This window comes from Amblyomma maculatum, chromosome 3 (assembly GCF_055883805.1).
Source record: "Amblyomma maculatum isolate TAMU_Amacu chromosome 3, ASM5588380v1, whole genome shotgun sequence".
Lineage (NCBI taxonomy): Eukaryota > Metazoa > Arthropoda > Arachnida > Ixodida > Ixodidae > Amblyomma > Amblyomma maculatum.
Genome location: NC_139346.1, coordinates 164,059,421 through 164,203,599, shown reverse-complemented (window position 1 = coordinate 164,203,599; position 144,179 = coordinate 164,059,421). Strand labels below are relative to the sequence as shown.

At 46.1% G+C, this 144,179-nt stretch overlaps 4 protein-coding genes across 5 annotated transcripts; 2 read left to right on the top strand and 2 right to left on the bottom strand.

Moving 5' to 3' along the window:
* Positions 1-13,102: 13,102 nt before the first annotated feature.
* Positions 13,103-39,542, top strand: LOC146196709 (phospholipid-transporting ATPase ABCA1-like). Its single transcript, XM_084596395.1, has 11 exons — positions 13,103-13,305; positions 20,285-20,420; positions 20,794-20,802; positions 22,696-23,020; positions 24,109-24,215; positions 27,283-27,471; positions 28,409-28,723; positions 31,641-31,828; positions 31,966-32,139; positions 32,786-32,999; positions 38,716-39,542. The coding sequence occupies exons 1-11, from the start codon at positions 13,103-13,105 to the stop codon at positions 38,860-38,862; spliced, it is 2,007 nt and encodes a 668-aa protein (XP_084452521.1). The 3' UTR covers positions 38,863-39,542.
* Positions 39,543-51,560: 12,018 nt separating this feature from the next.
* Positions 51,561-99,972, bottom strand: LOC146196708 (syntaxin-like). Of its 2 annotated transcripts, none has more exons than XM_084598478.1 (10): positions 99,700-99,972; positions 93,357-93,428; positions 90,187-90,286; positions 86,687-86,761; positions 84,649-84,722; positions 79,619-79,727; positions 79,109-79,182; positions 76,700-76,837; positions 76,002-76,112; positions 51,561-57,983 (listed from the first exon to the last, which is right to left on the bottom strand). In XM_084598478.1, exons 1-10 carry the CDS (start codon positions 99,730-99,732, stop codon positions 57,900-57,902), a joined length of 870 nt encoding a protein of 289 aa, XP_084454604.1. In that variant the 5' UTR covers positions 99,733-99,972; the 3' UTR covers positions 51,561-57,899. The 2 variants fall into 2 exon arrangements, with proteins under 2 accessions (XP_084454604.1, XP_084454605.1); XM_084598479.1 differs by lacking the exon at positions 51,561-57,983 and adding an exon at positions 70,758-74,033 and having other exon boundaries at positions 99,700-99,968.
* A 688-nt stretch (positions 99,973-100,660) lies between these two features.
* On the top strand, positions 100,661-118,715 carry Uba3 (Ubiquitin-like activating enzyme 3). The gene is made up of 15 exons (XM_084598477.1): positions 100,661-100,769; positions 101,907-101,997; positions 103,330-103,410; positions 104,288-104,370; positions 104,467-104,547; positions 105,023-105,066; positions 105,973-106,037; positions 106,604-106,738; positions 109,175-109,277; positions 110,491-110,601; positions 111,287-111,377; positions 111,987-112,068; positions 112,884-112,984; positions 117,412-117,530; positions 118,546-118,715. Exons 1-15 carry the CDS (start codon positions 100,744-100,746, stop codon positions 118,644-118,646), a joined length of 1,314 nt encoding a protein of 437 aa, XP_084454603.1. The 5' UTR covers positions 100,661-100,743; the 3' UTR covers positions 118,647-118,715.
* A 2,641-nt stretch (positions 118,716-121,356) lies between these two features.
* Positions 121,357-125,205, bottom strand: LOC146196706 (testis-specific serine/threonine-protein kinase 1-like). Its single transcript, XM_084596393.1, has 4 exons — positions 125,090-125,205; positions 123,140-123,359; positions 122,378-122,552; positions 121,357-121,712 (listed from the first exon to the last, which is right to left on the bottom strand). The coding sequence occupies exons 1-4, from the start codon at positions 125,203-125,205 to the stop codon at positions 121,357-121,359; spliced, it is 867 nt and encodes a 288-aa protein (XP_084452519.1).
* Between the last annotated feature and the right edge of the window lie 18,974 nt (positions 125,206-144,179).

Here is a 144,179-nt window from a genome sequence, read left to right as displayed (position 1 = left end):
ATAATGCAGGCATAAATTCAACGCTGACGAACAGGGGAAAAAAGCTGCTCATGGCGCGATACTTCTACGCTCTTCCTTGTCTTTCCGTGGTAAAGCTCATTAAATGTGCTATGTGTCCCAGCTAAATGTACAGGGGAAACAGACTTTAGTGTCATCGCCATCTTTATCATCTTCGCAGTGTCTGCAGTGTTTCGCTACGTGGCCTGTAATTGCTACATGACACGAAAAACTTCGTGCTCCTTTAACCTTTTGTTAACACATCGGCCAGTTTGGCCGATGTAGCACTTGCATAACATTGGCAGAGAGTAAATAACTCCTTCTTTGCAGGGCACGAATTGTTTCGCGTGCCTTATCGAGACCTGCGTGGTTCTTTTTTCATCGAATTCCCTTTTTTCACCAGGCCAGACAGTCGCTTTGGCGCCAAAAAGACGACTTCGACACCAGCACGTTTCCCAATTCTTTTCAAGTCGTGCAAAACGTGATGCAGATACGGTACCACGGCGATCTTCCTTTTGCTTTCCTCTTTCCTTGCTTCACCCGCCCTATTAAGTATTAACCTTTTCTTGCAGTTTTTCTGCAACGGAACATAAAACATCTGGAGGGTAGCCAGCCATTGTCAGACGGTTTACTTAGTTGTAGAGGCTGTGCTCCAAACTTATGGTTATGGTACAGAAGGCACCTGCAGAAAGTGTGCAGAAAGTGTCAGTCCGCACGCCCAAAGTTAGCCCTCCCGACTCTGGCTGGCGGTTAACTGGCAGGCTGCGGGGCCGTGCACTGACTGGCCTACTGGCCTTCAGGTTGCGCGACGTCATTAGACTACATGACATGGTTGAAATGACAGGCGCTGCCAACTCGTGCATCTCATTTCGAATGGGGAGGGGGGGGGGGGGAGATAAGAAACGAAACGTCCAGGACTCTTGGGACTTGCAGGTACGTCCGACCGGATTTTTTGAAGCTGCCACTTATAGAAATGTTTTTTTTTTCCTTTCACGTAGCAGGAGAAGGGTAGCAGGTGCCCACAGAAAGTGTGTGCAGAAAGTGGTTTGTCCGCGCCCCCAGAACTGGGCCTATTGGCCCCCGGAATACGATCTTTGACGAACAGGCTGAAGGACTTTCGTTTCCTGAATTTTACCTTAGGGATGCTCGAAAAATCAAGCAAGAGGCAAAGCAGCTGGAGGTAGTGACAAGAAGTGAGTGTATGCAAAGGACGAGAAAGAAGGAAGGTATACACCTAAAGGGACGTTCTCTGGGCAGGTGACAGCACACGCCCTCGGCGACGCGTCTCAAAATGAATGGCCAACTCACAGGTGACTTCAATATTTAGGTGGGCCTCCCCAAAATTTGTCATGCTTACGCATTCTCCTCGCGTTGAAAGCTACGTGCACCCTTCGAATTTTTCGGCCCTTAAAAAAAGCCCCGCCCTGCCGCTTTGGCTCAGCAGTTAGGGGGCTAGAATGCTGTACCCAAGGACTCAAGATCGAATGTCGACCACGGCGGCCGCTTTTGACGGAGGCGAAAAGCAAAGCACCCTTGTGCTGTGCGATGTCAGTGAACGTTAAAGAACCCCAGTTCGTCGAAGTTTCCGAAGCTGTCCGCTGTGGCGTCTCTTTTGGCCTCAGTCACTTTGGGCCGTTAAACCCCGCAAAACAAACCAAACCAAACCAAACCATCTCTGCCCAGTGCGCGCACAGAACTTCATCGAGAAGAGCGCGCCCCGGAGAAAATTGGATTGTATTTCTGCGACGCATCTCAGAACACTGAAATGGCCGTGTTCTGAAAATCTTTTTCGCGATAGCCCATGCAACTCGTTTCGCCGAAAAGCGCCGCCGTAGACGACGATTGGGAAATATGGGGTGGACACTCATCTCAGCTTTTGATTGTTTGGTTTGGTTGGTTTGTGGGGTTTAACGTCCCAAAGCGACTCAGGCTATGAGAGACGCCGTAGTGGAGGACTCTGGAAATTTCGACCACCTGGGGTTCTTTAACGTGCACTGACATCGCACAGCACACGGGCGCCTTGCTTTTCGCCTCCATCGAAAAGCGGCCGCCGAAGCCGGGATTCGATCCCGCATCCTTGGGAACAGTAGTCGAGCGCCGTGACCTGCGCCACCCCGGCGGGGTCTCTCAGCTTTTGATGGGACATCGTTAACTGTTCCCGTTTCCCTGGTGTTAAAATGTAAATTGCGTACGTGCACTTTTCTACTCGCTAGTAAATTCGTCATTGTGGTTCGAACCCAGGCATTCTGCAGGCGCCAGGCGGGCACGCAACGCACGTAGGCCATCAAGTGTCGTTGATACCAGCTTTTCCAAGGGAGTTAGATGCGCACCTAGTGAACGCTTTGTGGTGCGTGTGACTTACGCGTGTTTGTAATGTGTACTGGTGTTACAACGATAGTAGTTCTAAAGCTGAAATAATTTTTTTTTTAATTTGGTGGAATAAAAAGGCTGTGTTAAAATCGCTATTCAGTCTACCCTTAAGACGAACCTTAAGCGTCCTTCTAACTTTCTTATAGCGGGAGTTATCGTTTGAGGCCGGTAAAAATAAAAAAAAAACTTGTTTAAAGGCTAGGTGGTACATACATTTCGGTCAGCTGTTTTCGAAGACGATCCCGAATATTTGTATTACATTTTGTTCCTAAAGCCAATAATTATAAAGTTAATTACTTTTACTAACATGTTTAATGAAACAGTAAATGCTAGTCTACTTGACTCTCAACAGCCTTCAATTAGTTTCATTGGCCTAAGACACACAGCCGTTTGTTAAAGCATTGGAAATTTTGGTTGGGATGCGCATTATAACGCATATGCGCATTATAACAGTGTACTTTTAGGTATGAAATGCTTTTAGCTTCCTTGTCGGTGACCTTAAGATGAATTAAACACAAAACCAAAAGCCGTCATCAGGGTACCGAAACGGGAACGGGAACGGGCACTAAACGAGAGTTCACGAGATCTAACGAGAGTTGTTCTCCGCCTTCGCCCAGGAGCGGAGCGGTATACAAACGCTGGGTGTTCCTAAACTAGCTAGAAAAGACTGTTTCCGATTTCTTCTCAACGTTCGTTGAGATATCACTCAAGGTGGGCATTTAAAATATGCGTCCTTTTAATACGTATGTGGTTTTTATAACTACGCCGTGCGAAAACTACATACATGCCACCGAACATACACATTTCCTTATCAGCCCCGCCTTGGTGGTGCAGTGGTTAGGGCGCCGACTGCTGCGCCCAAGGATGCGGGATCGAATCCCGGCCACGACGGCCACTTTTCGATGGAGGCGAAAAGAAAGGCTCCCGTGTGCTGTGCGATGTCAGTGCAAGTAAAGTACCCCACGTAGTCGAAATTTCTGAAGTCCTCTGCTACGACGTCTCGCGTAGCCAGGGTCGTTTTGGGATGTTAAGCCCCATAAACCAACAAACTTATAATTATCGTCCGCTGCTGTCAGGGGCCATTGGGAGAGGGTCGCACCGGAGTGAGATGTTCGCACCGGGCTGAGAGTGGAGCTGCGCGGAAGAACAGTTTCCGCGCCGTCCCCACAAATGGCTCTACAGATACAAGCTCGTAACCATATCATGCTAACACCAACTCTAGATTACGGAAGAGAGTAATTTTTAGACTTCATAGTTTCTGTGACATAGGACGCGCCATCTGGTGGTGACCACGTTTGTGATCACTAGGTTCTGTGTCTCGACGAGCCGACATGGAAGCTGGATGAGGAAGCACGCCGCGAAGTGTGGACGCTTCTGGAACGCATCCGTGCCAAGTGCGCTATAGTGATGTCCACCTCGCTGACCGAGGAGGCGGACATGTTGGGGGACAGGGTGGCCATCTTGTCCCACGGCCGCATAAGCTGCTGCGGAACGCCCACATTCCTCAAGCAGGCGCATGGTGAGTGTCTGTTCTGCTCTCTCTCTTGCCCTCTGCGAATACATTGTCGTTGTCCTTATAATCACCAGACGCATTACGTCGAGCTCAAAGCGAAGTTTGCACTGGAGCATTAAATGTCCGTTTTTCGTGTCCTTGTATTCCACCTTTTAACGCCAGTTCCCTACTTCTGCTTTTAAACATCACGTGCTCAGCTATTCCGGATGCTCGGCAACTGGCGGCATCTGTTAGCCGCCATAGCAAATACCATGTAACCGAATTACTGTCGCGAGAAAAAGTGGTATGCAACACACAGCCGGTGGCGAAGCTCGGGAAAAGCGCATTTTATCGCCATCTAGCAACAGCTATCTGGGATTGAGACAATTGTGGCTGTAGCTCATTTTATTGACATGCATGTGTCGCTGTCGCTAGACAGCGTTTCGGTGCAGTTTTTCACCCGTTACAAAGGGACTAGCTAACACTATCATCATCATCATCATCTGAACTCCAACACCGGCTAAGTGTTATATACCGCTTTTGCTCACAACTGTACATAATTTAATCTATTTTGTTGTTTTTAATTTAATCATTTTTGTAGCTGTTCTTCATAATGAAAGCTTCCGAATAAAATATAACCACACTCAATTTCAGTTTCTTTTAGATGGATCGCATGGCCAGTTCTACTTCCATACAAAGGAGACATTTCAGTCTTTAATCAGTTTATTCGGAGAAAACAGCGGCTAGAGCAGCAGCCGGTTTGCTATTTTGCTCAGTGCACCAGCTTTGTGTTGATTGCTTGAATGTCTGACTGAGTCCATAGGGGGCTCATTGATTCAGCGAAAATAAGTAACGGGCAGAGTTGACACGCAGGAACGGGCTACGAGATCCGGTTCCCGAGGACCGACAATGTGCTCGCCGTGGAAGAAGACGTGCTGTCCATCGTGCGTGAGCGGACTGCGCAGGCGCGTGTGTCGCGTACGCGACGCAACATGATCATCTCGTTGGGCACTACTGACACGCGCGGCTTCACCGAAATGTTTTCCCGGTTGGAGGAACTGTGCAAGGAGAAAGAGCTGCCGGGCATGGGCGTGACCTTCTCCACCCTTGAAGACGTCTTCATCAAGTACGAATGCCTTTTTTCTACATCTCGTTGTTTGTAAATAACGCAAGGGTAGGCAGGGCAGGACTTTGCATGGCACAGCAGGGCAGGACAGAAATCAATTCTCTCTGGCCAAACGGACCAGCCGACCAGACTGATCAGAATGCAGTAAACTAGTTCAAAGAATAACGGCACAAGTGAGACGGGAACGACGGGTGGGCAGAACAGCCCGCATCAAACAGTGGGCACCTGGAAGTAGCCAGTCATAGACATATTAGCGTTCCCATTCTGGGATCTATAGTGCAGACATGGTTATCGAAATGGGGGAAAATGACACCGGCATAGCTGCGCACAGTTGTATAATATCGTTGGAGAACACCCGAAAAAAGTACTAGTATAAGTACATCCATTATTCGATGCGTGTACTAACCTATTCAGTTACGTTTAAGGAAGGCTGAGGCATGTCACGCAGCGCGGCAGTCTATAGTATTATAAATATTATTTGGCGACAGATGAGAGTGTGCTTATTACTTACACCGTAGTTTATTGTTAGACGGGCGCCTACTGAACCTACGAAGAAGATTCACCAAAGAATGAGATGATATTTTGAGGTGTCTATATCAGCGTGTTCTTGTTGCCGTGGTTGCCGATTGAAATAGTGCGCATGAGCGTAGGATCGCATACGCCGAGAGCAGGATGCGCTATCCTGTAAACGTATCGAAGTACCCTCAGTGTGTCTCCAATGAAGAAATGTGTCGAACTTATGTTACAGTTAAGGCATTCATATGTGTCTGTTCTTATCTTTCAGGCAGTCAACCGAACCGGAGGTTACAGAGTCGAAGCTTACCACTGAACAGGAGAGTAAGATATACCAAAGCACATAGCCCTTTTTTCCTAGCGTTGCCTTTCTTCCTAGAGTTAAACTTCCTAGAGTTAGAGTTAAAAAATCACGCAAATTAAGTTCTCGCCTAAGGGACAGAAACGAGAAAATTGACGAAAATGGCTCAGTGCAATGCAGCGAGATATGGGAAGAAAATTACGAGAGCAACGCCGAAGGACATGATGCAGAGTAGGTCAGTGACCAAATACGAATTTACGATATTGTCAATGAGGTCAAGAACGAGAAATGAGCAGGAGCAGGGCACGTAGTGTGAAAGCGTGATAACCTATTGTTAAGGGTTAAAAAAAATGGATTCCAACAGAAGAGAAGTGTATCAGAGGACAAAAAAAAAAGTCAGGAGGGTGGATTAAATGAAGTTTGCGGCAGCGAACACCGAGTCGTTTTAGTTAGGGGGATATGGCAGAGTACTTTGCCTTGATGAGGATAGGGGGATATGGCAGAGTATCTTGCCCTGATGAGGACGAAGGTTCCAGGAGCACTTCGAGTAAAGCGAGCATTTTTCCTCTTCTGTTGATGTGCCCTCTGTCCTTTGTCTGCAGCGGCCTCCAAACATTGGGCTATATGTGGCATGATAGAAAAGACCGCATGGAGTGTAGTGGAAAACGCTTAGGCCTTATTTTCCAGAATGGTGTTGGAGTCTGTGTCGGCGTAGGAAGCTAGAAATTACGAACACACCTTTGGCAGGTGGCATGGCTGGCAGCTGACTGGATGGCGGGTTGTATGACATCATGAGACCCCATAATAAGGCAGGCGCTGCTAACTTGGTTTAGATATGAGATGAGAACCAAATGCACTGCTACTCCTATATGTCACGTCGGTCGGTCCGTGCGACTTGACTAAGCGGCTATTTATATCCCACGTCGAGCGTTCTTTCACATAACATGATAGCTTATGACAGCATGCTAATGAGCGCGTAGGGGTAATACAAGTATAAATTACGGGATTAGGGACCGAGTGAGTAGCAAAGTGCATGTACGTCAATGAGAATCCGCAAGGGGGGTGTGCAGACGGAGTTTACGGATGCTGTCGTGTCATAACCTTAAAAGCAACGCATATGTATCCCCTCAAGTTTTATTGCGAAAGCAATACTACGACAGCCAAAACGAGACCTCGGGTGGCCGCAGTAACTACGGCCTCCTAAAAAAAAATAAAAACCAGCCTGCTATAACATTTGAATTCACCTTACCCCTATGCCACGGGCAGGAGCTGCCAACTCGGGTCGCTCCTTTCATATGGGAGGGTGATATCAGAATCAGCCTGCCAGAACTGTTTGCATTCTCGTTATCCCTACTACACGCAGGCACGTCCATACATCCTGGTTGAAGCACGACTCCATAGGTGGGCTGGTATAGCATACGCTCTCGCGCCATACCCTAAAGAGCTTAAGCGTCCCCAATAATGTAGCACGTCTTACACTGATAGGGCGTGATAGGGGAATAATGTAGCAGGCAAAACAAGCTTCTGCCATTGCTTTCGCAATTCGACTAGGGCTAACCAAAGCTAAATCACAACTCATTTTTGGTTGGAGAGGCGAGTGTGGCTGCAAATCAGTTGTGGCCCTCGATCGGTGTTCCAGTGGCTTATGCTGTACGAGTCGCTCGGTTGTTTAGTTGTAGCTCGCCTTCTCATGACGAGCTAGTCAGCGTGGAGAACGAAATCGAGTTTTTGTTCGCTAATAGAGGCACTGTGCACGGGCTTGACTCTGATCTATCGGCATATCAATATGCATGTGATCAGGCGTGAACTCTCTCGACATGGATCTGGCTTTGCTACGCCTCTGTGCCGCCGCTAGCGAGGAGTTTACGAAGCAGGATTCTTGCGATAATGTCACTCCAACCCCCCCCCCCCTCTCTTTCCTCGTGTTCTCCGGTTGCTGCGCGCGATCCTGCCCAAATGTTCGCCGGTGAGTGTACCCCCCCCCCCTCTTCCTGCGAGGCTCCGGTTGCCGAAGCGCCGGCTCGAACTGGGAGGATGAAAGGGGGGCGGAGCTGGTTACGAGGCCGACGAGGCCGACGAGGCCGACGAGGCCGACGAGGCCGACGCCGACGACGACACGAATCCCAGGAACGGGCGCCAAGGAGCTGCGCTCTAAAATACCAAATGTAAAAGGCTTCGCAAGTCAACTGAGATGCGTCAAACGCCGCCCATCACCGTGCATTTCATAACGGGAATCTCGCAGTGGTTTTTAGTGCAGGCGCGACGAATTTAACTCCAATGAGAGGAAAATTTCTTAAATGCAAGTTTGCGAGCAGTTAGTGCCTCTTTTCCTTTTAAAACTAAACTTCAACATAGCCGGAAAGAGCAACAGAGACATTGTTGCCGATAACAAAATGAGTTGAAATATTCGTGCAGCCGCGATATCGTTGTTTATGGACTTTGATACGTACAGGAAAATCCAGTGACAAACCAAAAATTCTAATAATTTTATTACACCCAAATTAGGTCTAATAGATCACGACTCTACTGAGACCTAACGTGTATTATAACCGCACCGCAACAAAATCCTGAGTAGTCACTCAAGTCCACTCACAAAATTTTGGTCAACCTACGGACTTACTGAGACTCTAACGCCCTCGGGCTCCGGAAACTCGTAAATCAAACTCAGACTGACAATTCACTCGCACTCACTTCTCTAGAGTCACTCATCTAGAGTCAACCTCTTATTGCGACTCACGACTCACTTCGACTTATGATCATTTGTGCTCACCTGCTCATCTCAAATCCAACTAATCTAGACTCACCCATTTCGACTCACGACTATCCTGGGCTCTGTCAATCATTTCGTCTGACAGCTCATCTGGACTCACTCATCTCTGCTCACTTATTTCGACTCGTGTCATTCAGACTCGCTCACTCACTGAGCTAAGCAATTTCTTTAGCCCAAGTGGCCCTGACAAAGGAAATTATTTATATGTAGGGGGCTTCGTTTTTTGTGATTTGGTTTGATTTATTGTTTTAATGTGGGTTAAGAGCCACGTGTGATTTTCACTTTCTTATAAGTAAAAGTAAAGGTTTGATATTTACGCTGTCACCAATTGTAAAGAAAATCTCTTGAAGGCGCAAAATTCAACGTGTGCAGAAAGCACAAAATACGCCAGAGAGTGCACGCTGGGGCTACATTCCACAGATTTCTTCCGGATCGCGAGAGGCTTTGCCGAACCACCCCGCCCGCAAGCGTTCTTTGCTGCGGCAATAAATCTCTCTTTTTTTCCGCTATCAGTATATGAGAAATAAATAACGTCGACTGTGGTTACGAAAACATCAATCATGATTTGAGCCACAGCCTGGGCTCACAGCTCACAATTCTCAGTGCGAGTCCGAACTCACTCGCGACTCAGATCTTGATCTGCACGTGAGTCCTGGATCATAACTCAGATCATCAAATAAACGTGAGTGTGGAGTCAATCTTGACTCGGATCACGATCTGAATGCGACAACGAGTGAGCCCGAGCGAGCCCATCTGACATCACTTATAAGCTTCGGAAAATCATAAGTCGATCGTAACTGTTGCAGCTTATCCCAGTATGAACGCAAGCGTCAAACGCAAATCTTGAAACCAGTGGCTTTCGACGATATTTACACCGTCGTCGAAACGATGTCCCTCCCCATCGCAGCCAGCTTAATGCAGGCAGCGAGCGAAGATATCGAGGTGGCCCCATCTATCGGCGGTCAGTTGACAGCGCTGCTGGCAAAGCGGCAAGCGCTGCTTGCTGCCAGCAGGGCGTCTGCGCTGGTGCTCTACCTGCTCTTTGTCGTCACGGTGTTCCTCATGGAGTACGTGCAGTCGGGCCCCTCCTGGATGGTCTTCCTCTTCCCGGAAGCGGTGACTGCGCTGCGCCGCAAGACCGGCGCCTTCGGTAGTAACTGATTTCTGTGCAGCAGTGTCGGATACAGCATGCCTGCAATGACGTGTCACCTACACCCATGTCCGCTGTATAGAATTTATCCGCGATAATAAGAAAAGTAGTACGTTGGTGACCTAAACAATTTCAGGAGCATCGCACTTTAGCAGTAAAGTGCGATGAGGCGAAAGCCTTTCTAGCGCGGTGGTCCGTAGCCCTCCACTACGGCCCCTCTTTCTCTCTTCTTTCTCTCTTCTTTCACTCCCACCTTCTTCCTTTTCCTTACAGCTCGGTTCAGGAGTCTGTGGCCACCACAACCGTGCCGTAAGGGAAGGGAGGAAGGTGGGAGTGAAAGTGGAAAAAAAGAAAGAGGAGCCGTAGCCCTCCACTACGGCTCCTCTTTCTCTCTTTCCACTTTCACTCCCACCTTCCTCCCTTTCCTTACGGCGCGGTTGCGGTGTCCACAGAAAACAAGTGCTTTCCCTTCCTATAAATAAATAAATCAGGTGTCCGTGGAGAATTGATAGATACTGCACCTTTTCAAATTGGCAATTTGAAACGCCGCTAATGCGTAAATCAGGTGTACGGGATGAACGAACATCAGCCTAGCTGACTTTCTTTAGTACTGATTTGTGGACTCGTGCACCTCAGAACAGGATACAACTAAGACACGAGGGACAACATTTTGAGGGGTAGCGAGAATATGAAAGCTGAGATGAAAGAAGTTATATCGCCGTTTCTTTTTCTACCGTCATCCTATCTAAGCAGAAACTGAGCAGACGAGAAGCAGAAGCCATCATCAGAATAACCTTTTCATAAGTCGTACCGCGCTTCACACACACTATACGCAACAACTAATGAGAATAAGCACTAGGCTGGACATTTCAGCTCGAGTTGAGTGGCCCAAACGCTGCCTATATGACGACGCGAAGTCAGCTTTCCCTGAACCATTCATGCGGCAAGGTTTGCGTTGGCATTAATGTTTTCCAGGACGGAGCAGGCGTTGGTGATGACGCGTTCAGCACATGCGGACCACATCCCTACTGTTCCGGCAAAATGGCTTGTTGGGCGAGTTGTTTGGATATTATGTTAAAACAGCACTAGAAACACGGACAGATAGCAATGTGTGCTTGTCTTTCTATCTTTCCGTGTTTCTAGCGCTACTGTTCCGGCTAAGTTCAGCAGGCAGCGGATAAACCCTACCCGCTGTCACTACACTTCCACTTTGATTGACGACTGACTGCGATCTTCCTCTCCCAGCTGTCTCCTCCAAACTTCTGCTCTTTTTCCCCTCCACTTTCCCTCGCCTTTTCTGAAATTGAGGAGGGGAATTTTCATCTCTGAATTTCTCTATTGCGCACCAAGGCTTCACACGCCACGTCTAACACCGTACACTTTTTGTGATATGAGCATTATAATGTTAACGTATTGTTAAAATATTTCGGTTTGTTTAGTTATTTAAACTAGGGAGCGGAATCGGCCCCAGCCGCGGCTGCTGCATTCAATTAAAAAAATTAAAGAGCACTACAGAATCTGCATTGGAGTGATGCGAAAGTACGGATGCTGCTCTTGGTTGCTTCTGGTTGCTTCTAGTTGTTTAATTCACTTCTTGTTTGCCCATTTTAGTCTTTGGTACTTTCAAATTGTGCGCCAATCCCTTCCTATCCCCTTTTTGGGCTCTAATTCCGGTTGCGTGACGTCACATCCTTTACTTCATTAATTCACTTCTTGTTTATCGATTGTAGTCCTTGGTACGTACTTTCAAATTGCGCGCCAATCTTTTTTTTGGCTCTAATTCCGGTTGCGTGACGTCATATCCACTACGGCACCCCTTTCTTTCTTTCCACTTTCACTCCCACCTTCCTCCCTTCCCTTACGACGCGGTTCAGGTATCCACAGCGTGCACGAATGCATGCCTCCATCGAAAGTGGCCGCCAAAACGAATTTGAAAAAATTAGGTCTCTTAGATGTCTCTTAAGAGAATGACAAAAACCTACCCTTCCTCTCTTATAATTTGCCTCTAATTGTTTGCCTTTTACCGGCGTTCGTTGCAGTGCTACATATAATTATAATTGGTGTACAGGAAAGGAAAGGCGCAGTATCTGTCACACTACTTCCGACAAGTGTGCGTTTGGACGGTACACCATCGCTCTTGTCGCGTGGCGTTCCTTAGCGCACGTTCAAGTGTGGGATTGCAGATGGCAGGAAGGCTAGACAACATGAGACTTCTGATTGGTCGCTTCAAATTTGGCGGCTGGTGACGTCACTTTTCTGTCGACGAATCAGGTGCGCCGGTCGCGCGGACAGCTTTTGCCAACGACAGTATGAGCCAGCCATTAAAGGCTTTCGCCTTATTACATGCTTTCTGGTGAGGCTCTACCATGACCTTGCTTCGTCATTAAACGTGTTTCACCCATTTCTACGCCTTCGAAACGTAGTTTCTTAGTACTTTTTAGTAGTTTCTTGAAAGCACTTCATTCGCTAGGGAATGCCGGGAAGATGTTTCTAATAGAGTTGGTTGGTTGGTTGGTTCATAGGAAGGGAAAGGCGCAGTATCTGTCACACTTGCTCTGTGGACACCTGAATCGCGCCGTAAGGGAAGGGATGAAGGTGGGAGTGAAAGTGGATAGAGAGAAAGGGGGGCCGTAGTGGAGGGCTACGGAGTGATTTCGACCACCTGGGGATCTTTAACGTGCGCTGACATCGCACAGCACACGGACGCCACTTCGTTTCGCCTCCATGGAAACGCAGCCGCCGAGGCCGGGATTCGATCCCGGGAACTCCGGCACAGTAGTCGGGCGTCTTACCACTGCACCACCCCGGCGGGGTTTCTAATAGGGCTTGGCTAATCTTGGAAAGAAAACTTCGATTCTTCCTTGGAATCGATGGCTGCGCTGCTATGCTCTCCACTGTGTGCAGGTTAATTTCGGTAGTACGTTTCTCACTTCAATAAATTTAACGCTAGGGTCGGGCTGATGTGGAAAATTTATCAGCATTTCATCGAGATTTGCCTAGAGAATAGTCGTAATGTTAGGACTGATTTTCTGTTTTATGCCAAACAATAGCCAAGCCAAATACAAAACCTCATCTTCCTAGCATTCCTGTGCATCTCGTATGTTAACTCTATGCCACAAAGGATAAAGTGCAGCGCCATTAGCTTTCCCTCTAGGCAGCATTCGAAATATAAGCTTCGAAGAACTTGAGACGTCGAATGTCACGACACCGTCCTTCCGATATGCCGTAACGTTCTTCCCTTGTAGAGCGCGCCACGTTTCATGATCTATAGTTATTGCACGGCCTCGATTCCGATTCGACGATGACACGACTTCTCATGTGAGCCTCTCGGGTCTAAATCATTCCTACACGCAGACCGCAGCGCGGAGGTCGACCTGGGGGCGATGTACCCGAGCACCGTGACTTTCGTGCGTGGTGCGTCGTCCCCGCTGGCTGCCAGACACTACCTGCCACTCATCAAGGACGTCACCTCCATCTGGAGCATAGACGTGCCGCCTAGCAAAGCACTGGAAGAACTCGGCGCTAAAAAGTTCCTCTCTTATTCCCGTCAATACGTCATTGGGGCTGACTTCGACGAACCCAGAAGGTGCCTTTCTATACGGCCCTGAGAAAGAAGCGGGCCGTGCACTAGTACATATGCGCACATCAGAAGCATGCTGGGAACAGCGCGAACATATTGTCTGATTCGAAGGGCATTTTTGTGTCGTAAAGGAGAGGAATTCTTAATGAAAAATTACTTTCGCGCACGCTCAATAAGCGATGTTTTAACAGATAAATAAGCAGGAAAAAATGTTAATACAGCGAACGCCTTTATGTGTACTTTTCACAGATTACTGAACACGTTTTGATCTGGTCAAAGCACCATCACACATGCTATGAATGAGCAAACACAGAGTGGAAAAGGCACGGTATGTGGGCTGACTGCCAACCGAAAGGGCATTTTTGTGTCGTAAAGGAGAGGAATTCTTAATGAAAAATTACCATCGCGCACGCTCAATAAGCGATGTGAGATGTGGATTTAATAGTTCGTTTGAACGTCTAGCGCTGCCAGTAATTCGGGCAGAGCAGGGTCGAATTGCCAGCCGCAGGGCACAGCTTCAGCACGAGAGATGGGCGCCAGAGCCAAGCGATGGTGATGGCGATGCCGCAGCATTTTCCGTTCTTTGTCTTCTTTACATTTCCCCCACGTGAAGAAGTCGCCATCCTGGCGACTCAGGGAGAAGAGACGACCAGAGGGTTGTAATATGGCTTGAGGCGGCTAACGTGGACAATCTCGCGGCCGCGACGGCGGTGGTCGGAAGAAGGGGTGACTGGCTCGATGACGTAGTTCACAGGGGATGTGCGTTCCAAGACGCGATAAGGTCCGTGGTATTTGGTGTCTAGTTTGTTGGTGGCAGGAACGCATAGCCAAACGAAGCTGTCGGCCTGGAACGTGGGAGCAGGAGTATCGGTATCATGCTGATCTTTGCGATAGCCTTGAGTGTTGGAGGTAAACGTGCGAGCTAGCTGACGGCATTCCTCGGCCTTCTGTACAATGTCTGACAAAGCACTGTACTCAGAGGCATCTGGATGGTATGGCAAAATTGTGTCCAGAGTACATGATGGTTCACGGCCGTATAAGAGGAAGAAGGGCGAAAAACCAGTTGTTGCTTGGGTGGCAGTGTTGTACGCGAACGTTACGAATGGCAGTACTTGGTCCCAGTTCGAGCTTCCAGATTCAGATGTAACATACATTGCGAGCATGTCCCCAAGCGTACGGTTGAAGCGCTCCGTGAGGCCATTTGTTTGCGGGTGGTACGCAGTTGTAGCTCGATGTATCGATTTACAAGACGACAGGAGCTCTTGGACTACTTCGGAAAGAAAGACACGACCTCTATCACTCAGTAGCTCGCGGGGGGCGCCGTGTCGAAGAATGAAGTGGTGCAGAAGAAAATGGGCTACCTCCCGAGCTGTCGCCGCGGGAAGTGCAGCAGTCTCGGCGTAACGGGTCAGGTGGTCGACGGCGACGATGACCCATCGATTACCAGCGGCACTGCATGGTAGCGGACCATAGAGGTCGATTCCCACGCGATCAAACGGGCGAGCTGGACACGGTAAAGGCTGAAGAGGGCCAGCAGGGTGGCGAGAAATCTTGCGTTGTTGACAGGCGGTACAAGAGCGAATGTAGCGACGTACGAAATTGTACATTCCCCGCCAGTAGTACCTATGACGAATTCGATCATATGTTTTGAGGACGCCGGCATGAGCGCTTTGCGGGTCACTATGATGGTGGGCACAAACCTTGGAGCGGAGGTGGCGCGGAATGACAAGAAGCCACGTTCTGCCGTCTGAGTTGTAGTTCCTTCGGTAGAGAAGGCCTTCCCGAATGGCGAAATGGGAGGCCTGTCGGCGGAGTGCCCGAGGATGCGTAGCCGCGGAAGTAGTGCCAAGGATATCTAGCAGGTTAGAAACCCAAGGATCTTGTCGTTGCTCGAAAGGCATATCCTCAATGGTGAGTGCTGACAAGAGTGTTTGAGGAGGGGACGATGAGTTAGGCGAGCACACCGGTGACCGAGAAAGAGCGTCGGCGTCAGAGTGCTTGCGGCCAGAGCGGTACACTACACGGATGTCGTATTCCTGAAGCCTGAGAGCCCAGCGCCCGAGACGGCCAGACGGATCCTTGAGAGACGCGAGCCAGCAGAGAGCGTGATGATCTGTAACTACCTCGAAGGAGTGGCCGTATAAGTAAGGGCGGAACTTCGTTACAGCCCACACGATTGCTAAGCACTCCTTTTCGGTAACGGAGTAGTTGGACTCGGCTTTGGTGAGAGCACGGCTGGCGTAGGCGACAACGTATTCGGAGAAGCCAGGCTTGCGCTGGGCGAGGACGGCGCCGAGGCCGACACCACTGGCATCGGTGTGAAGTTCTGTAGGTGCAGTAGGGTCGTAATGGAGAAGGATTGGCGGTGACGTTAGAACATTGCGCAGTGTCGCGAATGCATCATCGCAGGCTGGCGACCAAGAGGAGAGGTTAGGGGTGCCTTTCAAGAGCTGTGTAAGGGGGGCTATAATGGTTGCGAAATTCCGAACAAAACGACGAAAGTACGAGCAGAGGCCCACGAAGCTTCGCAGTTGTTTCAAAGTGGTCGGTTTCGGAAAGTCAGCGACGGCGCGCAGCTTCTCAGGATCAGGCAGAACTCCATCTTTACACACAACATGTCCGAGTATTGTGAGCTGGCGGGCACCAAAGCGGCACTTTTTGAGGTTCAGTTGAAGACCGGCGCGGGTTAGGCAGGTGAAGACCTGGCGAAGTCGAGTCAGGTGGGTCGGGAAGTCGGTTGAAAAGACGACGATATCATCAAGGTAGCATAAACAGATGTTCCATTTCAGGCCGCGCAGTACAGTGTCCATCATTCTTTCAAATGTGGCTGGGGCGTTACAGAGTCCGAATGGCATAACATTAAATTCGTATAGTCCGTCTGGAGTAATAAAGGCGGTCTTAGGACGATCCGCCTCTGCCATGGGCACCTGCCAATACCCGGAGCGTAAATCGAGTGAGGAAAAGAATTCTGCGCCTTGCAAGCAGTCTAGGGCATTGTCGATTCGTGGGAGGGGGTACACATCACGACGAGTGATTTTGTTGAGACGGCGATAATCAACACAAAATCGTATGGAGCCATCCTTCTTTTTAACTAGGACCACAGGTGACGACCATGGGCTACAGGATTCTGTAATTATTCCGCGTTGGAGCATGTCATCGACTTGTTGGGCAATAACACGGCGCTCAGTCGGCGACACACGATACGGCCGCTGATGGAGAGGTGGATGAGCGCCAGTGTCGATGAGGTGGGAAATGGTCGTCGTGCGGCCCAAGGAAGATTGCGGGATGTCGAAGGAGGAGCGGAATTGGTGTAGAAGGTCAAGAAGTTGCTCGCGGTGGCGCGGCTCTAGAGCGCTGTCCACAGAATGGTCAAAAAGGTCCCGCTGTAGCGGATCGGAAGCCACACGAGTTGGGGTCAAGGCGTCAACTTGGCAAACAGGGAATGACACGTCATCAAAGGCGAACAGAAGGTCCACGGGCTCGATGCGGCCAAGGCACTCCCCTTCGATCAACATAGCGGGAGACGCAAGAGGATTGGCTACCAGAAGTGTGCTAGCGCCGTTGTTCATGTCAAGGACGGCAAACGGCAGCGGTAAGTGGCGGCGGCGGCAGACAACGTTAGAGGGCACAAAGAGGACTGTCGCGGCGGTGGTAAAAGAGGCAGTGAGGGGAACCAGAACAGCGCTTCCGGGTGGGATGGTTGTGTCATGAGCTACGAGGAGTTTGGTCGCAAAACGAGGACACGGCTCGTGGAACAGGGCATCAGACGGTGCATCACTCGATTCAATGAGCTCTACTTGAGGACTGGCGCAGTCAATGATAGCATGATGCTGGGACAGGAAATCCCAGCCGAGAATGACGTCATGAGAACATGTGGGGAGAACGACGAATTCGATGATGTACAAGGCTGCAGCAATGACGACGCGAGCAGTGCAGATAGCTGTCGGCTGTATACTGTGAGCGGATGCGGTACGAAGCGATAGTCCCTCGAGAGGCGTAGTCACTTTTCGGAGGGAGCGGCAGAGTTTTTGGCTGATAACTGATACAGCGGCACCGGTGTCGACGAGCGCAAGAGTATGAACACCTTCAACGATGACAGCAGTAACATTCGCGGGATTAAGACGAGGACTTTGAAATTCTGTCGAATACGCAGTTCGTGCCTCGCGAACTGCGGCGTTTAGTTTTCCGGCTGAGTAGCGGGTCGTCGGCGCATTGGCGAAATGGAGCGGCGACGTGGTGATGGCGAACGACGAGGCAGGAAGTCCGGAGGGTCAGGGGATGCTGTTGGAGGACCCGATGGGACGGGGAATTGGGGGGCCAAATAAGGTGGCGCAGGCCGCGCAGCAAAGGCCATATTTATTCGGCGCCGGCAGTAGCGTGTAGTGTGCCCAGGGATGCCGCAGTGGTAGCAAATAGGCCTGTTGTCTGCAGTGCGCCATGAAGATGGTGTCTGACGCAAGGGGGGAGCAAACGCTGTTGGTGCCGAACGCATAGGGGGCGAAGCATAGGCATATGCTGGCTCAGGAGGTGGACTTGAAGTAACTTCGGCATATGAGCGACGCAATACCTGGGGAGGAGCCGGCGCGAATGCTGGAGCATAGCTCAGTGGCGCAACGCCGGACGATGAAATTGTGGGCGTGGGGAACGGCATTGAGGGTGCGACCGGAGGTGATTGAGGAACAGAATTAGGGAGGACTTCAGATACATGCTGTTGGATTGCACGGCGAAGCTCCGGAACAAGGCCAGTTGGTGACGGCTCCTTAACATATGGCTGCAGGGACAGTTGTCGTGCGACCTCCTGACGTACAAAAGCCTTGATGTTTTCAGAGAGGCTAGATGACTCTCTCTCCGCGGCTAGTCCAGCAAGTGATGCTTGAGGCTGGCGAATCAAAACACGCTCCTTGCGGAGTTCGTCGTAGCTTTGACATAGGTCGTAGATTTCCTTGACCGTCGTGGGGCCTTTGGCGACGAGCATGTTGAAAGCGCCGTCATCAATTCCTATGAGGACATGACGTATCTTAACGGCCTCGGTCATGGTCGGGTCAACGCGACGACACATATCAACAATGTCCTCAATGTAACTGGTGAACGTTTCACCGGGTAGCTGCAGTCGCGACCGAAGACGCTGTTCCGCGCGGAGTTTTCGGACGGCGGGGCGGCCAAAGACATCAGAAAATTTCGTCTTGAAACTCGCCCAGGTAGTAAAGTCCGACTCGTGGTTTCTAAACCACAGATTAGCGACGTCGCTCAAGTAAAAGATGACATTGGTGAGCTTACGGTTGTCGTCCCAGTTATTGTGACGGCTGACCCGTTCGTAAGTGGTCAGCCAATCGTCGACGTCGTCATCGCTGCTTCCACTGAAGGTAGCGGGGTCCCGTTGACGAATCGCACCTGTGCAGGTGACGGGCGGAGGTAGGTGCAATGAAGTCGGCTCCGTCATTGGTGTAGTCAACGTTCTGCTGCGAAGTTCCAGGGCGAGATGGGTACAGGGAACCTCAGATTGACCTCCACCAAGTGAGATGTGGATTTAATAGTTCGTTTGAACGTCTAGCGCTGCCAGTAATTCGGGCAGAGCAGGGTCGAATTGCCAGCCGCAGGGCACAGCTTCAGCACGAGAGATGGGCGCCAGAGCCAAGCGATGGTGATGGCGATGCCGCAGCATTTTCCGTTCTTTGTCTTCTTTACAGATGTTTTAACAGATAAATAAGGAGGAAAAAATGTTAATACAGCGAACGCCTTTATGTGTACTTTTCACAGATTACTGAACACGTTTTGATCTGGTCAAAGCACCATCACACATGCTATGAATGAGCAAACACAGAGTGGAAAAGGCACGCTATGTGGGCTGACTGCCAACCGAAAGGGCATTTTTGTGTCGTAAAGTAGAGGAATTCTTAATGAAAAATTACCTTCGCGCACGCTCAATAAGCGATGTTTTAACAGATAAATAAGGAGGAAAAAATGTTAATGCAGCGAACGCCTTTATGTGTACTTTTCACAGATTACTGAACATGTTTTGATCTGGTCAAAGCACCATCACACATGCTATGAATGAGCAAACACAGAGTAGAAAAGGCACGCTATGTGGGCTGACTGCCAACCGACCACAGTACTTAGATAGATAGAAGATCACCTAGACATATGGGCCTCAAATGTCACCTGTAAAGACTTCCATTGTTATTTCGTGTTGCGAACGCCTTGTGAGAGCATGCAGACTGCGAGAGACGGTGTAGTAGAACGCTCCGGGTTAATTTAGATATCTGGGGGCCTTTTTCGCTCACTGAATTAAAAAAAAACGTATAATCGAATGCGGAGATATTGAAGAACATATTAGCAGTTTGAGATTTTATCATGACCTATCTTGCTGAGAAATTCAGTGCATGAATTTTCGAAATGGCAAACGGATGAAAACCAAAACGAATTGCAAAAAAAAATATAGAGTTACCCCGCGAAGAACTTCAGGATCATATTGGTCATTCTGGTGAATAGCCAACAGTCTGCGATTAGTACAATGAGGTATACTGGATGAGTTATTTCGCGTAGATGCGAGAAAAAGTTAGAAAAAAGAAGACTGAGGCTTAACCCTGCTTAACCTAGTTAGACGAATCGAAAGCGTTTTCTTTGCTTGGTTTTGCTTCGGTTAGGCTTAAGTTTAGACATAGGCGGACATGGTTTGTTCAGCGATTAAATTGCCGAGACTATAGAAACGAGGACGCCGCGTCAACTACAAGAGGGAACAGGTGATGCTGCATCTTGCCGTCAGAGGACAAGGGACGCCACACCACCACATCATGGTTAAGCTACGTCGCCACACTGCGGTCTCTGGATCGTTGAAGGTCAACCAGATTGCCAGGTTGATCTTGGCTGATACATGTCGTAGTGAAGCTTTCGCTTCAAAATGCTAGTGCCTGTGCGTGTATATATAATTGTAAACTCGTCCTCGAGGTAACTGTTGTGTTCTCTGTACCGGGGCTGTCTGTTCCAGGTGGCAGGCGTGGTGGAATCCTTACATCCCTTACAGCAAGAGCATCTCCACGTCGCTCATAAACAGCGCGCTTCTCCGGTACCACACGGGGGACACCGGAGCTCAGTTCCGGGTCCAGCTGCTGGCCTTCGCCAAAGTAAGCGACCGCCCCACAGCATGGCTATAAGCATCGTTTTGTTCCCGCCTTTTGTGCAACTAGTATACTTCGCCTACTTCTGAACTAAGGTGAATATTTAGATAATTTGAGGACATAAGTTTCAGAATTTGAAGCCTTAGAAAAAACATAGCCGAATAACGACGAAAGCCCGATACGCACAAAGAATGGCCATACAGCATCTGATTTCCAAATTTTGTATAGTAGAGATACCCCTCAGGGTACTAAAGAAGCTGAAATGCCCCCGGGCCCTGGAGGAGTTGTGTGCTGTGTAAGCACTAATTAAACAACAGGATAACTGTGGCGTAAAAATTGACGGACCGCTACCCAACCAGTTAAGCTTGAGTGATATTAGCGCGTGGTTGTACGTGACTAACGCTGATCGCATCATAGGCGTGCACTATATACACCAACTGTAGGTTTGTTAATTGAACTTTTTCAGAGCGCCCTTTTTGCAGAGGTTGAGTTCAAGGCAGCTTCTACTTGCACTGCATGCAGCGTGTTCTACCATTTTTAATGAATGTATTCGATGAGCTGCAAACTCTGTTTTTAGTATTACTATACTACCGGAGCCTTCTGGTATTGGTCGTTCTAGATATTCACCCCTCGCCATCCATTACTTCATTCGGCACGTTGGTGGCTGTTAATTCATTTTATTAGAGAGGTTTAGTTTATCGTGAGCCGCGATCCGCCACCATGACCCTCTACCGCACGTGGGCGGGGCACACAAGCTGATTTGTCCCGACGCGGTAAGTCTATGTGCCGACATTCAGTATGTGGCGCCATCTATCGATGTCAAGGGTATCTGGGCATGCGTAGTAGAACGCGCGGTGGCCGATCACAGTAGCGGATTGCGGATCATAGTAAACTAAATCTTTCTATTATAAAAAATAATCCTTGCCTTCGCCTCACAACTTTTTAGTCCGTAAATATTCGCAGCCATATGCCGTCACTAAAAGCAGATGTAAAAAAAAGTTCACTGTAAAAAAAAAGTGTAGCAGATTTCAGTCCGGCTCATAAGTAATGGCAGGTAGCGGCACTCAAGTCCTGGGGCTTCGGTCATCACCCGCTTTTTTTAGGTTTTCATATCTTTGTCGCAGTCGACTGCCTTCGCCGCTTTTGTTGTGTAAAGGCTCGTGTGTTCTGTTGGCGAGGTGGCGCAAAAAAGTGCTAATAATTTCGGTCGACCGTACGGCTGCTGCCACCATTGCGGTTGCTCCGACGTGGCTGTCGATGAAAAGACGTTCAAGGCGTCGTCCGGACGAGATTGCCCCAGAGTGTCCACATATAGCGCCACCTGCTCCTCTTCGGCGTCACCGCTAACTGGTCACGCTTGTTGGCACAGCCGCTAGCCACTGTGTTCAGCCAACACCACCTAGACTACTACTTAGTCTAGGTGGAGTTCGTTCAGCCGCCTCTTTTATTGCGGCGTGAGCCGTTGTGCGAAACAGTCCGCGTGGATGAAGTCCGTCCAACTTCGCTGATTAAGCAGGAATAAAAGATGGGAAATATAAGGTGGGCGGCGATAAATTAGAAAAGAAAGTAAAAAAAAATGGGAACGCTATTACAGAGAAACAAAAAACAAAACGAACGCAACGGCTCTTCCCGTCATTCGACACAGCGTCGGGGTTCCGCACCACGTTATCTCTAATACGAGTGCCGTCAAACGTTTATTATCCTCGCTGTCTCGCGGTGCAGCTGTGATGCGTAAGCGTTTAGCGTTGGGTAGTTCAGCCAAGATTACCCTTGCGGGTGGCTAGGAAAAAAAAAACGCGCGTGGATAGCGCAGTGCCTGCAGTGCAGCATTCCTACGGTTGCTGGGGAATAAACTCGGAACTCGACGTTGGCTAACCCATTGATGGTACTAAATTGGGCTTGCCGCCGAGCCAGAGGCGTAACGATGGATCAAAAGGCAGAGTTCCAGCGGGCAACGTATAGAACTCGCAGCGGTCAACTGCCACATCCGACAACACATGGAGGGCAGAACAATTTTGGTAACTGCAGTCCCAGACGGAGTGCATGCTAGGAGGGCCTTGCTGGAAAGAAAGAGCAGAGAGCGTTAGCTCGAAGCAGCCGCCACCACCATCTATCCGTTGGCTCAGATAGGTTCTTCAACCGCGTCTCTTCTTACGGCGTGAGGGCCGGCCCTGGTAGCATATAGCGTACCATACCGTATACCACTCTTATTTTATTTCATTTTACGCCTTGTGTTTCCTTACTGATAAATTTCTCCGCGTCCGCGGAACGCACTCGGCAGGGAAGCACGCCCACCGAGTGGATGCACAACTCGCGCTCCGTGCTACGCGACACTTCGGACTTCCTGGAGCGCGGCCTGCAAGCCCTCAGCCCGTGGCGCAAGTTCCTGCTGCCGCCGCTCATGGGTCTGGCCGGCGCCGCGTTCGTTTGGAACCCCGTGGCCGAGGCAGCGGGCGGCTCCAAGCGGCTGCAGCTTATGACCGGCGTGTCAGGACTGGTGTACTGGCTCAGCCACTACCTCTTCGACGCCGTCTACCACGCGCTGCTCTGGGCCACCGCCGGCGCCGTGTTTGCTCTCAACAACAGCGTTCGCGGTGACACGGCAGGTGACTGCACTTGCCGCTATTGACGTTTTTGTAATTTTAAACAGAGGTACACAATGTTTGCATCGTTCACACTTACCCCATGCGGCCCGTTTACGCGTATACTGTCATTTTCAGAAGTCCCTGAAACACTAGGCTTTTTTTCGGGGGCCCGCAGTGTGGCTCGCATAACAATTTTAGAGCTACAGAGCCCCTAGAGATTGCAAGTTTGTTACTCTCAGGACTTCGAAGTATATATTGTTCGGCTTTTTCATTCTTGTTGCCACAGCATTCGCATACGCACCATCTTCTGCATGGTCCCAAGACATTGACTTAGCTTCTGGCTACTGTGCTGCGACTCATGCAATATGCTCGCAGCTACAGATTTGTGGAGAAAAGGAATTTCAGGAATAATTTTTTGTACACCTGTGATGTGAATTGCTCCGTAAAAGGGAATGAGGGAAACTTGAACTGGTAATCAATCGCAGGTTGGTACCAGCGGCTAGTAAGAAAAATTAAAGCAACACACCGCTGGTCACGTCGTGCGCCTTGCTCGCTGTAAGCGACGCCGGACCATGAGCCAGCCAGGAGGCCGAAACAATCGTTTCGCTTTGGTATGGGTCTCTAATGGCTAGGATGACGGAATGTGTCTAATTCAGTTCCTCATATGTTATTGTCGACCGCCATTGTTTGAATGTTTGCGACAGCATACCCTCGCTGGTATTAACCAATTAGTGCGGCTATTGAAATTAAAAGGTTGGAATAATTGTTACATTATATTAGGTTGTGACGGCCCTGACCACTGGAAATCGTACCAGAGGTGTGCGCTCTGGAGGAATTGTTTCGCAGCGAATGACTGGCTGCAGTAATTACTTTCACGAAAATCTGCGGCGCAATCGTCGTGTTGAGATCGTTATTTGTGCATTGCCCTGCATATACTTTTTACAGTAGATAGAATGAATATATTTTGATATGAGGTTGTGCGTCTCTTGAGATATATGCATAGTACCCCACTTAACGTCTTCCATTAAATGTAAATGAAAAATTCTAAGTTCGGCTATTCTGCACGGCAAGAATGATTTAATAATATGCTGCCCTCTTCTAATTTTCAGTGGCCTTGTTATCGCTGGTCCTGGCCAGTTACCCGACGCTCACCGGCATGTCCTACCTGACGTCGTTCATCGCCAAGTCCGTGGGCACCTGGTTCATCCTGTTATTCGTCGCACACACGGCTTTGAGTATGCCCATTCTTCAAGCGTCCCGTATTCCGGGGTCTGAGCGCACAGATCACATTAACTTCAATGCGAGAGCTCTACTCTTCGGGGTATAACTCCCAAGGTCAAGTATGACGCAATTTGACCTTCAACCGTCTGCGGAGCGGAGGTGTGGCTGTGACGTCATAACACGTGACGAAGCATCAGAGGCGCACTCGCGGCGCTCGCTCAAACTTACAGCTCGCTCTCAGCATCGCTACAGTACTAGGAGGGGGGTATAACAACTGCTTCGCTTGCGCTCACTTTTTTATATAGTTTACTCACGAGCCAAGTTATGCCCATCGACCCTCTGGTGTAGGCGACAGGCTGAGTCTGGCGATCCAAATGATATAGGTCTCCGTGATGAAGCGCTGAGAAAGAAGCGCGCTTAATTGGAAGAGAAGTCGGCAAGGGAAGCAATCCATGCATAACCGTGCTTAATAGTTGTATAACTAGGTTTAACCGTGATAACCTCCGCCATTTTTTGCGCTTTCTTAATCCTCTGGTTTGTTCTTAAATGCGATTACAAATGACGGAACAGTCGCAAAGCCACTGGTGGTCGAAATTTCCGGAACCCTCCACTGCGGCGTCTTTCATAGCCTGAGTCGCTTTGGGACTTAAAACTAATAAAGCAAACCAAATCGACATTTGGGAATTATTTTTATCCGTTTAGCTAGTACAATAACAATCGCAAGTCTTTCATCTATCCCTACCCGAGAGGAACGGCGTGTGCCTGGAAATTGATTTTAAGTGAGACTTATGGCGCTTAACTTCAAATAGCAACCCAGGTTGTAAGGGACGCCGTAGTGGAGAGCTCCGGAAAGTTCGGTCAACTGGGACTCTCTAACCTGCGCTAGCATCGTACAGTATTGAGCGAGAAATCACTTTTTTCCACGTGATCTATACTACTCTTTCTGAATGTTGGAGAAGCCATGGTGCCAGGTACTATGTAGAATTGTTGAAGCAACTATCTTAATTTTTATGACGTGTGTGCCCTCCCTTGACGAAAGCAAACGGAACCGCTATCTGGATTAGTAGAAGGATTTATTAGGCTTCGTGGCCTGACAACATAGCTGAGTCGGTTTCCCCGAGTCATTTGTCAACTTCGCTCAAACTGTGGCTGTTTATAGACGTTGACACCACCGTTACAACGGTGCCACTATAGTGCTATGCCGCCAAGGAGATTAACTGACACAAATACCATTGGAAAATTGCAATAACATATTATTGTTTATTATTTTAACACGCATGTACTTGTCGAAGCACGCCGTGTTTGAGGGCTGGGATTTGATTCCGACCGCCAGGAGTTCTTTAATACGTTCAGAAGCATTCATTACCTTGCGAGCATTTAGTATTTCGTTTTAGAAGAAAAATGTCCGCTGCGACCTGAAAAGCAGAAATTTCGGTAACTGTCGCAGTGTGAACGTATGTACCGGACGGCACTCAAGCGTGGACATTTTGTTTAGTTCCTGGAATGGGCTTTGAATGGGCTTTCGCCTTCATAAACGCGAATATGACATGAACAGTAGAATACAGGGGGACCGGAAATTCAATGGAGGCAATACGCGGCAATTCGCCACAAATGGCAAGCGAAGATCGCGTTGTCTTGCTGCTACAGTTAGTGCATTAAACGTTTAATATGTTATTCTCACAACACGACTCCGTCGGCAGCCACGCAGGCAGTGACCCTGAGCACGAGCTACGTTTTGCTGCATTGGCTGTTCACGCTGCTGCCGCCGTTCGCCTTCTCGTCGGGCGTGGTAAAGCTACTGCTTCTCGACTTCGACAACACGCTATGCGATGAGTACGCGTCCACCGCGGTCATGCACGGCGCCAGCGAGGACGACCTGCTCCTGCTAGCCTGCGAGACTACGTGGAAAGACAGGCTCGAGCTCGACCCGGCGGCCATCGATGTATGCTGCGAAAGTACGAGATGTTACTTTGCAGAAGGAAGGGTTCTAAACTTATTCGGTTATGACCTTATTATATTCCTTAAATCTCCATTATCACCTCCAGTAATGCCTAGCTGCGGTGCGCGTTAAAGGTGAAAGCTGCAAAAATGTGCCTTTAATGGACTACTATACGCACAATCATAATATCCGACCGAACGACTACAGGCAGTGACTGCAAACGTACCGGCATAAGAAAAGTGGAAGTTCCATAGCCCTTCCCACCAATTCGTCCTTTATTGCCCCTGAACACCGGTGTACCTGTGCATTTATCAGCGCAAACAGATGAGAGTCGGAATGAGCAAACCAGTACTGGATTGTCGCTTTAAGCCTTAACAAGCTACCGATTCCTACCTTCGTTCGAACCTGATGTTGTGATTTTAATACTGCATGCGGGGCTCGACCAATGAGCGACATGCTGACGTATTAGGTCTGTAGGAAATGGAGTAAAAGTTTTAATTTCAGCCAAATTTTACCTTAAAAAACAGTAGTCTAAGATCAACCATGTACTTAACGCAAAACCGACGGAAAAACATGAATTGGCCAATCTGTATGTGGTTGTGCTGTCTGCTAGGATCCCACCGGTGCGCGAACGATACAGCCTTGGAGACGCTATATACCTACGATTATCCGGTTTGTCGACACCACTGAAAGCGACGCTTGGCTCGCTAGGAGTGCGCTCCGACGTTCAGTCCAATAAATCCCCCCACATCACTCCCATTTCACAGACTTAGTTATTCCGCTACGCTTCAGTGAGCGACAAAATAGAAAACAGCCGTTAAAAGAAACTTTTGACGGCGAACCAATAACTTTTTTAGAGCGGATTCTGGTAGCACAGATTTGTAGCGTGTACTAGAAATAATAAGATTGAAGATCGACTTGTGTTGACGGCACGGCGCAGGGTGAAAAATACAAACCCATGTTATTAAAGAGCACACAAAAAGCGCTGGGAGTTCTGCCAAAATTTAAGCAGTCAGCTTGAAAACAGTTTACACACTGTCTGGACAAAAGTATGCGAGGGAGGTCCTCTGGTGCTCGATGGCTGTCGTTCGCCGATGTGACGCCGACGCAACGATCCCAGCAGTGCCCACGTGTCTGCGTAGACCGCAAGAACTCGCTGCCACCCTTCACCTTGAGCCCGTTCGCCATCCACGATCTGGCCGTGGGCGTCAACCTGGTCGTACTGCTCATCGAGGGATTCCTCATGTTCGTGACAGTCGTCTTCCTTGACTCTGCTATGCTCATCTCCATCAGGAACTCCTTGGTCGAAAGAGTACGTACTGCACCTCCTTATCTCGCTGTTCCTGATATCATGTGAATTGCCTTGCAGCAACCTCGCGCTCTGCTTCTATATGCTTGCTCGCTATGTTCTTTGGTGCTTTCAAGGGGTTTCAGGAGCAACCCTTTGATAATGCGATATGTTGACCTTAAGAGAAGAAGACATTACTTCCCCGCTGTCCTATGCATCGCTTAGGGCATTGTACCATGCATGCCTGAGACGTTTACAGCAGATCAAGCCCTTACGTTGCATGTAACAACTCGCTGGCATCAAATGGAGTGGGGATATGAGAAGCAGTTTTGAAGGCACCATTTTTTTTCTTAACCGTGTTTCTTTCATTATTAAAACGACAAAATGAGCCATTTACTTCTTCCGCGACCCAATCTTCATTCGTTCGTTGGCTCTCGTTCATTGTCGGCTTACATATTCGCTGACATGCCATGGAAACCCTACTGAGCACGCTTAGCTGACGAATTCGACCCATGTTCGAGATCTCTGGTTATGTCAGGTACAGGATTGGCCTCCTGCAGAATAGCAAAGTGCTAAACAGCAGCAGCATCGCCCCCTTACTCTTGCTTAAGGTCCCTCTGCCTAAAGCCAATAGGTGTCAAGATCATGTGGATTACGTCATCACACATGCCAAAAGCGTTATATTGCCTAGACATTACACCCAACAGTATCAATGATGACACTGTAGCTTAAGCCAGCTGCAGGAAATAAACATGGGAAGTACAGGTCATATGCCTTGAATATAAGAAAACGTATACTTGGGTGACATATAGAAACATGATAGGACAGCGTGAACGCGATAGGCGGCACACGGCTACCACGGCTGTAGAGGTGGTCTCGGTCCTGCAGTCTTGTTGTTGTGACAGCAGTGTACTTAGTCCGGGCAGCATTGAGTGAACTCGTTCGTTTTTCTACCGAGCAGCAAATGCGTGTCCTGAACGAGCAGATGGACACAGATGTGGAGAATGAGACACGCGAGGCCCATCGGCTGGCGATGATTCCGGGCATCGAAGGCCGGGCGCTGGTCGTGTGCGACGTTTGGCGGCTGCTGGTCGGCGCCCGCGTACCGCAGCTCAAGTCCATCAACCTGTCGCTTCCCGAGGGCGAGTGCTTCGGCTTGTTAGGCACGCACCACTCGGGTAAAACTCTGCTGCTCGAGGTGCTCTGCGCGCTAGCCCTGCGATCGTCTGGAAACGCCTACAGCCAGAAGTGCTCACTTTCTGCTTCGCCCCGGAAGGTACGTCCATCCATCAGCGGCACGTCGCGAAGATGGAAATCAGTCCTTATATAGGATAAAGGTGCACAAGCAGTGGCGCATTGTGAAGTGTGCGCGTCCAGTTCTGGTCCGCTCACGACATGCAAAAAGCGACATGAAGGATCCACACAGGCTAGATGTACACAATTCGGATGAATGGTGAGAGACCACCCTGCTCAGCTCAGATTTGCAAACAAGAGAAAAATGGTATTCCAGGCAGTGGTCATTGTGATGGTGAAATAACGATTTCATTTGCAGTGCTTCATTTCCTCTTTTTTTCTTTTTGCCAAATAAAGGTTTGCAACAGCAACAACATCCGCACAAGCGAGTAGAACTTGCGATTCGCTTCCAGAATACGGTCCTCTCGACTGTCGCGTCCCCTAGCTGTCCTATAGCGTCTGCTCTCGCGCGATCAGTCCGACCACGTCGTTTTCCCTTCACTAATGGACGGAAAGGAGGACGTGATCGAAAGAGAAGTCACGCTCATGATAATGCGGCTTATTTTCGAAGCTTAGATACCTTCAGCGTAGCAAACCTATACAGTGATGGTGTGCACGCCAAGGTTTGCGGTCACACTAATCAGCTATTACCATGTTTTTACCAACACTGACAACGATTACAAGGCTGCGTGACCTAGGAGCGTGTCTGCGTGGCTTTGGTGTACCATGTCTGACTCGGGGCCCAAGAGTCCCGAAGGGTCGATTCCCATATTTCCATTTCGCCCTCCCATCTTGAAGAGGCTGCCCTATGTCACACAAACCGCCTACCAGTACGTACTGCCGTGTCACCTGCCAATCACGCGGAACCTACTCACGACGACAGGTCTGTGGAAAGAGACGTCTGGAAACGTCTGAAGTGCCGACGAAAACAAGGTTTTGGGGAAGAAGTGGCCTTTAGAACTATCGCGCCATTGTTACATAAGACAGCATTTGTATGCATTCATGGCACGTATGTATATATACTAAGTCTGCCCAAAAGGCAACGGGACTTGATTTTGCTGGCGAAATGAGTACAGTATATTGAGGTCTCCCTAGGCAGTGACGTTGGATAATCGTTCTTGGCATACGACGGCAGCTGGCTCAGTTGCCGCAGAGTCTTTAGTATCAGCAATTATTTTATGGCTGTATCAGGAATTGCAGATGCAGCGCACTATTGAACAGAGGCATGCGCTTAAGTTTTACGCGGCGCACAACAAATTAGAGTGTTGAGCAACTTTCTAACCTAAGGGAAATTTTCCGATAGGGAAGGTGGTATAGAAGTAGGAGGGCAGACACAGGCCGCTTCTGACTGCGTTTAATCCCCGGTTATTCCCCCGGATGACAATGCGGCAACATGGCGCTCTGTCCCATTCGCGCGCGCCATTTCCTGCGTTCGTCTTCCTCGTACCCGTTTCGATTGCAGATTCCTGCACGAATCTGCAACAGGGAGGACGTTGAGGACGAGCAACGAGTGTTCGTCAACGAGCCGAGATGAGGAAAATGCGGCAACAGGGAAAGAACGTTCCCACAATAATTGGCGTGCAATGTGGAAGGGTTTAGTTTGTAGAAACGGTCTGCATCGAAGTGTTTCAGACGATTTGCAGCTGAGCAAAGCGTTCGTCAATTAGGTTCGAGAAGATTTGTCCAGATAACAGATTAAGAGAACCCATCTGTCGAATTTACAGGAACTGCTCGAACGTCTAGAGACTAAGCGTAATTTTGTTTTTCACAATATGATAGCCGTTGATAACATGGGCATTTTAATAAGATCCAGAGATGCAGACAGGTGGCAAATTATTTTAATCTGTATTAGGGGTGAGGGATTAGTGAGATTGCTGGCTGCTCCAGATAACGCCAGATGGCCGCCAGTTGCGTCCTGGCGGTGATCTTATCGGCCCACTCGGTAACCCGGCTCTGGACGTCCGGGTCTGAGCCGTGTAGCATGACCTCCCACTCCTCGTGTAGCATGACCTCCCACTCCTCCAGAAAGGGAGCTGCCAGCCAACCGGAAGGTGACAGAAAAGCCGCATACCCCCTGTAATGTGGTTTAAAGTGGCGTCGGCGCTAAACTGCATTTGGGGTCGGCCTGGTCCTTGAATATAAATGGATTATACCTTGCTGAAGGGGAAGAAGAAGGTTTGTAGCTGGCGCCTGTGTATATTCTGGGCCTTGCTTAATGATTTGTTTGGGGGGAAGAAAGATGCTCCTTTCCAGGCTTAAATGGCCTGTTATATCATGGAATGACAGCAAGCCCTCTCTCGCGCCCACGAGAAACGAGGGACTCGCCAATCTGCCGACGAAAACTCGGACATGTTCGTGAGCCTCCTCGTTCCCGAGATTCCCTGAATGTACCGGAAGCCATAAAAAGACAGCGCAGAGTGGGGCATCAGCACCTTTCCTAAGTTGGAAAAGACCTGCAGGAGGAAATAAAAAGTGAAAGCCGGGCTAATCGCTTTGTTTTATTGAAAGGATGTGGTCTACATGTTTGTAACCGCAGGACAAACAGCGAACCAACTATTTATGTGGAAGCAGTCGAAGAGCAGTTGAGCTTAGGGTCCTGTTGCTTTCAAAGGGAGATCGCCAATGCCGACCATCGGGAGTGAGAACTGCGAAGAATGTAAGCGCGTTTTCAGTCGAAGCTGCCACCTGTTTCTCCTGATCTCCTGTTACTATACTCTGGCACACTAAGTAAACGCCGTGTCTCCAGTGCTGCTGTACGCTAGTGCTCGCTACTGCTACAGAGCACATCACACTTGCATTCATTGGCTCTATATACTCCCCCATACCTCTCATGTGTACACGCGACGCTCGTAACTTACGATGACAGTCAAAAGTAGGTTTTACTCTTATGGATCCTAGCTCCGCGAAGCTTTATTCCGTGACGCAGCCAAACACGGGGCGATGCTCCTTTCCATGCGCAGTGGCAGTCTCAGATCGGCTACTGCCCGGCGACAGGGGGTCTGCTGCCAAAACTCACCGTGGCCGAACACCTGTCCCTGTTCGCACGACTTCGAGGCGTCCCCAAGAAGAGCGAGCGGAGCTACGTTGACAAGCTTCTCCAGTCCTGCAAACTGTACGAGAAGAAGGACGACTGCCCAGACGAGCTCGGGTATGTAGGGTGCATCGATGGTTAACTTATGCCATATAACCACTGCCATTAATTGCGCAAGTGTGACACAAGTCCTTACTTGTGGTAACGGAACGGTACCAAGCGCCGAGTTTTTATAAGATGGTCCCAACGTGCAGCGTATCGGACAAGCGGAAGCTGTCTCTGGCCTTGGCGCTGGTCGGCGCGCCCAGGTTGCTCTTCCTCGACGAGCCGCTGCAGGGCGTCGACACCGGAACGCGCCACAGGTTCTTCGATATTCTCAAGGACATCCGCGACAAGTCCAAAGCGACCATAATATATGCCTCGTTCAGGTGTGTATCCACTTTGAAGATGCGTACATTTTGTACGCTGCCTTCACTTACACGAAAGTTCTTCAAACAGACTCAAATAATCTTGGCGCCACACATAGCGTTGAGCTCGTTGTGCATTGTACTGAGTCCCTGTTGAGAGAAAAGAAAATGATGCTTTTAGGCATTCTTATATGAGCACAGAGACATCCACAAGATATACGGGAATAATACGCAATAGCATTTCAAGGTTTGAGTGATCTGGCCGTGTTAGCCATATTGCCGACTCCCTAAAGGTGTCGGTGACAATATTGTTTTTGGATTCCTCATTAACTGCTCTAACGCCCCATACGTCCGAGCCATCATTATGGACTGGTCATCTACATTAAAGATCGCCAGCATATCATCAGATGTTAATAGTAACTATAGTTGAAAGCCTGATGAATTTCTTCTTGCTTTTTCTACTGTGTTCGTTTATAATGTTATGCATGTCTTTCATCATTTTACCACTTCCACAAATCATCCAGGCATTCATTAGAATGTGTTAAAGTACCCCCAACACTGCCCGCAACGAAACGTATCTATTGGCCCTCCGGTAACTTCAATATCATGACTGACAGCGTGCGAAGAGTGATAACTCAAATAATGAAGTGGTGTCCATTGGTTGCAGCATGCACCAGGTGGAGATGGTGTGCGATCGCTTGGCTATCCTGGTGGACGGGCAGATACAGTGCGTGGGCACCATCGAGCACCTGCGCGAGAAGTTTGGTGAGGGCATGGTGATGAAGATTCAGCTGGCTGACTCCGAGAAGGAACGGAGCCTTGAGGTGCAGCCCGTTATGAGGGCGCTCTTCCCTGACAGCCGCCTCATTTACTACCACCAGGTTAGTGTTCTTCCTGTGCCTACCAGGGAAGCGATACGAAGGGGAACGCCATATTGGTATGAGTCATCATGGAGCATCGAATTTTTTTAAATATTAATGTCCGACACCGACTGTGAATCTCTTTCATGATTTTTCATGCTCCGTCAGAAGTAACAGTTGATTTCGTTTCTTAATGCGCATCTGTGTACGCGCCGTCCAATTAAGTTACTACTAACGGACTAGACGTCGTGCGAGGGCTAAATCTGTTACTGCTCTGATTTTAAGACCACTGGGATTCAGGTGTTGTGCAGATCTCCAGAGGGAGTGAACAGTGTGTGATGTCCTAACGTCACTGGAGGAGTTAGAGGAATGAAAAGCTCCAAACCACCAGAGCCTTCCCCATTGCAGAGACCGATGTGTAAAGTTGAGGACTGCTTTTCGTACTGTAAATACACTTCAGTTCTTGACTACATACATCGTGTAAAGTCTCTTTCAGCAGTTGCGATCAGGCAGGCAGATTTAAGCACTTACCCATCGCCTTTTCCAGTGATGAGGATAATAAGGAATTGCCAGCAGCTAAGACCGTTCGACGAGCTTTTCTGAACTGGCCCGTCTAAATTGGCTGTTTAGATGGCAAGCTGCAGAAAATATTGTGCGCGACAGCACAGGAGCCTTACTGGAGCAGAAATAGAACGTCTTGTGTCGTCACGCTATGACGTCATGAGACCATGTGACGTTTGCGAGCGCTCATTTGTCGACAGGGTGCGGGACGTCATGAGACCACTTGAAGTGTCATAATCGGCAGGTCCCGTCACGGCCGAGCGTGGAGGAGGGCGCAGCGTAAGGTGCCAGCTACGCTTATTTGCATCCTGGTGTGTCTGGATGTGTTTATGCTATCGGCAGCAAACGTTTGAGTAGTGTATTCTTGGAAAAATAAATTATCTCTCTGCCTCGTCTAGTCACGTGATGTCGCTACCATCGGGATCTAAATAGGGAAAAAAAATTATGCTGAGCCACCCTTTTTTACAAAAAAAGTTTAAAATACGTACTTCAGATGAGTCCGTTCCTCCTCCTAACCACGCCCTCCAGAAACGACCCACAAATTCCCCTTTGAAGGACTTTGAAAGTAGGGCGATATGTACGTTCGCAATGTCTAGGTACAGTGTGTGGTAGAGTTCATAAGGCCACAACACGAGCCTCCGTGCTCGTCATTCAGTTCGACAAAACCGCGTGCGATAGCCACTCCCTTCTCGAGCAACTGCGATGGGTAACTGTCCGCAATACCCTCATAGTCGTGAAACGAATCGTTTCTCACTAACACCAGCACACTGGACCGTGGAGACAACACTACGCTGTAAAAAAAATGTGTGTGAAATTGCAGGTATTTTTAAACGAAATTTCTGTCCCCGAACAAAGAGTATCTGTTCTACTCCATTGACCGAAATACGCTCACGAAAAAAGCCCAGTAATTTTCTGTTTTCCAGACGAAACCTTATCTGGAAAGCAAATAATTCGATATATTTTTGTCCTCTGTTCGATTTTCTACCGTAAACTGATTTTTACTTGATTAGTAGGCAAATGCTGAATAGGAAGCGAAATGGTATGACAACCCCGAAGGTGCAGTCCGACGATCGGTTGCGCAACAATTTCGATTCGAAAGAAGATAACCAGTGACGCCACGTTGAGGTCCGTTGTTGGTGACCGTGAGCACACATTAAGCCAAACGAGAAGGGAGGTTGGCTCCCTCCTACAGCGGTATATGTTATACATTTTCCACTTGCCCTTTCGGTGATTAGACAACATCTGTAGCGCGGCCATCTTTGTGGGTGCCATCGAGTATTGCGCCCAGAGGTATTCTCGAGATGGAGTTTGCAAGGCCTTCGCCTTAAAAGTGGTGTTCATTGAAGAAATTGGCGCTTAACGCAGTTTTATTGTTGTTGCGGGCAGAAAAACGTGGAATGAAAGACGAGTAAAAAAATAAATTTCCATCGTTCTTTTAGCTGCGACAGGAAAAAAAAAACAACGGCTAATAAAAGAAACTTTTGTTAATGTACAAAATTTTTCTATCAGTTTTAAACAGAAGAAACTGTAAAATCACTGCCAGAAAATTTCTGTATTTTTCAACACTTTTTTTAACAGTGTACGTTGTCTTCCACAATACTCAGAGCGTTGACTCGTGTATCTCCTGTTTCACTGTGCGTCACTGCTTGCTTCGTCGAAAATGTGACAAGCGCATCGTGTAGAAACCACGCATACCGATTCGGGCTGTGCGCCTTCCGACCGGGCTAGCGAGATGACCTCCAGCCGTGCGAATACTAGGGCCTAACCATGGTGTCAAAACTTTGCTCAGTTCCTGGACGAGGGCGTGGCTCATCACTGAATAGTCGGCACCAGTAGCAAGTAAAGCATGGAGGGGTCGGCAGGCTTGAAGAGGCGCGTCATGTCCTCCACATGCGGACGCTTTCGTTAATCCGCTGGTTACGGAAGTGAAGCGCAGCTTCCGCTTTCTCCCGGCGGTCCATGTTGGGGAATGTAGCTGAGAGATTTCGGCGAAATTTTTCCCATGGGGACATGGTGCTTTAGGGGTTCTCGAATCATGTCCTAGCGGAGTCCTCGAGCGCAAAATACACGTTATGGAGCTTACGGTCGTCGCTCCAATATCACAGCCAGACTACAGGGTGCGACAATTTTCTCTAAAATCACCCTCGTGCCGGCCTTCCATCAGATATACCAATGGCTCTAGAAGACGTTCCAAAGACGACGATAGCAACGCCCTTCGGCCTGTTCAAGTTCCTCCGCATGTAGTTCGGTCTGAAAAACGCCGGAGACATTCCAGCGCTTTAGCACACGCTCGTTCTGCCATGCATACATCGACGACCTACTCATCGCAAGCATTCACCGGACGAGCATGAGGCGCGCTTGTGATCCGCATTTCAGCGCCTGGCTGAGCACGGCATTTTACTGAACACGGCCAAGTGCGAGCTGGGTGTCCAGAGGTTGACCTTTCTTGGCCATGTTGTTTCAAGTTCTGGCATTCAACCCCACCCAGAGCTGTCGAAAAGTTTCCACGACCCACCACTAAGCGCCAGCTCCGCGAGTTTCTAGGTCTCTTAAAGCTATCTGCTGGCGTTTCGTACATCAGTGCGCGGCCATCTGCACCCTCTCAATCTCCTACTTTCGTCTCATGAAGATGATACTAAGGAGCTACTCTGGACGGACGACGCCGAATCGGCTAAGGGATCAAGGAACACCTTGCCAATGCCGCACTTCTCGCCTATACCTGCAACCGGGAGTTCCACAATGCCTCATGGTCGACGCCTCGGACGCAGCTGTCGGTACCCTCTTTCAAAAACTAAGCAAAGGAGTATAGCTACCTATCACTTTTTGTTCTCGGAAACTGACTCCAACCGAACAGCGTTACAGCCCTTTCGGGTAAGAACTGATGGCCATCTACGCAGTAATCCGACACTTTTGTCATTAGTTGGAAGGAACTTAATTTTTTGTCATGATGGATCACAAGCCCCTCACGTACGCTTTACGGTCCCTCAATTCCGATGGTAGCAAACAGCGGCAGATGTCTTACATATCGGAATTCACCACGGACATCCGCCACATGAAGGGAGTCGACAAGTCTGTTGGCGATGCTTTGTCGCGCAGCCCAGTAAATACCATCACTTGCCCCAGGAATAGACCGCGAAAACGTGGCGGCGGCTCAACGCGATGACGACGAATTGAGTCGCTTGCAAGAATTTGACGTCGATCATCTTGCAGTGGTTCCCTGTAGCCTGGAGCAGGACACATTTGTTACGACACGTCTACAGGTAAGCTTCGACCATTATTGCCTGCTTGCCTTCGTGGTGAAGTGTATGCATCGGTATACAAGAGCTTTCACATCTAGAAATTCGGGCAACCCAAAACCTTCTCGTGGCACGTTTCGTATGGCGGGGCATTAACCGCGATTCCCGACAGACACGCGAGTGTCTGGCGTGTCAACGCTCCAAGGTTCAGCGCCGCACTGTGACACCCTTTGAAAAGTCCCCAGGGCCAAATGCTCGATTCGACCTCATTCATGTGGACATGGTCAGGCCGTTAACGCATTGTCAGGGCCAAATATACTGATTTATGGCGACTGTTTCACGAGTTCGGCGAAGGCTATTCTGATACGGATATTACAGCCGAAACTGTTGCTCGCGCCTTCGCAGGCCATTGGCTATGCCGTTTTGGTGTTCCTTCCTCCATTACAACGGACAGAGGACGTCGATCTGAGTCCGTGTTGTTAGCCACTCTGACAAAACTCAACGGCACCTCGCGCATCAGGACCACGGCCTACCACCCAATTAGCAATGGAGAATGATTGAAAAGGTTTCATCGGCAACTGGAAGCACCACTCATGGCAAGTGAGCAGCACTCTTGGATGGAGGCATTGCCCATCGTGCTCTTGAGTCTAAGCCCGGTGTTCAAGGCAGACATCTGCTGCAGCGCTCCGGAACTTGTGTACGGTACGACACTACGTCTGCCTGGTGAGTTGTTTTTGCACCAGGCCTACAACAAGCCCGCATTTCCGCCGGCGACTACGCATCTTGCCTGCGTGATACCACGAACAAGCTCCGAGCTACACCTCCGCGACAGCCCACTGCCAGCAGGACATACGTGAGCAACGAACTGGATTCATGTAGTCATGTGTTTCTACTACTACTACTACAGCCATCGTATGATGGACCATTCAAGATCCTCCATCGTGGGGGGAAAATGCTCACTATTGAAATGCGGGGCCGGCCAGAAGTTGTTTCATTGGACAGAGTGAAACCTGCGCTCGTGGAAACGCCGTCCACAGCAGCCAATTCCACCCCGCCACCTAGCACCAGTGCCGAAGCGCCTCGTCGCATGGTAGCGGATTTTAGCACAACAAAGACCAGCAATTACCACTACAGTGTACTACCACACGAGCAGTGGTAGATGTTTGAACGCGCCAAGCCGCCTAAACCTCTAGGCTTGTTGTTGAGTTTAAGCTCTCACTAAGGAGGGGGGGATGCTGTGGTGAAGCCGAAATACGCCACAGCTAGGCCACGGTGTTGCTAGCGGAACGTAGCCAACCGTAGCCTACCGACGTCGACCAACCGGCTACTCAAGAAGGGGTCGGATCATAAAAGAAAATAGTTCAGTTGGCACCACGCCAAGCCTTCCGCCTCGTCTCTGTGTTCCCTGCGCGTGCCAGCACCTCTATATTATAGGGCCCATGGTTTTTGTTGTCTAGTCACCACCCGGTTGCGCATTCCTTCCCTTTAGCCATTAAGTCTCGAGCTTCCTTTTTCATATCTATAACATTAGTCCCCATCCTGTTTTCGCACTGTCTACTATCGTTCCTGCCACATCAACTGGCAAAAGCGAAGACGCCACGGCAGCACACAGTCACTCTGAGCAATCGGGATAAGAACGGCTTCGGTGCATACACCGATGATAGGAGAAAAACAAAGCTCGGTTCTCTGGCATATTTGCCTCGTCACCTTCTATGATCATCTGTCAGTTTTTCCTTTGACATTGGCAAGGAAAAAATTTTGGTGCGAAATTATATTAGTGTGTATTCGGGTCACAGCTGGATGCGGTTGGCGCAGGACAAGGTGAGAGTAAAGTTAGGCTTAGCTGGAGAAACGCCTGTCCTGGAACTGGACGTATAATCATGATGATGATGATGATAAGACGCGTTAGAATGGCACGCTGAATTTTGGTCGACATGCAGGGGCTGCTGAGCTTCGAGATGTACGAGAAGCGGCCCTGGAGCGAGGTCTTCTCGTGCGTGGACATGCTGACGCAGGGCTTCCGCTGCGAGTACGTGCTCGTCTCCGAGGCCACGCTCGAGCAGGTGTACATGGCGTTCGCCAAATAGCAACACCGTGCTCGAGGCGACGGCGGCGTCATGCAGAGGTCATCATAGACACTATGGGAGGCCGACTGTCGACGGCTGCAGATCGGACCGCTTTCGAGCGTTCATCATCGCAAATATTTTTTAATATTAATTTTATCCCCCCATTCGCAACATCTACATTCTTTTTTAAGCTTTTATTCGTACCCACCGTTTTCTTGATCTGAAATCTTGATGCTTTAGAGAAGCGATCGTGTGTGAATGTGCCTAACAACTCGTCCGCGGATGCGCCGTCGTGCTTTCAATAACCTGGACTGAAAGCGCATGCAGTTGGACGACTTACCTGCAGCAAGAAGTTCAAGTCGAAAGGAAGAACGAACTTCGAAACTGATGTTGGCCACAGTAATCCATGAGCGCTGCGATCGACTATGAACATTGCGACTGACTGCTTCGCTGAACTGGCGCTCCGTCGACCGCTGTGTGCTGAGCGAGAGCGCGGGCTAGGTCGAACTTGGAACTAAGCCTACTGCACGCACAACCTCGTCTGCATGCTTGTCTGCGCCACTTGTTTTGGCGCTTGGTGTGATAAAGGGACACAATCCTATACCCTGTGCAACCAAATGTGGACGGCTGAGTGGCTTTGATGCTGCAGTTTCAATAAAACATGAATAGCGCCCTGCACTATCTAAGCCGAGGAGAATAAATATGAGCATTTCTCGGCACTAACTCTTCTTCCTTCGCCTTCCACGCCTTCGCCTTCGCCCCGCCTTCGCCGGGAGGCATGGCGCATGTACTTAACGTAACGTGAGCCGAAGCTGTTGTGCGTTGCACAATGTACTTAAAATAGTTTATGCTGACGTAACATTGTAAATGCGGATGTACGTGCTACAACGCCACACAATGCCATCAGGATATATTTATAGCAGCGAGGTGACATGAAGGTCACGATGCCCATATGCTGCTCAGTTGCTCTTCCTCCGAGTCTGGGCGCGGCTCCGGCCGCGGCGCGCCTCTATGTACTCGATGTTGACGTCAGCGACCATGGCCATGCAGCTGCTCACTCGTTAAACTACTCCCCACGCCAGCTAACATTTGTCCTGTTCGAATATTGCGAACGCCGATTCTGTGCGTTCGCAATATTTTGCTTTCGTTCTTTTTCATGGTGATTTGGCAGGGTGGCTCCGCCATGGTCGGGATGAACTCGTACGCTATAGAGCTCAGTAGCCAGTATACATATGGGCAATTCTCAATGCAAAAATCATAAGCGTTGCAACAGGATTCTCGCTGAAAGGTGGAAGCAGGCTCGAGCCTTTTGGAGCAGCTCAGAGAGCAGTAATGAAGCCATTTTGAAGCAGCTTTGGAGCGATATGAGTTTTGAACCATTCAAATTCCGTTTTGGGGCATGTTTCTAGGATTACACCTTTTAATTACTGCAATTTTCTTTCCTGACATACAAGAATATATCCAATTTCATTCTTTAACATGCTATGCTTTGCTTTGCTAAGGACACATTAGTCTCTGACAAGACTACTAGCAAAGACATGTATATGTGCTTAAAATAACCCAACTAACATAAGCAACAGTGTGGAGCAGGCTAGCAGCAAGCGGAATGCTTGCTTCTATACTTCATACCTGAACATTCACCAAAAGCGATTGACTGTTTGGACTTGACAGATTCAAACTTGGAACTCTGATGCACTCAAGCACCGCCATTAGTTTGTAGTTCATATCAGTGAGCAGCACATTTCCCTTCCGTACCTTGCACATATTCTCTTTAACCTTACGCCTGTGCTGCTAAATTCCTGGGCACTGGTCGGTAGTGCCTTTAGGGCAGATACCTTTTCCTCCTTAAGGTTCGTTATGGCTTTCTGCCAGTAGCACCTCATGCTTTCGCTTGAGCGCTGCTGGGGGTTTCTTAATTTGAACATGCTAGCAATAGGGCAGACTTTCCAGCATTCTTGACAACATTTTTAGTAATTGGCACTGTCGTGGCACTGCCCCCGTAACATTTCAATATTTTTTTTTTTTTTCTGAGACAGGCTTCACGCGTTACTAACAATGAGACTCAATGGTGAAGTGCACACTTGTTTTCACAGTGTAACCAGTATGTTTTTTAATGGCTCAGGGTAACCCACGGTAACTGCTTAGCTCCCTGATTTCGCCTCTCTCATAACCGGCAATTCAAAATACTTGGGGAAGGTGGTATTTTAAAGGCATGCAACATTTTTTTTCGCAGCTAATTTCCTCCAATTGCTTGCGGATTGTATCAAATTTACCTGTGAACATTTATTACGCTCTATACTTTTTTACTTTATGAAAATTTTACATGTATTAAGCCCAAAGTAAGATGCACAATAACTCTGCCATCATTGTGGTGTCATTGTTTGGACTATGGCCGCCCATTGTACGTATACATGCAAGTCACAGTGTGCCATCACCCTGCTGTGCTTCTCGCAACCACTTGATTGAATTGCATCGGAATCAAAATTTAGGTAAAATAGGCGAAATCACTAATGGCCCACTGCGCGGCAAAGATCGGTGTCCTGCTAAATTTGATGTCAGAACATCGATGCAGCCAGTGTGGAGCAGTTTTAGAGCAATATTGTGTTTTGGAGCAGGATGGAGCAGAATGGAGCATATGGAGCAGCACTTGCACCCCTGTCGCTGACAGCATCCATCTATTGGTCTTCAGTGTTACGAGAATGTTCACACAGGCAAGAAGAGCGTGGTAATTCGAGCAGTGAGACTCACGCACTTTGTGTCAATCAAATTCGCTATCTCAGTGCTCGCACCGTGATTGCAGTCGCATCACATAAAAACTCCAAAGCTCCCATTGAACTTTTCTTGCGGCAAAAAACATCAAACCATCCTGTCTTCCAGGCGGCGATTACGACCCGAACCCGCTCTTTTCGAATCCGCCTCCAGCGGTCAGAAAGCCTCTGGTCAATGCCCAACTCACCGAACCGCTTTTGAGATGAATCCCAGTAAAATTTCACCACCGCCATCATCGCAGCTGCCTTTTAGGACCGTGTTGTTGTACTGAAGTCAAGCATAGCCGCCTGTTTTCTACTTTCGACGTTGCGCAAGCTTTTCAATATTCGCTTTTGCCCTCATTGACGCGACGGAGATCACACTTTTAGCTAAGTTGTCGTAAAAGAAAATACAGATCAGCTGTCGTCGCGCATTTGTCTCGTAGCTCCGCATGTGGGGCTCAAAGCAACTGGCACAGGCCAAAGTGGTTATGTCCTCAGAATTCCGGGTGTAACGATCCTGTCAGGTAGAGCAAATCTGCCTTTTGCCCCATCACCCGAAACAACCTTTCTTTTTGTCTGAATAAAACGTTGAAATAAGTATGGACACACTTGCACAACATGGCCCTACCTTCACCGGCAGGCAATATATATACTGTCTCTTGGGCGAAAATTTCTTAATATTTCTGAAAATGAGTAAGAGCACAAATAACAGCCTCCGATCCCCTTGCTTCTGCGGCGCAATAAATCAGCGTTGCGTTTTTGAGCGTTCAAGTCAGCGGCCCGAGTATTCTCTCAAGCGATTAATTTTCTTGTTTTTTAACAACGCATCAACAGCACGAAAATATTCGTTTTCTTTGAGGTTTGCATTGCACCTTTATTGAGATGCGTCTGGGCCGAAAACGTCGCTTAAACCGTTCACTCTGTCATGTTTGTCCCTTTTTCATGCCCCCCCCCCCCTCTCTTTTTTATTTGTCCCATTTTTACCATTTTGAGATGCTTTGGTGCTGGCAAGAAGGTGAAACTGGAAATTGATGCCACACGGTAGTGCTTGCCCGCACAGAAGATCGCGTGCCAGTAAACGTCAAGGCACAAATAGAGACCTTTAGTTTACCGCTGCCGTTTACCGCGGCCGTCTGCCGCTACAGCGCGCCGTCAGCATAGCATGCGCTGATTGGTCCCTGCGTCTGAAGCGCGCCGGAATTTGACAGGAACGTGGCGCCACCTGTCGCGCACAGGGTGATCTGCGCATGCGTACTGAAGCTCGCGCGGTAGCGCTTTGCCGAGGGCCGCGGCGGCGTCGGCCATGCAGCGAAACAGACCCAGCAGGTTCAAGAGAAGAGGGCAGAACAGTCGTTTATTTCATTTCGCATCTTATGTACACAAAGGAAAGAACGAAACAAAAGAGAACGAGCCAAGAAATAAACAAGGTGCATAGAAGTGTCAAGCCTTGTATATTTTTCTGTTAACCCCCATTGTTCGACGGAAGACAAGCAGGGATCCGCGGATACACATCACCGGATTCTCTAAGTAGGCGATGCTTTTTTTTCGTACAAGAATGCAGCACACCTAGGCTGTCGCACGTCTTACACGGGCAAAGATGCAATGTTCTGCACGATTCATACTCCCGCGTGTAGGCGCACACGCGGGCCAAAACAGAGAATGAAAATATTTATAAGCTTTTTTTTACCTTTTCTTTCCTTTTATTAAGGGAGAGTAAGTAGCACTTCCGTGAAGTTCCGTCTCGGCTCACATTCGTGTAGATTCAAAATCGCAAGCCGTGGGCACAAGGTGCCTGCAGACGCGATCCTGCGGCGGCGGCGGTCAGGCGTATCGCTCATGCTACTGCGGATCCTGTTTTCAGCTTGGGAGACCCGAATGAGAAATAAAGCACCCCAGGAGGTGGGAGATGGAAGTGGAGGGGGGGGGGGTCTAAATTCAAGCCTAAACTTCCTTGAAGCATAGTCATGTTCACTGGACACTGTGGTCTTGTTATGTGACAGTATTCGATGGGTTTAGCCTTATTTTCTTCTTCTTGTGGATTTAAAGAGAACTTTCCTCTTGCTTTCTTTACTACCAGTATTTAAAGATTTGTAGTTAGCCTCAGAGCTGTCCCTCATGCCTCACTCGTCTCGCTCGTACTGCAACAGGCCCAGTTATCTTTCCTCTCCAAATTTTAGTTCGGGATTCATGTTTGGTCCCTGAGAGAAAGCGTGCGACAGCCTTATTGAAAATCATCTCTCGTATGTGTCTCATCTGCTACATTATGTCAGTTACTATGCGAGACTGGCCAAAATGCGGGTGACATATCTTGTGACACACTGGTGAAATGCTGATGACATATATGTTGAATGAGTCTAAACTCGACCCGCTCTCGAGTGTATGGGCCAGACTCTCCACGCACTCGCTAGCTTGTCTTTCTCATTTAGCAAAACACTTATTCTGTGGGATATATATATATACTTCACCCACCCGTACGTCACCCCCCCCCCCCCCCTGCAACTTTATACAACAGAAAAAGGGCGTCAGCTGCTTTGCCCTCCGTACAGAACTTCTACATCCGCATTCAGCAAGAGCGAAGCGCCAGACAGCGCGGGCTTCGTCGCTAATGAAGGCTTGGAGACGTGATTGTTATGTGGGAATTATAACTACGCTTTCAGGCCGCACAAAACCGAGCTACTTCCTCTCCAAAATTCACTATAAGCTTCATGAGAAGTACTGAGGTGTAGCAACAAGCAGCTCGCTTCAACCTGAGCACGTTAAACCGATGCGCTAAGACACGACGTTCGACAATAACTTCAGGCGTCTTTTTCCCGTGCGGCACATGATTCGCACAGGCAACCGCATGAATTCTAAAATTGCAAATAAATGTCAAATAAACAACTGAGGAGAAAGTGCACCGTATTACTACACGCGATGGCCAGGCACGATTTGATCATAATTTCACGATGAAGTCTCTAACATACACAAATCGAGCACTTGTGCTAACAGCAATGGCGAACTGTGGCATTCATACTGGCTGGTTTATTTTATTTGGTATATAATTCTTCTACAGCCGCGGTAAAACAGAACGACAAAGGCAACCTTTTCTAGAAAGATGCGCTGTCTGTTGAACACCTCGACAGCATGATTGACTAGAGCCCTTGGCAAGGAACCTCGCGAAGCAAGATGCGAAACAAAAGAAAAAAAGATTCACAATCAGTGTGCTCTCGCACGGAAGACGTGTTCTCTGGAAACGGATAGAGGCCTTCGGTCTAAATGACGTACGCACGTGACATGTCACCAAAGAACTGTCACATGTACAAACGGTGGTGTTCCACGTCTGTCGTGTACGCATCTCGTTTATTTTTTTTAACATGGTGCGGCAAAGAAAAAAAAAAAAGAAACTCGACCAAAATTTTGGATATCGTACTCACATAGATCCCCCTCAAAATTGGTGTGCCGCAAACGTAATGAAGGAATGACCTTGAGATGCAAGGCAGCAAAAATAAATAAAAAGGAACGCAGTTCAAACGGGCTGACTGCCAAGTGAACAATTCCATGGCAAGACAATAAACTGTCGACGCATTGGCTACGTTATATAGCCAGCTTAATAATAACCATCACCGGCCATCACTCCGAGAGAAAGACTGGGGAAGTGAAAGCGAGAACAGAATCACAGTCAGTATAGCAGAGTGTAGCCCGCGTTACTCGATACGGCTGCTCATTTATCACTAGGGATCTCCTCACGTCTGCTGCAGGTATTACGTACGCACACCAAGATCTCCTTTCGACTAAAACCGGATGCTTTTATTAGAGACACCTGTTCGGACTAGACGAGTGGATAGCTGCATGGAGTCACGAAGAAGGCGAACCATGTAATGTACTCTCGGCTAAGATATCCTTCACTGACATCCTTCACTGACACTGGCAAAAACGTACACCGGAGCTCAATCCCCAATAATGCTCGTTCTTTTTTTTTTTTAATCCACTCCTTCTTCACGTGTTCGACAAGCACGAGAAGTTATTGTTTTGCAGTTCCTAACTATTCCAACAGGTATTTATTGTGCCTTATTATATATACAACTCGAACTCTTCCCTAAACACGATGGATCAGTCCGCAAAGCAAAGCTCACGGTACGCAGCGAGACGCAAATGGTGGCATCACGTCGCGTTCAGTACGTCACACAAGGCGCGCCGCGCCGGTCGTGTAGGTTCTAAGCGACATTTTATACCTGCCCTCAACAGCTCGAACAACGGGCCACTAAGTCGAACACCTTCGTGCACTCGCGAGCACAGATAGTACCAGTTCCCCAAAAAAAGAAAAAAAAAATAGCAGTTGCGAAGTTTTGCACATCAAAAAGACATTTTCAGCTTCTACTCGTAACCAGCAATCCTCAAATTACTCTAGGTACAGCCTCGTCCGAAAGTATTCAAGACGGCTAGCGTGTTGCTGGCACAGAACCAGCAGTTATAGTGTAATTACCACGCTCTGCCTTCTTGCATCGCTCCGCGTGATCCATTTTTGGTTTTTGCAACACACAGTGTCATGTATCGTTAAAAACAAGGACAACCCAAACAAGAAACTCGCAGGAAACGCGCGCAGGCCAACGTTTTTGTGGTCCGAGCGCTAAGTCGGGCGAAAGCACGGGGTATAAGTAATAAGAGCGTTCTAGCAAACCGGAAATAAGCCGGTGAAGGTGCAGAGTAGTGCGCATGCGCACAGCGGCCTGCCAGTGTTCCGCGCATGCGCAATGACACCGAGATCCTATATCGGGCTCCATGCTAAGACCTAACTTATGCTGTACCACACATTTGACCAGCAATGGCTTACCAGGTATAGACTGCGAAACTATACGCGGCGCTCAGCACGAGCAAGGCCGCAGTGCGCATGCTGCAGCTGCACGGAGAGCCCTTGAACGAGCACATACCCGCACGCGGGACTCGTAGTAATGTTACAGGACGCGAGAATGCTGACTTCTGTTACAAAGGGTGAGGAGGTGCCAAGGGCCAGCGGGGAGAGTGTGAGAAATTTCGGCCTCTCACATGGTTCGCTCTCACACTCTTTCTTTTAAGACGCACACGGTACACACACTCGTGCCATCAGAAAGCGGTCGGTAAAAAAAGGAGTTCGTTGCTCTGTGCGCGTTGCTCATTCGTGACCGTCGCCAAATGAACCGGGTTATGCGCGGTAAAAGCTGGTTCGAAAAAGGTTTCTTTTTTTGTCTCGTCTCTACAAGGTATAGGAGCATTTAAGTTCACTTGTAGTAGTTTACACTGACAGCCAGGGGAATGAAATAGCAAAAAACATATTAAACCAAAATAGATGGAAGAGAGGAATTGACTCTACGAGAACCTCTGTAGGAGTTTGATAATTCATAAATGAAAGAAATTCAAGCCCTAAACTTCAGCGAATATTACGCTTTCAGCAGTATGGACCAAAGCCGCAGACGTTATGAGTGCTGGTCAGTACTCGGCTCATGGAAACTTCTTTTTGGTGGCCCAGATAGCTACATACCGAAACCCGTAATAACCCGAAGAGAGTGATAACTAGTCGAGCTAGCGAAAATTCGAACAATACTTATCGCCTCGAAGGGAAACGAACATACCCGAAGGATTTCCCGTCAAAAAGGAACGAACTGTGAAGATTCGATTCCACACTCCACAAATCGCGCGCACGTTGCATTCGTTTATATACTGTACCCATGGCTATTAAATTCGTGTCTACTCAGACGCAGATAGCGTATGTCTGTTAGGGAACTCGGGTTGTGTCTCTCTGTCGATCAGGGTGGCCAGATATGGAGACACTACAGGGAATTAAGAGAAAAAAAAATCCGCGTACAAAAACCAATTAGCGACAATTATGAAACGCAACTAAAAAGCGTATAAAGCGTCATTTTATGAAAAGGAATAAAAGCAAGAAACGCCCTCTCAGTATGTACTAAACACATTTAGCGGGAAGCCGCGTGTGCACACTCCTCCTACAGAGGTTGCTCGTTGTAAATCCGCACATAAGGTGGTCTCACGCACGCCGAATGTTTTACAGCATGCGTCCTGTCTGAACGCTTTGGGGGAACACGCTAATATAGCTAATCTGCTGTCTCTTCGTGTAAGTTCGCGTGTGTCTGCTTGTGAGCGCTTTCAGCGCCCGCTATACTGGTAACAAACACGTGGCAACGAGGGTAAAATCAGACACTGAATTGCACTTTTTTTCTTTAACTCTTCCACAGTCAACTCTCTCTACATGTATATGCCGAAACCAAAGCCCGTACCGACGACCGCACGCGGCCGTGGGAGATGTCACCGTGGGGTACGGGACATGCTCCGCGCACCATCTAAATTTCGTCAATTTCTCGTCACGAAGATATTTTCAAACTCTATTGCTTTATGACAGCGCGTTGTTAGCACGCTCTACTGGGAGCCAAGGCAAGGAATAACGCAAGAACAGTATCGATCTGCGTGCGACCATATACAGCGGAAACCCATCAAGATCCGCAGGCATGCTCGAGTTTGAGATCGCGCTTGCCAAAGCGCTTTCGGGGTGCACAAAAAAAAAAAAAAAACAATAATAATAATACTAATGCTACCTGGTCACCCCAAAACGTTCGCAGCTGTTTCACAATTTAAAAAAAATAATAAAAATTTGTCGCGTAAAAAAAAATAAATAAACGACTAGAACGTATTAAAGTGCTGATTACTACTTGTAGGGCTATTATTAGGTTTATTAAGTAATCGCACTTACAAAGGGGGGCTCCCTCCCTCAAGTGTGACCATCACCCACGGCACGAGCGATGTGGTACTGGCGACGGTTGTAAGATTGCCCTAGTGGTAACAACGAATGTAGCAACATCGTTTGATTGAGTAAAATCCGCTTTCACAAGGCTATCGAGAAACGATGTGAACAGGGAAGATGGGGGAGGGAAGAAAGAAGGCAACCCCTGTCCTGATGACCGGCTGACAGCCTGTACAAAGACGATACCGCGTATGAAGAGAAAACAACCGACGCAGGAACAGTTGCATTTCCTGAAACTCGCTCCCAAAAAATTGAGCTTACCTTCCTTTTTTAACACAGACTACTTCAGAAAACAATCCATGACTATCAATTTTCTCCGTTCAGATGCTAATCGAGAAAAACCGGATTTCTTCCAGGCCACCAGCGGTATAGTCAACCACAGGTCAGGATGTTTTGCTCCTTTTCTGACTCAAAGCGGAGGTGGAGAGGGGACCGAGGGTGAAACGAAGGAAGGGGGGGGGGGGGGGGAATCTCGAAAGTGGAGAGACAGCTCACAGCCGTCGCTGAGGTGGAATGTGGTGGGTACGCGTGTTACGCAAAGTCGAGTACCATAATTATATTATATATTTATATATATATTTATAGACTTCGCGTCGAGTCAGAGAGAAAGAGCGAGAAATAGATTATATATATTTACACAATCGCGAACCTATGTACACAAAGAACCGGCTCTGTCGTATAAGAGACGAACACGCTGACAAGAAGGAGAAAACATTTACAGCACTCTGATGCCGACGAACTGCGCTATTGTGTGCACCTTCCGTATACAACACCCACACGGGCTCTGCAAAAAAAAGAAAGACCAAATGTCGCGCGCCGGCTCCGTTCCCCGCTCTGACAACCGAAAGGACGAGAGGGGAGGGAAGGAGGGGGGGGGGGGTCACATCGAGGAGTTTATGTATAACACAGCTGCCAGAAAAGCGGTTTTGGTACAGAAGGGGGCCCCCATACGCTATGGACATTATTACTTCGTCACCCCTGAATGACCACACACCATCGACCGCATGTATAGCTTGTCGCCCAACTGTCTAAAAGTACGTCGAAATAGCGAAGCATTTAAATTCGTCGGAGACGTTGTGAGATTAATGATTTCCAAGCGCAACGAACAGAACCAGAGACGCTTCGCGTAACGCTGTCTTGCTTGTGCAATCAGACCGTAGCCAAGTGTGAGTCAAGCGTTTAATAGTTATCACCGAAAAGAATTAGCATTAACACCTCTAAACTAAGGCTGAGCCTTCAGAGAAAGAAAAAAAAACAGAAAAAATTTCAGAACGTGCTAAAAAATTGCAAGTCTCTTCCAGGCCTTTTAACTACAGCAAAATAAGTAACAATACTATACTTAGCTTTGCCTGTGGCTCTGTTTTTCCTACTATATCGTTTCCTTTTCACGGTTCTTTTTCAAGATATTGAGGTGCACCAAACAGGCCACTAGAAAGTGCAGTATTGCGAGGGAATGGCTTTATAAACAACGAACTCTTCAAAGGTGTTCAAAAGTTCTTCAATGCACTGGTTATCATCACTACTCCATGCCGTAATTTACCCAGGGTTGGTCGCGCTGAATTTCTAAACATTGCCGCAAACAAAAAGAGGGAAAAGGAGGCGCAGCGGAAGAATATCAAACCATAAAGGAGGCGGAACAGTTCCCGAAAGGCCTTAGCAATGCTCAAATCAATAGTGGTGTTTGAAAGACTTGGTATACATGCGGCTCCCCATCCACTGTGCATCGCTGATTCTGCGCGGCGTCTTTAAATGCAATCGAAGAAAAAGCGATAGTCAAATCACTGGGCGCTCCATAAGATACCGGCGTGCCAACATGTCTACTCGAACCTTGGCAGCTCTACCAGCTCTTTATATGTGCCTCCATGAACCCTGGTGAAGGGTACTGGCTTTATCATCAGGTTAATAATCCTGATAACTTTATAGGTACGGCTCTATTGTATCGAGTTGCTAATCAGGGACCCCCCAAAGTCATCGTGGTTAATTGTTGTTCGCTACAGGCTAGCATTGCCCCTTGCTTCTTAGACCGTACGTTCAACATTCCTTACCTGGAACCAATACTAGTAGAGCAGTAACCGTAGTAGCTTGTGTTGCAACTATAAGAATAAAAAGAACGAATTAGGCTGCAGCTAAATCAAGGAAGAACCTCAGCCTTTGCAGGCGCCGAAGGTTATTTGATTATTTTTCTGTCTCAACCAAGAGCTTTGAGAGGTAAGGGTCAGAGGAAAGGCTGGTGGCGAGGTGGTGGAGAGAGGAGAGGGGGTGGACCATATTGCTTGTGACGCGCCGCTACGTCGTTAAGTGCAGAGCATTCTCCCTCCCACTGCCGGTCACACGAACGCTCCTTTCACTTTTTTTTTTTCATCATACATTATGTATAAGGAGAGTATGTACGTGTATATTCTATGTATATATGTATAATATAGTTGGTATAGAGTACAAGAACGACAACCGAAACACGAGGCAGTCCACTGTGGATAAGACTTGGGCGCCCATAAAGAAAGCTGAGAAGAATCGCGAAACGGAGAACAAGACAGCGCAGTGTCATCGTCAGCAGCAGCAGCAGGCGCGCGGTACGCTCAATCGTCACTCTTAGCACCATGTGGCGACATTAAATAAGAATACGGAAGCGACAATAGACCTGAAATCAAGCAGCATATAGCGAGATGGATTTCATAATAAAGAGAACGAGAATAGGGGGTGGCGAAACACGTACCACTCTAATGTCACGGCAGCACATGAAGCGTGCGTTTCTGTCACATTTCGCGGTATACTCGAGAAGTGTCAGTGGCGGAGACTAGTAAAGTTACTATAGCAGCGTCCGCGTCCCTTGACGAATTCCTTGCGCAGTGTACGGCACTACGGCAGCGGAACAGTTAACGCAGGTTGCACTCCCTGTGCTCTCGCGGGTGTTTCTTTCTAGCAACAAATCTTTACTTCTTAAACGGTTCTCGTAACCAGATCATTCGACGTACTGGTGTGGTCGCAATGTTCCGTAAGCAAGCCATTAATATTTCCAGGTTAAGTTCTGGAATTGCAGGAGTTGTGCGCGCATATCGCCAACAGACTCCGAAATAAACACTAAAGACGTGAATAACTCTGACAGCGTTCGGCGCTTTTATTTGCTTTTTTTTTTTTTCTGTTGTGTATTTCAGCCACTAGCATTTAAAGAAATGGCCAATAGATTTGACAGCGTTCGGTGCTTTTATTTTCTTTTTTTCTGTTGTGTATTTCAGCCACTCGTATTGAAGGAAATGGCCGATAGATTCCGGTAATATTTCTACTTGCTTCCGAGTCAGTGATTTTGATAGCTCAACGAGACGTATGCAAATGAAACACAGCGCGATGCTCAATTAAGATAGTCTCCTCGAGAAGGACCCATCTTTTGGCCCGCCTATAGTTCCTATTTCACCCATCTACTGAGAGGCAGTTCCCGCAACAGGGATCGCATGTGTAACCACAACTGTATTTTAGAAACAGATGGTTATCTCAAATTTAAAAAAAAAAAATCCGGCTTTTATTTTAGTAGTGTGTTCTGAAAGTACACAGCACTGAGCTGATGCGCGAATGTGTCGTAGTGCGACACTTATACAGTCGCGTCCAATGTAATATGGAACACCCAATCCTTCCGCGTGAAATTGGAATTAAAACACGATTTGTTACATGCACTAATTAGTTATAAAGCCTCGGAATGGATATAGGTATACACACCTTTTTTCTTCAGTTTTAACAATGTTCCCGTTATTAATGGAGCTTACTGTACGGCCGCCGAATAGGTACCAGATGCCCAGCCTGCTGAAGCTCTCGTTGAGCTTCACATGAATCGAGCAACCGGAAATATTACAAAGGCTACTCAGGTGCATGAACTGGGGTCACTTATAAATAAAACCAGTGCGTTTCTGTAAGGACTTTTCTGAATGAAGCGCTTCCGAGCCCGATGATGGGTAGTCCGACTATCCTGTGCGCGAGCCGGAAGACGTCGTCGTTTAACCACGGGAACGAGTCACGGTAGCATATTTGTGCGTAAAGTTAATTTACGCAAGTTCGGACGACGCTGAACACGATATCAATGCATTCGATTACACGCATGTTTCCCGACGATTACAGTTCTGCTTGCACCGAGGGCACGCACACGTCGCAAGGAAGCGCGCCCGCGCAGCACATGAGAGAGATTTAGCATACCGTGATCCGCGAACCGCCACCGTAACCCTCTACCGCTCGTGAGCGGGGCGTACAAGCTGATTGGTTGCAATGCGGCAGGTCTATGTGCCGATATCCATTATGTGGCGCCATCTATCGGCATCAAAGTTATCTGGGCATGCGCAGTGGAATGCGCGGTGGCGGATCACAGTAGCGGATCGCGGATCACGGTGTGCAAAATCTCTCTTTTCAGGCACAGGCGACGCAGATGAAAACAAGACGAACACAAACAAGCGAGGAATAAACGGAGAAAGCGTTATGACAGATTAAAAGCGGGCGCACTAGGATAATAATCAAATTTTCCCCCTTCATTTTACTACGACGTCGGGGAAGACGCCGCTGGCAGTTTCGGCTTGTTTTGCTAAGACGACAGCCCGCTCTCGCTTCTCAGCCAGGGCAGGATCGAGGCATGCTCGGTCGGCGATCTTTGCGAGGATTGAACGGCAGGGGGCGGGGCGGAGCGAACACGCGCGCGCGGTTCGCGTTTGTGTGTGGTTTAAAAGGACGCAGCACAAAGGTTACGCGCGGTGAATCCCAGGTAACACGCTGCCCGCGCCATCGACACGTGCGGTGAACATTCTACATTCGCGTCCAGGTCAAGGTTCCGCCTATTAATTTGGCTCTCTCGGCTGGCAGGGAACCATGCCTCTAAGCATCGGGTGCCGCTAATCCTAGTGTCGCCACTGGTCAGACGCGCTCGCCACCGAGATGAGATGCGGCGACATCTTCAAAATGTAACAGGAAGACATCTTGTGCGGAAATTATGACAGCTAGCGATTTGCATTCTTTTTTTTTTTTTCGAATAGCGTACCAATAAAATGGTCTCTTCAAATTATTTTGAGCAATGTGCCAACCAAAATTTCCACTTGTTAAAGTATGTACGTCTTTCTGCTTCTACTGACAAAGAGATAGCTTATTTATACCGTGTTCGTTCCTTATGTACAGAACACAGAGTTTATCCTGTCTATCACCCATTACGCATGCCAAACTTTGCAGGCATTTCCTTTCTCTTGAATCGATTTCAATCAACCGGAATCCAAAAGAATACAGCGACAAACGCCACAATGCCATAAATCCAATAAACGGAGGCTTGAGAGTTTTGAACCTCCAATAACGAGATCAAGACAAAAATAAAAAACAAATGGATCCGGCACATAATCCTGACTACGTAGCGATCAGCGCGGATGGGTCACTGGTTTGTCTGTGGCATCAACAGATGCACCCAGCTAAGCCACTTGTATTGAAACGTCGGTAAGGTACGCGGTGAGGTATCGTCTAAGCTTCGAGTGGCGACGTTGGCATGTAAGAGCATGCGTGTTTCCCGATGCCGCACATTAACGGACACCATTCCATGCTCTGACCACACCAGCGCCTGTCAACGAGAGTTATTAGCCTGAACATAAATAAGCAAACACGTGAAATTAAACCCCAAGCAGTTCACGCTATACTGCATTATACGTCCTCTCGCTTTCGACGAGTTAGGAGCGCTTTCTAGTCAAACATGGTCTACACTTCAAACAAGAGAGCAACGGCTAAAGGTGAAAGGAGTTAGGACAGGCAAACCCTGTCACCATACTGGAGACAGCATACGAGACGGCTTTCCAGCCCTGCCGCGTCCTTTTTCGTTGTCGATCAGCCGGCTAGTATCGTCGGCTAAGGAGGTAAACGATGTTTCAAACCGTGGGAAAACAGAAGACAATTGATCCCGGGATGCTTTCCTGAACGTGTCCCACGAACCAAAGTAGAAAGGATGAGAAGGAATCCTCACGCTGCCAGCAAGAGTTTCGATGCGAGGACGTTGTTCAGCAGACTAACATTTCCTTGCTCTCCTTCCTCACGTTGTGCTGTCAAGGATTCAATATTCCCTGCCATCTATCAACCAAGGACGTCATAGTGCCATATCATGCGGCTGAACAAAAAATGAAGGGTGGAAGAAGCGGGTTGGGGAATGTTGAACAGAGCAAAAAAAAAATGATAATAATTCCCCTTCCCTATTCCTTCTCTTCAGGGGTATTACAGACCACCGACTGCTAGGCACTCTATTTAGCCTGTTCGTGCTTGGCACACGTGCTACCTGGAATTCGCCTTTGCGCAAGCGTAAGACCACGCGCTCATTGCCCGGCCGCGCCGCTGATAAAGAGAGGGAGGGGAGGGTGAGGCGCACACGACGAAAGACAAACGCGTAACACAGACACACGTATAACGCGACACGTCGTCGTGTCACGTGATTGTTGCTGCTGTCCAAAGAACGGTCTCGTCGTCATAGCCCTCGCTCCCTCCTTCGACTGTCCTGCTTCGTTCGGTGTATAGGCAAAATTTGCTGGCAGTCCGTAACTCTTCATTTTCCTTTCTTCTTTTCACCGGCCGCTGTATGTACACACCACCCCGCACGGTGTCGTCACTGTCGCCAGCGCAAACGCTAACTTGGTAGCAGCGGTCTAAGACCGCTGGTGAAGCTACACGACACGATGACTCTAAGGCATGGAGGACCCGCCCAGGAGGGGTCAGCGATGTCTGGCGCCATGCCGTCGCCTGTCCTTTTTGGCATGATGCGAGTCGTTGAAAGAAAGGCGAGCTTTGTTGTTGTTTTGTTTTTCAACATGTTCGCAGAAAACCATTTAAAGTCTGCCAAATATTGGTTATGGTTCCTGTGAAATCAAGAAGGCTTTGGAATTGACTCCCGGGTTCAATCCCATTTCTGCATGTTGAGAAGTGGTAGTGGCGATACAAAATACCTGGAGGACACCACCGCAAAGCTGTCACATATACACATTCAAGCCATAGTGTACGCAGTGGGACGCATGAAGAAGATGGTGGCATTGGTCGTTGTATTGCTTTTTATTTTTGTATTAGAGTAAGCAGGACGAGATGCTTGTTAATTAGCAGTGCCGGACACGGGACACATATGTGTAAAACGGCCTTCCATAGCTCCCAAGAATACTGAGACGGCCTGAAGAGGCCTTTCCACAGTAAGCATGATGGCGCAGAAGAGTTCGAATAATTGAATAGGAGGTTAGTATTCTACAGTGATACGTTTTCATAGGAGTGAGATGCAGTTTCTAACACTGCGCTTTTTTTTTATTTGTTTACCAGCTCTACAGTGTTCTTTCTCAATCCATAATTGCATGTTTTTTCTCGTGCTTTCTCTGTCAAATCGTTTGACTTTCGAGGCGTCTGTAGCGAAGGGAGCAGTAAGGATCGCCTTATTTACCTGACATCACGTGTGTGACGTTTATTACAAAATGACATGATGTCAACACCACGATGCGAAGCACTATGACGTCACCGTCGAGGCTCCACCTTAATGCGGTTACGTCACAAAGTTTTTCACGTCACGCAACTATCACATTAACGCGCAACATCACTAATGAAGCGATACCAAGCCACTGCCACTTCTGTTTCATGCCAAACCGACTAATGCGGAGTCACGTGACGGCCTATATGTTAAGCCGTTTTCTAGTACCATCGTCTAACAAAGCGCCTTTGACCGCACAAAATCTTAGGCTTAGCCTCATACCGCAGCGACGCGCCACAGCACGTGGCGATGGCACGGCGCCAGACTCGTTCACCTTCCCCGAAGACGCGCTGCTCCGGTGCCACACAAAGCTCGCTACGCCTCTACACGAGGAGCCACAGAGAGAAGACCCGTTAACCCGATCACACACACAAACACAAAGACGCGCGCGTGCTTCGTTTCTTGATCGTCCGCGGGTGAACACGCTTATTGCCAGCACTTCAGTGAAAAAATCACAGCGACTGCTATTCACGCCGGTGCCGCAGACCGAGAACGCAACAGCGAAGAGCAGGTGTGTTTTCCTGTATTGTATTATATAGACACATGGTTGGCTTCACGGGAGTGTCTCACAAACCAGGAAGCAAACTGTATGCGAACTGCTCGAGGGCAGAGCGACGTCCTATAATGAAAGGCCAGAAGCTGAACGCTACGAAACCATTCGTTTTTACAATATTTTTGTTTTCTCGTGCCAACAAGCTTCACGCGCTTATGACCAGTCTTTCCTCGTCACATCAGTGACAAGAACGGCACGAACGAAATGTAATCGACTTGTTACAGTGCGCGGACTAGTTAGAATGAGCACGAACATATCTCGCGTAGCCACTCTACGTGGGAGCTCAAGAAGATACCCCCTCTTGAGTCTAAACAATTCCACATACACACACATATAAGCGAGTTCGTCGCTTTTCTTGACAGCCTTTCAGTTCAGATGTGAACTTAAGTTTGGGTGCATAACTGGCCTCGAAAGCAGCGAAGAGAACTATACGGCGATGCTCCAAAGAGGTTCAACAGTACACACACATCTGCGGGTAATGCACAGTAGGCTCAGTGCTGGCTAGTCACATTCAGCGCGGAGATTGGTTCGCTTTTCACGTTTGCTGTTGTTTTTTTCACGCTATCGCCGTCTTCCGCCACACCTAAAAGTGCGAGCGCCTTCATGCAAGAGGCGACCACACATGCACCATGGTGGCGGAAGTGTGCGCCCCACGTAATACAGAGAAAGACAATGCCCATACACGAGATGGCCAGACACGGGGGGACCTGTTCTAATCAACCCGGATATCAGATAGAACCAATCTCCGAGCTTCGTCTCTCTTGTAGAAGGAAATCTTTTTTTTTTTCTTCATCTAAGCAGCACCTCGCGTCATTGAAACGTACAGCTCTTCCGCACCAGAGACAAAAGCAAAGGCAGTAGCAGCCTGCGCACCTCAGCCTCCGTCAAAGCTCACTGCTTGCAAGAAGGAGACGCGTATGCATACTTTACATCGAGCGCTTATGGCAACAGAAGGCCAAAGCTGTGACGAAGGCCGGAGCCAACGCAGCCTTCTGCCGTCCCTTCGGCTGCAGTCCGGAAGAACGTCGAGGAAAAAGATTTTTTAGAGTGCTGCAGCACTCAGTAGTTTCCGCTATCATCGCAGCCAGTTGTAACCGGCGTTTCTGTGTCTACGTTCGTGCCTTATTACAGCTGTATAGTCGGCTTCCCTGTGGCAGCACGCGTCCTGAAAACCACCACAGTTCAGCGCACACTTACAAGCGGAGCCAAAAGGAGTGAGAACACGCGCATCAGCGGAGGAACTCTGTGGTAACTACCGCGTGTGGACAGCAAAGGCGCCGCGGCGCAGGCGTCGTGACTTCGCCGCCTCCTGTCATGGTCGTCGTTGGTGGGGTCTGCGGGTGTCTGTCTGTGGCGGATGTCTCCGGTCGTCACTTTCCTCCTCCTCGTTGGGGATGATGCGCGGGACCCTCTGGGCGGACAGAGCGAGAGCGCAGGAGAAGATGGAGGGGAATTGCGGTGCGCTGTGTCTCAGGGACCGGCCGAGGCATGTCTTTAGGACATGCCCAGCCAGCTGCCGAGTGTGGACACCAAGATGATCACCAGGATTACCACGCAGATCAGGATCATGATCTTCTTCTGCGGAAGGAAAAGAGAGACAATCACAGGGAACTCAGCGCGCAAGGGCCGTTTTATAAACAGAGCTCGTGGCTCTCTCAGACTGACAGCTCAGATGAGTGCTCGGTATTGCGAAATTACAAAAGGCAAGTCTCATGCCTGGAATTTATCACAACACGATGGTGCCTTGCTTTATGCTTATGCAAATTCGGAAGATTTGGTTTACACCGCATTTTCTTTTGTTTCGTTTTTGATGGCGGCACAATGGTCAGCATAACACGAGCACGGCATTCCGAGAACCCTCATGAAACTGAATGGCCATCGCGGCCCCAGATTGCGGCCAAAATCGAGTAATACTTTCCTGCGCACAGAAAGCAATAAGTTTTGCCTCTAGCTAAGGTTGTGCGACTCATCTGCTTTTAGGTCACTGAAGAAGTGCCAGCTACAAAGCCGCGTGAGTGCAGTTATCAACCTTCTAATTTCAACCGAAAAACGCAAGGTAATGTAATGCTTTACGCAAAAACTGCGTGATCATTGTTTATTTTCCTGTCATTTACCGGGCCTGATTCATATGCAGAACTTTTCCAGGAGTCCATGTTGGAGTATACCCCTTACCCGGAATGAAGATACTAGGACTGAACAAGAAACCTGCCCCGTCCTAGTGATTCAGAAGCGCTTGCAGGGCTGATAAATGTAGACAACAATGTTGATCCTGAAAGCGCGAAGAAAGACAAAGACTAAAGCAAGACAGTCATACGAGCGCTAACTTCCAACTTACTTCATTTCACGCAAGAACCAGAATTTTATACTTTTGAAATCATCAGAGGTGACTTCTCTTTTTATATTTCTTCAGGATGTGTTCATACCACAAGGATATAACCAATCCCCAAGCTTCGTCTCTCTTGTAGAAGGAAACGTTTTTTTTTTTTTTTCCTTCATCTAACCTCGCACTGTGCGGAAATTAAGCTTCGCTTGCAGCTCTGCCTGTAGAAGGCAAACGCGCATGCTGTTGTTTTCATCCCTCCACAAACTACTCATTACGGAGAAGACTCTCCAACGGGGCGCCGTAAACGGTGATTGAAAACACAGTTTCAGGAAGTCACGGCTGCTTGAGAAATATTAGAACTCGATCCACCCACTTCAGGTTAGGAAGTAACTGCTTAATTGCTCGAGAAATTTTCCATCGTACGATAAATGCCATACGCGTTGTAATGTTTACCACAGCCGATGTTCAGGCCGGTGGCTATGGCGACACAGAGGAGTTCGTCGAAGTCCCAGCGTTAAATGTCAACCAGAGGGGACCTCTCAAACTGGAACCATTTTTCAAGGTACCGAAGACTTCACTGATGCACTCTTGCTGCATCTGCTGTTGCCTCATGGTCTGTCAATTTTAAAGCCTGGTGTACACTGAAGCCATCCCACACGTCCCAGGCCATGCACATCAGTGCAGAAAGTGGAGCTACTCTCTAGTTTCTCAGTTCATAGAGGAGAACGGGTGAGGGAGAGCACAATCGAAGATGGGGAGGAAGTCGCAGCGCAAGTGCGCTCGGCTTTGCTAGCATCAGCGGGTTAGGGAAAGCACAGCAAAATACGGGAAACTATCAGCGCCGGTGCGCTTGCCTATCCTATAACGAGGGCATTGTGAGGAAAGCATGCTGACTGATAACAAAAGTGAACTGATAGACCCAAAATGCTCGACTCTCCTAGAAGACATGAGAGGACGATGAAATCATGGAGGAAAAGAAGACTAGAGGCGCCTGCTCTTCTATCAGATGTGGGACAGAAAAGCATGGTGAAACAGGAGATAGAGGCGTACTTGCAAAACTAATGCCATCGGGTGTTCTAGAAGGGAGCGAGAGGAAGCGCAGTGGAGCATGACATGGAGGAGTAATCGCGGCGCTAACGCGTCCAGATGTCTCTCAGAAGAGCGTGGGGGAAAACGTGGAATATGCGATGCAAAGATGTAGCACAAGAGCCGACGGTTGTCCTATAGCAAGAGGATGTGAGGGAAAATATCAAACATGAAATGGGTACTCCTGTGCCCTCGGCTGTCCTAAGCAGGAGAGGGTGAAAGAAAGCATGATTGAACACGGGGTGGAGGGTAGCTCGAAGCTCTAGTGCCCCCTTGGCTGCTGTGGATAGAGGGGGTGAGGGAAAGCACGGTAACACATGGGCTGGAGGGGCACTCGGTGCGCCAGAACCCTTGACTATGGTATAGGAGGGGTTGACGGAAAGCGCGGTGCAACATATGGCATGGAGGGGTACTCTCATTCCAGTGCGCTCAGCTGTCGTACAACCGGGGGAGACAGAAAACATGGTGAACCATGAGATGGAGGGCCACTTGCAACGCCAGTGCGCAAGGATGTCGTAGGGGTTATGATAATATGGTGAAACATACGAGATGAAGAGGCACTTGTAGCGCCAGTGCGCTCGGCTCTCGTAGTAATAGAGGGGTGATGGAAAGATCGGTAGAACATGGGATGGAGGGGTCCTCGCAGCTCCAGTGCAATCGGCTGTTATAGTAATAGGGGGTGACGTAAAGAATGGTGGAATATGCCATGAAAGGGTACTCAGTGTCATTGCGCTCTGCTGTTAACAGGGGCTGACGGAAAGCGTGGTGTAACATGGGATGAAGGGGTCCTCACAGCGCCATTGCGCTGAGCTGTTCACTACTTAGGGGTGACGGAAACCATGGTGAAACATGGGATAGAGGGGTACTCGCAGCTCTCGGCTGTCGTAATGGGGGTCGTGGATAAGCTTGATGAAACATGGAATAGAGGGGTGTTTGCAGCGTCAATGCGCTTGACTGTAGTAGTAAGAAGGGGCGACGGAAGCATGGTGGAAAATGGGATAGAGGGGCACTCTCAGCGCCAGTACGCTAGGCTGTTGTAGTATTAGGGAGGTGATGGAAAGCGTGGTAGAACATGGGATGGAGGTGTACTTGCAGCGTTATATATATAGTGCGGTCGGCAGTTGTAATGGGGTGACGGATAGCATGGTGAGACTTAGGATGGAGGGGTACTTGAATCGGCAGTGTGCTCGGCTGTCATAGTAATAGCTAGGGGGTGACGGAAACCATGGTGGAACATGGGATGATAGGGTACTCACAAAACCAGTGTGCTCAGCTGTTGTCGCAATGGGGGATGACGGTAAGAATGGCGGGATGAAGGGGTACTCACAGTTCCACTCCTCTCGGCTTCGAATAATAGGGGCTGACGGAAAGCATGGTGGAACATGAGATGAAGGGATACTGACAGCGCCATTGCGCTAGGTTGTTGAGTAATAGGGGTGACGGATTTGGTTTGCGGGGTTTAACGTACCAAAGCGACTCAGGCTATGAGAGACGCCGTGCACTCGGCTGTGCGTAGGCCTGACAAGATTGTGATTGCCAAAAAGGCGCGATGGTCTTGTTTTCTCATCAGAATAATTAGAACTCGTGCAGTTATTGCAGTTAGACAAGTTTCCCAATGACTCAGTTGTAATAGGAGGCGATCTAAAACGTGGGGGAACATTGGATGAAGGGGTACTCACAGCGTCATTCCGCTAGGCTGTTGAGTAATTGGGGCTGGCGGAAAGTATGGTGGAACATGAGATGAAGGGATACTTGCTCGTTTGACTCCTTTTAGGCTTTCAGGTCGGAGCAGGCGAGTAGGGTCGCCTCCCAGTCCTCCGGGGTGGGGTTTGAGTTTGGTGTAAGGGCAGGGTTGGAGGGGCATGCCCACACCATATAGAAGAAGTCCGAGGACATTTCTGCGGGCACTTCCCGGAGAAGGCAGTGTCAAAGTGTTTAAGTGACGCCGGGCACATCATGGTGTTCGTAAAGGGGCAAAGAAACACGTGTTCCCCCAATCTTAGTCCTTTACACGGGCGGGGGTAAAAACTGCGTCTGTTTTGGTACAGCTGAATAATTTGCCTGCGATTAGGCTGGTGTGAATTCTTCTGAGGAGGAAGGGGACGAGGTTGCCCGGTTAGAAAGCGCGCGGGCGGCGGCATCTGCTGCCTTATTTCCTCTTAGCCCTGAGTGGGCCGGTGCCCAGACTATGAAGCGGCAGGATGGACTACCTACGCACGAGCCGTTTTGCAGTAGTCGGTAGGCCTGGTACGGGACCCAGCCCTGTTGAACGTTCCTACACGCCTCTCGCGAGCGCCATTGCGCTTGGTTGTTGAGTAACAGGGGGTGACGAAAAGCGTAGTGCGACATGGAATGGAGGTATACTTGCAGCGCCAGTGCGGTCGGCAGTTGTAGTAATGGGGTGACAGAAAGCATGGTGGAACATGGGATGGAGCTCGTGCACTCAAAGCGCCAATGCGCTCGGCTGTCAGAGTAATAGATCGAGGTGACGGGAATCGTAAAAAGTGGGATGAAGGGTATTCGCTGCGACAGTTTACCCGACTGTCACAGTTATTGGAGGTGACAGAAAAACGGTGAAATTTAGGATGGAAAGATACTCAGGCCATTGTAGTAATAGGCGGTGACGGCAAACATGGTGGAACTTGGGATGGAGGTGTACTCGCAGTGCCTCAGCTGCCACAATTACTGTATAACGCAAAGCTTGGTGAAATGTGGGATGGAGGCATACTCAGCGCACTCGGCTGTCGTAGTAATAAGGGGTGGCTGAAGGCATGGTGGGACATGAGTGAACAGGTGCTCGCAGCGCCAGTGCATTCGGCTCTCCTAGTAAGATGGGGGATAGAAAACACGAAAAGAATGCTGGGACAAGGAACGACAGGCACTAGTAACGTGCCAGTGCCTTCGACAGTCATAGGAAGATAGGATGGAAAGCATGGTGGAACACAAGATGGATGGGTATTCACGGCTCCAACGCTCTCAGCTGTCACATAGTAATAGTCGGTGACAAAAAGCATGGTGAAACGTATAGTATGAACGGGGACTCGCAGCGCCAGTGCCCTCGGCTGTCGCAGTAGGAGGGCGTGATGGAAAGCATGGTGGAGTATATATGAGATGGAGGGGCATTCACATTAACAGTGTCTTTGGGTGTCACAGCAGGAGAGGGTGGGGGAAAGCATTGTCTGAATCTGCCACACGGGCATTTCCAATGTCCACTGACTCCGTCCATGTCAAACTCGACGAGGATCGTCCTGTGTCACACGGTAGTTTTCAACAACAAATGAATTTGATGGCACTGATTCAACAGAGGTTCGCGAATGCCCATTGAAATCTAAAGGGCCACTGAGCAGCCTCATAAGTTGGAAATACAAGATATCACAAAATGAATGCTTCTGAAACGTCTGACACTGCACACCATTAAACCATCGTCATTTGGCCTGTGCTGCCTTGAGCTATGCCAAAGTTGGAGTAGCCTTCTCCGGTTTCCATTAAGAATAGCACTTTGTCCAATATTAGACTCGTTTTATATGCTGCTTCACTTCGTATCTTTGGGGGCTGAACACTTCAAACCGGAAAGCAGCGGCACACATTACCTAACCAAAAAAATGTTTGCGCATTTTAGTCACCAATCAGCTAGCATCTGGTTGCATTATACTTATTCAGTCTATGTTTCCTATGCTACCTTTAAACCCCAATGTTTTGGCTGAATCTACCCCATTGCTTTGAACATACAGGAAATTATGCGCTCGGTCGTTTCCTGTTCATACTCACCGCATAGAGAGACGACGCACCGCATAGAGAGACGATCTAGGTACTTGGCTCAATACGTATCCTGCAGTACTCCTCTACTAGCCTCGAACAATGAGCTGCCCCTAGAACTATCATAAAAGTGTTCTTTTGCTATTTCGTGCTTGAATGTTCCGTACATTTCAAGTACTGATTTGGTTAGCATACTTGTTTTGTGCAAATCTGTTTCTCTAGCCTTTTTCTTAACCGATAATTCCTGGCATGGTAACCCAACTACTGTTCAAAAATTTACTTGCCAATTTTATTGTCTGCTTTCTCCATTTTGTGCTAACAATCCTAATGTAGATAGAGGTATCTGAATTCCTATCCAAGTTTTCCCTCAGTTTCTCTCAACCGCTATTAAAATTCTAACTTCTGCTATAGCTTCCCTCCCCTCAAATGAAGACCATCCCAGGTCACCTTGTACCCCCTAGTTTGGTGTATTTCCATGAGCCCCCAAAGCCAGTCTACCTACTTCGGGCAGCCTAGTTTCCAACTGTGCTCGGACCTCTGATCTCACACATAAGACTGCACTGGCAAAAGTCAAGACTAGGAACTATCATCCCTTTCCAAGTCTTCGGTACCAGTTTGTCCCTACAGCAATTCGTGCCCAATTTTTCATGTCCGCTAAATTCTTGCTATCTTTAGCCCTTACCTATAGGGGACCACAGCTTCGCAGGGGGCACTGTATGGATGGATGCGTACCCTTTGTAATGGGGTGGTGATAATCATCACCACGCTCAACCTTTCTTTTCTTGCTTTTTTGCTTAGATAACCCTGCAACTTTAGGGACTTTACTTTTAGACCTGGGCTATTTTTAAATAGCAGTGCTTAATTTTGACTTAGCTCCCATGCATCCCCTCCATGCTATTTATCCACCAATCTTCCAAACGTCTCTTGCTAACCTCTACCGCCGATTCGTTCACACTTCCTTTGTTAGCTCTAAACCCCAGGGTCTCGGCCAGGGTGACAATGTCTGCATCGACATCTGCATTAATACTGCCACACTCCGGTATAATATGTTCAATTGTTTCTGGGCATCTACCACACATAGCACAAGATTCATCTTCTTAAACTTTCTTTTGTAGCTTCATGTTCCAAGACATCCTGATCTAGCTTCAAAGAAAAGGCCGCTGCCTCTTGAGCTGCCTAGGGTCGGCTTCATTTCCATTGAATTATTCGTTTTTAGTCTCTGTGTTCTTTACCTGTCGTTTAATGTTCTTTATTTCTCCATCCTGCATTCCTAAATACTTAGATTAGTTTTCTGGTACTTTCCCGTCATAGTGAGTCAATGCCCTTTCGGTATAGGTATTTAAATACTTTGGCTGCCCGCCTACTGTCGTCCATTTTCTTGAAACATTCTTTATATATCATTTTGCTCTGAGCCTCTCATGCCTCGAAGGACGCCCAGCCCATGTCTCCCTGTACTGCTTCGTTTGTAGTTTTGCCGTGGGCTCCAAGTGCTAACCTTCCCACAAATACAATGTATTTCTAACCTCGACTGGACTTCAGCCCTTAAGCACAACACCGCATTCCGAAAGTAAGCCCTGGTACCATTATTCCTTTCCAAATACCTTTAAGTAGTTTATATCCGTTGTACCCCCATAGTGCCCTGTGCTTCATTATCGTGGCATCTCTTCGTCCCTTTGCCCTGGTGGCCTGTTCATGTTTTTTCATGTATACCTGACATTCATTTATCCATACTCTGAGATATTTATATTCTGTCAGTTTTGGTATCTCACTCCCTTGTATTGTTAGCGTTTTATCAGTGAAATCATTAAATATCATCACACCCCACTTAATTGCAATGAAGGTAAAGCCGATTGCATCTCCCTCGTGTCCACATATATTAACCAGTGCTTGTAAATCTTCCTGGCTATTGGCTAATAGAATACCGTTCATGTACATTAGTCTTAGAAGTGTTTGTTCTACTTCTGTTCCACTTATATTATATGAGAGATTAAAACCAAGGTTGTTTTCTTGCACTCTTTTCCCTATTCTTCATATAAATCATGAACAGCGGTAATAGCAGACATCCTTGCCTTAGTCCTTTGCATACCTCTACAGTAGTCGTATTTCTTAACCTCTCCCGTGCAATCTTGACTTTATTATCTCTGTATATTTCTATTAGTAATTCAAATAATTCTTAGCGATGCCTTGAGATTCGAGTATGTTCCACAAAAGTTCCCTATTTACGCTGTCGTATGAGCTGCTTATGTCCGGAAAAACTAGATACAGCAGTCTATTTAGTGCCCTGGCTATTTCTAAGCATTGAGTTATTACGAAAATGCTATCTAGTCGTCTACCACTTCTGATTCCATTCTGCAGTTCGCCCTGTACATTATTACTTTCTATCCATGCCTTCATTTTTAGTTTCACTGCCTGCATTGCCAGCCTGTACGTAACTGATGTTATCATGATCGGTCTAAATGATTTAATGTTCTTCCTGTCTCCTTTTCCGTTATAGATTAAATTCATCCTACTCAGTCGCCAGCTGTCCGGAATTTATTATGACTGTTCCCGGTGCCTTTAGCAATAGTTCCTTGCTTCTTGGACCAAGCCCGTTAATTAACTTTATTGGAATTTCGTCCATCCCTGTGGCTGTACACACAGGGATATTTGTCTCCGCCTTTTTCCAGTTCAAATTTGCCAATTGTAAGCTCCTTTCCTTCGTGCTGTCCGATACTGTTTCTTCATTCGGAGCAATTACCCCATCATCGCACTTAAAAGATTCGGCAATAACTGATGTAATATAGCCTATGGCGTTATCACCCTTCAGACATTTTCCCTCAACGTCCCGAGTCTCTTCCTGCTCCCTACGATACCTTTTACCCAGGCATCTTATATGGCTCCAAGATTTCTTTGCCGCCTCTTCTGCTGTCGCATACTTCAGTCATTCAGCGATCAGTGTGATCTTTTATTTTAATCTGCACAAGTATCTGCACTTCCAGTTTCTTTTGCAATAGGATTCCCATTTTCTGTCTATTTCCTCTTAAGATTTCTAAGCTTCTTTGTGTTCTCTGGAAGTTATAAGTCTTCGTTCAATAGCCTGTTCCATTTTCTTACTCCACCAGCTTCGAGGAACCCTCCTACCTTTACACCAACTTGAGTCTTTTACTTCTTGAAATTTTTGTACGGATGAGTTGTGCTAACTTGTTATATTCCCACTCCTCCGTGGGGTACTTCTCTGTCGTTACTACAATGCCCGATGCTATTAGCTGTAGTTGTTTATCGATTAACTTTGCGTCTGCTCTTTGCGCTTCCCGACTTTTCTTTTCGAATAGGTGTCCCATCTGCAGGCTAATACGTCTATGGTCGCTTCCCAGGATGTATGCGCCTTCCTCATCTATTTCCATCCTTGTGAGCTTATTGTAGATTCCTGGTGACATCAAGCAGTAATCAATGGTCGTTTGCTTATTCCGGAATTCCCACGTGATCTGGCATTCACACCAACTTTCTCTATTCACAATAACTAGGTTAAAGTGCTCACAGATTTATAGCCTTAATTTCCCGTTGCCGTTGGTGTATTCATCCGTATCACCCATCCATCCAGATTCTCAATGTGTCCATTCATATCACCGAATAAAACTATCTCGGCCCTGTCTCCAAACTGTTCGATATCTTCACTAAGACATTGAACTAAATCCCTGTTTTCCTGTTTGCATTTGTCTCCTGTCCATAAATAGGCTACCCCTAGCTATACCTTTTTACCTGCCATTGTCCATGAAACCTAGAAATGTTGCTTGTAAGCTGGTTTTACCCTTTGCCAATTGGTCCTTTTGTGTATAAGGATACCAACCCCACCACCCTTCTTTTTCGTTGTTCTATTGCCACCTTCCCAAATATAGCCTTCAATAACCGGTGGTTCTTCCAGGTCCCCGAGGTGTGTCTCACACATGGCATATACACCAACTTCACCAACTTCACCATCTCTTAACTGCTGTTCTATTTCTAACCACTTCACTCTCCTTCTGCCGCCTTGCATGTTTAGTTAAATTTATTTCTCTTAGCTTTCTTCCTAAGTCTTCTCCTGTTTGGTTGGTTAAGTTTTTCTCCAGCCTGACATTTTCTTCTTCAATGTGATGCCCTACCCTCGAAATTCTTGCGGACCCCCTAAAAAAGCTACCGCACGACCTGCCAGGCGTCAGCCAATCTCAGCGGCCCCCTTTTGTCTGAAATGGATTCCATCTCTCTGAAATCCCTTGCCACGGCTTGCTCTAAGTACTTCCCTGTTGATATCTGTCACCTCGAAATGGAGCCCTCGGCTTAATTCTCCATTTTCTGGTTAATCCTGGTCACTTCATTTCAAGCTCTGCGTTCCTTCCGAGCACCTCTGGTACTGTGCATACGACAATCTGCACCCTTGGAGCTGGCTGGTTGGTTGGTTTGTGGGCTTCGTCCCAAAACGACTCAGGCTATGAGACGCCGTAGTGGAGGACTCCGGAAATTTTGACCACTTGGGGGTTATTTAACGTGCACTGACACCGCACAGCATGCGGGAACCTTGGTTTTCGCCTCGAAATGACAAGTAAATGACAATATTTGTTTTAATTTTATTATGTGGCATTTGAAGTAAATATCTTTTTGAGGAATGCACCTACCAACTATTCTCTTAGAGTTAACAGAAAAATTTCTTTAGTTTGGTTAATAAGTACCACTGAGATAAGCGGTCTTTTTATCTATTTTAATGCTATCACAGTGCATGCATACTCAAAACAATTTGTTTGCAGAGCCATCGCTAAGTACGCAATTGTTCATTCATGTGCGAGCAAATATTTTGACATTATTTTCTTTAAAAAATGCATTCGGCAACAAGAACATTCAACCATGAATGCCGTGCAAAATTTCGGTAAAAATATGTGTGTGTATAAATTATGTCATACGTTTTCAATAGAATAAAAATGCAGTTTAGTTGGAGGCCGTTCACGGTGAAAATTTGTGGGCGTGTGTCCTCTTTCTACATGCTTGTAAACTGTGCGACCGAAAATTTTTATCGTGAACATTTTTTTTTTCAGGGTAGGTGACTCAATGCACTCCACCGGCAACGGGTCCGGACAGTAGTTCAGAAATGACTGTCAGGGAAGAGAGGCGACGCTGGTGCAGTGGAGCAAACTTTAGATGCACTTTACCCTAAGTTCTTACACTTGCTCCCACCTGTTGAATCACACGCTCATTACTCAAAGACCATTAAAATTCAACGTGTGAGAGTGGCGCATCTGAATAGCCCTCCAAAAATTTTAATGGCCATTGCTTCAATGCATGGGCACTGAGATTAGCCTGCATGACATGGGTATAGGGCGCTTTCCGCTGGTTCAGACCACTCGGCTATCATTGTGTTTCGTCCCCATGTACACTTGCTACACCTTATGCTGTTCTAGAGATATCGCAAACTTTAAATGGTACCTCACGCACGTGACCATCACCGCCAACAACCCTCAGCCGCTTCCAAACGAGATCGAAAATCACGTATTTGGTCCAGCCCTCCTGTAAGGAAGCTGCAAGATCGCAGTGGTCGTTTTACAATATTTTTGCCGTGCCATTTGAAGAAAGCGGCTCAAATGCAAACTTCCTAGGTATTTTATGAAGGCAGTGCGACTGAGTACACGCTTTGGCCACTGGCACAGTATCTCCTTGCCCCCATCAGCCCAGGTGCCAGGTTGTCTGCCGACAAGCTATGAGCAGCCGCGAGAACTCTCAGGAACTGGCAAGAAGACACAGCCACCTGTGTCCGCGTCCCTCTCCACGATTCCAGCCTCCTCTCTCACACCGCCCTAGAAGAGGCAGCGTGCGTAGACCATAGATTTTCGAAAATTCGAGTACAATCTGCGAGACTGGAGAAGAAGAGCATAGAGTCGTGTGCTGCAGTGTTCGCGTTCTCATTACCCCTCTCCTTTGTGAAAATTTCGAACGCGATTACTTAAGAGCGCATCGCGTCGAATTTACCGGTTCTAGATTATGCTTCAAACGAGGAAGCAGGCAATCCCCGGCTTCAAAGAAGTCGTGATAAGAAAGCTGTGACCTCAAGCGTTGTTTAGCATGCCAGCTTATGAAGCTGCCCTTAGTTTTGAGCCAGTCTTTCTGGCCTATAGTGACTTCTCTACCTTTGTGTATACTCTTTTGTACTGTTCGTTACTAGTTTTATGTACAGCTAAGTTTCTTCTGTTACTCCTCGTGCACAGTCCATCTCCCTTTCGTTCAACACTCTGCAAGGCCAAGCCCAAAGAAAAAGAAACTCTTAGGAACATTCTTTCAAACACCACGTGACGAGAATGAAGCTAGTCACAAGCGACGAAAAGGTCAATCCTTCTTCCTGTTTCTCTCGTTGCCATTAATCTGGCAATTTATTGCTAGCCTCAAATAGTGGCCAAAAAATAGAGTAAATATGAAGTAAAAAGTAACACAATAAGTTTGTCCACACAAAAAGCCCACCTCCAACAACATCATTTGCATTGGATGACCAAGAATTTTCTTCTTGTACTTAAAAGCTATAACACATACACCTATGCCAATGACATCAACTGAATCTCAAAACATTGTGACTGATCCCTGCACCTACTAGCATGGCTTTGCAGGGTGTGGCAAATCGGCCGAAGCTACAGGGTGAAAGGCTTTTGAGAGCATCTGCCACTGCGTTATAGAATTGTATCGGGCTACTTTAAGCTGGTTGACAATCTTCCAATATTTACATACTACTATGGTCACTTGCTTACTAGTTTTAAGATAAGCAGTGGGCCATCAGTAGCATGCATTTTCTTATGTCTTGGAAATGCGATTCTGCTGGTTGCTGTGGCGCAATGAATTATCAACCGTGGCATGAAGCATTGAAACATCGAGTGCAGGCAGCCACAGGTGTAGACCAGACGTGTAGCTCACTGCGTCACTTCTACGTCACCTCCTTGCCAAAATTTTAATGTCCTAACGTTGCAAAACTCATGAGTCATGAGATGTGCTCTAAAATAGCGCATATTTGTGAATACTGGGTTGCAACAAGCAATTGCGATTCTCTGACAGCAATATGTTGTGGTTAATGTTTCCTAGACTCGAGAAAGTTCCCTGTTTAAAAAAGTAACTCGCATTAATGAACAATAAATAGAAAGCATCTAAACGAAAGAAGATGGGGGTGAGAAAAAAAATCAGAAAGTGAACAAAAACCACACAAAATGTATATATACGTATTTATATATATATATATGCATATATACTTTCCATCTTCTGGCGTGCAAAAAGCCGGTTACAACTGAAAACCGGGAGAAAAAAAGCTGACGCCAAAAAGATAAACACAACATTTTGGGCAAAAAGAGACAGAAAACACCCATCACGCGCTAAAAGACTCCAAAAGTACATACAACCATTTCCTAAAAGGGGGAGAAAAATAACAGAATAACAAGCTGACGGGTACCGAAAAGCTACACACATGGGTCGCAAAAGTTGTTTTTTTTTTTTGAGTAAATAAGTCACATCGAAACAGCAACAAGCCAACTGTAGCAAAACAATTTTCGCAAAAAGAAAAGTAATACACGGCTGGAAAAATGTTACTGCAGCTACATGGCATCATCGCTGGTTACAGAAAACATAACCGAGAAGGCACACAAGATTGTTTATCAACACTTGCATGGGTCTCCTGCATGTTTATTTTTTACAAAGCACCTCTGTGCATTTTGAATTAGATGCAAACGTCTTGTCAATCATATGACCTGCAGGCATACCCTGGTTTCTTCAGGAAGGCTGACATATAACACCATGCAGGTCCTTGAGGCTAATAATGCTCCATACCTCAGGTACAATGTGCTGCCATGTACTAAATCTCGTTCCACTCCAGGCTGTATGCTAAAGACACACATGCATCAGATGTGAATGCCGTGAAGGACATTTTCGTTGCTACGCTTCGAAGGCACTTGTTTTAGAAAGCCGGCCGCAAGATATGCCGTAAAGGCCCTCCCTTTTGCAGGTAAAAAGCCCTACACATCGAACAAAGAAATGCTGAAATTTCAGCCTTAGTTCACGACAAAAGTTAAAGATTTCAACAATTTTTTTTTTTGCGTAGCCAAGCAATGTTCATAAAAAAACACTCGCAGAGACAACACATGTAGGCAAATTGAAAAATTAAAAAAAGAAAAGGTAAAATAAGGCTAAAGCATGAGAATAAAAAAAAAAACGTTATGATTACACCCGTTGGCTACAGCTAACACGCTTAGCCCCGTGCACTACATAACAAATGAATTGAGGATAATACACTCTCAGTGGAGGCCCAAATGTCTCCTTCAGAGAGAAGATTTGTTCACGCTGGCAGTGCCTAGAATCACCACTGTGTTTTGTGCATGGAACGCGTTGAAGCCTTTGGTGTGGGCAGCCGAACATCGGCTGCAAGACACCTTTGATTCCCATCATGCACTTGTGCTGGTTCCGCTCCGATACACCGACTTCCATGTACCGGACTTCAGAAGTTGATACAACACATCACTTTTCAAGCACGGGCGACACAACAAAAGAGTAGGCATACAAAATGAACCACTTACGACACAACATGCACACACAAACAACCAAAGCTAGCGAAAGCAGCGACGCTATATACGGGGCTGATGCCAGCCGGCTATCGGACTTCTGCCGCGACTACTATGACACGTGAATCGATCATCTGGAGAACTGCCGAAGATAAGCGAGACCACTCAAGTCCGGTCAAAACACTAAGACAGAGTCACAAGAACAAGACGCCAAAAAACAACAACAGGCTGCCTTGTCGACCTTGTTGTAATGCGACTAGCAAGTCTCGCTGCATCCATACATTGCCAGCAGCGGCGGTGAGGGACAAAAAATCACAAGCAGTCGTTTTCTGCTCTGAGAAAAGTTGCATCAAGCAAAACTGCTGTTTACTCAATTTAATATTACCTATGAGCATGATATTCACACAGACCATTCCTCCAGATGCTGCACGCCGTACGTCTGAAGCAGCAGCACATTTTCCAAATAAATATATGACAGCAGGGCATAGCTTCAGTTATTCTTCAATTATACTGAAGCTATCAATCCATTAACTTTCTTAGACTATCCCTGCTGTGCAGAACATTGATGTTTCCAATTACGACGATTATGACCATGCTGATTTTTTTTAACATAACAGAACACCCTTTCCGTTACAGCGAATATATGTTACTATGCTACTTCGCTCTATTCTGCTGCTTTACTTTGAGGGGCAAGTAATTTAGGATTTGCTGATGAATTTACTTCTGGCCTCGATCTCGACAAAGACAGTGCAGATGTCGTCAACAATTCACTGTTTCTTCCCACTGTTGTTCCAGCCACATCTTATTAAAGCTTCTTAGCTCAGCTGCAGCCAGGCACACTGGTTGATATAACACTACTTTGGAAATTTTAATGTTATGCAAATAACTGCGATGTTTAGAAACGAAGAGCTCACTTCAAAAGCACTCAAAAGCGTGTGCTTCAGTCAGCTGATGAACCGAGCCCTAACATATAGCAAGAAGTTCTACTACAGCTTGTCCATGCTTTTCAGTGGTCAAAACAAACAAGTAATAGCCATAGAAATTTTGGTGAGTTCGTTCTAGCCTGTTATGGCTGTTTTCTTAAACAAAAAATGTCATAACAACGGTTCTAGTGCTCACATGTAGAGCAGATTCCCACAGTCACTAAGCTTTGCCACAAGGCAACCAGTCACATTTCTCTAAGCTTTTAAACGCTTGTCATATTTGTGCAAACCATTACTGTCACCTTGATGACTCTGTTTGTATACAGATAAAAGAAACTAACCCACTGAAGTCGACATGCATGAGCAAAAAAACACAGAGATGAATGCCCCTTTTGATTTCGGCTCGGTAATGGTACCTCTAGGAAGCAACCTATGCCCATGGCTCAAAGTGTTGCTTCCCGAATTCCCGCTAAACGAAATTCATCCGACCAAACCCGATTAAAAGCAGCCAACACAAGCTTCCCACTCTTCACTTCTTTTTACAGGCCCCAATTTTCACAGCAGTGTAACATAAGTGGACAATTCGCTTCATCACCAGCTACCATGCTTCATTAAAAAGTAGCAGTGGCAGCACATTTCAGAACGGCTCTAAAGATAGAAGCAATATTAACAAAACAAACTTAGAAGCAAGCAAAAAAAAAAAAGAAACAAGAAAAAGGGAAGTGGGAAACACACGCAAAATAACCTTCAGTACACAGCGCAGCAAACTGTAGGTGCGAACTCTTGTCGTCAGGTGGGATGAATGTGCGTAGCTAGGAAGAACGGCAGTCATGCCAAACAAAGCACAACACACTGAGAGTGTCTGCTTTACTCTTCCTTCCTTCTTGTGCCGGGTGGTGGTGGTAGTAGTAGCAGTAGTAGTTGTTCTGGTCCCTCATGCCAAATTCACGGCAACGATTATAATTATAATGATGAGTATCACAGCCACGATGGATATTATAATGATACATTTCTGGACGGCACAAAGAGCGCGTTGGAAAAGGGAAACAAAGGGGTGGAGAGGGAAAATGAAGAGTGAGGGGAGCGGTGGTGGTGGGTGGGGAAAAAAAAAGAAAAACCAAAAACATAAATGTAAGTAACTGAAACTGAAAGCACTCGAAATTCAAGTGCAAACCAAACATAACCAAAGATATAACAAATGAAAACAAAAAGCATTGTTAGCACTGCTCGCAAGAGGCAGTAGTTTGAGTACCAGCTCAACCATTTTTCCTTTTGTTGTTATTGCTTTTCTTTCTTCAGAGGTACTACGCGACGATGGTGGAATGATGTCACGATCCTGCAGACCAATGTCGCAGCTACATTTTGTAATTTTGTAGGGTTTTTGAAATACCCGCACTATGTCACGTTGTTGCAACGTCACATCATCATCATCTCATGAAAGTTTTGTTCTGACAGACAGGGCGAATGTGCGCTTTAATGCTACCGGATTAAAATGAACCAGTTAGTGAAGAAAATCAGTAACTGTATTTCACTCTCGCTTTTTAAAAAAGCTCCTCCACAGGTATTGCATGTGTTTGTGCGCGGAACATAAATATGCTAGGGTAGAGAGCTCGCAATGCTTCACTGCAGAAAGAAATAAAATACAGTCAAACCTCGTTGTAGCAAACAAGCAAAAAAAAATAACGGTTCAATATAGGCAAAATTCGCAATATAACTTCGCCAGAAACGTACACAAAAGAAGCGCACTGAAGGAATGGAAACTCAGGCGATCCTCGCTGAAGAAAGGAGTCAAGTTTTATTGACCTTTCAGAAGATGGCTGCACCACCACCAGTCACTTGTGTACTGCGGCGAAGCCTACCACCTATGATCTAAGCGAATGCCGCTTGTGGATGGGAGTTAGATATATTTACTTTGCGGCGAACCGCATTCGATACATAAAGCAGAAATTACATGTGTTCGTTAAAAAAATTTAAGGAAAGATCGACATCGTGAATAACTCATAATGTCCATGTTCGTTATATCGAGGTTTGACTGTAGAACTACTCATAGCCAATGGCCTGGAAGAGTCAATAATCGAGCGTCGGAGAAAAAATCTCAAATGTAAGAATATAACTCATTATCAGTGAGTGCTCTGTTGCTTATGGTTGACCACAACTGTATAACCAGATTTGTTTGGTTCGTAACAAAACCAATCTCATTGGAACAACAAAAGTAAGCTGTTCTTGCAGCTCGAAACCAAGAATTTCCTGAAGGTCGATGGCATAAGCCTAGAAAAAAATTTACTTCATCTCAATAATCATAGTTTATGACACTAATGAATAAAAACTTACATTGCGTGAAAACATACACAGCAGCGCCGGTTCGCTTGAGCTGAAGTCTGATGGCAAATTAGAAATCCATGGCGTGCGACTGATTTCAAAACAAATAACTTCCTACTGGAATGTTAGGACCCAGGCTAGGTTACACAAATGATGAAAGAAGCTTGTTCTCCACTCTCTTCTTTACTTTTTCTCTCTCTCTCTTCCATAAATACGCCGATGCTTGCCTTAACCACTGCTAACTGCTGCTTTGGTGCAGCTAGTATTACTGACCTCTTTCAATTATACGCTCATGCTCACTATCCTAATGCTTTTGCAGCGACTGCTCACGTTCCCAACTAATTTTCTCAGTAATCCACACATGCAATCGGAGACTAATTAAGCATGTAAAAAATAAAATGCACTCTACCACTTGAAAGAGAAACCACAGAAAATGGGGCAAAGGCAAGCCATGCTATCGCAAGATGTGCACCAGAGTGCTGCGTGATGCACGCTACTAGAAGCAAACATTTCCATCCAATGTGGAGCTCTCAAGCATATGATACTTGCTTTCAAGAAAGAGCACCAGCCATTGCTCTCTGCTGTTGTTTCACTATATGTCTGCTCACGATGAAAATCAAACGGCTTTGAGAGCTCGGATTACGGTGGAAAAGCCACTCACCCTTCGGGCCTTGCTTTGGTAGACGAGTGCTTTTTTGGTATCTTGCTTGGCAGTCTCAATGTAGTCCCGCGCGTGCTCCACGTGGTACTCGATCCTGTCTATCATTTCGCCCTGAGAGGAACGCAACATGTTAAAATTTAGTCGTGCACAACAATTGACATCTAACAGTTCTCGAGATTTACCAACATGCCACAGCGTCTCAGAGGTGCCAGGAAGTGGCAACAGCTGGCCAGTTAATGGAGTAGTTAAAAGGCAGTACAGTCGAAGAGATTACAAACTTGAATCACAAGCATTTTGTCTGCTCAGTGTCTTACACCCTCTGTTTATGCTATAATTTGCACATTTTTTGTTTAAACATATCTCAGTCTCTCACAAATATCAAGAGATTTCTTTTGGCTTGGAATGGCTTTATTTTCAGACAAAGAGATGACATCTTTTGTCATAGTGGTCTAAGGAAAGGCATTTCTGCGTCGTTGGCGGCTAAAAAAAAACTATTCTTTCAAGTAAAGGCTTAACTGAAACTGGAACCGTAACTGAGGCCAGATATGCCGGAACTACATAGCGTAGTACAGCGTGACGAAAGCCCCGCCCCCGTAGCCTCGGCTGCATAGCCAAAAAATGTTGTACAGGAGTATAGTAGCCCAGTTTCATTCCACAATGTGTTCGTCAAAGAGCGACCAATGTGAGCCATGCCTCACCTGGCTCTCTACGAGCATGGCCATGTCCATGAACATGTCGTGCAACTCCCGAATACTCGTCTCCAGTTTGATGATGTCCGCATGGCGGGCCTCGATGTCTGCCAGCGTCTGTTTCGCCTGCTGTGTCTCCATTATGATCTGAAAAGCGGGGAAATTGGTGGTAGAAGGTTCAGCATCAATTCAAACCAAATTTCTAGCATTACTATGGCAGCATAATGTTAAAACTTATATGTTGCAAAGGGCTGTGCCAAAGCTCATCACAAATGCAGCGACAGGCTGCATAGAAAATTGATGCATGTACATAACTGTTATCTATAATAATAAGAGCAGAAAATACTCTGAACACCGAGCTATCTCATCATTCTTGGCAAACTTCACTATCATCAATGAATTTGAATGCACTGGTGATAGCGGTGCTCTTGAGTGAGTGCATGGAGAGCGATTCTCAATTTCTCAGGCTACACAGCCAGCTTTTGTTGCACATTTTGTCGAGGCACGTCTTATTACTAGCGTAAATTGAAACCAAAGCTTCAACAAACTTAGCATGCACTGTTTACACTTCTACTCAGTCACATTTGCAGACATGCTTGGAAAAGAGATTTGGAACATTACAAGCTCTTACAGAGATTTCAATCTACGCCCAGAGTGTATACTTGCAGCCCTTGCCATCAACCGTTTCCTGACTGCTGTTTAGAGCAGAAAATCAAACAAGCTAAACAGACACATTTACCATAGCAAGATCTGTGGCTTCTGCCACGATCCGCTTCCGCCTCGCCAGTGCATGCAAATGCACTGATTCCCTCAAACATGGTAAATACATATATAGCCGGTCCACCATGAAATGCATGCTGTCGGAGCACGTTTGCTCATTCAGAAATTTTTCAAACGATGCAATGCAATATATGAAATGCGTAAATTCAGCAACCAGATTAGTCACTGCCCGAGTTTTACGTTGTAGCCACCATGCCACGTTCATCATTTGTGCTTTTTCTAGCAACATGCGTGCCATTACACAGAGAAGTAGTAGGCAGCTTCAGCCTGAGAAAAACATGAGAACAGAGGAGGTTTCAGGAACAATGAAGCAATTAAGCGAACAGCAATCTACTTGGAAATGTAAGGCGGCAGTCGTTACGGTGTCATGGTAAAAAGTGTGTCGTACGTACCATGTAACACCCGTGTCAAGCGCGCAGAATAAAGTGCACTTATGGCGAGTGTCACTTATGAATAGTGCACTCTACCGCTGCTAAACGGCGCAACATAAATGCACTTGACAAAGTGCGCACTCAGGGCGGAGTGCATTTGCAAAACAGACTTTGAGGGCTGAGCCCGTAGGCTCACAGACAGAAATTTCTTCGTCACAAAATGTACTATGTAATAAGATATGCATACAAGCTGATTTTACGTGTTTTGTATATATGTTAGTTTAAAGAATCGTTTTATAGTAAGATGAGCAAAATATTACATAACAAAAACATGATGCAACCGTATACGCAACTTCCAAATTAAGCGCGGTGCACCACTGCGATGACACCATTTTCAGTTAGGTGACGGTCGTTGTTGTTCATGGCGTTTGTTGATGTGGGATCTCCAAATCATGGCACGGCGTCAAATGTTAAGCATTTCTTGTTTTTACTACATAAAAACCAGTATTTCTGAACTTTACACCTAGACGTTCCAATTTCTTTTTAAAAAAATATGCTTTTACTGTTGCCAGTTTCATATCTACGAGTGGTAATGCAAGTGCACTCCGCTTTTCCGTCTAGCACTGCGTAGCGTAAAGTGTATTTCGAGCTGCGCAGTGCACTCTCCATAAGTGCACTTCAGCTTGCACGCTTGACTGGGGTATAATGACATTAAGTAAATGCTTCGACACAAGCTCAACAGGTGGTGGTGGTGGTTTGTGGGGTTTAACGTCCCAAAGCGACTCAGACTATGAGAGACGCTGTAGTGGAGGACACAAGCTCAACAGCTAATGACAATCATAGCAAAGAAAAAAAAAGTTAAGCAAGAGCTAAACAGATATAACCCAGGCTCTCATGTTCTCACGTATTTCTTTTTCTCGCAGAAAATTTATTTCGACTATCACGAGTATACTATTTAGTGTAAAACGACAGGACGACAGAAAGACAGGTCAAACGCTGGCTTTCTGTCGTTTTGTGCTAAATAATATATACGCGATGTCAGAACACCAACTAGCCCAACAATTAAGTCTCTTAAAGTATACTTCTTCTGACTATGGTCACTGTCTGATCTCAGTTATACAAGTCGACATCACCCAATACTTTTCAAACAGAGCCCCGATTTAACCTGTGCTTTTGTCAAATAGAACTTCAGTTAAAGAAGTATTTTATTCTTTGAGTTCCCTTGAAAGCAGCCTGCTAGGCATCCCTTTGTTCAGCAGCGACTTACTCCTTGTGTAAAGATGGCAGGGTTCCCGCTCTCCAACATCTCTTCAAGCTCTTCGTTGGTTGTCATACGCCCAGCTGCAAAGAAAAGAAAGAAGGCACACATGCTAAAGCAATGCCACTCCACATTCTACACTTCATTTTTAAAGCCAGCCTATATTAAGCATACAACATGAGCATGTAATATGCGCGAATTATTAAAAACCAGTTCATTACTATTCTAACCCCAGTTCAGTACTATTCTTACCACAGAAAGGATATTTTCGGAAAACAGAGCAAGACAAGAAAGCACTAGAGGCTCTACTTGCCGAAAATAAGATAACTGACAGTTCGTAATACATATATGAATTTTAGCAACTTTGGACATCAATAAATAATTACCTTTTTTTTTTCGATAACAACATTTATTTTAGAGTTGCTACAAACAGTGCAGAAGACAATAAAGATCAGACAGTCCCTTTTTTTTTTTTTTTCACGAAAGTCCTAAAACGGCATGAACAGGAGTGCCACTTACTGATTTCTAGTTGCCGCTGTATACGGGCCTTGCACCGCTCCCTGTAATCTGTTTGGGTTTTGTTGTAGTCTGTCATCACTTCCACAAACTTCTGGGACAGCATTGAATGCTGTGTGCATAAAAGAAAGGGAGACAGAGGGTAATCAGGAGAAAGAACAAGGAGCAGTAGTTGCTCGTAACATTGATAAACCCACACTGCAAAGGAACGTGGGTCAGAAATCTGGAAAGTAATGCCAAGGAAAATCACTGAAAACCGTTTTCAAAAAGCAGGTCTTGGAGCAGACGCTTCCGCAGCAGCTCTACCTGAAGGTGGTTTGTCCATGCTTGAAACAACAGAAGCGCAGGCACTTCACATTTACCAGTACCTAACTGTTCTTGCCACTCCTAGAGCCTGGCCTTGGCTGTGATCTGTCCACTGTGACACGTAAGACATAGGAAGCGCAAATAAAAATAGGTAAGAATTTGAATTAAATCAAATGAGAAGTGATGCTCACAGCAAGGTTTCCATCCTTTTTCAGAAAAGCTGCATTTGGCTCTGGCATTAATTCGCACATAATATATCAAATGAAGAGTTTGTTTATCCAGTTGAAAATGTTGTCAGAGCCCTTTTACACCTTAGCGAATTATACATAAGAGAACAAGACCACTCTTTCTCCATACGAGGTGTACTGAAAAAGTATTCAGCCTCTTTCCATCCCGTCTAAACTCATGAAGTGAGGGAGGCTTCTTTCAGTGGAGATGTGGAAGGGACCTTAAGGCGCATGCGCGATTTTTTGTTCTCATCCGCAGAAAGCGTTAGTCGCTGACACAAAGTTCAAAAGGCAATTTTGGGACTCTGCCATGAGCAACTCACAGATAAGGGAGTCATTCAACCACCTCAAAGGTGGCAGGCAACACATCAGTGGAAAGTGACCCGTGTTAAAGCAGACCCTCAACAAGCTGGAATGAAAATGTCATTCAGGAAGTGCAGACTCTGGTCATGGCGGACCGTCGTATCACAGTCCGAGAACTTGTGAAAGAGATAAGGGTGAGCATTGGATCAGTACACTCAATTTTGACCGTGGACTTGGGCCTGCGAAATTCACGCCGAAACTGATAACAATAGAGCAGAAGCAATGCCATCTGGCAATCATGCAGGGCATGTTGGACGATGCAAACTGTGGTCCCAACTTTCTGAACACTGTGATCACAAGTGACGAGTCATGGGTACAACCCAGAAACCACAACGCAGTCATCGCAGTGGAAAAATCCAACATCTCTTGAGTCAAGTCATGGAACATCATGAGGAATGCAATGACCTGACTGATCTCTATCACAAAAGACGCGTTCCAGAAGTGTTTTCAAGAATTGCAGAAAAAAGCGTGCCATTACCAAGGAGACTACTTTAAACGGGATTAGGTAGGAGTATACGAATGCTCAAAATTTCGTATATAATTCAAACACGTTTCTTATTCAATTCGGATTTGAAAAAGTGTCACTCAGAATTTTGCAAATATTCGAAAATCAACTCACTGCACTTATGACGATACCAGATATAACGATATATTGTTTATAATGACCAGATTCTCGTGATTTATCAGTTTGGTAAATGTTTACCATAAAAATTTGTCAGTATGTTTAATAAGAAATAAAATAATAAGAAGGTAATGATGTGAAAACTCGAAATATGCGGCGAAAATGGACTGTCGTGAAGAAATCCGCAAGTGGCATTGCGTGCGGTTAGAAAATGAGCACTATCATCATCGCAATCGCTACCTGTTGCCGTGCAAAGGGTGCGGCCTTATCGTCATCGCGTCTGTGAAAGATGGCCACGTTGACATCGCGATAGCTATCAAGACGGCAACACCAGATTAATCGGGATTTATGGCAGGGCTTCAAGGTTGGAAGCCGCGTGAAAAAATACGGGCATTCGCACTCTACGATTTTAACAATCATCAAGGCTGGAGTGCCATCCAGTCGCTAACCTGTTTATTGCGCGCATGAAGAACTGCCTGCCGCCAATGAATGCTCTGCTGGAAACGATGCTCACAGTGATTATCAAGCTTCAGCTGCTGCTCAAGCGAGCGTGAACTTCAGACTTTTTTTAAGCATGCTTAAGTTATTTTATGGCTATTGATGTATCCTGTCATAAAGTGTTTACTGCTCTTTACGATGATTGGTGTTGTTCTACCCCATTTACTCATCGCTGGTAAGTAAACAAGCCTACATGCAAGGGAAAATAATGTGGGTGTGCCCTTTTTTTTTTGTTCTTGCTTTTTTTTTTTCTGGTCCAGGCATAACGATAATCGGTTATAACAATCAGACTTTCCGGTTTCCTCAATATCGCTATAAGTGGAATGCACTGTACACAGGAAATTTTCCAATTCATCCAAGTTTCACCATACTGCATGCTTCACTGCATTGCTTGACCACGTATACACAGTGCAGTGAGGCATCCTCAAAACGAGATGGGGCCATTTGATGAAGGAGGGACCTTGCCTCTTGTGAAGAGGGCCTTCCTGACAGTGTGCGGAAAACAAAGCATTTGATGAAACCGGGAGAAAACACTGTTCCCCCTTCGGTTTCATCTCAGATGCAGACGACCATCGCGCAGGAGTTCACAAGATAAATTTACTATGATGCAAACGGTTTTCGGCAGTTTTTTTAAGGCCTATTCAACAAATCGAGCTTTTGGTTAATTAGGGCATTTTTCTTCTTGGTCCCTTGAAAGCTGAATTAGTGAGAGTTTACTAATCAGCAGCAATATGATGACTCCACCCAATTTCATGCAGGTCCTTCGTGTACAAGAAAACGGCATATGAAATCCTATATAAAACTTTACTAGATTTTTCAGTTGGGTATACACTTCATGTGGTATAGCCAATGAAATTAATCTAGAATTGCACTGAACTCTGAAGTGAACAAGATGAACAATGTTTGCTATTTGTTACCTTTTGTTTTCTTTGTTGATCAGATATCTGATATTCAAAGGTATATTTTTTCCTCTTTATTCATATTCGATTCATATTCGAAAGTTTCCATATTCACACACCCCCAGGATCAGCGTTTTGGGCATCCAAATTAACAAATAAATGCATTTCTGCCAACCAAAGGTTGGATACTTCTTGATACTCCTATACCTCCCTCTGGTGGAAACTTTGCCCAGAGGGTCACAAAAAATAGAACCAACAACAGGAAAACATAATTGCCTTAACCTTGGAGGCATCATTATTCGCAGCATGCAGGTCACTTTTCTAGCAACAGATGTCACTACTAACCGCCATATGCCAAAACCTGTGACTATTGGTTTAGCACGCAGTTCAACTCCAATTCAAACAAAGCCATTGAAATATGCTGTTTAATTCGCAACACTGCAATTTCACTGCGTCAAGATCCATCTCAAACCATTTATGCTGCAGATCATTCACGGGAAATAAAAAAAAAAAAAAAAAAAAGAAAAGAAAACCTTTATTTGCAGCGAAAGTGGTGCTTTACTTTTCCCTTGTCTCGGCCACCAACAACGGCACTGTGCATTGCGTGCCCACTGGAATTGCAACGCGGCCTGCTCGTGCAACGTCTTCAGCAGCCGCTTTGACGCATCTAAAGATCCGAGCCCATGGTGGACAACGTGGACAGCACTCCCATCTTGAGTTTTGGTTTTGCGGTCCTTGCAACCATCTTGTGAGTGCTTGAGCACACTGCCAACACTAGAGAGATTGGCCAACACTGATAGCACCACAGTCGGACATAACTGCTACAGACATCACTAAAGAGTGCATCCTCCTCATACTTGAAATTTTTTTTCGACCCACACAGGCAACTGCACCAACAAATATGGTTCCTTTCTCAACGGGTCACTGGCACCACTCCCTGGTGTCAGTGGCACATTGAGAGAGAGAGAGAGAGCAGGCAGAGCACAAATGGCACAACAGTCCAGCTAGTCAGAGTGCTAGCATCGGTCTCCGAAAAAAAGCGGCAGAACATTCAGTGCTGTAACAGAAGGGAGCCTGGCACAATTTTCATGCCTAAGAATAACTGACAGATTTCCATACGACTGGCACGTGCGTACAACCATGTTACAAAGTTTCCATCATTTGAAAATAGCCCTTTACACATAGCAACTTTTACAGTAAAAAGCTTGTTAATTTGACCCATCGTTAGTTTGGAAACCTAGATAACTGGAATTGCAGTTGTGATTCCAGCCAACACCCATGTAAGTCTACGACGCCGGACACTCGCTAAACTGGATGCTACTGCTTCTTGCAACGGTTAATTTGAAAGGCTGCCAAAAGAGAGGCCGCACCTAAATGTATAACTGGCATGACAAGCGGTAGTAAAAATAGCAGCACTCAAACCCAAATCACATGTAGCAGAGCGGCCTGTATATCTCTTAAGTGCATGTAATGGTTTCGACGCTCAGAATCGGCTCGTTTTCATGAACTTCCTAAAAGCCTGTGGCAACAGCAGCCACCGGCCTTGCATCAGCAAGCCAGCACGCCATTTTGGACACTGACTGACCCTTCTATGCATCATTTCTCTTGCTTCCATCAGCTTAGTTCTCCCCACATGCCATCCAAAACTGCGCGCTTGCCACATTAACTCTTCGTGCTGTGAAGCGTCCTCACATACGATGCAACTGCTTGTGAGGGGGCTTCACCGCTACCATGAGGGATGCCGGATGCTACAAGGCCCTCATCGTTTTGGAGCTGTCCGGCTCCGACACTTCCTGATGGTGTGCATGCATTAAAGCACTGATGGAAATGTATAAAAAGAAAAAGCCACTTTAGCACTGTTCTCAGCTAAAAAGCAGGCGACCAATTTGCAGTCTTTGAACAAATAAATTTACTGTAATGCAAGCTGTTCTTGTCACAGTTCTTTGGGAGTCATTCAATAGAGTAACTTCAGATAATTTAAATGTGTTTTTTCCTGAACCTCGAAGTTCAAATTAATGAGCTTCTAATATATTAATTTGCCAAAACCCTCTCAATCTGTATTGCTCTTCAGGGTACATGACACAGTCACATGTCCGAAGTATGCATGCGTCAAGTTACCTGTGTCTTGCGTATCCTGAAGTCCGCGGACATCATCTGCGTTTGCTCCAACTGCTCAATGTTCTGCTCCATAACTAGAAAAAATGTGAAAACATGAAGTTTATTGAGGCATTACATTTGAAAACATGACAAAACTGAGATGCCTGATTTACATTTGCAACAAACACTCCATTACCGACTTTAAAAAGAGTAAGAGTCTTTAGAAAGGTTGGGCAATCTGAACAATCCAAACTCTGCAAGAATCATGACTGTTAAAAATCACATTTAGGTCGTCTAAAATTTACCACAGTCAAAAACTTTTAAAGATCAAAGCACACTTTTAACATTTTTACGATATATCATTTGCTAGGGCTAAAATACACACATACGTGGTCTACATGGGGACTTTTTAACTGAGGTAGCTTCAATTTTCCAGGAAGCTGAGGCTCAGCTTGACTCTTTCCGTTACCACGCCTATTCAAATCTATCACCTGTGATCAATGCTTTAAATCGCAGATTTAGACATGTTGGAATAGTTTCTCGTGCACCTAGCTTCCTCCAGTGGTTAGTCTAGGCACTGCAATTGTAGAACCAGTTTAAATTTTTCTGCTGTGTCGAGGTTCTGATCTTTGATGCACATTTTTGAGAACTAATGTGCATGTGTTGTTGCGAAAGAGGGCATGACGGCCGTAGTTAGAAAAAAAAAAAAACAGCCACTTGTAGTAATACAGCATTAATAACAAAGTTTTGTGACCAAAAGACTTCCAGTCAGTCAAATATTGAATCATACTGTTGGCTTTGTTATCTGACAGTGTTGAGTGGCGATAATTACCCAAAAATGGAGCCAGCTATTTACTACTGAGCTTCGACACTGAGTCCGGGTAGTTTTATGCCGCGAAAATGCATTCCTGAAGGTCCACCACATGTCCAACATGTATACCTGGGTAGTTTTATTCCACGAAAATGCATTCCTGAAGGTCCACCGCATGTCCAAAATGTATACCCGACCTTTACAGCCAGTTTGCAGCAGTTTTGGTTTGGTGCCTCGGAAAACCAGGAACTGCTTCACCGAATGGCATGAGAAATGAGGCTGTTTCCACCTGTAGCTTTTTTTTTATGCAGCTCAAGAACGGCACTGTACAGATATTTTATTTTTTGCACAGTATACCTGTGCCATTGACCTCCATATGTATATCCTAAATTTTCTTTGTTAATAATGTGTCTCTAGATACCTTGCCTTGCCTATCTTATTTTTATCAACTCTCCATAAAAATGGCAACTTGCTGATTTTTTGTGTGTTCTCTGATAAGCTTCTTGCTTTGTAACTTATGTTTTTGGAAATAGCATTCCATTATGTGCAATTTTGTATGCTGCAATGTGTGCCGCAGTATTATATGTACTGGCAAAAAGATATTTTCAGAGACCTATAAAAAACGGCCATTTTTCTAGCGGTTATGAAAGAGTTGAACTACAGTTGGTTCCCTTCCAACAGGTCTGTAAATGCAGAAGTAATCACTTTCATATTCGTCAGCTTGACAAGCAGCAAGACGCCACTGAATGACGTGGTACGCAACATTTCTGTCGAATTCAGAATGAGAGGGCAGCTACATCAGTGTCCCATCATTCACACTCCAACACAGCTCAGATCATTCATAAAATCTCCAGGTATAATACTATGAGTAAAACATGGCTACAGTTTCAGTACTTTTGGTTCAGGAATTGCCACAGCTACGACAAAACCAATGTGCATTCTGGAAGACTTTGGTTGCCATGTTCAGTGCTACGTGTGTACCTTGTGCGCTAACCAAAGGTTGAACTGGGCTCGGCACAAGCTCCGTTTACATTGTTTACCGCAGCTGATAATTTCTTTAAATCACAATTGAGCCCGAGATGTTAGCCGACGTTCCAATCAAATGCAATTCAGAAACTTATGCTGTCAAGGCTGGAAAACCATTTCCCGCCTTGGTGCGTACAGGATGATAAAAGAATAAAAAGGTGGATTAGAGAGATGAGGAAATGAGAGGAGATGAAGGGACACATATCACCAAGAAATGCTTACCCTTTAACTTAGCCCGCACTTTGTTGGCAGTCTTCTTTATGTCGGCCATAAGGTCTTCAAGCTCATGCTTGACCTCTGCAATGGTGAAAAAAGAAAAGAAAAAAGAAGTTTAATCTCAGAACACTATGCCATAGGTCTCGTGTTGCCATCTGTGACAATCTGGTCATCCAAAAGAGCAAAATTCAAACATAAACCCTGAAGTGATCATAAAGCACATGTACAACCAGCAATCTACAAAGCTTGTCTTAACCAGCCAGGATTTCTGAAAGCATGCAAGTACTATGAGGAAGCTTGCACTGCCTGCTCATGAAGATAACCAAAGCCTTTCAAAGGGACCCTGTAAAAATTTTAATAGTGAAAGCCACTCGGAGGGACTATCAGTTGTAGGGGAGAACCTCTTGAGAACCAATACATCTTGAGTAAATCTTGAGAACCAATAGAACGCTTGGATTTCCAAACTGGAGGAAAGACCCACGATTTTCAAGGTTTATGCATAAGGAAAAGTGCTCAGCAACTGTCATAAGAAGCCTTGCCCTTCCCCCGACTCCATCACACTTGGCAGTGGGAACAGTGAGGAGTTTGAGGAAATGAAAGGCTACGAGTGATTCTAAGTAGCATGTCACGAAAAGCGTTTCCAATTCAGAGAACATCCCACTGAAGAGACTGCCTTTTGCAGGTATGTCAGGCGCTACAGTGCTAATTTATCGTGTCATTTTAAAAAGGCAGCTTCGAAATGCTCAGCATTTTTGTCACAGTCTTTGTAAAGTATTCGACAACTGCTAATGAGCAGCTTCCACCATGAGTGCTCTGTGAAATGGTAAGAAAATTCAAGAATTCTTTCGTTACATGTTTCTATGGGTTACACTCCCGCCCGCTTCTATAATACAGTCAGTTTTAGTTCACAAAAAGACTACCTCACTGGTTCACCGTGAGATCAGCAAACCGCTTTACGAATTTTACTGCCAGTCAGCCTAACCAGCAAGAGCAGTGCTAACGTAACTTGGTTACATTACAGATCAATGCTTGTCTATAGGGCTCTGTTTTCAGATTTTGGTTTGGCTTTGTTTAACGTCCAAAAGTGACTCAGGCTATCAGAGATGTCATAGTGGTGGGCTCCAGAAATTTCGACCGCCTGGGGTTCTTTAACGTACGCTGACATCGCACATTACGCAGGCTTCTTGCTTTTCGCCTTCACTTTTTGGCCACCGCGGCTGGGATTCGATCCCGCTTCCTTGGGCTCAGCAGTTTGGTGCCCTAACTACTGAACGGGTCCGTCTTCCTTTAGGATTTCAATTTTTCAGAACACGGGGGCTAAAAATAGGGCAGTCTTCTTTTCGCTGAGATTCAGGTACTTAGTGGGCTATTTGGCAAAAAGGTCTGTGATTTGGGGTTCTTTCTCTAGAGTTTTCACAGCAAGAAAAGTTTACTATGAATGCTTGCTTTGGTATTACACTGAAAAGGCTGTGTTTCTTGCTGACCCCTCTTCTTATATAATATAGAAATGGTGGGTCGAACCGAAAACTTTATAAAATGACCTATTTCTTTTCTCTCGTTCATTAAATCATTTCAGTGCATTGCTTGTGCACTGCCAAATGCACTCATTCAACATCATACTGGACATTTCAAATGCACTGGAGCCTCGCAGAAGAATGTCGTTAGCATGGAGATGGCTAGGCACTTGGTAAGCAGCAGTATTTTTGTACTTGTATCTGATTTTTTTTTTTTTTTTTTTCATTCCTATTTTATTTAATGTTGACTCATGTACTTCATACCCCAGCTGCCCAGGCCCACACACAAGCAATAGTGCTCCAGCGGGTTGGAGCATGTATTTTGTGAACAGACGTGAATAAAAGTAATAATCGATTATTATTTAACTACATCAGCAAAACAAGCGTTAAAAGCAGGTTTGAAACCGTAAGTTATCAAGCATCGATCCTCAAAAAGTCTAGTCACGATAGTGCACCGGAAAACAGCATTCTCTAAAAGGCACATTTCTGGATAGAATTTTTGTTTAACTCAATTTCTAAGAAATATATTCGAGGTGCACGAATCGAATAAAGTTAGGTTGTACCCGAGAATGAACAGCCCTAGGTACATAGCAGGCATTTTAGCGAACCCCGCCACTGCTTTTTAAGAATAGGCGTATAGAGGTTTTATAAAAAGATGTCTTTTTTGGCAAAAGCAATACCCGTACTGGCAGATGTCAGAAAAAAAGTGAATCAGGTCAACTAGTAGAATATTCTCATAGTTTGCTAAGTGATAGTTAACTATTACAGACAGACACAGTTGCCATAAGAGATTTGTAGCTAACCATGAGCAACAGTCATGTAAGTTTCTTAGAACGCAATTACCCTCAGCGATGTGGCACAGCAAACGTTGGCCATTCTTTTGCACAGTTTCAAAACTGCGCAATGCCTGCCAGTGAACATCACTCCGCAGCGCACGTGCCATGTGACCTTTCTGTCCGCGCCTTGGCATCAAGCAGCAAGCAGTGAAGCACAGGTAACACGGACGGGACAGGAAAGGTCACACGGTGACAGGTGCATCACAGAATGGCATGGTTTGCTGGACGCAGCTGTGCCCTCACAGCCGTACAGAGATTTTCAAACCACGCGATAAATAGCCAATATATTTGTTGCTGTGCAGCAACAAAGGTTATCATGTTTTTGGAATTCTGAAATCTGATATGAATATTACCAAAGGTCAAAGGAGTCTCTAGTTGCAATAAGGTGCCTATCTCTAATAGCTCAACTTAACTATTAGAATGCAATTAGCAAGCTAACTAGTTAACGTAGTACACATTTATTATCCCGTCTGCCAGCACTGGCACCACTTTGCTGCTGAGCTAGTGGCTGTCAGACATAATTACAGGGTATTCAGTGTAACACAAACAGCGCCTGTGGTGTTCTCTTTCTTGTGTGCATTTGTGTTGCACTGAATAGCCTGTAATTATATAAGTGGCAGGCTTCCCTGAAGCACATGGTATACTGCTGCACACTGAGGCAAGTGTGAAATCATAACCCCTATCATCGAAATTCCTATATATACAGAAAAATTCTGCCTTTTCAAATATTTTTTCTCTGTTTCAATTTCAAGCAAAACTGAACAATGCCTACATGGTTCTCCGAAAATTTGGCCAAATATAGAAAAGAAAAAATTGTGTACTTTTACTGCGGAAATACGTCAACAGGTGACTGCCACCATTTGGCCTGAAGGCTCCATACAAAATTTGTTTTTTGAAGAAAGAGACAAAGGCGATACTTTTTTGTTTTTTGAAGAAAGAGACAAAGGCGATACTTTTTCAATTCTGTAAGACCTGCCCCAACACAACAGGTTTAGACCCCTTTCTTTTTTATCGCGTCCACAGTCAGTCAAATATATATTTTGCAAAGTCTCCTCATGTGATAAACAACATAAGTAAAATATTTTATAACTACAATTGGCAAGATGTTCTAAAACTGTAAATGGTGCAGAAGACTTAAGAGTGCAATGTAACATACTCTCATCTGTCTGCGGAGCTGATAAAATGGCACTGTGTTTTTTCTTGACTTCTTCCACATTTGCTTGTATTTTGTCAATATTTTCCCGGATCTCCTCCACCTAGAAACAGAGAGAGAAATTAATATCACATGCACGAAGAAAAGCATCTAAAAAAAAAAAATCTGTCTATAATGCGTAGCAAAAAGACTTAAAAAACACTGAGATAATACCATCCCACAACAATCACATCTACAATCACTTAAACATTGTATGGGCTGCTGTTGCCTAACGACTCAGTCACCCTTTTTTTGCCAGCACAATAAAAGCTGGCGGTACAATATATCAAAATCTAATCTAGCATTTCTGAAGAGCCAGCACCAAAAACAAGAAGGCTTTGGACACATTCCAAGTGCCTTTGTGCGGCAAATAAGGTTCGAGAGTGCTACAGCAAAACTCGAAACAAAGAGATCGGGCCTCACGCAGCTTTGCATTGTGAAACAATGAAAACTCCAGCATAATGAAGCAAACAGCACACACACACCCAGCACACAAGACAATGAATGAAAAAAAGAGAACTTAAGATGAATTCTCATGCTGCAATTATTTTTTTTCCCCTATACTGTTGTCTCCAATACTGTTTTTTTCCTTTGTGAGTTCTACTGTAGAAAATTGTCCAGGAAAAAAAAAAAAAGCTGTCAAAGCACAGCTAATAAAGCCACACTACTACTTATGAGTAGATATATCTGTCGTCATGCATTTCCTTTATCCTTCATGCTTCAAGTAACATGACCCAACGGCCGGAGAAAAACTGTTACCTGATAGGATAAACATCAAACATTGCAGGCATCTGGAACAATTTATGTGGCTAACAGTGAACTTGTGCATGCAATACAGTATTTTCTTTTCTTTTTTTTTTTTTTTTTTTACAAAGGCGGAGTTGAGCTCCTCTCTGATGGTGCAATCGAACAAGCTTTGTTTGGCCAAAATTAACCCAACTCCCGAAATGACTGATATGCATCAAATCTTTAAACTGCACAACATGAAGGCAAAGGGAGCACAGATGCTTCAATTCCTGAAAAGATGTCTTCACTTCAAAGCCTTTTTTTTTTTTCCACAGCCCGGAAGCAACATGAGCACCACAAGGAGGGTAATAAAAGACAAAATGCTCAAAACACATGTTCTGCCTACGAGTAATATTCATTTTGCCACAAAAACGAACAATCTGCATCCCCTCTAGAGGAAAAAAAATTGAGACATACTATTTGTGGTGTGCTCAAAACCCCTAAAGCTCTTCAATCAAATCTTTTTCATGTACGCTTATGCTGCGGTTCAAAACCTATTTAAATATAATCAGAAATATGTCAGCAAGAAGTTAGGGCTACCTTTGCTTTATACGACTGCAAAAATGCTCCTTTGCTTTCATTCCCGTAATAACAATAAATTTTCATTTCTAAACCTTTGATCACATTACGTGAGATGCCCTGTATAAATGGCCAAGAACTTTCCACTATGTACATGCAGTCTTCTGCAACTTTACCATACCCGTTTTGAAAAATTCTCCCGCCTCAACCAGATGCTCATTTGCGCTGAAGCTGCGCACAAAGCTTGCGCATTGTTGTCTCCTTCTTTATGAGGTAAGTTTGACCATGGTGCTTACTTGGTTTGGCGCGCATGATATGATGAGAAACCAGAACTGTCTGTGATGAGACAGAGGAGCAAAAAAACGCCAGCGCAGAGTTTCCTGCAAAAGGCAGCTGTGGCATCATCTGGCATCGCTAGAGGAAAGTGCCGTGGTTCAAAAGCGCCGAGGCATGCATGGCACGTTTCTGTAATGATGCTAGATGGCGCCACCGCTGTCTTTCGGCAGAAAATTGGCGTATGCGTCTTTTGCTCCTAAGTCTCTCCGCAGATTGTTCTGGTTTCTCATCATGTGCGGCACCATGGTCAAACTTGCCTCATAAAGAAAGGGACAACAAAGCGCAAACTTTCTGCGCAGTTTCAGCACAAATGAGCCTCCGGTTGAGGCGGGAGAATTTTTCAAAATGCGTAAGATAAAGTTACAGAACACTGCAGACAGGTCTCACTTGAACTTCTACGCAATGTTTGGTTTGGATTATGGGGTTTAACATCCTAAAGCAACTCAGGCTAAGAGGGACGCCATCGTGAAGGCCGCTAAAAATTTCGACCAGCCGGGCTTCTTTAACGCGCACTGACATTGCACAGTGCTCCTTTCTTTTCGTCTCCAACGAAAACCGGCGGCCGCGGCCGTTCAATCCCGCGTCCTCAGGTTGAGCAACAGGTGTCGTAAACTCCAAGCCACCACCGCGGCAGGCAGTTGAACGCAGGGATTCTAATTAAAATCTTAGTAGCAGCTGTATATATCAAGAGACCAGAGCATATTGTAATACACAACTGCTCTTCTGTGAAACTAAATTATGGATGCAAATTTTCCCTGACAGCAACTGCACTTGCGAGATATAAATTCAGTGTGCCTTTTTGGAAACTCATTCGGACAAAAAAGACGCGGACGTCATTCTGGGCCTCTCCCGTCAGGTACACAGCTGCTGTGCAAAGGCCAGCGAACCCTCGCAAATCTGACAACAGCAGGAGAAAAGGGCAATCTCAGGCAGCAGATGGTGCAGACTGACTCAAAATGTCGTCATGCGATCAAACCTTCAGCGGCAAATGGCTGATACTGACCAAAGTCATCAAAAATGAACAAAAAACGCATTATTAGAGGAAAAAAAAGAACTATGCAGTTTTTCAAATCAATAATGCAATAGTGGGATAGCATGATACCGCCTAAGTGCAGTTCCTCCCAGCTCAGAGAGCCACAGAAGTTTATGGGACCTGTGTGCTCACAAACAAATTTATTCCTGGTCAGCAACATTAATTGATCGCCTGGCACTGATACCAGCGCAGAAACTACACATGTCCTTCCATGCTTACAAGTTTTTCAGATGACTTCATAGCATTATGCTCTGAAACAAAACTTCTGTGGTGCACCTACATCCCATAAACTTCTGTAGCCAATGGTATCCCAGAGTTCTGCCCACCAGCATTTAAATTGGAAGATATAGCCCAGCACCGCAGCTCTTTGTTCAGGGTAATCCAACACACTCTGACAACACAATAACACCAGGCCTAACTGCTATCTTCCGTGTTTTTAAAGATGCGACCTTTTACTTACCTCGGCGAAGAATTCATCCATGAAATTTGCCCCTTCTTCAACTGTGACCGAAACATCGTCTTCGCCTTGTGCCTGCAGGATCAGCACAAAGCAAAAATTGATGTTACACAGTGCAAGGAACGGGGCAAGTAAACTGACGAGCGCACTTTCAAGCTCAACGAACTCGATGAAAAAGCGTCGAAACTGGTAGAACACTGCACAACACAATGTTAGATGTCATACTCATAGATAAATCCACAAAAAGCAACAAAAAAAAAAAAGCAAAATAAAGTTAGCCTTTTTTAAATTGTACAAAAGCTGATGCAAACAAGTGGAATTTAATTATATTCATATCTGCACATTTCATGTTAAAATATGGTAATGAGCCCCTTTATACTTTAACCTGTGATTAAAAACCATAACGTTAATTAGAGATATGCACACTGCCTATATAACTTAAATGCCAGCCTCGACCCCCCCCAAAAAAGGACGATAGGCTGCTTTTATTGTTCATGTCACCCAATGTTGTCTCATGAGGACAGATGGTCTCTTGCAGTATCCTTGCATTCGTATCTGTGTAAACAGAGTTTATTCACTCATGCATTCTACACATAAAAGATTATCAAGAATTCTTAAGTGCTAAGCTGCATGAAGACAGCCGGTGACTTTCAGACATTGACCTTTTTTTTTAGCATGTCCAGACCCCTCAACAACCATTATTTGATGAAAATAGCCGAGACGCAAATTATATTATTTTCACAAGCTTGAAGACAGCCGGTGACTTTCAGACATTGACCTTTTTTTTTAGCATGTCCAGACCCCTCAACAACCATTATTTGATGAAAATAGCCGAGACGCAAATTATATTATTTTCACAAGCTTTGGGCAGGAAAGGGAACAGAAGCCATATCTGACACAACAATTCAGAACAAAAAAATAACAAATCCTCAAAATATGAGGAAAAACAATGACCAACTCGTAAAAATTAAGTTTGTCACAAGTTGCTGGGTGGTTAGCTTTACTTGCCACTTCTCTGAAGTCACTTTTGTAAACAGAAATTATGACATCGGATGTTAAAAGGCTGGCTTGATGATGGCACAAAAACACACACAAAGAAAGCATTGCCTGACAAGAAAGAAACTTTCAATGTCACTAATATATAAATCGCCACAAACTACAGTGCTCTTGCACAAGTACAAAGATAACACAAACTTTTTCACAAGCCAATTAAGTTTCATGAAATTGGTTTCCCCTATTACAGGTCTCAGTTCAAATTTCCTTTTTTTTTTTAGGAACTACCAGGAAAGAAACATGACAGCCCACACCTGGATGGCATACAAGAATATGTAAGAGCAGCCATTTTTTTCAGCCGCTTTACAGAATGCTAGTCAAAGCCAAGGAGCCTCTACCACAATAGGCTTCCAGCTCAGCTAGCATCCTTTAGTTGCTGGCAAAACATGCTCCCTCGGCGGCGAGCAAGAAAAGCATAGCCACTCGAAATACAGTGTCTATTTATTCGAGCTTTCGCTTTACTCACGGGGAAATACATTAATGGCGAGCAGTGAGAGGAAAGTGCTCAAAAGACCAATAAGGATGCCTGAGATTTGTCAGCTCATCATAAATTGTGCTTTCTGCCATAAGTGCACGAGGGCTACAATGCTTGCGAACTGCATGAAGGTGATGCGTGGCAGACATAAACACAGCTCCGACATCCCCATCCGGACAAACAAGGAAGTGTGAGTCATTAGCTCGGTTGCAAAGGCAGCAGATGCCGCACACTGGATCGGTGCCAGGAACGTGTGCAATGAAGCACGAACTCTCCATCATGAAAAGAGCTTAAGCGAAAGTTGTCAAGCAAGTTAAACTGAACTGTTTCTTCCAGGTGTGCATGAAGTATCAATAAATAAAGCAACGGAATGTATAAGAATGACAGCTAAATATAAATTCAATTATTACTTTTTGCTGCAAAATAAAAACAAGCATTTAAAAACACAACACGAGCGTGCTCATGTCCAGCTGGCATTTTATTTTCATAAAAAGATAGGAGTACATACTGCCACTTTGGTGCCTCAGAAACATAGCCAGATTTTTTTTTTTAAAATCAGTTTCTAAAAAAAAAAGATCACAAATTTGGTTCATGCAGTCCACACATTTGAAGAATTACTTGGTAGTGGCTCTTTGGACTGCGATAAAGCTGTCATTAACAGCAGCGGCATGTGTTTCACGCAACAACTATATACCCTGTGTCCCAGCTAAAAGTAACCAAGCCTATATAAAGACAGATTGTTCTAGTTCAGTGAAACCAACTGAGAAATGTGGCCTATACTGCACCATTTTTTTTATTCCCCAAAGACAGCAATGACTATTTAGCTGACTTTTCATTAGTGACTTCAGGAACAAAGTGTCAATACATCAGTTGGAGATTGTCTTGAAAAACAACTGACTAAAATGCTCGTACTGAAGTGCCGTTTACGTAATTTTTTTTCTTCTTCCACCACCCTTAAAAGACAACACATAAAATAAAGAAAAAGCTTCCATGTGGCAGTAGTACTGCTTCAGCGTGCGAAGATGCCTCTCAAAGGCCAAAATCCGCTTTGTGTGTGCACCAAGTGAGTAGTATACTTTTTCTTTCAAGGACGGTAAATAAGCTGTGCAAATCGTACCTTGGGGCAAACATTTAACTCAGCCGATTATCAAGACAGTCTACAACTTTGTTTCTGGTGCCAGCAATTATAATGCTAGCTAATCAGTAACTGCTAAGTTTGAAGAACGAAGAAATATGGTAGACTAGGCCACATGACTTTCCAACAGCCCTCTCTCTGCTGGTCTCAACTGGCTAGCACACTCAGTCTCTACACTTATCTGGGACACCTGGAATACAGCTGTAAACCAGAAAATATTAAAAACACACACACACACACACACACACACACACACACACACGCACGCATGCGCACACACACACACACACACACACACACACACACACACACACACACACACACACACACACACACACACGGTATTGTCGGTGCTCCTACATATCCTTCTGTTGAAGCAACAATAGCAATTACACAACAAACAAATTATGCATGCATAATTTAGGTTATACACTTTACAATATTTTGAAGTCCAATCGATAAAAAAAAGGCTACTTTTATGGCTTAGAGATATCAAGCTCCACGATATGCTCCATCATATTCTCAAAACAAAACATGCTGCTGCAATACTTCTGCACTTAAGCTGTTACACCACGATATGCTCCATCATATTCTCAAAACAAAACATGCTGCTGCAATACTTCTGCACTTAAGCAAGTGTTAGCAGGTTATTAGAGGCAGAACGGTATTTAAGAGGCAACCATGGTTGTTTCTGAAATTTAAAATTATAAATACTTAAGTATCACAATCAATAAAATGTTAAACTGGTCAACACATATTACTATTACTGTGAGTGTGTCACGAAAGCTAGACGTTTTACGAATAAAACTAAAATCTTCTCCAGTACACCTAAAGAAATTGGCTTATGAGACTTGTGTATGGCCATTACTAGAACATGCTTCACCAGACATCTTGCAACTTGAAAGGGAGAACAAAAAAGCTGCAAGATTCACAGTTCAAAAATATAAAAGATGACTATCCAACACAATTAATGCATATAAATAATACTAAAACACTGGAAACCTGTATAAATCAACTGACATTCCTCTACAACCGCTCGAAAGACAAAAAGACACGAACTTCCACAATGTGTTGAACATCCTTTACTAAAAAGAACTCGTAACATACACAAGCACTCACATGCACCAATCTCCACTAGAACAAACACTTTTAAACATACTTGATTTGCTAAAACGATTGATGACTGGAATGATTTGCCAAAATATGTGTTTGAAACTAAACACTTCATTAGCAAGCTGGAACACAGGCTTTCAAAGTGGATTTTTACATTTATATGCTGCTAAATATGCATGTTTTTATTCTTATATTGTATGCAAACGATGTGTTTTTCGACTCCTGCTTGGGCCAAGAAATGGCCTGCAGTATTTCGAAATAAATAAATAAAAATAAGAAATTTATAAAACACCAGCAAAAGACCAACAAACTGTTCAATCGGTGGAGCATATTTCAACCGTAATGTCTTCATGTACAAGAATTTATCACGTGAGGTTCTAAATATCCCATGCTTTGCCTACACCTTTCAGTGTGGTGTGTGCAACTGATGCTGACTAAAATGCTAATTAGCTAATTCCTTGTCACTAGCGGGATCTGCAAATGTGCTCGAGTACATGCAGAGAGTACAACAAAATGTCATGTATGCATGTATGTACATGTTGTACTTGGCATCTCTTAACTTTACAGCAATGTGCATTATGACTGCCACAGACGTGTGCACCCCTCTGCACAGAATAGTGCAGTATGGATACCAAGAACAGTTATCAAATGCAAGCCCGACGCATAACTTAGACCTGCGATGAGCTGAATCAACGCCTTTTCAATCCAGTGACAGAACTGCGTCGCAACAACCTGTAGGCTTGTGATGGCAGGAAACTAACGTTGGTGCAGATAAGCGTCATGAAAAAAGATCCTGCGTTCGGTTACAGTCTGTTGCCTTAAGACATATTTCCCAGAAAGGTTTATCAGCAAATCCTCTGAGCAAGAAGAGAAATGTAATCTTTCCGGACCTTTATTTTGCTCTGGGTGTAAAATATTCGCTGGATGTGTTTCAAGAAGAGAATAAGTAACACCCCAAAAGAATCTGCCCGAACCAACGCCCTACTCAGCGCAAGGCGTCGCTGCGGATAAAGTTCACGGATTTCCCCAGTGGTGCGCCGGCTCGTAAAGCTCACGGCACTCCACTAGCCGCGTTTTTCTAGGAAGCCCGTCAATCAACAGAGCAGAAGGCCAGCCACAGCCGTGGCGCGCAGTGTGACACCAGACGCAGGCGGCTAGAACAGAGCACGCCTTGCGTACACAGGCAACGACGAGGGAGAGACGCATTCCAGAGAGCATAAACGCGTGTCCCTCTCTGCCATCAGTCCACAATGAGCCCCGTAAGGTCGGCGCCGAGAGGATCCTAGGGCGCAAACGAGTTTATATTCCGCGACCGATGACGGCGTTTTCATCAGGACCGACCAATTAGCCCTGACTAATCGAATTCCTGCGAGAGGTTCCTCTCCCTAGACGCCGCGCTCCTGACGTCGGTGAATGAAACACCCACGCCCCTCTGCTGACAACGCCGACGGGAACGTCGCCGTCGTGGGGCGAAACGGAGAAGGAAGAGAGGTGTGTGTGTGTGTATGACACATGGGGCACAAGCAACCTAGAGAGGAGGGTTATAACCCCCTCCACCTCACCACCAGCACGAACTACTACTAGAAAGGCGAGCAATAAGAAACAAAAGGGTCGCATCCAGCAAAGCGGAACCTCCTTCCCTCCCTCTACGCCCTTCTTGCACGCCACCGCACCCGCACTACGAACGAGCGAGCGGACACCACTCGACGACTTTTTCTTGATCGACCAAATGAGCAACGACCGCAATGGTTCAGGCGCAAACGCACGCGCACACAAGCACCCGATCCACTCGTACTACCGATCACCATCCATGAAAGGAGGGCGATCTTTTGGTTTCGTGCCGCCTCTGTGACAGTCATTCCGGCAACGATACAAACACACGCGAGATCCCACCGCCCCCCTTCTGCCGCGGAGGGAGTGTTGATCGGCAGCGAAATGCTGCGCCCGGGCACGCCTGCCTGTGCGGAGCACACACTGCGGCAGCGAAACTACCACGGAGCTTCGGACAATCGCTCGATTTTCGCCTCGCTTTCAAAAATCGCCAATCAGCAGTGCATCTTCGAAGGTGTTGAGCCACGATTTTAGGCTTAAGCACTTTCATCGCTCGTGAAATTGATCGATTCAATGCGTGGCCTGGTAGCTCACAACTCAAGAGACTGATCTAAACTAGAACCCAGAGAAAAGCAAGCATGTGGACAACCTCCTACGGCGATGCCGCACTGAACGGCGCCGTGTAGGCGAAGGCTATTATTTTATTTTTTTCATACATACTGCGTTCCCACGAAAGTTCGGGTCTGGTACCGCGTCTGTTTTACGTGCACTACAGCAATGCTAGCTACATTTTTCGCCATCCCAAGCAATCGCGAGCTGGAACTACATTAAAAACAACAATGAATACTCTACTACGATGTAGTCGAGACTAGTGTAGCTAAAAACAGTGCTAACCAAGCTCGTTCCTGCACCAGAAAGGATTCAAACAGCCAGTTAGTTCCCGTCCCAAGACGGTAGCGCAGTGCCGATGCAACCCGCCCCGCAGATGCGGTCGCCGATTCAGTTTAGGGGTACTTTACCGCTTTTAGGGCGGCGAGCCTGTCCTTGGTCATCTTGATAGTCTAGCGAAGTCACAGGTTAGTTCACAGGGCCGGCACTTTCGACTAGTGTAACACACACGAGTGGTAAAGTCGGCACATTTCCATTTCCACCAGCGAAGACATCACGGAAAGAACTCTCTACTGCACTACTCCCTTTTGCGGATCGATTTTTGCAGGCAGGTCGAGGGGTCTCTCGGTCTCAACGGCAGCGCCCCCAAGCACGCCCAACGAGACCGGCAAGAGCTCACGAACAGACTGCTTAGCGCGGTAATTTTTCGCACAGTTGTTGATGGTCGCTAGTTCCATTGTTTCCCGTCGCAAGACACTACTACGATCAAAAGCGCTGCAAGTCAACCAACTGTTAGCAGAACACAGAGCTTATTGCAAACTTAGTGCAACGCCTCGCGCAAAGAAAGCACAGCTAGTCGGGGCACAACGCTAAGCATTGCTGACAGAGATTTGGCAGGTGTTGCGCGTGGGAGCGCTAGAATTTGACGGCGGTTCACTTTCTTTAAATCGAGTCAATGAGCTTCATTCCGATGATCATGGCATCAGCTCGAAACAACTGGTTGCAGTCCTGTTTATAAGACGCGCATTTGGAATGCCCTTTATGCAACCATGTAACTCCAGCTTTTCTTTTCTTTAGGGTAGAAATTGTCTCTTGTTTCTTGTTACCAAACTACGCATGTATGATAGTTACACATGTTACACACCCTTGACACTGAGCTAAATCCTGCACCGCGGGAGGGGGAATTATTACGATTCAAAACTTCACTACAGTAGATACAAGAGGACCTAAAATAATTGTTAAGCACGAGCGTTTTATTACAAGGCTGTTTATAAAATTGTAGAGAGACAAAAATTTGATGCTTTTAGCATGGAAAAAATCTAATCTAATCTCTTTCTCCGTGCTTCTAGTTTCAGTTTCGAGTTTCGGTTCCTGAGATGCAATCTGGCCGGCTTTGACTTGGAAGGAGTATCCACGTTAAAATCCAGCGAGTCGAAAGAGCCGCCCGCTCTGAAATGGCTCATGACATGGATGTCGACGGGTATGTATTTCAGTAAATAACTCCTTATTTATTGCCTCAAATGCGTATAATGCTCTAATTCTGGCCAGCAAGGCTAGCCGTAACGTTGCGCTACAATTGTTTGCCTGTCGAGCTTCGAAGCTACACAAAAATAGTGTTATTTAACGCCACTCGTCACCGTGTCTCGTGTTGTGTTTACTACGAGTACTGTCACTTTTGCGCTTTTCTTTCTCTTTCATTCACTACCCAGTTCAGGCACTGGATGTCGTAGTTCCATATCCATCATTGTTGTTTAGAAGGAGAGACAACTGGAGTCGGCAGAACCATTTTTGGTCAAGCTTTATAGAAATGACTCTGAGCTGGAAATGCGATGCATCCGTTTCTTATAAAGCGTAAAAGTGACTGCTTTCTGAGCGCTGCATTTACTGCGCGCCGCCAAAAGCACTGATTTCAGCTTGAAGGGACCTGTCCTGGTTAGCTCTTCTGGATAAATACTTTCAGGACGTTAAAGCTGTACCGAAATAAGGAGCGATGCATTTGCTGCTTGGTTTAGTTTCGTTGCACTGAGAGCAGTCCAACGCAAGGCGTCCAACACACTGAAAAGTTGTAAGGAATAATTGTAGATGGAGCTAAACATTGAATATGAACTAACCCGCGAAAGCAGAGGAGTGTTTTGGATAGAGGGCCGCCAGATAAGAGACGTTAGCCACAGCGGGCACGTACTGATGCTGACATGACGGGTACCTTGTGAATTGCCAAAACCGTGTATTTCAAAAGCCTTTCAAGTTCTGTAAAGCAACTTAACTTCCAATAGTAACTGGGCTCCTCTTGGCCACAATTTCTTTGTGGAAAAAGAAAGACCATAAAGAGCATCTCTTCCTTTTTTTATTTATTTAGTATTTTTTTTATTTGCAACGATAAACGCACTGCACAAATAGGATCACCACCTACTGCCCCCTTGAGAAGGGCGACCCTTAAGTCCTCCGCTGCTTTCCACTGTCTGTATCTGACCCCCCCCCCCCCCCCCCCCCCCCCCCCCCCCAAAAAAAAAGAAAAAAAAAAGGGAATTATTTCATTTTGATTTTCTGTGATTTGCTTACTTGTTCAATGCAATTACTCTACTTTGTGGTGTTGTATTCTTACTCTTTCTCGCCTAAGTTCGGACTGGCCGAAGCGATGGGCTCACGTGGAAAAGTTTCTCAATCGACCCGGCCCATTTGTACATCCAGACTTTGAGCCTGGCCCTGCGGTAAATCTGAAATTGTGTACCTTCTTCGTTTTGCATGTACACCTTTCCATTTTTTCAGTGATATCTCGCAAGCATCGTCTATGACAAGTGCCCTATGACCACAGGAACTTGGTTACAGTTGCTGTTTGCATGCACATTCGGGAGGTACCGGGTTCGGTCCCTGGTGCCGCCGGGTACCCACCAGTTTTTAGTGAGCACAAGATTTCCCTCGGCCTGGTGCTTGGCTCTTCTGGGATGGAATGGCTGTGAAAGGGGTCATGGACCAAAAAGCCAACATTTTCTGCTGGGCTGTTCAAACCGATACTGGGCATTGTTTATTCTTGTTAGAATGAATATATGTATTACCTGTAGTAGAAAAAAGTAACAACTTGTTGATTTGCACCAATGCTTAAATTTCTAAGACTGTCGGCCGATGTAAACTTGGTTTGGGATGATGTTCTTATTATACTTAGTTGAAGAATATTGGCAACTATACTGTACTATATGTCTGTTTTTATTTATGTTGTTTTCCCCCCTACAATAATGCCTCAGTGAGGGCGTTGTAGGTACTCTTTATAAATAAATAAATAGGCCAGCATGGATTTGAATTAACCAACATGATTCGCAGCGGTCACTTTCATTTATTTCCTTCAGTGCCTGAAGGTATTACATAAAGGGAAAACATACTGGGTGAAATGATGAACAGCTTACCCTTTATTTTATGAAGCTGCCGACATACTGAGACTTGTCTCCAAACTTGTTCTTTAAGAGATTACCTACTTTTCTCTCAGTTTTACCTTGGAGGCAACGTGCCCATTCTATGGCCATGCTGCATGGCTTTACTGAGAGTTTGTTTGCTTGTTGTTTGTGTATTGAATTGTGCTTCCTGTCATATTGATGAAAATAAACAAAAGGAGGTCCTAAAGTTCGCTTGTCAGCCATTGTTCTTGTAGCTGTGTGAAATACTATTTAAACTTACTCACTCACATATTTGTGACCAGAATTTCTTTTGGAATCTCGTGGCGAGGAGTAGGTATATTGGTATATTGCATTAAAACACAGGCCCATCAAGATGTTGGCCAACAGTAACACTGCAGAAAGCTATTGAAGCTGCCAAAGCAAAAGCTGCCGCATATTGTCTGTCTTGACCCTCTGTCACTTCAGTTAAGTTGCATGTATACAACATATGTTTGCTACGAGTTCTGAAAAAGAAATAATGTTGGTGCATGGACATAGCTCTTATTTAATTTTGCTAACTTTATTTTTCATACATACATTTCACTGTGTAAAAAAAAAAAATTCTTTTTACAGTCAGTGCAAGTCTCTGTTTCATTGTGTTTCCTCTGAACCCAGAACCTGGAGATGATTCGGGACAAGTGCAAAATTCTGGTGATAGGGGCTGGTGGCTTAGGCTGCGAAATGCTTAAGGACCTGGTAAGCCAGCATTGGTTTCTAAAGTTGGTAACACGCATGCTGCAACATTCACAATGTTATTTCTTACCTGCTTTTTACTGACACTGTTTGTAGTAGTGCAGTAAATTACCAGTAGTCAGTGAATGCAGCAGTAAAGTGGCATCTGCTATTAGTATTACCAGGTTGTTGTTTGTTATTAACTGTATCACTGCATAGTTGTACAACAGCGAATTCATATTTAACTTAATCGTGCATGGGCATCAAGGTGTGTCTAATAAGCGATGAGGCAGTGTCATTAATGAAGGCTGTATCTTACGTCTTGGTATGATACCATTTCAGTAGCCCTGACATGATCGTACCTTTGCTCCTGCGTCTGTTGAGATGTTAGATTTGACCTAGTACGCTCCTTTTGGCTTTCAAGATTTTATGTCACCATAAGAAATCAAGGACACAGGATTCCAGCGTGTGTGATGTGAAAAAAAAAAAAGCAGCTAGGATATCGCACTTTTTTTGCCTTTTCGCTCAGTAGGAGTGCCATTCTTACTGCAAAACATGATACCTGCTACATACAATAAATGAAACTTCAAACTTCAAAGCAGGCATGCCTGGCCAGGCACAAAAATGGCCGATAAAAAAGTTTGGCTTGAAATTTGAAATGTTATGGCTGTGCCTATTCTTTCACATTTACATTCATCTGCACGTGACCTTTAATGTTGTTGCTGCATGAAATGATTGAAATTTACTGTCACTTTCGTGGTCTTATCTCGTGCCAGCAGCGCTCACATTAAAGCGCAGTAACTGATACGGGCAGTATTTAGGCTTAATAACTCAGTTGAAAGTATTAACAAAGGTATACTTGTTTGTTGACTGCTTGTCTTGCTGGTGCACTTCTGTGCAGGCATTGATGGGTTTTCGGCACATTGATGTTATTGACATGGACACTATCGACCTGTCTAACCTCAATCGACAGTTTCTATTCAGGTACGTGCTTGCAACCTGAAATGGTTACGGAGCCTGTTCTTTATTTCTTGGAGTGAAGACACAAACCATATCTTCCTTTTTTTTTTCTGTTTACAGAAAAAGTGATATAGGAAAATCAAAGGCTGAAGTGGCTGCCGCCTTCATTAATCAGCGTGTACCCGGATGTCAAGTCAAGCCGTATCCTTTTGTGCAAAGTCCTTGTGTCCTGCAAAGGAAAGGATCCGTTTGAAATTAATGCAAACAATAGCACTGTAGAAATAGCTGTAGCAGTTGCAAAGAGTTTTCCGGGAATAGAAGTAACATAGAGTCGTTAATTTTTTGCCAGCTAGCCACTTCAATAATTATGACTGCTGTTTACCAAACAAAAACACTGGCTGATATTAGTCTTCTCTTAAATGTATTTTTGCACCCTGTTTAGAGAGTTATTTCAAGTCGCCGTCTACCAGACCCCACTCTACTTTCTCTGTCACACCTTTAAACTAAGTCTGAGTTGCTAGTGCTTGGCTGACAAACTATATGCAGAATGTGTGTGGGCTTATCTGGCACATTTTATTGGCATCATTTCTGCACTGGCCATGGTTTTTTGATTACTGAGGTACTGCACTGTATCTGAATTGCATCCTTGACTCGTGCTGTCATAATCGCCATCCAGGCATTTTAAGAAGATTCAGGACTACGATGAAAGTTTCTACCAACGTGAGGACATTTTTTTTTTTCTTTTTAGAGCTAATGCTGCCTATTCTGTATTTGTTCACTGTCTTGAGTTGCCAAGTCATGACAGTCAGGCTTCAGGTAGAGGAAAGAACTTTTTATTGTTGACTTCAGTAGCGAGAGCCGTTGCCATTCACATTAAATACACTTATATGGTATTTAGTGCGGTGGTACGCATTATAAACTGAAATCAGATTTCGAGGTTACCTAACAATTTCAATTCCCTTTTTGTTTTTTGTTTTCAGTGTATATGCAATATTTGTGTTATCAGAGTCGCAGCTTTAATTAATTTCACATAATTTTTATATATTGTACATTGTTACCTCGAAGCTCCCAAACCATTCCTGTGTGAACCTTGTGAGGTTTAGGACTCTGTAGTGCTGCGCAACATGACGCACAACTGGTAGCTGGTATTCCAGTTAAAATTTTCGCTAAAAATGATAGGAGGCTTTTCTTAGCATTATAAAAGTCATTTATGTGATTCATGTCATGCTTTGTATGACTAGGAAGCTCATCAATCCACGCAAGTGTGTAATTGCACATGTGTTTGCCAATTGTTTTTTGAATAACTTTATGTGGTGAACTTTTGAATTCATCACTGAACCCCTGTGAGTTCCACTATAGCTTGATTCTTTGCACGCCTTTCAGAACTTGTGGTTTTTATTACATTGATATTTGGTTTGATTGCTTGTCGTCACGGAGAGCAGCAGTAGCCTTTTAGTGCCATGCGGTCACATCTGATATCATGAAAACAATTAGGGCAGTCCCCTGTGTCCCTCTCCCAATTGTATAGCATCTATGGCAAATACTATCAGGTACTGATTTGTGGTTGCATGCTTAAAAACTTTGCACAGTCAGTCGTTCACTGTTTTCTGTTTACTTTTTTTTTAGAATTCCACATAGTCGTGTGTGGCCTCGACTCCATTGTGGCACGGCGATGGGCCAATGGCATGTTGGTGAGTGTGGCGTGGCCAGCAGCTATTACTAATATAACTAATAGGTAATGCAAATGCTGTGTCATGTCTCATATGATTGCACAAAGCTGAGCCCGCGGCTCCGGTCGCATTTCCGAAAGCAGCCACTGTTGAAAGCCTTTAGGTCTTTTTTTATTTTTTTTTCCCCAAGATTATTGAGTATGTAAGCTCAAACACTGCTTGTCTAGGCCTCCTTACACGACACGTTTGTGGCATAGATTCAATGTAGCAGAGCAGAAACGTTTTTTTATTAGTTCTTTTTTTTTTTCTTTTTTAGGTTAGTAATTTCATCTGAACGAAGTCCGCAATATATATTTATGAGTTCAGTTTTGGTAACGGAAGGTGTGGTGCACTCCTGTACTTTGCAACATTTGGTACGCGTCTATGACCCCAGGATTTTCAAACCAATGAAGAGCTTTTTGCTCAAAATGAGTCATTTTTTGCCACTTTGGCATGTGTAGCTTTTCACACACTGCGCAGTGTTAATGCACACTTAGTTTTCTTAGTGACATTACGGAATGCACCAATTCAAATTTTATACTCCGCAGCTGAGCCTTGTGGATCAAGGCTCTATCGTTCCCATGGTCGATGGCGGAACAGAAGGTTTCAAGGGCAATGCACGAGTCATTCTGCCTAGCATCAACGCCTGTGTCGACTGTAACCTGGAGTTTTATCCTCCGCAGGTGAGTGAACCTTCATTACACCGAGGCATACCCAACACAACCGGTAAAAGATATGTGGCCTAGCTAGCCGTTGCTGGGTTCTACGTTTAGCTAGCTTTCAAGAAAAGTGTCAAAGGAAGGATGATACAGGTCGTGCACTCCTTTTCATTAAGCTTTGTCCTTTGTTAGTGTTAAAATTTTTTTTTTTCTTTTTGAAGGGGGATGCAGATAGTATATAGGTTATTTAACAATCTATGAATGTCACTACAAATTATTGCAGATGAACCACTGAAGGGGTATAAATGCAAGTGTTTACATTTTGGGCCTGTCATTCTCTAGTAACTACTGCGTAAAGAGGGTTGACGCCTAACAAATGTAACCTACAAGTCAAAAAATAATGAAAATGGGATATAAATCTGTGCATGTGAATGGACAGTGTCAAGGTTTGAAATGTAAAACGCCGCGCACTTTTATGGCACATGGCAGCTGTGAGATGGTGTCGTGCAGTTTCTTTCTGCAATGACTAAAGAAAGTTTCCTCTCTAGTATATTTGACCAAGAGGCCACCAGCGTGAGTTAATTCTTCTCGGCGGCCAGCAAAAGAACACACGTGCTGCAGCTTGGCGAGCGTGCTGCGAGGTGTCCCTATTTTCTTCTACCTCACGATTAGCGCCAGTAGGTGCCGTCACATGAAATATATGCGGTTCATTTAGTTTCAGCATCACAAAGAATGCTTAACTGTTAATAATTGAAACCTAATTTTAAGTACACAAAGGTCTTCAGCAAAAAATTTACTGCATGTTTGAACACCCTGCAGTGTGTTTCACGGCACGAAGACAATTGTTGAAAATTTGTTGATTTTCAGTGGTACTTGTCTGGAGACCAACAATTGCAAGCATGTTTCTTTTGGAGCCAGAAATGGAAAATGCACTGTATACTGAGGTTTCAGTGCAAACGGAAAACTTCTGATAGTTGGAATTATTTTGGCGTAGCTTGGACGTTCATCACAACCATGCATGCAGTTTTGTTTGTTCTCTTATCTTGTTCTCATGTTATCTTCACGCTATGTCATACTTTTCTACCAACTTATCTGCTTTCCTGCTTTTTTTTTTTTGCTGCACATTGTTTTATTGTTTCTCAGTCGGTTACTGCACGGGGCGCGGTGGGCACTGATTTTTTGCAGCATAACCTGAGCTTCTGTAAACATCCTCTAAGTTGTGCACGTTTCACACTGGCTTTGTTCTTGGGCATTACGAAGCCTGAATTGTTTTTTTTTTTTTTTTGTTTTCTTTTTTTTCTTTTTTTTTTTTTTTTCAAATTTTGTACCAAGCTTATAAGGCAACTCAGTACTTGCCTGCCAGCATAATGTACGGAGTGTGGTACAACACCTGCTGAACAGCCAAGCAACTAGCCATAATACGAAATGAGCCTTTATTCGCAAACTACTCTCTAATGGATGCCAGATAAGTAGATATTACAGAAAAAAATTCCTTAGAGAGGAAAAAAGCGTAAATGTCAGGTGCCGCTCTCGATGCATCATACATCTTCAATTATTTTGAGTTACAACATTTCATTCATTCCGTTGGCTACACTGTTCTTAGTAACTCAAAACGAGATAAAGTGAGGTACTTCGTACCACTAGAAATGATTTCATTCAGCAGTGTATAAGTTAAAAAGAGAAGTACAAAGGCACTAAATTGGTGTGAAAAGCAAAGCTGCGCCACTGTCATCTTATGGGCCGCGTCAGCAGCGCCATTGGTCTTGCGGCATCACACTTGACGGCATCAGTTATACCATGCCCGCTGCAGCGGCTCGCTGGTTACGGTTCTCAACTGTGGAGCAAGGGTACCCGGGTTGCGCCCGGCTGCGGTGGACACATTTCAATGGAAGCAAAATGCAAGGCATCTGTGTACCGCACGACATCAGCACGCATTATGTATCATTAAAATTATCTGAAGCCCACTGCTATGGCTGCCCTCGTAGTCTGAGTCGCTTTGGGACATGAAACCCCATCAACCAGCCCAAAAAAAATTGGTTCTCCTACCACTCTGGCATGAATTACAAGTTTGTTCCTTCAAGTACAAACTTTGTTGGTGAAATAAGCAGCTTTTTGCTTGGACCAAATGCAGGCCTATATCTGAAGGGTCTTCTTAATTGACTGTAGTAAAGAAAGAAATGCTCGGGATTTGACTTTACAGCCTCCTTATAACCACTATGTGAATGTGCAGTAACATACAAGAACATCAAGGTTCACGCTTGGCTTATTGATCCACTAGAATGCAGAGAAATGCATGTTCTCGTTATAGGAGGCACTGGCAAAAGGCAATTCCAACTATGTCGGTTGCATGATGTGCTCATGTGTGAAGTGTGCAAAGTTGTTGCCTCAGCAAACTTCAGGCAAAGCAAATTAGACGTTTGCAGCGGTAATTGCAAGGGTGCTGCTGCTTCTGCTTTTCAGATCAATTTCCCTCTGTGCACTATTGCCCACACTCCACGGCTGCCGGAGCACTGCATCGAATATGTCAAAATCCTCCTGTGGCCCAAGGAGAAACCCTTTGGAGGTGGGTTGTGTCTTTACTAGGTGGTAACTTTTTCAGCCTCATGCGACCAGATGCTTCTAGACTGTTCAAGAGAGCCGTTTTAAGATGTTTTGGGGCACTCTCCACTCCGTCGCGCCATTTCCTTCTGCTGCAACAGGCTGTCGTAGCGGAGCTGTGAAGCATTTACACTTAAACAGGCCCTTCTTCTGAATCACGCAATGCACGTTAAAGCAGTGGCTAAGTGCTAAAGGATTTAGGAGAGTAGTAAAAGTAAAGAAGTAAAGAAAGAGAAATAGACATGCAATTTCTAGGTTTTTAATTTCTCTGAGCTTAAATCCTCCTTCAGTTTTCTCCTGACCCGTACCTTGGAGATTGGTACGTCTACCAAACCCACATCTAGTAGTCACGGTAACCGTTTTCTTGCTGGTATCTCGAGGAGTGCTGCTTGCCTCCGCAGACAAACTGGGGTGTCAACATCCCTTGGTGTGGGCTGGTCTGTGGCAGCATGAAACGGCTGGAAAACCAGCCGTAAAAGGCGAAAACCAAAGGAGAGGTTACTTTCGCACTGCACTGTATTGGACTGCGCAGCTTTGCTGGAAAGTTACAGCGGTGTCCTCTACGCAGCGAACGTTTGACATTTCTTAATTTGAGGGCTGGTTTAGAGTGTTTTTTTACACAGACGTGCCCTGTGGATATAGTTGAGTTTAGCCTCCATTCTTTCAGTCGTCAGTGGTGGTATTCAAATGTGTTGTCTGTCATCGTAACACTCATGTTAATGCTACACCACACTTTAATTCTAGGTGGCGAAGCAAGACAGGAAAGAGCTGAAGAACAATTTATGGGAATTTGTGGAGGGAGAACATGAGAGTGTCATTAGGGTAGCTTTGTGCAGTAGTAGTACTTAAGGATTTCTGTTTCATTCTTCTCGCTAATTATCATGCTTGCTATGTCGTAAATGAATAGAGCTAGAGTGCGTTAGCTTTTTAAAATTTATTCATTTCTAATGTGACCGTATTTTGGAAGCGATTTTTAATAATGCGGCCCCTAAAAGCTGGCATCGAGCATTGTCGGAGCAAATTGTCTAATATTAGCCAAAAAATTAGTGGCAGTAAAAAAATTTTTATTACTGGGTACTGTTTTGCGAAGCAAGAAGAAAAAAAAAAAAGTGTGAGCCTAAGTACATTTCTGCTCGTTCTTCTTTCTCTTCCTCGTTGTTTGCTTCTGCCACTGGAAGATGCGCCAATTGATGGCGACAATCCTGACCACCTTCAGTGGATCCACGAGAAGGCAACGGAGCGTGCCGATGAGTTCCACATCAGTGGAGTGACATACAGGCTAACGCAAGGCAAGTCACTCTCGATACCTATCATGCCAGTAAAATGTAGGGGCTTACATTTTACCTAAGTGCGTTGGCTCGCTGGAATGTGCTGTAGTGAAAATTCCAATTACTGTTTTACATCGCAATCTCATTATTGGTGCACTCCTGTTGTGGGGTGGTAAGCGTATGACAGCGACATTGCGAATCTAGTGAAAATGTTAGTATTTTACATCATTTTCATTATATTGGTGCACTCCTGATGCGAGGTGGTGAGCCAATTCATCATCAATCATTCATCATCATCATTGCCAATTTATTTATCAGTGCATTGCAGGGAATGCACTGATAAAAAGGGGAATTTTCGGGAATTGCTAGAGGGATATGTGCTTAATATTAATACATCGGGCTTTTTTGGAGTTTGGGATGGGTGATGAAGTTTGGAGAAAACTTTGCTGTTTAAACATAAGCCAAAAAGGTTATGTTTGTTTTCAGGATGGCAGCAAAAAGATCCCATTGGCTAGTGCTAGTGTGGACACACTGAAAGCATGGGAAAGAATAGCTAGTTTGTAGTGGTCTGGCTACCATGCTTATCATGTGAGAATTACTGGTTCAAGGTAGAGAGTGACTAATTAGATTAAGTGTTGAGTAGCTGAACTCTGCTTTTTGTTGTGCTGAGAAATGGCTTCTATATTCATCTCTTCTTCGGGCACAGGCGTAGTGAAGAGGATTATACCGGCCGTGGCATCAACCAATGCTGCGATAGCCGCAGTCTGTGCAACTGAAGTTTTCAAGATTGCTACCAGGTGTGCAGCTAAGCTACATGTTTTTTCCCAACTAAGTTATGTAACATTGTAGGCATATCTGTGTGCAAATTAGTTTCACGCATAGACTGCGAGAAATGGCAAAGGAAATGCATGCATGCACCTGGATAACAGTGGCAGAGAAAAAGAATTGGTTTGGTTTGGTTGGTTTGTGGGGTTTAAGGTCCCAAAGCAAGTCAGGCTATGAGAGACGCCGTAGTGGAGGACTCCGGAAATTTCGACCACCTGGGGTTCTTTACCGTGCACTGACATCGCACAGCACACGGGCGCCTTGCTTTTCGCCTCCATCGAAAAGCTGCCGCCGAGGCCGGGATTCGATCCCGCGTCCTTGGGAACAGTAGTCGAGCGCCGTAACCACTGCACTACCCTGGCGGGGTGTGAGAGAAAGAGGGAGACAGTTTCATTAGATTTGCATAGTGGACGTGTGTCGTGGTAAGTTTCTCATAATGAGAGGAAGTCCTGAAGCTTGGAAGATGCAGGCATTACTATTTTCGCTGAAATAAATTATGCTAATTGTAATACCAGTAGTTAGTTGCCGAGCTGCCCTTTGTGTACAGCGTGGTGAGTGATAACGATCCATTACCTCCACAGCTGCAGCAACCCGCTGAACAACTTCGTGGTTTTCAACGACAGTGACGGCATCTACACATACTGCTTTGAAGCCGAAAGAAACGTTGAGTAGACGTTTTACTTCATCTAACTCGCAGCAGTTGCATGGCATGGCATTGATTCTCTGGGCCATGGGTTCACCAGTGCATATGACAAGCCTATCGGACAATCACCCACAGAGTGCTCGGCAGGCCGAGATGACTTCCTTTTGCAAGTGAAAGTGCCTCCTGGCAGAAGTTTGTAGTTAGGAAAGAAATACCTTGCAAATTTAATTAAACCTACAAAAGACACGCGGGGTAATCCTGAGAACCAACGTATGCCCATAATCTGAAGTTTCTAGTGAAAAGAGAAATAACTGCTTTCTAGTATACTTCAAATATTCCTTAGATTGTTTTACAGGTCTAATGAAAAAGTGAAATGTGTAAAAATTGCCTTTCTGATGCAAATATTGAATTTAGCTGGTTTTATCGAGTTTTGTGGCTTCCTGTTGCTATTTCTGAATTAACAACACTGTTCCTGGGAGTGTGAAGCGGCAAAGCCAGCCTTATGACAAAATCTACGCCTACCAGCTCGCACAAGACAGTGTGTGTAACTCTGTAGTTTGACCCATTATGCCACTGAAAATGGGTCGGATCTGCAGCTCTCATAGTTGCCGCGAGTGCTTTAACAGAGTTGTATAACCTGATCATTTCTTTATGTAATTTTTGTTATCCGTGAAAGGGGGACAGTCAAGGTTGTGCAAACAGTCAGAGTACCAAGGCTCAATTTTTCATTGAAATTTTTTTTCGTAAAGTTGTCATTATTTTATCTTTTCGACACACTGTATAATTGAAAGTTGTCAGTGTGGTGCATTCTCTGGTGACAAAATTTCTTGTGCAGGAGAAATGTCTAGCCTGCAGCCAGGTGCCCGTCAAGCTCTACTTTCCTCCAGAGGCAAAACTGCAAGATGTCTACGACCACCTGGTGAACAGCCAAGAATTGTGAGTTGCATTACTATCTGTGCTTTTTACGCGTTCTTTCTTTTTTTTAAATAACCAGCCCACAAAATACGGACAGAAGCAGCACAGTGTCTTGTCCTTTTCTCTGCCTGTCCGCATTTTTCGTGCTGCCTGTTTCAAGTTCGGGTTCGTTCCAACTAGCCCAGTTTGCCGTTCTTTCCTTCTGCCCATGAGAGTATCATGCAAGCGTTACCTCAAGCTTATTATAGAAGCACTTAGACCTAAATTTCTTCTGTCCTGTTTGGGTGTTCTTTTATATATTTGTTTACTTGCTAGCAAAGTCGTTGCCACTATCACTGCAGTGAGCAGTTTCATTTGTAGTGCTCATAGAAGTGCAATGAGGAACTTGTGATTATGCTTCGGGTATTTTTCTCCTGAAAGGGGGAGCTGAAGTTCCCCTCCAATTTTTTTTTTTTTTAATAAATCGTTGCTCTTGATGTGGGTTGTACAGGTTTAATGTAACCATATGTTTAAGCTACCGTTTTAAAATGATTAGTGTATTGTGGAAGACTAAATCCAAATTTGCTAGTAGAGTCACAACTAAGTTTTTAAAGATAGTACATGACAAGTGTACCTTCCTAACCAGCATTCATGTGAGTGCTTCTGACGTTCATCTTTAGATGAATCAGTAGACTGTTGTCTAGACTGTTTTGTTTTTTAGAGACCTCATTGGGGCCCATGCTTGTGCAGTTCATGCCATGCTAGCCAAGGGGCATGCACAAAAGCATATGCTGGTCCTCATATGTATCTAAAGGTCTACTTTGTGTGATTCCATGTGGACAATGTTTTGTGCAGACTTCTCTTTCAAAGTTGGCTGATGGTCTGAGGTGTCGGTGTTGTAGTACTTGGCATTGTGGGTGAAAAATTACCAACCTGCCTCTGGTAGGTGGCAGTGGACAGGTGTCATCATTGAGCCTCGATTGGTTGGCGTGTTGTATGACGTCAGGAGACCACGTGGCATGGCTAAGTTGTAGAAGCTTAACAGTGAGTGAGATGAGGATCGAACCCTGGACCCTTGGGTCTCGAGTCAGAGATACTACACCTAGGCTTTGCAGGCACGTTTGTACAACTTCGATAGAGTGGGGCTTTATATCTATGTTGAGTGGTGCTGCACATAATTAAGGGATCAATGATTGAATAAGCAGCAAAGCGCTTGCACACGAACAAGGATCTGCAAGAGAAGCAGCCACAGATAGAAGCCATTAACGCTGTCATGCCATACCCTGAATGCAAAGCTTAAGTGCCCCCCTCCCCCTAAATTTTGAAGGGATATTTTTGAGCGTGCACAATGTATACTGCGATTGACAATAAACTATTTCATTATGTCTTCCTGCTGATGGTGTGTCACTGCCTTTCAAAGTCTATATTGCATGACAGGCAACATGGCGACATTTTGCGTGGCAAGAAAATGACAGATCAGGTCACGGTTACTCAGTGACAGTTTTCTGTGTCAGTGATCGACTTGCAGTAAGTGGAAAGGAATGGCTTTGTGTGCATTTTACTGCAGAATGTGTTGTGAGCCATGTATCATAGTTGCCCAGTTCTGATGCACACACACACATGTTTTTTTTCGTCACTAAAATTGAGCTTTGGAGCAGCATGCACATTAAAGTCGGTTACGAAACTGAAGCCACACTACAAACAGTCCAAGTGTCATTACAATCACAGAGGCTGTCTTTCTAATTGGTAAATGGCATGATTGACAGCTTAGAGATGTTATCGTTAGGAGATAATGAGAAAGGAGCCAACAGCCAGTGACACAAAGGAAAGCATAAAGAATATTTTAATTTTTGGTATTGAATGTGAAGTGATTGTCGCAGTGCAATCCACTTATAACAGCATTGAGAAAACCGAAAAATCTGATCGTCATAACTTATTATTGTTATATCTGGACCAAAAAAAGAACACATCCACATATTTTCTCATGCACGCTTACCTACTTAGCAGTGATGAGAGAATTGGGTCGAACAGCGCGAGTGATTGTAAAGAACACTAGCCACTTTATTGCAGGATTCATAACTAGACAGTACGCTTGAAAATTTCGAAAAGCTGCGCTTGCTTCAGTAGCAGCGGAAGCTTCGAAATTGCTCTGTGCATTGTTTCCATGTTTCCAATTGCACATACATTGGTGGCAGTCGTTTTTTGCATGAAGCCAATTAGGCAATGTATAAGACGTTGAAATCATAGACTGTGAAAGCCCATGTTTTTGTGCGAGGCTTCCAGCCTCGAAACTCTGCCGAAAATCACACTGGATCTACAGTTTAACCCCGAGGGATAGCGCCTTGGGTTTATTCAGCGCCATCTTTCAAGAACACTCAATCGGGCAATGGCGATCAGCCTCCCCTCCTCCCCCAGTGATTAGGATGGCGACAGCTATGCTGCACGCAGCAACCCCTTTTGCATTTTTTTTATGCCGGTCCATTTTTGGCACTTGTGCAGAGTTTTCACACCTTTTCTTCAGGTCCATTTTACTTTTTAATAAAACATTTAGACAAATTTTTGTAGTAAACATCTTCCGAGCAGCCGGGAATTTTATCGTATCTGATGTGTCGCCAATAATCATATCATTATGAATGGTTTATTTTTACATAGAGGCATTGAGAAAATGGATAAATCTGAAGGAAATTATCATTATAAGTGGATGACACTGCAATCGGGGAGTTAATTGGTAAGAAAGTAGAAGAAAAAACAACCGCTTGCTGCTGGTGGGGTCTTAACCTACAGCCCCAGTCTTTCACGTGTAGTGCTCTAGCACTGAGCTGTGGCTACTATTTCATCGTCTACTTTCTTGCTTATTTATGGTGCGTGCAACCAGTCCTTGAGAGCATTCGCCAGCACCACTCTCGTCCACAGCAGCGGACTTGGAATGTTGTGGTACCGTGAGTGATGATATTAAGTGATAGGTGTATGATAATTCCCTTACACTACCTGTGACGCTAGGGTCGCCAGGCTCAAAGCTCTCGTTAAGCTAATCAGTGTACAAATGCAGTCAAGGTGAGAGGCTTTGCCTCTTGACACAAAGGAAAGAATAGGTTTTAGGCTACAAAAGTTTGGTAAGATAGAAGAAGATTAAACAGTTGTTGCCGTAGTTTAGTGGTAGACCACCAGACGCGAAATTCACAGGTCATGGGTTCGGATCCCACCGGTGGCATGTGGTTGTTTCTTTTTTTCACCAATTGTGTCCACGACTACAGTGCAGTCCTCTTATAATGATACCAGATATAGCGATATATAGCTTATAACGATCAAATTCTTGAGATTTATCATTTTTCCCATCGCCCTATGTAAAAATAAACCAGATATAACGATCAATTATCGGCGGTACATCGGATACAACGATAGTTTATTGCCGCCTGGTAGGTGTTTACCACGAAAATTTGACTGAATATTCCATAAAAGATAAAATATTAAGAAGACAGTGATGTGAAAACTCGACATATGCGGCGAAAATGGAAGAAAATGAGCACTATCATCATCGCAATCGCAGCCACGCAAAGGGTCCTGCTGAGGTCGTATCGGCGTCGCCATCGCCGATTCTGCGTCCGTGGGAGATGGCGGCGAACAGTGGCAGATGGCGTAAAGATGAAACGGCAGATTTATCGAGATTTCGGGCAGGGTTTCAAGGTTGGAGGCCCAGTGAAAAAATACGGACATTCGCACTGTACGATTTTAACGATCATCAAGGCTGGGGATATCCTTCAGTTCATCCAGCCACTAATCGGTTTCTTGTACACAATAAGGACTGCCACCAGCGTAGTACATGCTACTGGAAGCGATGCTCACAGTGATTGTCAAGCTTCAGCTGCTGCTGAAGCGAGCGCAAATTTTCGACTTTATAAGTATGCCTAAGTTATTTTATTGCCATTGATGTATACTGTAATAAAGTGTTTAGTGCTCTTTACGATGATTAGCGTTTTTCAACGATTTACTCATTGCTAGCAAGTGGGCAAGCCTACATGCATGGGAAAATATGTGGGTGTGCTTTTTTTTTTTGTTCATCTTTTTTTTTGCCGGTCCAGATATAATGATAATCAGTTGTAACGATCGGATTTTCAGGTTTACTCAATATTGTTATAAGTGGCATGCACTGTAATTATCACTTTACATTCAACACCAACTAAATTTCTCTGTTCTCTCCTTTGTGTCTGTGGTTGTTGGCACCTTTCTTATTAATTTGTACTGACATGCTGATACATTATTATCAGGTAATTACTGTGCTTCAGTATAGTGATCCAGGCGAGTAAAATATGCAGGAAAATATTTACTTGCACTGGTGAGAGACTGCAGTCATTTTGCTCTGAGCCTGCCATAAGAATGTTTTGAGATGCAGCTATTCATGTAAGGCTTTTCTTGTCACATTTATCAGTCAATTTTGTGTTTAAATTTGGTGTACCCCTTTATCTCTGCAGCCAAATGAAATCTCCGGGCATGACTACAACTATTGAAGGCCGTAGCAAAACTTTATACATGCCTTCTGTTCCTGACATTGAGAAAAGGACAAAGGAAAACCTTAAGAAAACATTGAAAGGTAAGAGAAGGGTGTTTAAAACAGATATCCTCAGTTGAAAGGTGAGAGCGGGATGTTTAAAACAGGTATCCTCGGGAACTTTAATAGGTCTCCTATATACTAAGGCAAGCAACTTTTCGGTGCACATATCTTCTGGTATTTTGGGGTGTAGTTGTTAGGCTCAAGGAATAAAAACTCAATTGTTGCTCATTGTTAGTTGTAGCTTCCATTCTACAATCGAGCTCATAAGCACCTAAGCAGCATGCAACAGGAATAGAAAATACTCTATATTATTTTGTTCAATCATGCTCATACAGATTTTCACACCAAATAAGTCTTGATACTCTGACATACAGGTGTTATTACTGAGAGAATCTTTACAGATTCTACACAGCGCAGTTGCACTGGTCAAGTGTTTAAGTGAACACCCATCTGGTAATTAGCATGTGTATCACAATAACTAGCCCTATGCATAACCTAATCTGATTTTGATTGTTCGTTTAGTATTGGTATTATCGATAAAATTTAAAGCAGTAGAGCAGTTATCTCTAAAAAAAAAAAAAAAATGGTGCCTTATTACAAAGCCCCTGTAAAGCATGCTCCACCTTCTGCAGGGGTGCATGAGGTGTAGCCTTTAATTTACTGAGTGGCAGTGAGTTGCACTGGTCAAGTGTTTAAGCGAACACCCATCTGGTAATTAGCGTGTGTATCACAATAACTAGCCCATGCTTAACCTAATCTGATTTTGATTTTTCATTTAGTATTGGTATTATTGATAAAATTTAAAGCAGTATAGCAGTTATCTCTAAAAAAGAATGGTGCCTTATTACAAAGCCCCTGTAAAGCATGTTCCACCTTCTGCAGGGGTGCACGAGGTGTAGCCTTCAGTTTACTGAGGGGCAAATTAAAAGGAATAAAAGAAAACATGTTTTTGTATTCAGTTTGTACGTTTGGTTACAGAATTTTGTGTGATCAGCTACTAAGATCCACATTGTTCCAATGTGCCCATCTGTTCACTTCCTCCATTTGCTTTCAGAACTAGGATTTGTTGAGGGCCAAGAGCTGGTGGTTGTGGATGTTACCAACCCCATGTACATTGCTTTCAAGATGACTTTCAAGGAACCAACTGATGCGTGAAGTTTTGTCACGTGTTGTTGGACAATTTTGTGGAGTCGATTATATTAAACTTATGACCTTGATTTGGAAGCTGCCTCTTGTCCGATATGCATGCTTGTTAGTAATTAAGTACCAGGATGGGAGCCACATCTTTACTTTATATAAGAATACTGCATCAAAAGTCTCGCATTTATCAGGCACTGGGAATAAGGTGGAGCACCGACAGCTATACTCCCGGACAAATTTTTGTGGCTATGCAGCCAAAACGCATCAGCTCATTGTGCAGCAGAATATAGTTCCCTGATAAATTGTGCTAATTGTGCTCCGGAATATTAAGCAATGGAATATCAAGATTGCACTACAATATAGGCCAGTACAACAACATTACTCTAGTGCATTTTAAAATCAGTGCATGACGCCGTTCAAACGGGATGGCCACTCCATCTGCCGGGAATCGCCTGAAGCGTACGTCTGCTGCTACTGCATCTACTCGTTTTAGTGCGCTTTCATAATGCGCTTGATTCGGTAGCGTAAATAGTGCATAATATTCATTAACCGTGGATATGTGGTTAGTTAGACCGTAGTCTAAAGAAAGACATTTCAAGCAAAAGTAAAACTGAAACTGTACCTAAGGCCAGATATGCCAGAACTACATGGCGTAGTAACATCATGACGAAAGCTCCGCCCCTGTAGCCTTGGCTCCATAACCAAAAAAACTTGTCTGCAAGTATAGGCCTGCCTCTCCTGTAGAAATGCATATACTGCAGACAGCTGCATTACGAGGTGTCAAGAGACAATTGCATTGTCATATTCTGCAACTGGGTGCACTAAAGAGCTCAGCATAGAGTGCGTCGTTGGCTGTGTGCACAACTTTAATGTTCGAAATGTTTGTGCCATTTCACAACCAGAGAGAAACTTAACTAAATCAGTATCCCGCCTCAATCTCTTCATGTAGAACTGTAAAGTTGGTTGGGGAGCTTTTATGTCATTTGCAGCTGCATTCTTCTGTGCTGGCTGCTGCAATGTAACAAAATGGCATCAAGCAGAATAACTTGTTTACAAGTTAAAACCTGCGAGTGAATTCCTTAGCACATGAATTTTGTTGCTTTGTACTGTGAGCCCAAACTGAATTGCCATTGTGTGCTTTAGTCTAAAACAGTGGGACTTTATTTGCAAACTTCATTGGTGCTGTTATAAATAATAAGCACAAACTCTTATCTAGCTGCTGGCTAGATCACAACAAATGCTGCAATGAGTGCTGCTTCATTGTAATGTGTCCTGCCTGACAATTTCTAGCCAGTACTGGGTAGTTTGCAAGAGCTATTTATTTTCAGAAGAAAAGATAACCTAGCATAATGGCATCAACGGAGTTTTGTATTGCTTGGTGAGCATTTCATGCACTGGACTGCATCTCAACTTCAGAAAGTGGACAGTTTCAACTGTGTTGCTTGAGCGATGAAAATTTGTTATGCAGCCTGAAGGTCAATTTATATTCATGGGAAAAGAGGCTGTAGCAATGGTATGTTGGTATGTTGTACGGTTGTAATGGTCAGGGGGCATTAGAGTGGGGCACAAATAGTGTGGTGATGCATATTCTCTCTGGCCACTATGATGTAGGGAAGGAAAAAAGCTGATGCATATTTCCAATACTGCTATGCCATGCCTTGCATCATGTCCTTGCATCATGAACATTACTCTGACTCAATGAGCAGCTTTAGGGCAGGTGGCAGCATCTAACCACAGAGTTTTTATAGTGATAGCCGTACTATTCTAAGCAGAGATAAAATACCTTATTCTATCAACCTGACCTTCAAGCTCAGCCAATGTCACACTGAAAACAGACTGCCTGCCTAGCAAGAAGTCTTTCTCAGTATAATGGACTATGCTGAACTGGTGCATGGCCACATGACTAAGTGACCACTGTATTAATTATGCAGCATAATTTTTCATTAAAATTGAACATTATGGTACTTCAAATCGTACATCGTTGGACAACTTATGTCGAATATAATTACAATTTACTAATGGTAGGCCTTACTTTTTAACTTGTTAATTGTGCAATCATGTCATTGGGCAGATTTTGTTGAGTATAATTGCACTGGACTGATTGCAGGTCTTTATTGTGATTTGTAAAGTTCAAATTTATGCTATAGAACAGTCATATTGTTGATAGCTTAGAGTAATTACAGTTATGCTACAATAATTACAGATCTTAATTAAATTGTTAAGGTCTCAAGCAGAACCTAAAACCGAACACTAAACCATGTAAAACCGAGTCAACGCCCATCTAACTTTGCTCACCCATGGTTAAACCACGGCCATGTTCTTTAGAGCACTTGAAAGACTTGTTGCTGCTTCCTAACGCATTTCTGGGGTGGCCTACAAACTATATGTTCTGATAGTCATATGACTGGTGCCCTTGCTAGCCATGCCATTGGCAGTCGCTAATTTGTGACCTTTTGCGTGGCTCTGACTTGTACCCCAAGGGAAGTAAAAAAATGTAAAAAAGCAAGAACTGCCGCCTTTCATTTTTTTACGTGTGTGGGCTTTATTTGGTGGTACTCGTCGGCGTCTGCGGTGGCGAGCGGGAATTTAGCTTCGGCGGCGCGTAGGCGACCCCGGCTTTGTGTCCGAATTAGTCTCGTGTGGCGCGCACTTTTTGAGTCGCCTGATGTCGAGGGGGAAAAAGCGGGCGGGGAGGAGTTTTGCGAAAAAGGCGCGACTTTTCCCGTTACGAGCCGACGGCGACACCCTCTTCGAGCCAGGCGTGACGCAGCACCTGCTTGAGGGTGGCGCGCTTGACGATGTCGGGCTCGAGCATATGGCGGATGAGGCTCTTGCAGGACGAGCTGATGGAGTAGTTCGGCGGGAAGCGTACATCACGGTGCATCTGCAGCCGTATCTGCGTCTTGATGTTGGTGTCGTCGAAGGGCATGGTTCCCGTAACCATGATGAAGAGGATGCAGCCCAGTGACCACACGTCGTACATCTTGGGGTTGTACGGGATGCCCTGCAGCACCTCGGGGGACGCGTACGCTGCGCTGCCACAGTACGTCGAGCTCAGCACGCGTTTGCCGCTCGGGTCATCTGCGCAGGATCGGCAGAGAACACCAGGTGGCGATACATTGAACTAAGCGAGCCTAGTGAGCCTAGCTTGTTTGTTGGAGACTGGCGGTACAGCGTTGCGCGGAGCTGCAGCGGTAGTGCAGTCCGGGTGACGCTCAAGAAAAGTACGCAGCGATGAACGTCAACAGCCACGTGTACAGTTTTCGTCACTTTGTTTACCGTGTCTGTTAAAAAGTATATATGTCAACTGGACTACGATGGATGCTTACGCGGTAGTGGATGTACTACGCGAAATCACTCGGAATTGCCTGAATTCGAACGAATAATTAAATGCGGAGTTCCAAATCATCGCACAAACTGACCGAGTGGGAAAGCATCATCAAAAAGTGGTCGTGGGCGCTGCCATATTGAATACTGGACTGTGCTGCTAGCACAGGCAAAGTTGAGGATTCTATCTCCCAAAACTGCCCCAATGCCCAGTCAAACCGGTTGTGTTTGTGCTTCCTTGTGTCTCTGTGTCCCGTTCCTCGCGCTGTTCATTAACCATGCAAAAACTAACTAGCCCGCCAATTCGCTCTTATTAAAAGCCGGTTTCGCCGAGGTTCGTGAAAAGGTCCACAGACAGCGTTAATGAGAATGCGAAATGCGGTCAAACGTGCGCACGATATCGACACCATGTCACTCACGACAGAAGCGGCTGAAGCCAAAGTCGGTCAGCTTGACCGTGTTCTCGTCCTTGAGGAGCACGTTCTCGCACTTGAGGTCCCGGTGGGCGATGTTCTTGCCGTGCAGGTAGTTGAGCGCGCTGGCCAGCTGGCCGAAGTAGCGCCGAGCCCTGTCCTCGCTGATGCGGCCATGGTTCTGCGCGTGCGCCCGCGGGTTTCGTGTCGTCGTTACCCCGTGTGAAAGGGCCGCGCCAATTTCGTTGCAGCAATTTTAGTACCTGAAGTTCGACGCTAAACGCAATGGAAGCCTCTCAGCTTTGATCTGTATCTAGACAGCCGAATACTAGGCCTTGCGAAATGGCCCTACTTGAACGAGGAGCCACGTCGCCAAGAATAAAGCTCGTGCAGATATGCGCTTTTACTGTGCACAAGGACGCAGTGCACAAGGACGCATAGTCACGGTTGATGCTTTCATCGCTATAATTCCCATCGAGCACTGCCCCGTTTGCGCGGCTACTGGAATTTATATTGCTACACAGGTGACTTACTGCAAGGAATTGAATGTCGGCGTTTTGCAATCGACAAGACTAGACAATTGTGAACAGAGTCAGGGTAATCAAGTACCGGGGCGATTTGGCGACCAGTGGCTGAAGGGCGAAACGGTCAGGGAAACGAGCAGCGTAGATGGCTCTATAAGCCTTGCTTTTTTCTTCCACTTTTGTTTTCTTCGTACAGATGCGTGCGGCAGTGGTGGCGGGAATTGCCGAGGCGCGCTTTGCTCACCCTGATGTGGTCCAGGAGGTCACCGTGCTCGGCCATCTCCATGATGATGAAGACCTTCTCGCGCGCCTGCAGGATGCGGTAGACCTTGACGATGTTTGGGTGCTCGATGCGCGGCAGGATGTCCAACTCGCGCGGGAGGAACCGGTTCACGAAGTCTGACGATGTCTGGTTCTTGGCGATGATTTTGACCGCGTACCGCTCCTGGCCCTTCGATATCTCTCTGCGTTTTGCAGCGCAGCACAAGACGCCTCAGTATGACCGAATTTATTGCATTTTCTGGATGCATCCGCGAGGCGAGCATCGTGTGCTACGTCTCATCTGTTCTACAATTCGATGTGCCAGGACTGTTAAGGTTAAAGCTAGGCGGAGAACACAGCGCAGATCTGATGCACTAGAGCGCAAATTGATGTTTTGGGACGTTAAGCATTTGGGAAGGTGCACATTCCATACCCTGAACGAATCACGGCTTCCCGGGTCAAACAAAGCCGCATTTTTTCCCGCGCAATGCTATTCTGTAAATCTTTTTTTACGTGACTACTGAAGGAAGGCTCAATGCACAGTGCACCTTTGGAAATGCGTTTGCAAACTCGGCTTGTCTCGTTGGCCATGCTGTGCGCACGTATACGATGACCGGCTGCCATGCTCACATCCCGAAGCGTCGGTGAAACGTGGCGCTTCTATAATGGTCAGCGAGACTGCGAAGGAGGAGACCGTAGCTGCGCCGTGAAGAGGCGTAGCTACGGTCTCCTGATAAAAAAAAAAAAAAAAATCAGCCTGCCATAACATTTGAATTCATGTTACCCCTATGCCGGGGGCAGGAGCTGCCAGTAGATCTTTTCATATGGGAGGGTGATATCAGAATCATCCTGCCAGAACACTTTGCATTCTCGTTACCCCTACGACACGCAGGCATGTCCATACGGCTTGGTTGAAGCGTGACTTTATGTGGGCTGGTAGCTTACGCTCTTGCGTCATACTCTTAAAGGATGAACTTAGTGTCCCCAATAATGTAGCACCTTACACTGATAGGGCGTGATAGAGGAATAATGTAGCAGGCAAAAGAAGCTTCCGACGTTGCTTTCGGAATTCAACTAGGAGCTAAACCACAGCTCATTTTTTTTCCTCTGAGCGCGAATCCGGTTTACTTCGTGGGGTGACCATAAATATATTGTTTCTATCGTGTACTTAATCGGCGAAGCTATTCAAAAAATATGCAAGAGACTCGTCTGAGTTTTGAAAAAAGTGGTTGAAAATAGATGGGATTAGTTGATAGGTGTACCGGCGTAGTTCAGGGCAGAAGGGGCTGATAGTCACAGGGCTAGTATTATGCAGAAGGGAATAAAATTTTTGCGTTGCGTGATTCAATCTGGGTTCGCATATCGTATCATACGGAAACCAAACGTATAGCACTCATGACAAGACCGCGGCTCTTGCAAATGGCACTATATTTATGCGAGACAGTGGTTTAGGCTATATAGTTTCGTAACTGCCAGGCGCAACTGCGTGTGGTCCGTTATAAAATTCACACGCTGCGAGCGCAAGCACCGAGCGTTAGCTCTTGCATTGCTCTTGACAAGACACACAGGCATAAGGGCTAGTCCGTCTATCTATTAGCCAGAAATGAAAAAGTAACCATGTCACTATGCTCAGCTAGCGCAATATTCTGCACAGAAGTCGAATATCGCAACTCGAATTCGGGAGCAAATCCGGATACCGTTGCGGCATAATCATTGCACTAGGCAGTTGACGCGACCGACAAGAGTTCCTTAGCCTTTACCCTGTACGGCGTGGAGCTCTCCGCAAGCTTAGCGAACTACGAGGCGCACTGGTGGTTGCGCATTAAAGACCCAGAAAAATGACCGCGCCGAAGAGAGTGAACCTAAGCGCAGCAGCCGACAGGGCCCCACCGGGCCGGGTGGCCCCCATCTGGGGCGCGCGCGCGAGGCTTACTTGACCCGGCAGTAGGAGCCCTCGCCGATCGTCCTTCCGACGGTGTAGCCCTCGCGAATGAGGCACTGCGCCGAGGAGACGCTGCGCGCGGGCAGCTCCCTGGCTCCGCTGCTCATGGTTCCTCAGGACTTTTGCTGCGGCCGCGGATGGGGGAGACAGCAGGCCACGCAGACACCGACCATCCGAAAGCCCACCACGTTATGCTCGAGAAACCTGGTGGCGACTGCAGGCGGTCCCATTGTTGAGCCCGAGCCACGGGCTCCATGCGTGCGTGCACACTTCCTCTTCGCTTCTTTTTCGGGAAGCGTGAGCACCTCTGGTTCGAACACCAGCTCAAATCCCGCGTATACTCTGGTACTAAGCTGGGCAAGTGTACATCCCGCACGCCTCCTTTGTGTCTTGCGAGTCCAGGTACTCGACCTGCTGCCGACTTCTCTGCTTTTCCATTCAATGAACACACCTATATATTTCGTGAAGTTTCAAGTTTCTCGCCGGCGGCTGTCTTCGGTCTCGATCGCGATAAATGTTCGAGTGGTCGGACCACGCGATACTCGAGGCTTCATATATGCGAGGATTCGGTTCCTCGGCGCTCTCCCGTCTTGAGTTCATTATCTAGTCAAAATTAGTCTTCCTTTTCTTGTTAGGTAGGGCTTTCTTGCCTATCGTATTACACATAGGTTAATTTTATTTATTTTTGCAGCCTAACAGTACCTAATTCTGGCGCTTACTTATGTGGCCAATCCAAGGACACAACAACAACAGATTTTTGTTTGAATATATGTAAATTGCTTCTGAACTTCATCTGCCATTGCATCACCGAGCCTTCATAGCTTCCAAGCTTTTTTTCGTGTCCGGTGTTGGACTTATTGCAATTACGCAGAAAGTGTCGAATACTGGGAATTGCAGCCTTGCAATAATCTTGCAGAGGGCGTCTGCCGCGCAGACAGGAGCAGGACAGATGGGGAAATGTCATCAAATAGTGCATCGTACTGCGCCGGTCACAACCAGGTTACCGCATGGATAGGGGCAACACGAAGGCGCTCGATGCGAGACCTCTTCCCAGCGCACGAGGCCTCCAGGGAGGTCGGTGCCGTGCGGTGGGTGAAGTGCTTGCGTGACGCACAGGCTTTTTTTTTTCTAAGAGAAGTCTGTAGGCTGCGGAAATGATGGAACCATTTCAAGGGGACGAGGAGGTGTTCCTTTGTAACTTGCTCCATCCACCAAAGCTTGCGTAGGGTGTGCATTTCTACGGACCCAGGATTAGCACAAGTGCTCTCGCTCTTTGTATTAAATTATTTATATTGGAGTTATAGAGCGGGGACAAACCATACGTAGAAGTAAAACATATATTTGTTAGGAAAGGGATTATAAGTACTCGGGAGACCGTGTGTGCCTTATCGGGCACCGCCATTGGCCCTCGTAATGGAAGGGACGAGCGAGGGAGTCAAGCGGGCGTCGGCTGGTTGCGGGGTGGCGGATGGCAGGATGCCGCTGTATTTATGACAGCCTTTAATGGCTCATACTGTCGGCGTACGTCCGGTCACACTGTAGCTGTCAGTCAAATGACATCATCAGAAAAATAAACATCCTGTCTCCACCGGGAATCGAGCCTTCATCCCTCGGATCCTCAGCAGAGCGCTTTAACCGATTACGCTACGCCCGGGATTTTTTCTTCGTTGCATGGAAGTGCTTCAAGCCCGACTTACCCAGTCGTATCCTTCAACGTAGAGGATGTGACGTCACGCAACCGAAAGTAGAGCCGAAAAAGGGCATAGGAAGGGATTGACGTGCAATTTGAAAGTACCAAAGACTAAAATGGGCAAAAAAAGAAGTGAATTAAGCAACTAGAAGCAACCAACAACAGCATCCGTGTTTTCGCATTACTCCAATGCAGACTCTGCAGTGCTCTTTAATTTTGCTGCAAAAACAGCCTCAGCTAGCAATCAAACACGCTAATGAATTTAGGACGTCTGACTCGCCAGCAAGGTTGCGGGTGCATGATCACTCACGTTAGGGCAGGGAATAAACTTCGAGGCTGGACGGGACGAGCCGGCGGGATAAGTTCCCACAACTTAAGTCTTCGCCTTGCCGGCACGTCACCAGTTCCCGATCTCGAAGACGCGTCTTTTCCCCGCGTGCGTAGTGACGAAGCCATCGCTGGTGCATGTGCTGCTTAGAGCCTTTAGAGCTGCCGTGGAGCTGCTGCCATTTCGTGGTAGAATAACTACCGCGGCGACCTCGGGGGGAGAGCTAACTTTAAGGGGGAAGATGGTAGATCGGTTCTGCACACCTGCTACTCACTGTTGCCCGCTTTAATTCGCACCGATGTCAATCATGCAGTTCGCCTGCTTGGAGGACGCCGCAGCTCCACACTTGGAACAGAGCATTACAAGTCTCACGCCGCAAATATCGCAACCAATATTATGGAGGACACTTAATTTACACCTTTAAGGATATGACGGGATAGCGTAGCTGACTTCCCGACATATAAAGCCCCGTTTTAACCAAGCTGCATGAACGCGCCTGCGCAGTTTAGGTGTAGTATGTCTGACTCGGCACCCAAGAGCACTGGAAGGGCGATTCTCATCCTACGTTCCGCACCGCACATGGGCAACCCGAGTTGACGCTCTTCCAAACTTCCGATATTATATGGTCTCGTTAAGTCGCACAAACTATGGAAGAAGCAATGCTCAGCCATGCCAGCTACCACCTGTCAGCTTCATGCACGGGATTTTGCACCCGCAACGCCGACACTGACGCCAACACCAATGCCTGATTTTTCACGTAACGGGGTCTTGAACGCTAACGCGTTAAAATCAATTTACAGTGTCTCTCACGACTGTAGCGCTCGATCGTCTGGTGTCTACAGCGAATATTACCACTGCCTATAGTCCTGAACGAGGCGGCCCTCCACCCCTGGCACCGCGTGCACGTGATTTGGTTCTCTCATGCACGGTAAACTTTCCTCAGCAGACCAAATCGACCTATGAAGAATGCGAGTTGGTGTGGTCGTGACTCCAGCAGTCACTCCGAAATCGGCCTCACATCTGATATTTGCTTACCCGCACTCCATGCTGTGAGTGGTTTTGTCGCGAGGTTGACCTGTACCAGGACTTTGGTTTGGGATAGTTGGTGCATTGGTAATTCTGACGGGAAACTCATCGCGTAAGAAAATGGACACGAGGGAAAACAACACAAGGCGAGAACTGTCGACAATGCGGACGTCCACCACCCTGCTATTATGAGTCTGCCCTACGCTACCGGGATCAAGCACCTGACAGCAAGGGTTTGGACAACGAAGCATTCTGTGCGGCGTGGACGCAGCTAGGAGCGGTCCCTTCTGAGCTTCAGTCATTCAACAAAATTGCTTTCACTTGTACTATTCATTACCCATATGAATTAAGGAATTAAGGAAGGCATGAAAAATGCACCAATTCGTAAGTGAATTCAAGAAGAAGGGGAAGCCGAAGCTAGTGCCGCCTAGTGAGCTAGAAATTCTCAATGTAGCGACATCCTCTCCCTCATTTTTTTTTTTTATTTTGTTCTGTGAATCGAGGTCAAGAAAGGGGACTGCGTCCTCTCGAAGAATTCGGATTACGGGATTTAACGTCCCAAAGCGACTCCAGCTATGAAGAACACCTCAGTGGAGAGCGGAAATTTCGACAACCTGTTGTTCTTTAACGTGGATGGCATCGCACAGCACACAGACTCCTTGCTTGTCGCCTCCATCTTAAAGCGGCCGCGACGGCCGAGATTCGGTCCCGCATCCTTGGGTACTGCTGTCGAGTGGCCTAACCACAGCGCCACCGTGGCGGGACTAATAGTAATTCATTATTGTTTCACAACTTATATTGCACTGTGTACTCATGTACTATCACCACAGTAAGGGCAGTTGAGGTGTACCGCGAGTAACTAAATCCGCATCTGTACCGGCCACTGTTTAGAACGTCATCATATAGTCGATCACCCTTGAGGAAAGACCATTTCACAATAAAGTTTTTTTGTCACGGAAGGAAACCTTACTGAAACAAAGCAGTTTATGCAACTACTAAGACTGTATTGCAAAACGCAACGAACTTTCTGACCAGTCGGTCGCGAAGAAACTATGCGTTATATATTTCTGGAAGTAACTGCGGGCTCGCTCGATGACCCGGCCTTGAAACAGATAAACGAGATGTCATCCATCGTGCGCGTGTCCCTGCTCATTTAAATGCTGCGCGATTTAGGCACCCTCTTAGCTCGCTGTGCACCCGTCACGCAACGCGGCCGGCGTGCGCGAGCGTATATGTGCGTATCGTGGTGGCGCCTGCCAACGGCAAAAGCAATGTGTACATACAGCGCGGACGGCGAGGCCGGGTCGTTATTCGCGCCGGCTTATATAGCCTATAGCATCGATCGAAGCAAAAAAGGGCGATGGGGGCTGGTTGTCTTGTATGAAACTGCCATTGCAAGGGCACTGGAATCACTAAACGGTGCGGTAGCTCTCTGGGTCAGGGTTGGCTTGTGGTCCACCGAGTGCGCTCGGTAACGATGCCATAGGAGTGCCTGCGAGCATTAACCTGTGGTATCTTTTATTTTCCAAAGCTCGTTTAGTGGCTTTCGCTTGTAACGCAGAAGCAAAATAAAAAATTGCTACCGGCTTCGACAGTAGAAAAAAGTGGGGGAAAAGCAGAATTTTGAAGTGAATTGTAAAGCTTTACTTTGAGACGTACGCTCATGTTCACACTGTGGCTCAGGCTAAAGCCGAGGAAAAACAGCTAAAGACACGAAGTTCACACAAACTGTTGGTGTATACTCTATGGATTGCACTCTGTTGGTTTCAGTGGAAGGGACATATTTTTACGAGACATGTTTGCTTTACAGCTGTTGATTGCGAACATGTCCATCACTGAAGACACACAACCGAGAGTGAGGATGTAACATTCACGAGCCACTCATAAGGCCGAATTCTCGAAGACTGTCATATAGAAGAACCAGGAAGACCATCCGTGATCATTATGAAGCGATGTGAACACATATTTCGCCATCACGAATTGATATATGAATTCAGCTCCTTTGTTTGCTGTAACGCAACGAGGCTCCTTTTAGAGTTTCGATGATATATATAGTCTGATGTTTAGAAGCTATGACTCAGCTGTTTTGGCATTCGCTCATTTTTTCACAGTGAACCTAGAAGAAAGGACCACTATTGCGGTTCTTTTTGCGCACTTATGGCATTGGGCTACCAAAATGCCCCTACAATACAGAGCCAAATTCCTTTGTTGACTGCCTTTAGCTTGACACAGTCTCTACGCTGCTTTATTTGAGTCAAACGACCTCTTTTTCCTTTTGTTTAAACTTGGCGACGTCATAATTGATTACACACAGAAGGAGGTTCCAAAATTCCGTAGCTCCATACTCAGTTATTAATTGCAGTCCAAGAGTACGTTAGTGCAACCGCGAAACAGGTTGTCCAAGCAAAAAAACAATTATTCTATCTTGCGGTGGCTCGGGGTGCACTTTCCTAACGGGGAATTCCAGTCAGAAATGCGGAGTTCTCCAACTTGCGAGGACCCGGGTTGTAAATTTGCAATGGCGAATTGCAATCAGTAATCCGCAGCGGTTTCGCAGTCGGCGAAGAAGCAAGATGTCTAGGGAGTCTAGAGAATCTGGTCCAACAAGAACTCAGGTTCTGAATGTAAATGGTCAATTAAAACACATGCTATGGTTTCAAAACAGTCTTGCTCTGGATCACCGATTGAAATTCGCCATGTGACTTCTCACAGGTTATTATTGGTTCACGATATTTGGGAAGAAATTATGTGCGATCAATGCTATTGGTTAGGAGCGGAATGCATGTCGTCTCCAATTTCATGAGCTATTTATGTTACACTGAATCAATTCACACACACGAAAAATTAAGGTCTGGTGTGACAAATTGTACTTCGGAATGTTTTCCAATTCCTTGAGCCCGATTCCGATTGTTGCGCATCCACTTCCGATTCGCTCAGTTCCAGCTATGATTCCAATTGTAATTCAGGTTCACATTTTAGCCACGATCCTAATTCAGTTTTATAATCATTTTTTTTCTTAATTCGACTACAATTTCAATCGCATTTAGAATTCCAAGTGAACCCTTCCTGATGTTGGTCAGTCCTCCTCTTCCTTTCCACACTTTCTGCTCTTCCTCAGTGCACGACGTTGCACCCAATTCCCTTCTCAGCTCTCCTGCCAAAGTTACCCTCTCTATGCTCTGCGGCAAGTGTCGGACTTCGCCAGGTTTTCTTCCACATGAGTATTATAATACTATAGTATTAATAAGTGCACGCTTGCTCTGTTCCTTCGCTTATGTCCGTTCCTGGTTTTCGGTGTTACTATTTCCTACGGGTCGACTTTGGCCATGACGGCAAATTTTTTTGCTGTAAGGATAATTTTCATTTGTTTATCTTCGCATCTACGTACCCGTTCAACAATCCATCCCACTCACTTTGCAGGAGATACCCACTCAAGAAAGCTCTGAGAGTTTTTAGGCTGAGTAAGCAAGTAAATGAGTGGCAAAATTGCGTGTTGATAAAAAGTGTGCTACAGATGGCGTACCGGATGGTACACAATCCTACGATTTAGCTTACCAACTGACACGGATTATATTGAAAAGAAGTCCCTATATACAGCACAGTTCGACAGTTTCTAAAGCGCAGAGGCTTGACAGGACCGAATGAATGACCGCTTGCGACGTGCCTAGGAAAACTGGCTCAGTCCGCCACCTTTGGTCGTAGCGTCATGAGAAAAGCGCCGGCAAACCCGACTGCAGTCGGTTTCGAAAGTGGCTTGTGTTCCCCTCGTTACAACCGTTGCGATACAACCGTTACAACTGTCCTGTAAATGTCGTACCGTTATCGGGGCCTCGCCTTGACCAGTGCCATAAACGGCACCGACGGATACCGACTATGGAGCGACGAAGACGATGTGACTGCTCTTTCGCAACGCGGTGATACCGCAGGCGAGCGTGTTCTGACAAGCCACGCGAAATACGAATGACGTCAGTGGCGAGCCATTACTAAAAGCCCTTCTTCTCCTCCTGTCCGTGCTCCCGACGTTTCTTATAATTTTGTTTATTTCGGTAATGAAAGGCGAGGTATATTTAGCACGAAACGAACAATAACATCTGCATCCGGAGGTGTGCGGGGTCAATAGCTTAAGATGCTATCGTCGTCGTAAATTGAGCAGGACTTAGCGGTATAGTGACTGACCAGCCAAGTGTAGATATGCGCATACTTTTTCGAAATTACCACGATTCGCAAGCGCCGCGTGCAGCTCTGCGTACAACTAAGTTGTAACTGGCTACCGAAGAACTGCGCGGCCAGTAACTATACACCTGTTTAACTATAAAACCGTGGAAATGAGGAAAGGCCATAAGACGTAAGGGCTTCAGGTCGAGCCTCACACTTTTGCTGTATATGCTCTGTCACTTTTCAGATTTGGAGTTCAGACCGCAATTGGAAAATTTTAGCGCAGCGAGGATGTTATCGGATTAACGTATGCCTTCTGCGCACGCGTAGTTCTGGAGGGCACGGAGCTTCCACTATATATGTGTGGGTGCGTGCTCATGAGAATGTGGGGCTACGCAGCCCCTTTTAGTGTTTCAAACCGCGTGCGCTTTTTCCTATTTGTATTGGTGTGAGCCACGCCAGTGCGCATGAGCTAGCTGCCAGGCTTGGTGGCGTTAGTGGCGGCATGTTAACGGCGCAAAGACAAATGCAGATAAGCGCTTCGAAAACAAGGCTCGCAGCTCTTACCCGGCGGGAGGCCATCGAGGGGCGGCCAGCGAGTGCTACGGGCCAGCGGGATGTGGACGGACGACGGAATGAAGATCTGCTAGTTTAAGACGGAAGGAGTGCTGATGCCACGCGAGGAGCAACGTTTCTTGCACCGCCGTTAGCGCTTTGGCCCTATCGCTCGCCCTGTTCGCGCCACAGTGTGTTTTGTATTGCCGCGGTAAAGCCCTCACCCTCGCTGTTTTATCCTTGGTGGTCTAATGTCGCGCGCCTCAACTGGATGTTTCTAGCGCAGTGGCGCCCAATGCTGTTTCTTTTTATTGAACGCTTTTCCGTTTATCCGGAATCAACCGGTGTTTTTAGGAGAGTGGATTTGTCACTCGTCGGGCTAGACCATAGCTCACGGACCTGCTTTCTAGAAGGTGAGGCCTTCAAGACGCTATCCCTGCATACGTCTAAGCTAACACGTATCTGCAGTGCTAAAACTTCCAGTTATCTAGACTGACTTGCCCTGGTTATAAGGTAATGGAAAAGTATATGTGCAGATATTTGATTATCGTACAGTGTATCGGCCTCAGCGCAAGTCTCATGCCGGAGTATCTGTCGACGATAACTGCGATAACTACGACGGCTACAGCCGTAATAAATCAACTAGGGGCCGTACTTTGTAACGACTCATTTCGCTTTCCTTTCATTTGATCTTCCCCAGCCATTGGCCGCTGCTCCCGATAGCATACTCTATGGCGGATGACGTCGTTCTCTTAGGCCTCGGAGAGCCGGACGCGTCAAAGCCGGTTAGCTGCGTAATTGCACCCCATGTCCATACTGTGCTAGTGGACTGGCATCTAATGAAGCCCACAACGACGCTTTTCGGCGCACCTTGCGTCTCAAGAAGGAAACGGGGCGTTGATTAATTACGCAACCATTTTACGGAGCGTGATCGCATTTGCACTATACCGCACTGCAGTACTGGGTTACCAGTATGATGGTTAGCGACAGCGCCGCATGCAGTCTAGCCGTGACCATGTCGTGGTCATTTATTTCACCACCACCCATGGCTCCAACTTTAACTTTTTTTTACGCTACAGCTGAATTAGGCGAGTACCAGAATTATTCATCCGAGAAATCTGTTTAATGTGTCGTGTTTTCACATGGTATAGTTCTATGATTTGCTGGCGAGGTTCACTGCCCCATGCTTTCTCGCCGACAGGAGAAGGAGACCGGTTGCAGCTGCTGCGTGGGCCCACGAAGTTTGCACGTGCGTGCGCATAGTTGCGGTTAGTCGCACAACCACATAGCACGCTGCTGTAGAACGCGGAAATGCATAGTACAAGCTCAAAACGGCCACTTTTACCCACATTTTATCTGCACTGAGAGAAAACTTGTTACTGGGCAAGAGGTACTAAGATCGACACCCAGCAACTCCACCACTTGTGAGCTTGGAGACCGAGCTTTAATGACACAGCCAACAATGGCGTCAAGGAACGAACACACAGCACGTTGATGATTATTATTCACAGATGAGGATGAAGTTCCATGAAACGAACGGTGCTGATGAATAAACACAGATTGGGATGAAGTTCACAAGTGCTCACAATATATAGTCTAATGCTGAGTCACGTTCGCAAGGTTCTTCGGTCAGGGAGGAGCCCTGGACATAGTAAATAAAATAAAGTGAGCCGAAAGAGGTAGCGACAAATTTGCGGGGAGGATATTCTGCTAACGTTTTTTTATGTTCAGTCAGCCCACGAACGTTATTGCGTTATAATTCGACACATATACGCTTAAAAGGCATGCCATTTTTGTGAGGACAAGTGTATTTGGACGCAAAACCAGCGATTCTTGATGAGATTAGATTTTGTCAACGGTTTTGTGTGCGGGTTTCATATTTGTGGTCGCTTGTATACAGGTCTGCTGTGACAGGAGACCAAGGCAGTTTCAATAGTTCGCTACACAACTTCAGAGAGTGCTTCGAATTGCTACGAAAGTGTATGCCATCACAAATACTTGAAGCAAAATTCATTGCGTGCAGCAGCTGACGCTGGCGTGGAGATTACGCACACTCCTGATTTCATTACCATCTTTGCAAGACCACCGTGTATATCAGCACACCGGTCGTGTGAAGCTGCTCAGGAGGAAGCAAACCCACAAGAAGCTGTCCCTACGAATTTCCCCTGTTATCTCCCGTTGGGTCAATAGCTTCGTCCATGGTGCACGCTTTTATAGGGAATTTCCTGAGCTTAGGGGCATTCGTGGCTTACGATGTTACGTCCTACCTTTTCCACCCCTCTCTCCCCTTGCCGTTCTCGGGCGGATGGCAATATATAGAAACTGGAAGCTTGGGAATGCGATTCGCATACTCAATCGCAACCGAAGCGCCTACAGTACACGCACGCTCGATGAGGTATATAGGATCGATCCGTGTGGACCCAGAGTAGGGCGGCCTTTGGAGGGGGATGTCAGGCCATAAGAGCAAGTGGGGGAGGGGGGGGGGGGGGGGGGGAGGCCTAATGACGTCGTCATATGCATATTCCCATTCAAGGTCGAAATCGCTGACGACGATAGCTGCATGTGTTCTATCGACCCTGCAGTCCGCGGTCACGCAGTTCGCGGAAATCTTCCATAGGTACAGACAAAACTTGCAAAAGATATATATGTAACAGGGCTGTGTCCGCTTTTCTTTTCTTTCTTTGCTCCTTGACTGATTATGATCTGTGCTACCACGATCTGTTGTGGCGAGCGTTGGTTAGGTGTGTAACGATCAAAGACGAAGAGAGGAAGCGTTGACTTCGTGCCTGTATAATGAGATTGCATGGAAAATGATGTCTATAGCTAGAATAGCTTCTCTGCAACGTGTAGATGTCTTAAAATCAATAGCTTCTTCTAAAGCATGTACAAAGTTTTTCTGTTTTGTGTCAAGTTTCCTTGAAAAGAAGGTGCGGTTTGCTTCAATTGCACCATTTCAACTAGATATATGCGCGAAGACAGCGAAAAGAGCCGATAAGGACGAGTAGTAAAGGAAGGGCTATTTTTCACACCTCAGGAATAAAAGACACCACCGCCAAAAAAGTGTCGTGGTTCTGAAGCCCGTGTCACTATCCACCTGGCAGCACAGGTGGCGCACTAACACTGACCGCCTGTCACTTACTACGGTTGGTTCGCGGAAGAGCCACATGCCGCGGTCTGTCGGGTGGAAGGGGCGAAATCTCCCCTTTCATCTAGTAGTGGAGAGGCGTGATGAGGAAAGACGAGACTTCTATATAACGAAATATTCGGATATAATTTAAGACCGGCTGAGAGCACAGAATCCTACAACGAAGACGTTATACGAATACTGGACCACAAGAGATGCGCCGTAAAAATACAGGACTAAGCATGTAGTGTTCTAAAAGTCTTTACTGAGCTCGTCCTTACTATATATAATCGAAAGCGAATGCGCACATACTGTCGTACTTTCTTCTCGTCAGTAAAACTGATCACACCTAAATTCAAGAAGAAGAAGAAGGCTTAGGATGCATAGGCATATAAAGACATTTTAAAATCAGGAGCTGGATTGTCTCCATAGTATCAGCCATTGCATTTTGTACACACCTCACAATAAAGTTACTAAACGCATACCTCATCCCGTATGAATCTTAATTATAGTTTATAATTTTTGCAGTTATTTTGCTGATGAAGTGTTCTTTCCTCCGCACACATTTTTCGTCCTACCTACATAAAACCCCGAGTTTCACAAGAATATCAACGCGAATTACAAGGAAGAGTCATGCGTGGTCTTTTTTTTTATTTTATTTTATAATGAAAGGCCAGTGACACAGCGGTTGTGTCAGGCGTGGTAGTTTTCGAGGCGAAGTGGTGTTGTCCACAAAAATGGGGGAAAGAGAGGAATTTGCGGGCCTTTAGGAATTGCCCCAAACGATACCGAGTCCCTTATTTTTCGTTGTGTAACCATCGGATGGCAACCGGACTTTAAATGGTAACCACGGTACAGGTACGTGACGCGTGCTGTTCGCTTCTGAAGAGATCTTTTTATTGCCTAAGTAGCAACTGTATTAGAACAAAAACCCACTTAAAGTTCTAGCATGTTGTTCTTTTGCAAAAATAAACCACGTCTAATGGCGCGAGGAAGTTAATAAAACATTCAGAACATGCTATAATATATGTATATATCGGCACGTTGTTTTTCCTTCCGCTTTGCATTCAATGCTCTTTATTCCAATAATCACCATAAGACAAAATTGCTGTAAATGTCAACAGTATAAACAAGAAAAAAACAACAACAGCAACGAAGGTTTGCCTTGCACTCGTAGACTGTTCGCTCCTGTAAATGCTATATATATATATATATATATATATATATATGTTTCTGTAGAAAGATGCTGATATGGCTCAAGGTAACTTTTACGCACGTGAAAACAACCGACATTTGTTCGACAAAGCCATCGATACTTCAGTTAGTTTATCCAGCTAATAATATATCGTTTGAATTAATGATTACTCTACAAAAATTTTCTTAATATACGCGTTCTATCTCTCTGCAAAGTTATGACTCTGTGATAACATTCAGGTCAAGGCTTTTTGATATGTTCTTCCAACCTTAAACGAGTTTAAAAATCGTTATTTGCTGCTTCGCGGATCTGTACGCCGATGTCATCAAAAATGATATTCCGCTCTGGGGCATCTTTAGCATATCATACTCAGCTATATATCGAAAACTGCGGTACCACTCAGACGTCAATTCGCCTTTCTAGAGCGGGAAAAGGAAGGTGTGTGTGTGGGGGGGGGGGGGGGGGGGAGGGGTTTGTGCCGCTGTGGCTATACTACGCTTTTGAAACCAGCTCATTTCCTGTCGCTTGAGCATGCCAGGCACGCAACGTTTGTGGCGTCGGCTTCTGGCCGCTTGTACCCACTGCTTTCGATTGGCTTCCCCGTTTCCTCCTCCACCTTTTTGCTCGTGTGGGGTCCCTAGGGACCTACACATCGAGGCCGCTTAAAGTTCACCGGAGCCCGACGTGGCAAATACGTGGCCACACCTGCGGGGTATAGAACTGGACCACGTTGTACTGACGACGTACCGTGCAGGTCTAGACGGCAGCCTGGCAGCGCGACGCGCGCCAAGGTTTTGATTTTGTTTTCTATTTTTCTTTCTACGTTTACCGATTGCGCCTGATGATGGCGCTAGAAATCGAACTGGACATTTCGGTTGCCATGGCGTCAGCGGGCGACGCGAACTCTCCTGCGCGACGTACGGTGGATCCGTGCATGTGCGGTCGAAGCGTCCGACAGCCGCTACAACCGGCGGCGTGGCTTTGTACGTGAGAAGAACATAGCAGAGTGCGAGTAGCACTGTCCACGCTTCAGTGTCGTCAGTTTTCATGTCATCGGCAGGGCAATGTTTAAACGCTCAGGAATTGGCAAAGACGCATGGACGACGTAATAACGACGTGCGCGTTGATGCTACGGCCAGCACGCAACGAAGAGTCTCGGTCCCTGTCTTCGATTGTGCGAGGAGTCATCAGGGCGCACTTTTGTGATTACATGGCGGTGAGTTCTGCCTTATACACAGCAGCGTTCGCACATTGAAACCTTTTTGAGATATAGTTCTTCAGTATAACTGTAGGACGCTTGCCGAACCTCTCCTGGCGTGTATTCTTTGAGTCGTAATCACATTTGAGTTAGATTCTCTGGCAATAAGCTACACTTTCTGCTCGGCGACCGTGCAACAACCTGAGAAGAAATGACGCAAGGGCTGCTGTGAAATAAATGGATACAAAAAGCCATAGTGTATCGTGCGTAGCACGAAGACCTTGAAGTGCGTGCGGCCAATCGTTGTTGATTGTCAGTCCATATAATATATCAACCAAATGAGACCCTTTGCGGTACGGGTGATGCTTGGCGGTATTAAAGCGAGTTTAGATCGGACGACTTGTAATGGCTATATATATTCTGCTCTCCAGACACCAATACCATGACACAGTTGAAGAAAGCTCTGGGCTACACTCGAGCAGCGAGTGACCCGGGAGAAGGGAGAAGAGCGCTCCTGAGCGCCGTTGCACTTTCCGGCCGTCAACTGGGCAGCTTTCGGTACAGTCCGAATGGCTTCCATCAATATCAGCTGAGCACCAGCGCCGGCTTCCTCTCGGGCACTATGCGCCCTTTTCAAGACAACGTTCCGGCAACCGCGTCGGCGGCTCTCGGAAGGTTCGGAGAGGAAAGGTGCGCCGTGCTTGACCACCAGGACAGGACACTGTCACCAGTTTGGTGCACCGGAAGCTCATATCGAAGGTCATCTGTCAACCTCGACGATGATTTCTCTAAGCTGAGTGCTTCGGAACGTTCCAAGACGTCTTTGGGACACAGGTCTTCGTTGTCCAAGTACACTCCATTGCCAGCAATCGGGAGCGCTGTTCCTCAAGAGGAACCGGAAACCGGAAATACAGGCGAAGCTAGTGGAAGTGACGGATCAGGGTCTTTTCACTCTCACAACAGCGATGATGCAAGCGGCAGCGATCATGAAGAAGCGCAGCCCGGAAACCAGGAAGAAGTTGATTCGGAATCGGAGGGCAGTGGTGATCCGGAGATTGCGGATGGTAACCTTAGCGACGAGGTAGAACAGGAAGGCGACCAACCACAGCCAGAAGCTGAGGAAAGCGGCGACCAGCATCAGCACGATGCCAATTCTGCAACGGAAAGCGCTTCGGGGGACTCGAGACCACCGTTGATGAGATCTCGAACATTTACAGTGCTGAAAGTGGACGACCCTGAGGAAGCAGAGAGTGGTGGTGACGGAGACCGTGCATCCAAGAAAGGTAGCATTGCCTTCTTTATCGGTGGTGCTGACGACGGCGATGGTGACGATCCCGCAGAAATTACTGGCGGGAATCCCGACAGTCCTGCGAATTGACGCTTTTCTGCAAAAACTGTGCGTGACTCCGAATGACACACGTGTTTACCTATACAGGCATATTCGTACGGACTTCATTTAGGCTGATCACATACCAAAGCAAGGAGCTAAGATCGCTCACCGCAAGAAATATACTTCACGTTTTATTGTGACTGAGAGACCGGTGTGAAATTTGAGACTTCTGTTAACAGCGACTCCAGTTACTAACATAATACGATTATTACTGCCGACTGTTGGAACTAGACGTTCCTAGCTCATGATTGTTGTGTGTGAAAAACTGAACTAAACGTTCCTAGCTCACGGCGGGTGTGTGTGCATTTTCAACGAAGCGGAACTGTTTTGTTTACCACAAAGACAGCAGCATAAATGTGGATTAGTGAAGATAAAGCAGCATATGCCCTGCTTACTTCAAATTCTTTGCTACTCAAATTGTACCATTCAGCTGGTTGTAACGGACCTCTCTCTTTTTGCGACAGCATGCCTTTTAGCACGAAAGCGGTAGATCTGTTAGCACGCTTCGAAAACAACAAAAATGTTTGAAATTTTGTTTCGCTTGCCTGCTTTGTGCTTCGTAATGTGGTGAAGTCATTGTTCTGCTACCATACAACAAACTTCATTGTGCGCAATTTGTCTGAAAGTGGGGAGTTCAGGCTTCACAGAGTTTGCAATTTTCACGTGCAGAGAACAGTTAGCCAACTGACGTGCTGGAGCCTATCCATGCAAAGGTTGTCCTCGAACGGGAGTGAGGCTCTAAATACCACTGCAAAGAGATAAATGTATTTTTTTTTTAATTCTGGTTTTTAGCATTGCTTGTATTGGTTGTATACATTTCAGGCGAAAAAATGCGCTTAGGTCGGCCGATTCACGATGCTGCATTAATGCGATTTTGAGTGACAGCGGCGATAGATTACCGAGACTGAGTCACTCAAAGGTGAATATTTTATATTCCGAACAAAAGTATATTTGACCACAACAGCGAATCAAAATTACTACCTTAACATGAGAGATTTTATTATACGTTTGCATTTAATAAACGCAGCATAATCTCGTAGCACGCGGGGGAAGTGCAAAAAATGCTGAGGTGTCAGCTATGGATATATGGTGCGAGCTTGGCGGTCTCTGTGTCATTAAAATGTGGCATCATATCAAAAGAAATTCAGCTGACGTCAGCAAATCAGCAGTTGACTTGCCAAATTTGTTTCTTAGTTAAAGAGAGAGGGGAAATGGAAATCTTTAACTTGTAGTCTGGCGCTCTCTCCATACCTTTACCGCACCTCTGTATCGACATCGACATGGGATATTAGGTTCGTCCGTAAAAGGTGTTGTAGGCGCCATTTTGGTTTGGCAAATAGTGGTCATGGTATTGGAGGGAGTGGTATGTAGTGTTTGATATCTGTGGCATCACGGTACATGGGTCTGGATTGGTCAACGCCTTGCACGGCTACCAGAGTAAGGAAAGTGAGTCATCATGAACCACTACAAAGAAGACGTTTATAAGATTTCAGTACCTCATTATCCTAACGCCAGCTGAAAACCTTCCTCTATACTGCATGATGTGATGTAATTGAGACAGTGAATAGGGGCTAAGCATTGTTAAATTATCTGCGTCTTAACTTAGTAGTGGCCATAATGGCCAACTTAAACCTGAAGCAACGACAAATTTATCGCAGTCAAAAATAACGTGGGTGACTGTTTCACGCCTCAAGGTTGAAAATAAGCAAGTTTTCCCAATAAATGGTTATCGTTCGGCACTGGCAATGTATAATGCACCGTGTTTTGTTTTGTTTTCTGCTTTGCATAAGAGCGGCCTATAGATACGCGCCTACATAATTCGCTGCAACTTAACGTGGCTACATAGACAGCGTGCGAACATTTTGCAAAACACTTTTTCGTATCTCCGTAGTGTCAAAAGGGTGCTTCGCAGTTGATGGTCTCCTTGGCTATCTGCTTACTTTGTTATCCTTATTCGCATTCGCACGCCGCCAGTAGTGTCTCGCGTCTGCGTTCTTGTTCGCTACTCTGATTGGTCAAAGTCCGGCTCCATATCAGTGGGATGACACTCGCACAGGTGACGTAGGTCTGAAAATCATGATGTTCGCTGTGTAATGACTTGTGTTTTCTAAACAGGATTTTTTTCTTTCTAGGCAATGTCTTGCAGCACTGTATAGGCTGACCTGCTTTCAAGAATGACGTCTATGCCACACAGTAACCACTTGAGAGGCAGAGTTGCTGTCAGCTAGTGTGAAGCCGGATGCAAACAAATCTTTATGTGCGCACACCACGGTATTGGTTGCCGAGTGGTATCCCCGTGTTGGCTGCTCAACGACGCATTGCAGCCAAAGTGGAAACAATTACAAGGCCTTCCTGTGCGAGAACATTTTTTTTTAACACTGCAGAAAACTTAACGAGGTTTTCGCTCCAAATCACACCGAAGATGTATCACGCCGCCGGACCAAGAAAATGCACAGGGCAGATTGTACTGTCTTGTCTTAGAAACAAAGTAAAAGACAGAAAGAAAAAAAAACTGATTTATTTATAGGAAGGGAAAGGCGCGGTAACTGTCTCACTTGATTTCTGTGGACACCGCAACCGCGCCGTAAGGGAAGGGAGGAAGATGGGAGTGAAAGTGGAATGAGAGAAAGAGGAGCCGTAGTGGAGTGCTACAGAGTGATTGATTGATTGATTGATTGATTGAAAACATCTTTATTTATTCAGTATTCTCAGAACATGTGGTGGGCCGCCTAGTCCGGTAGTCCATTGGCTGCTGCTGCGCTGGCCCTCCCCACCAGCCAGTGCTGACGGTCAGGATCATCGCTGAGCAGAATAGCCTCCCACTGCTCCTCCGAGGGGTTGGGAATGGGGTCAACTAAGGGATTAAATTGGCATGCCCACACCATATGGTAGAGGTTAGCTACCTCTCCACAGTGTGGGCACTGCGGAGAGTATAGTGTAGGGTACCACAGGTGTAATTTAGCTGGTGTTGGGTATGTGTTGGTTTGTAGTCTCCTAAGAATGTTCTCTTCTAACTTATTGAGGGATTTGTGTGGTGTTGGGTACTCCTTTCTGGCTGTTCTGTATGGCGCGAGATTGTCAGCATACACTGCTAAACCTATCAGGTCACGGCACCCTTCATGGTCATCAGGGGGAGACGCCCGGTATAGAAGAGCTCGGGCATGCCTGTGAGCGGCTTCGTTTCCTCCTGGTAGTTCCAGGTGACCGGGAAACCAGATGATTGATGCTTGGTTGGGTGGGTGCTTAGTTAGCAATGACAACCCTGACTTATGAATTAATCCGTAATTGAAGTTGCGACAGGCGTTCTGGGAATCAGTGAGCACAACGGCGTTGGGGTTAGATGCTACAGCTAATGCAATAGCTGCCTCCTCTGCGTGAGTGGGGTTAGATGTTTTCACCGAGGCGCAGTTCACCATCGACCCCGCAGGCGTTGAGACTACAATAGTCATGATTCCATTCTGTGGTCCTGCTGCGTCCACGTAAAGGGTGTTAGTCTGCTTGTCCCATTTTTTCTGCAGGGCTTCCCCTCTTGCTATCCTCCTCTCGATGTTATATGCGGGATGCATATTCCGCGGAATGGGGTACACGTTGATGCGTCTTCTCACATCGCGTGGGACCTCTTCCCTTTGGTCAATTGTATAGGGCTGATTAACATGGATCTTCTCGAGCAGTTCTCTGCCGCGTGTTGTAAGTGCGAGCCTATTGAGTTGTGAGAAATTTCGACCACCTGGGGATCTTTAACGTGCACTGACATCGCACAGCACACGACGCCTCTTCGTTTCGCCTCTATCGAAACGCAGCCGCCGAGGTCGGGTTCGAACCCGGGTGCTCCGGCACAGTAGTCGGGCGTCTTACCACTGCACCACCCCGGCGGGACCCAGAAAGAAATGGTAAAGAACTAAGTTAAAGGGGGTATGGTGAGAATTTATGAGGAGGTAGTGAAGGATGGCTGTTCCTGGCCATACGGGGCTCTCGGAAGGTTCGGAGAGGTAAGGTGCTCCGTGCTTGACCACCAGGACAGGACACTGTCACCAGTTTGGTGCACCGGAAGCTCATATCGAAGGTCCAGTCCCCGTTTATCTGTTGCAGACCGTCATTGCACCTGCCACCGCGTAGGTGGTGGACGACGGCCGTTTTTCTTTCTTCTCTATTTTCTCTTCTGTCCGCACGAGGCAGCGGAGGTGGCTCAGCTACAGAGCCAGTAACAGACCCGTGGATTTTCTTTTCCTTCTTCCTAAAACCACAACAACAACAACAACAATTTATTTGGACATCAAAATAGCACGAATATGGCTCCTTTTTCTCTCTTTCCACTTTCACTCCCAGCTTGCTCCCTTCCCTCACAGCTCAGTTCAGGTGTCCACAGAAACAAGTGTGACAAATACTGCGCCTTTCCTTTCCTGTGAACCAATTATTATTA

Coding starts and splice junctions, on each gene's coding strand:
- LOC146196706 (XM_084596393.1), bottom strand. CDS start 125,205: ATGAGCAGCGGAGCCAGGGAGCTGCCCGCGCGCAGCGTCTCCTCGGCG. Junction 122,553..123,139: donor ACCTCCTGGACCACATCAGG/GTGAGCAAAGCG, acceptor GCGCACGCGCAG/AACCATGGCCGCATCAGCGA. Junction 121,713..122,377: donor TGGCTTCAGCCGCTTCTGTC/GTGAGTGACATG, acceptor GATCCTGCGCAG/ATGACCCGAGCGGCAAACGC.
- LOC146196709 (XM_084596395.1), top strand. CDS start 13,103: ATGTACCCGAGCACCGTGACTTTCGTGCGTGGTGCGTCGTCCCCGCTG. Junction 27,472..28,408: donor GGAACTCCTTGGTCGAAAGA/GTACGTACTGCA, acceptor TCTACCGAGCAG/CAAATGCGTGTCCTGAACGA. Junction 31,829..31,965: donor GACTGCCCAGACGAGCTCGG/GTATGTAGGGTG, acceptor CCCAACGTGCAG/CGTATCGGACAAGCGGAAGC.
- Uba3 (XM_084598477.1), top strand. CDS start 100,744: ATGGCTCATGACATGGATGTCGACGG. Junction 101,998..103,329: donor ACTTTGAGCCTGGCCCTGCG/GTAAATCTGAAA, acceptor CTCTGAACCCAG/AACCTGGAGATGATTCGGGA. Junction 111,378..111,986: donor GTTTTCAAGATTGCTACCAG/GTGTGCAGCTAA, acceptor TTACCTCCACAG/CTGCAGCAACCCGCTGAACA.
- LOC146196708 (XM_084598478.1), bottom strand. CDS start 99,732: ATGACCAAGGACAGGCTCGCCGCCCTAAAAGCG. Junction 90,287..93,356: donor TGGATGAATTCTTCGCCGAG/GTAAGTAAAAGG, acceptor CTCTGTTTCTAG/GTGGAGGAGATCCGGGAAAA. Junction 76,838..79,108: donor CTGCCATCTTTACACAAGGA/GTAAGTCGCTGC, acceptor CCCGCTTTTCAG/ATCATAATGGAGACACAGCA.